The 116,061-nt window shown below is 31.5% G+C and overlaps 1 protein-coding gene across 1 annotated transcript; it reads right to left on the bottom strand.

The window, feature by feature from the left end:
* Window positions 1-4,707: 4,707 nt before the first annotated feature.
* LOC146539933 (lachesin-like) lies at window positions 4,708-76,540 on the bottom strand. The gene is made up of 9 exons (XM_085207786.1): window positions 76,321-76,540; window positions 46,583-46,664; window positions 45,119-45,240; window positions 39,016-39,201; window positions 37,663-37,852; window positions 10,407-10,538; window positions 9,859-9,978; window positions 8,841-9,020; window positions 4,708-6,908 (listed from the first exon to the last, which is right to left on the bottom strand). Exons 1-9 carry the CDS (start codon window positions 76,360-76,362, stop codon window positions 6,724-6,726), a joined length of 1,239 nt encoding a protein of 412 aa, XP_085063912.1. The 5' UTR covers window positions 76,363-76,540; the 3' UTR covers window positions 4,708-6,723.
* Between the last annotated feature and the right edge of the window lie 39,521 nt (window positions 76,541-116,061).

The raw sequence follows: 116,061 nt of genomic DNA, 5'->3' as shown, positions 1-116,061 counted from the left end.
TTATATTTTTGTTTTAAAACAATGAACTTTTTGTAATACTGTAAATGATAACTGTGCATTGTGTCACTATTTAAAAAAATGTCACTGTATTTAAAATTCATTTTTTGGCGAAACAATAATAACATAATTTTACACTTTTGGAGAGATTCCTTGTTAAATTCTATCACATTTTCACTCCTGCCGCACAAAAAACACATCTTCATTTTTGTCAAGTAAAAACGTCTTTACTCCAAAACGAAAGGTTATAAGTAACTAAGTAATATGCTCAAAAACAACTCATTTGGCCATCTGCACTTTCATTGCATTTAGAAACAATACATCTTCGAAAATAATTTTATTGCATTTGGTTTGCTTTGTATCGCGCCGCAAAATGTTTATCTATAGTAAAAAATAGCCAACTAATTGATATTTGCCGACTCTTGGTCATAAACCGTAAATAGCGTTTATTAGTCGGCATTACTGTCGGATTTTCTTCGAATTTATTTTGCTAACCTAGTTTTGTTTATTATAATTCTATTATATATATTTCTTTCCGGTGCAAATTATTAAAAATTGCGTGAGAAAAAAAAAATTGCGGCAAGCCTTGTCAAATCAAACAAGTAGAGGACGAAGAGAGAGAGAGTTCATTGAAATGTATTTTTCAATATAATTAATAAAAAAAATATCCACAATAATGGTCACCCTTCATTATATTAAGGGAACATGATGTATATGTATATATATTAATAGTTTATAGTAGATCAATATTTGTAAACATTTATTTAACTAGATAATTTAATTGTTTCAAAATGGTAATTTAAATTAATAAATAAATATTAGTATTTAGAAAATAGATTTTGCAAAGACTCAATATTATAGATTCATTATTTTACTTTAAAAATAAGGATGATTTCTTCTGCCCCATGATCTTTAAATAGTTTTCTGCGTGTACTTAATATGATTAAAATCATCATTTAACAGGTGAACAATTAGAATAAACATTGATTTTAAGATTGACCTTCTATTATATAATATTTTACTTTAAAAAATGAGGCAGGCCGCGCATTTCATCGTCTATTCTCATAGTCAAACGGAACCGGAATAAAATATTTCAAACGCTGGCAACCCCTGTTTGCGCCAGGAATTTTCCAGGCAACCCTGTTTTATAGTGTTCAGAAAAAAATAAGCTTTAATTTGATATATAATTCATTAAAAAAACACATGAGTGCAAATTATTAACATTTAGTGACATGTTTAAACCAGGCAACCCTAGACTTGCGGCAGACTGAGAGCTGGCAACCCTTAATTTTCCAATTCCTTATGGGATTATCTTTCAAATGATGTGCGATTCATATAAAAAACGTATTGGTGCAATTTTCTCCAAAAACGAGTTACGAAAAAATGTAATTAAAGGTGATTGCGGCAGGATTCTTCTAGGCAACCCAGGTGTAATCTGTTGTACTAATCATGTTTTATTCATTAATATAGGTTAAATTAAGAAAACTGGTATATACAGGATTCAACGACCGGATCCCAGGGTAATAGTTCACGTTTCACTTTCACGCAAAAACTACTGAACAACGTTAGATGAAACTTTACTGTAATATGAGTTATCGCTTATACATAGGAATAGCATATAGGCTATAATTTAGGTAAAGAGCTTGCATAATTTGGCTGTAATATAACAATACCTTTAAATAGGTGAAGCCACGTCTGGGTCGCTAGGTGATAATAAATATTGTTATGGTCGGGTCTTTTGAATGAATAGAATTCGAGTCAAATTGTCAATTTTGGGACATATAAATTGAGAGTAAATTCCAATTAAGTATTAACTACTTCTAGTTTCTAAAAATACTGAATTACTCAGTTAATAAATAATTATATAATTAGTTAAAACCTTTGAAATTGCTTACAAAAAAAAACAAGTTCTTTAACTTCTTTCTAGAATGTTTAATCAAGTCTGCAAAAATTTTAAAACATTGGCAAAGTACTTTATTAAATAAGAAAATTGATGTATTGAGTACATCAATCGAACTTATTGATTCATCGAGTAAAGCTTAAAAAGGTATAAAATTGTCAATTTCCATTCTAGACATTTTATAGATAGTAGAAATCGGCTTCCTTTATGAAATATTCCCGCCACTGACATAGTAAATCTTTTGGAGCGCTGACGTACCTGATGGTGGACCTGTCAGGAACGTTTTTAAAAAATTACTTTCGCTTGACAGTACACCGGTACGGAATGCACCCAGCAAAATACTGAACAGCCAGGAATGGTTTTGATTTATGATCATTTTTGAAAATAACTGCATTTACCTCATGAACTTGTTCGTGAAAGAAATCTTTTATGTTATAATTGATTAATTATTGTTACATTTTATATTTGTCAAATAATTTTGTTCTAAGGTTGTTATTGTTATAACTGATTATATAAATTACAATATAAATTGAATGTAAATATTTTGCATATTTGTTCAAATTAACTTTCTATTAAATACGAATAAGTCATTTTACAGTTTTATATGAACGAAATAAACATTACAAATTTCAGTATAATATGCCTTAACGTTTAAAACAATCTCTATACCCTTCCGCATGTACCTCACATAATGCGTGTTGAGTTGCGAAGCTCAACGCTGCCTTTTGTCTTACCTGACCGTAAATAAAAAAAACATTCTCCTTTGAGAGATTCAAACCCAATTAACATTCAGATCGTAACCCACTGCGCAATGATAAACATTTACATGAAACTTCACACTACATACAATAAATAATTTAAACCCATATTTTTATACAAATATGACATAATAAAACAATCTTCTTCCAAATCTTCTGTCAAAGCTTCAAATAAAATGATATTAGTTCGCGCGCAAGAACATTTAGATGTCTATGACATTATTAAAGTCGGGCGCATCTCGGCCAGTGACGCTAAAATACTACGTGACTAAGTTGCAGAATTGACGTTTCCCCTGAAAAATCATCCAGTCGACTACCCACCGCCGAGTGAATAAAGAAAAAATGACGATAGCGTCCGCCCGGGACGACCATGGAATATCCTGCATAATTTATTTGGAGAAACTTTATGTTTTATATTATCCCAAACATGCCTTTCTAAAGTTAATTTATCTATTTGAAAGTTTTTTATTATTAGTAAAATGATAATTATGTATATTACTAAAAATAAAATAATTATATTGTTATAAATTAAGTTTTAGGTATAAGCTTAATGAACTGTGCACATTAGTATTTTCCCTTCTTTTATTTAAAAATCTATATATTCTTTTTTCTTTTTTCCATTTTTCGAGTCAAGTATAATGACATTAAATAAATGTATTTTTTTTTGTATTAGTATATGTAACATATTCATGGTAGCGTAGTTGTGGGTATGCTTCAGTAGACAAATCACGGAGGAGAGTTCCGCCATTCAACACGCATGTCTTAAAAATTGATTAGAAGCTGAGAAACAGTATTTTTTTCAGTTTTTTTGTCCTCTGTCCTCTGTCTGCCCTACTTGTCTGTGAAGCAGATTTTTTAATGTTACAAATACTTTTTCACCTACTAAAATTATTGTAGTAGGTGAAAATTTAGTATATTTTATATATCTTTTATAAGTGCGTCATTATAATAAACGAGACTACAATCGGAAAATAATCTTTTCGATTTAGGTCCTTAATTTCTAGATTACAGGCGCACAATGGAACACAGCCGTTCGAATATCGTATTTTCTTTTTCTCATCTATTATTCTATTCAGATCCAATTTTTCAACTTGCGCTATATTTATCATTTAAAGGCTTTATATGTCTATAGGTATTTTAAGTAATATGAATATTTTTTTTAATATATGCATATGTTAGGCAGAGGGAACCTGGGAATCTAGTGTTAAGACACTCCGCTCCCAACTTAACCGAATTCTGGAGGCATCGTGTGTTGAGTGGCGTAACTCACGCGCGCTTTACTATCGTTGCCAGAGCGAGGAAATTAAAATATGAAATATCTCATTTCCTCGATTAGGAATCGAGTCCACAACTTCTCACGTTTACCTCCGCACGTTTCTTGTGAAAGTTATTAAATAAGGGAAAAAAATAAATATATTTTCTTAATAAAAACCATCAAAATAAAAAAGGAAAATAATGTACATATTTCTACAGTTACGAGTATATTAAAAGAACTCAGATCTTAAAAAGGGCATTAGCTGTTTTCCATCGTATCAACATTTTTCTATTATTTTGTATTGAGAAATATTTTGTAATAAGGCTTTGTTAATAGTTTGAAAAGGGATAGAACGTTGACGCATTAATTCAAGTGCAACACGTAAAATGCATTAGTGGACGGCGGCCATTCGTCATTGTCCAAGCTTTCTTTGGGACAGCGCTAACCTACGGAATATTGGTACGAGTACATTAAAAGTCCATTGTGGCTGTGCCATTTTTTTTAACGAATCTAATATGTCATCTCATCCTTCATTTTTTTTCTGTTTTCTCTTCTCTGATTATTACTTGCTTAAGTTTATTTGATAATCAGATACATAATAATGGTATGGTTTCAAAATTGAGGTATGAAAAATAGATTGTAAGATGTTTTTTTTTAATTGGAAGTGATAAATGAAATACCATTTAACTACAGAAAAAAAACTTGAGGTATAACTTATTCAATTAATATTGTTAAATTAATATCGTTTATTATTTTATTTAATAAATAAAAAGAGGAGACGTTTAAATAAACACACCTTATATTTTCACATTTTATTTCAACTTTATACCAGTTTGTAAATTACACATTTATTGTCAAAGTCAACGTAAATATACATACATACTTATTAGCACAAGAGTTCAAGATGGAGACAACCAGAAATATGATTAATTTTAAGGCTTACACACACTACGTGAAAAATGAGATTATTCCAATATAATTTTTAATTAAAATTGTGAATCAGTGTGCGTTCACCTTTATATGTTTGAAATTGGCAGTACCATTCAAATAGATACAAAGACTTATTCTAATCGTAGTAAATGTTTTTTATAGTAAGTATACGATTTTCCTTTAACTAATAATATTTTTTTTAACATTTGGATGGAAAATCTATTTATAATATTAATCACAAGTAAGTATTTATTTACAAAAATGAAAGGAAGCACATTAATTTCATAATTTTTGACTTTGAAACTGCTAGTAATATCTATTCATGACTTTTAATATAGGGATATATTCTGTACAAAGGACGTTTACTTAAAAATAATATTTAATATTTTTATTTAGTAGTTATAGAAATGAAATGGATTCCGAGTTATTAATTCGTTTTCTGATTTTAATATATATCTATTAAATGTAGTGGTGTACTAAATAAATATTCAACTAGGTATTTAGGTAACCTACAATAATAAAAACTAACGTTATATTTATAAAGAATAAATAAGAAACAAATTCACTGAGTTTCACTTAAATTAAACCAACCAAAAATGTTCAATTATGGACGATTTTGTTATCCGTATACTAGTGTACAGTATAACTTCAAATTAATCATACTACCTTAATGCAAAAGAAACTTCTCAACATATTTCAAATTATTTACAAGAAAAAAAATAACTTGCTTCTTTGATTACTTTGATTTTAACTGTTTAAGCTTTTGCTTATTAGGCCGTCGTAGCGCAATTTCACAAGGGTGACTGTAACGCGATGGTTATTGGTTCGATCCTCACTCAAGGGAATGAATTATTATTTCTTAACTTTCATTTCTTCGCTGTGGCACCATGACAGTGGTCGTTGAGTTCCACAACTCAACACACAATGCCTCGAGAAATTCGGCGGTTCCCTCTGTCCACCCTGATGTCGGGATTTATCGTGAAGTTGATTTTTTTAACTGTTTAAACTATTGCTTATCATCATATAGTAACATGCATAATACACAAACAGGATTAATTAATATTCCTTTTCCTTTCAGAATTCTCATACGAGATGTATTCCACGACGAAGTACTTAAAACGGTTTACTTAAGGAAACAAAGTTTGTTGATGTTTACATGATTAGCTCGTAAATTATACATAACGCAAGCTGATTGAGCCGCGGTAACAAATTATACAAGTTAAATAGAATACGCAACTTCCATGTGGAATAACTAGGGAACATGTGAAATTTAAATATTGAAAGTTAAATAAAAGCTATATATGTTATTAGAGCGGTTGTGGTGCAGTGGCCAAGGCGTGTGACTGTAAGCACGACGATTATGAGTTCGATTCCCATTCAGAGGAATGAATATTTTCATTTCTTCGCTCTGGTAACAAGGCAAAAAACGTAGCGTTTAGCTCCGCTACTCAACACACAATGCTTCGAGAATTAGATGGAAAGTGGGGAACGGAGTATCTTAACACTAAGTTCCCTCTGCCCTGCTATATGCGGGATACAAAATATTTTTTATAATTTCAAGTCCTTAGAAGAAATATAAGAAAGGCAATAATATATTGTGTAAGTGTGTACTCATTGAATCTGTCCAATTCCTAGTTATGTTACAACCTTTATATTTAAGCGTAATAATAATTTACATATAAATTAATAAAGTATGTTTAATACATATATAACATATACAATATCAATTCATAATTATAATAATTTTAATTTTATATTTATAAAAATTAGGTTATATTATACAAAAAATAATTTAAAACAGTGGACGACGTAACAATGAATTAAAATATCATTTTTCATTCTTTATTAGCACATTCAAATCCAGTAAATTTTAAAATATATATCTATATAGTATGTATATATCTAAGAGTGGTGAGTAATATAGCGTATAGCTGTGGTGGTAGGTGTTTTAGGTACTGGTGCGCGTGGGATGCTGCTGGGCGGGTCGCGGGCAGGTTCCTCGCGCGCTGCCACGCCGCCCCTGACACCATCGGCTCGTCTGCATAGCCATTCATGCTGAGTTGAAGTCCTAGGAATAATCAACGTATATGTTAAAAATTATAAGAAAAAACGCGGCGTTGAGTTTCGCCAATCGACACACAATGTCGAAAAAACTTTGGCGGATAATGGAGGACGTCTTTATACTAAGTACGTGCCTACTCTGTCTTCTTTTGGGAAAAATCGTGAAGCTGTTTTTTTGTATTTGTACTGAACCAATATTTTTTAAAACGTGAAGCATTTTTTAGAAAAATATATTTTCATTTAAATTTATTCGTTTTGTTAAGTACTTAGAGGGAGTAGCGCTCTAAATCTTGGTATATTTTTCGTTGCTCGAAATTATTTCCATATACGGATATTGACAAAATTTTGATAATATCTGCAATTTTCTTAAATGATTCTCGTTTATAATAAAAATAAAACAATTGAATATTACATAATGATAAAGTCAATGTGTATAAGTAGATAAATAATATAAGAAACGCTTCCATAACCCTTCCCTGACAAGTGACAACTAACAATCTTAACCGCTCAAGCGCGAGACGTGAAAAGAAAAGGGATCGTAGGGCAAGTTAACGCATTAAATATTTGCTATGTTTACTTCAAAAAATATAATTCTAGAAGATGATTTACGCTTAATTCCGTGTAGCCGTATAGGCAGAGGAAAACTAGTGTCCGTTCTCTACTTTTTACGCAAATTCTACATTTCCCAGTTATTAGCGAAACGAAAATAATTCCTTTCTTTGTAATTTAGTTTTTTAAGTGGAAATTAATCCAACAATTATTGTTTATGTTATTCTATTTATAATAGATCTGGTTGATGTAGATAATAATGTTTTTTGCTAACGCTATAGCAACCTCGCTTCTCATTTTTAGCCCAATTCCGGAGGCTTGTTGTGTGGCGGAACTTAACGCCGCACTCGACACCAGAGCGAAGAAATGAAAATGCAGTAAATATACAAAATAAACAATAAAATAATATACATAGGAACGAAAAAGTATAACAGTACACTAAAACGTACATTTATAGCTTATTACCAATTTCTTCCAGAACAGCTTCGGGTCAAGCAAGTTTTACGATAACTACAAAATTGAATATCAGTATTATAATATAAAATGGACTTTTAGTGGTTGTAATGGAAATTTTTGTAAGTGTTACGTACTTTTATGAATACATTATTTAAATACTAAATATAGAAGATATTAGATTTGAATTCATTACTATCGTATTCACAAAATAAGGAGTGTTAGAAATATCAAAGTGCATATATTTACAATTTAAAAAAATACTAAAAATTCTCGCCAATATAAAAACTAACTTTATTCTCAAACCTTTTCCGATATTTTATTCAATAAAACACCGATAATAAACCTTTGTTTCTCTTATACGAGTTTGTGCCTGCATTATTAATAAAAGATGCATAAAGTAAAAAGCCTTACTATAAAAACTTCAACGCTTTAAAACAATTACATGCGAGTACAATTTATGCTATTCAACGAACATGCTGTATAAAATGTGTTAGATAATATAGTTTCTTTGAACATACTGTGTTTTTCAGTTATTAATTATTTTTTTACACATTTCAGCTTTTGCTTATTTTTACAGTGTTATGTTTAAAGGTTCTTTTAAAATGTATGTTTATAAATTATATTTTTTTAGACACTGTATTTAAAATATATTATACTATTTTATATTTCTATTATAGTAAGCAAATAACTTCTTTGACTAAATCTTGTACTTTTGAATATGTCAATGAAAAAGTCTTGCTATTGTTATTTTTCGTATCTAATGAGTACTTAATTTTTCCCGTTTTCACCATATCTAAACTCTACAGCCTCTATTATAATAACATCTTTAAATTATAATGTAAATATAAAATAAACTAAAATCCTATTTTTTGAACTAAAAACACTACATTTAAGCTACTTATCAATTCATACACTCATAAAATATTCCACTCACTATGCAAGCTAACTTGGCTCTCCATCTTTCCCAGGGCGTTGACGGAGGCGCACACGTAAGTCCCGAAATCGCCCGGCGCCAGAGACTTTATCGTGAGGTTCATCCATAAAGAATATTCATTCACCGCCGTTTCCGTGATGCGAAATTTTGGATTTTCTAACAGTTTGTCGCTTACTAAAGCTGTGGAAAGGAATTATCATTTGCTACGGATTAAAATGACTTAAGTTACTAATTTATATTAAAAATTTACTTGTTATTTAATGTACTAGATTTTCAGATTCACGCTGCATCCCGCAAATAGCACGGTCGGCAGAAGAAATCTAGTGTTAAGACATTCCAATCCCTACTTTCAGCCAAATTTTCCAGAGTGACGAAGTGAAAATTCATTCCCTCGGGTGGGAATCGAACCCACAGTCGTTGCGTTGCACTCACGTACTTGTGTCCCTACGACAAAACATCTTTCACATATTTCTTGAAATAAACAGTTATTAGGCATTTTACTTTTGAATTACAACTTCAAGTTTTGGATAGGGCCGACGTTAATATCGCCCAAGTAACGCGTCTGCCTATTGTCTGGCGGTTCTCCAACTTCTAAGGCAAATGTTTAATAAAGCTATTAGGTACTCCATGTGTTGCTTTGGAGGAGAATATCATTAATTACATAGATTTTGCCTTGTTTCGTGATTAATCGGTTTCCTCTCATGTAATCTTATGTGCCCCTCGCTTTAAGTAAAAGCCATCTATTCTCGTTTATCTGATTTCTTCGTAGTTCACGTTAATAAATCTTTACTTAGATACATATTATCATTAGAGTTACTATACATTATTTATTCAACCAAAAGTTAACAGAAAAAAATGTTGGAACCGAGGATAAAGAAAGTTCAAGCTATCGTGGCGTAGGGGCACAAGGGATATGACTGTAAAGCAATGGTTGTTGGTTCGATCCCCGCTCGAAGGAATCTCGATACCATGAACTCATCTACTCAACATTCACATGAACTATCTACTCAACACTCACCATCTTCTCGATACCATGAATTCATGGCCTTAGGTGAAGCCTCTATGTAGCATTGTAATTCCACGTCACTGCCAATTGGAGCTCCAACCAACTGATTTGTCACTTTCACCTGTGGTATGACTGTGAAAAGTTTTAAGTTTAAGGTCCTATACCAATTACATGAATCTGACATCTGAATATAATAAAACAAGTGTTCTTTTAAAAATTCTTTCGGGGAAGTCTCCGAATTAACATTATCAACAATTAAGCCATGATAGTATGGTATATGTTAATTTACAATAGGAAAATCCAATATTTTTCAAACAATCTAACTCTTCAAAATCTTCGTAAAATCTTTCCAATACCATATACTGCATAACTTTCTACATATTTAAGTAAACAATAGTTTTACAAACACAAACATAGTTTCACAATTTCCCACTTAATTCAATTTCCAGCAAAATAGCATCCATTTAAGGTTTATTGTTCCTAATTAACCTCATTTATAGTCTACGAAGCTTGCATGAAATTCGTAAATAGATCGAAGCGAGTCATAATGGATGACTTACAGTGCACCTGCACGTGATATCGGCGGCTGATGGTGGGCGGCACACCGTTGCTCGCAATGCAGTAGTACGCGCCCATGTCAGTCCTCGCCACGTGGAACAGCTCCAGGCTCTCCCCCTTGTGGCTGTCCACAACTGTATATGGAAATATTTGGTTTATTATAATTGTTGAGGTCAGTCAGGGTGTCATGGTTGTGGGTGTCTCCAAAATTCGGCGGAAAGTGGAGAACGGAGTGTCTTAACACTATTTTCCCCACTTTCCGCGTATATCGTGAAGCTGATGAATTTATTTTTATTTTTTCGCTCTAGTATCAAAGCAAAAACGCGGCGTTAAGTTCTGCCACTCAACACTCAATGTATCCAGAATTCGGCGGACAATTGGGAACGGATTCTCTTAGCACTAGGTTCCCTCTGCCTATCCTGCTGTGTGCGGGATACAGCGTGAAGCTAAATGAGGATTAAATTAATTATTATTTACAATACATTATAAAAGGCTGGTGAAAAATCCTTTACTTAAATATTAATTTTTTACGCCCTCAAACCAGGAGTGCTACCAAAATAAAGCACTTTAGAATATTTTATACGGTAAATGGAGCTTTCATTATTCAGAATCATTTATCGATACACGGGAATACTTTCATACTATTTTTGTTTTTATTGTATAAATTCATATTGCTTCGGGCTGGTCCAATTAAGAGGAAATATTAGGGAATACTAAATGAGCACTTTCTCTTCATTGAAGTACTTTAGGAAAACAAATTTGTAGCTTAATTTACTGTAGATTTATATCTTATTCCTAATTATGGTGGGAATTTCGGAAGATAAATTTACTGGAAAATGAAAACGGCTCTACTAAACGACAAAAGTAACGTATAAAGTTTGGGGGAAGGCTCTGTGCTCATTTGAGCCTCAGTGTTTAAGTAATCGATGTTTTGTTTGTGTGTGCCGTTTCTTCCTTCCATTCCGAAATACCGAGTTACTGAGGCGCGAAAAAATATTCGTATATTCGGACTCGACTGACAGGAGATCAGGCTAGGATGTCGGTGTGGCTTTTCCATTCAACAGAGTTATATTCCGTTTGGAAATCGTTTCTGAGCATAAATCTTTTATTATGCTAACACGGTTCATTTAACGGCATTAAGTGAATTTGTTGAACAACGTCTTTAAAAGGAACGGGTAAAAACGTTTCAAATTGAGGAAAAAGAGAAATTTCATTTTCTATGGATGAGTGGTTCGGGTTTTTTGTATTTTCTTTCATATTTTAATAGGCTCTGTTGTATAAGGAATGATGTTTTAAAAATCGTATAAAACGTTGTTCTTTTACTTTTAAACATGTAATAAGCATGTACGTATAGGTACATTAGTATGTTAACATATACACTTACATATATTTTTTGTCTAAACTAAAACGGATTGGAGGTATTACTTGTTGAGTTACAGAACCCAACGCCAGACTTTTGCCTCGTCGAGGGAGTAATTAAATTTATTTAATATTTTATTTCTTTGAGTGGTAATCGAATCCACAACCTGTGACGTTTACAGTCACACGCTTGTGCCACTGCGTCACAATTCCTTGCTGACTGACCTACTGATTTATGAGATCGATAAATCTACTTTAGATTTTATCGACGTTGATTAAGCTAAAAATTTTAGATTCAATTCTAGTACGGGATGAGCGTTTGTAATAAGCATACAAATTTTAACTTAATTACCACGAAAGTGCTGCATTTATAAACTCCTTCTCCAAAGCAGAATGTGGAGTCAGTATTTACTTACTTTACATAGTCTGTACCTAGTCACTCATTTTATAAAATAACTAAAAATTAAGTAAAAAATTAAAGGTTATATTGTATCTCGCACATAGCATGGTAGGCGGAGGAAATCTAGTGTTCAGGCACTTCATTCTCTACCTTCCGCCGAAGCTACAGCCATGCGCGCCACGACTGACCTCGTTATACTTATATATAAACTAGCGGACGCGCGCAGCTTCGCTTGTCTATTTAAGGGTGAATTCTAATAAACCACGAAACATGTGTTTAATTTAATATTTTTAAGAGTCTAAATTTTAAATTTTATAAAAATAGGTGGCGATTTAAAGATTTTTCCATACAAACTTTCAACCCCTATTTTACGCCTTTAGGGTTAAAATTTTTCAAAATCCCTTCTTAGTGGATGTCCAGATTACAAAAGTAAACATCTGTCCAAATTCCACGTTTCTACGCACAGCGGTTACGGCTGTGCGTGCGTCTTACCTCAGTCAGTGAGGACAAGTCCTTTTATATATATAGATAATAACTATACTTATATTACAACTTGTAACAGCTTAATTTATGTGTTTTCCTTAATTACTTCCAGTTGAGTTATACGTAGACACACTTGAAGTGTTGAGAAAATGTTTTTAATGTTTTCCGTTCTTTCGCTTCCCTCCATGCGCGGAAAAATCATTAAATGCTCGTAAAGCCCGGTTTTGTTCTTTTACTTTGTTAGCTTTAAACTTTTTATTTCTTATTGAATACTTTTTAATGAAATACGAACGCTGTTATTTCAGAATATAAGAATAATATCGTCTTTAATAATAATATACTTATAACGTAACTTGACTCTGACCAGTTCTTAATAGTGCAACTATAAATAGTAACACGAGGAAGCAGGGGTGATATTTCAAATATTTCAAGTTATTATTACTTTCTTACATTCTAGCAAAATGGTGTCTGGTATATAAATTTCTTATAACTTGGGAACCTAGTGTTCCGTTTTCCACTTTCTGCCGAGTTGATTGCCGTAACTCTACGCTGCACTTTGCCTCGTTACCACAAATAGGAAACGAAAATATTAAATAATTCATTCCCTCGTGTAGGAATTGAACCTACAACCTATCGTGACACATACAGTCGCGCGCCCCGGCGAAACGACTACCCTCTATCTAAAATAACATATTGATTTGGCATTTGAATTAAATATAATTTATTAAAATAATAATTACCAAATCCGACGTACAGAATATTTCTAAATTAACATTAAAAGCTTTTACAAATATGGTATACGATAGTAAAAGGATGAACTTTAATGATGTTTCCCGGTTTGTGTAGCAATTAAGAGATTTGAAAGGCAAAAGTGGACATTAACAAGCTACGCTATGTTCAACGAGACGGCAATCGCGCATTATAAATTAGTTGCTGTCGAAGCGTGATAGCATCTGTGGTGCAGTCTCTAATGAATTCAAGCGGCTATTTTATAGAAGTAAAATCTGTTTTTTTAGATATACAGCATGAAGTAGCTGGGTAGACAGAGAGAGAGAAGAGAGTTGAGATACTCCGTTTTCATTAAGATTTCAGTTGCCCCATTTGTTAGGTTTTTTTTTTTTAAAAAAATTCTCTATAGCTAATAACAACGAAAATGATCGTATAAAAATATTTGTTTTTTCTTTATTATTGAAGTTATTTGTTAAATATCATTCTTAAATCTTCATAGAATCAATTAAAGTTTAAAATAAAATTTTCTTTTATACATTTAAATATTAAAATAAAGTTTAACATGGTTAATAAACCAAAACGGGTTTAAATCCAAATAATACAGTCTAACATTAGAAAAAAAATTACCTAAGTACCCCATCTTACTTACGTTCACCAATTTTATCATATGCATACATTGATAAAGGGACATTTCAGTTGCCAACGTTGTATGCTTATTAAAAAGGAGTACTTTTTATTTGATAATATAAACGGCCATGGCCCGAGCCACGCTCGCCGCACTCATCCGGTACACTACTTAAGTACTTTTTACTTCATAACTCAGCTCTCTGATGTCGTAATGATATAAAGCAGTTCCCTTCCCGTAAACATAACTGGGGAAATGCTCTTTAATATTATGCAAAAGAACTGAAGAGGTCTCTAGTTTGTGGGGGATTGGTCAGGAATATCGTTTGTTATTTTGTTTCTTTTAAAGATTTTGTAAGGATATTATGGTTTTTTTATGTTTTTTTTGGAAAAGAAAGAAAGGAAAGAGAAAAATTGGATTAAATTAAAGAAAATGGGTAAACATGATGTTAGTTTAAAAAATTGAAATATAAAAGCATATAAACATTATAATTTAGTTTTAATTTAGAATTCCATATTAAGTTATTACTAAAACTGTATTTGGTATAAACAAGCACTTAAGTCGCTTCGTTAATCTTTTCATCCACTATATAAAAGAGCTTAGTTGTTTACAAAGCGCTAAGCTATCCCTCCATAATGAAAATATAATATTTTTTTACCTTAACCCTACGCGTACATAGCGGAGTAAGTAGAAGGAACCTGGGAACCCAGTGTTAAGATATTCCGATCCTATTAAATTAATTCCATTCCTTACTCCCGTTTCGCCGAATTTAGCCTAGAATAATATAAAAAGAATAAAATAAAATATTTGGCTGTATTAGAAACGAAAAGCTTATAACAGTGTAAGCAATAGATAAATTACTTATTAATAATATAAAAGATAAAAGAGTATAGATTTTTTTATTTTTGTATAATTAATTCAATTTCCAAAGTAAATTATATTGTTTTAGCAGAGTTTTTTTTATTGTTTCTAGAGATTAAATGTTAATTGGTGGCTTCGAAATGTAACATTTTTGTAGTCTTGAATTTAATTTACATTTACTGCTTGTTCTCTCATAAGATCCCATTTCTTTGTTGGAATTCATCTGCTACTGACATTTTAATCCAAAAAGAGGCCGTTCCTGCCGACTATAAAGTCGTACGTGACCAAAATAAAACAATAACGTTAGTTAGTCTGATTTGTACTTTCGTAGATTTTGAGAAAAATATGAATGAAAATGATGCTTAAATAAATACTTAAAATATGCATTGATCTATTATACAGCTTATTTTATTGGTTTATTAATAAATGGAACCCCATTATTTTGGGGGCAGAGAAAGGAAGCTAGTCCCAAGTATTACTTGACTGCTGCCTGTTTCGAGATAGTGCATTTTTGAGAATCGAACCCACAATCGTATATATATAACATCTGTAAGACACTTCTCGTCTCATTATAGAGATATCTAAGCGATATATGATTATTTATTTAAATGAAGCATTTCATTTGAAAACTTCATATTTTTTCTCATTATATGTATTTGATTATTTAACTTAAGTTGGTCGCTTTAAACGTTTGCTGTTCCTCTTGTTTAACTATTTTCATTTACAAAACAGACAGTTTCAATTTGTTCCTTTATGAGTCTTTTAAATTCAGTTAGAGTTCAAATGAAAAAAGTAATTAAGGTCGTTTCCTGTCGCGACATTAAATGAATCAAATTGTTGGAAGAAAATCCTTTATAAATTCTGATGTCTAAGTCTAAGGTGACTTTGAAAATGGTTCTGGAGTAGGCTTTTAAAAAATATACTAAAGATAGAATAATAAAGGCAAGAATTTTTTTTTATGGCTTTTAACTTTTCAGAACTATGGATTTGGGGACGATTATGGATACGGGCGAAGTCGCAAAGCTATACCTATTATTTAAGAGTGTGAAAAGTTATCATAAAATATTTATGAAAATGATAAGCAAATACAAAAAACTAGTTTTTATCATACCACGCCTCTGGTCATGTCCATCATTCTGTCATCGGGTAAAACTTTCACACATTTGATGCATTCAGGAAAAACAAACGCAAAGTTTCACAGCTCGGAACGATACCAACAAACGATGTTTTAATTATAGCTCGCAAAAACAGCTTTATAACCTTTTTTTTGAGACGAAAAAATAGATTATTTCTTGTTTTAGTCACCCGTTTGTACGCAAACACCGCTCTGACAGCAATGATTTTTGTTGTACAATGAGAATTGCGTTGTTAAAACTATAATTTTTAACTAGCACATAGCAACGGGAAAATGATGAACTTTTACACGTGTCAAGATAATTTTTTTCGTTTTAGTTTCATGTATATTACAAGCCTACGCTAGCCTCTAGTTTCTGTATTTTAGTAAAATTCCACAAACAATATTATAGTTTACTAATAAATAAATAAATATTTAATCTATATATATAAAAGGACTTGTCCTCACTGACTGAGGTAAGACGCACGCACAGCCATAACCGCTGATGGTAGAAACGTGAAATTTGGAAAGATGTTTACTTTCGTAATCTGGACATCCACTAAGAAGGGATTTTGGAAAATTTCAACCCTAAAGGGGCGAAATAGGTGTTGAAAGTTAGTATGGAAAAAAAATTAAATCGGCACAGATTGTTATAAAATTTGAAATTCAGACTCTTAAAAGTATTTAATTGAACACGTGTTTCATTGTTTTCTAGAATTCTTACCATAAGGGTGCAAATAAGGGGTTGAAAGTTTGTATGGAAAAATCTTTAAAACGCCACCGATTATTATAAAATTTTTAATTTAGACTCTTAAAAATATTTCATTGAACACATGTTTCATGGGTTATTAAAATTCACTCCTAAATACGCAAGCGAAGCTGCGCGCGTCCGCTAGTTTATTATAACACTAAACAAAAATAACTTATTAGATATTCGATATCTATCAGAAAGCCATCTAAAAAAATCTTTTATTACATTAAAAATGGGAAGAGATCGCACGCATCGCATAAAATAAATTATAGTTGAAATTCGACCAGAGCAGAGCGTACGATCTTATCACGCCGGGATAGCGGTTATGACATTATTAAAGTAGACCGTACGTATTCACTGACGCTAAAAAATACGTGACCGTTTTCCACGATTTTTCCCCGTTGAAAAACAGCCCTCACAAATTTAAACCCGCACTGACAGCGACGAATAAATTATGCTAATGAACGGTTTGGAAGCGCATCCGTTGATTCGGCCCGTGGGTTGGTGCTTTTTCCACAATTTACATACATAATAACTAGGTATACCTATACCTGTGCCTTACGTTGTTATTTCTGTGCTGGACGGTAACAGGAAAGACATAATATTAATGTCTTTATTGTAATTTTGTTTTTGAGCTGTGGTCTAGTATTTTTTTATGCTTGTTTTACTTAGATTTACGTTTGATATATTCATATGGAGGTAAGAAAATTAGCAAAATAGGTTTGTTTTATTTAATAGTTGTTTTAAATTGTTATATTAAAGTTTGTAATCATTTAAATAACTAAATAACAATATTTAATACTAATAGCCACACTTTTCTTTATTTTCTTTTCGTTAAAAAACCTGAAGAGAAATTCAAAAGTAGTCTTTTAATAATATATTAACGATATTTTTATAACAATTACTTTCCTTAACTCCCTCGCATCAGCATAAATAACATTTAATACTTACTACATTTCGAACATTCAGTTTTATAAAGGATAAAACGAGGGAATACATAAAAATGAGAATACTTCCTCCATATTATTCTCATTTTAAAGTAAATTTCCTTTCTTATAACGTGAAGAAACCTAAATGCATTTTGCATGCTGAGTCCATTACCATCTCATCACATATGATCATAAGTGGGGAACCATGTATGTGCTTGACCGCTAAAGTGCGCTCATTTTTTATGTATAATAAGATAATATAAATTACGCTTTATTAGAGAGAACTTAGGAGTTTAGTGTTAAAACACTCTGTCCCCATTAAGATACTTCCGTTTTCCACTTTCCGCCGAATTCTCGAGGTATAGCATAAAGCGGAAGCTGCCCTTTGCCTAGACACCAGAGCGAAGAAATGAAAATATAAAATATTTCATTTTCTCGAGTGGTAATCTAACCCACAACGTTCGTTTTTCAGTCGCACGTGTAAGCCACTGCGCTACGACGGCTTTAATTCAAACTTATTGTTTTTTATGATATACTTATATTTATAAATTGCTATTCTCCTGATTTTTTCCTTTGCTTATATTGTAACTTCTTTTTTATATTTTTAAATTTTACGTCCACGAGAAGAGTGTAAAATGTAGTAAAACAATAAATAAACTACTTTTATGTTACGATTGCTTTGATTTGGAAGTTTATTTTTTCTAAATTGAAATGAGTCGATATTTGATATTAGTTACCTGAATATTTGATATTAATTTTAGTTAGATACGTCCACGTGATCTAGAGCTAAATGATCTTGCCAGACAACAGAGATTCTATTTTTAATTTTGAGAGTACGGAACCCTAACAATGTCTATAATAGTCTGTCTTCGTTCAGTTATTCAGTATTAATAAACAATTATTTTAAGCTACAAATAATTTCATAACAACGTTAATGAATATTTAAATATCTATTAAAATGTGACCTGTCGTTCGTAATATAGGGTATATTACCGATAACAAAAGTAATTAAATTACACTTTTAGCCATGTACGATGGGTTTTTGTAGTTTATATTTATTCATATTCCTTCATTGGATCACGAATATCCGCCACTCAACACGCGATGCCTTAAAAATTCGGCGGAAAATGGGAAACAGAGTGCCTTAACACTATGTTCCCTCTTCCTACTGAACACAGCGTGAAGCTGTAAAAATATATAATAACAACCAGCCTGAATTACTAAAATCAAAGAATAATTCACTCTTCATTTAACTGACTGTGGTGCAATTATCTACAGTGCGGTTAACAAGTCGTGGCCGCCCTGAATTTAGATATAGACAATGGCGCAGAGTTGATTTTAGGATTTTTATTACTTTTGTATATAATTTTCCCAAAAGAAAAATGCGTATAAGCACAGAAAACCAAACTTCAGTGCAGCCACAACTTGTTGAGCGTACTGTACATATTTTATAACAATAATATCGATATAGAACAAGAAAATCATTAAAAGATTCTCCGAACATATCAAGAATGAAACAAAACACCTATTATAACCTATTATTAAGAGTGATAATTACACGAACGAACCCTATCGCATTGACTGATGTTCTATCCTGACAGCCATCACATTCTCAGCTTATAACATTAAATTTGATCGTATATTTGACGTATGTAACGTTATACGTTATACAATATTACATTCCCGTCACGTCCAATATATACAGGCTTATCAAAATGTTTACCTTAATGTCACATAAAATATGCCCAATTTACACCTGTCAGGGATTTGTGAAGGAATTTAAGTAAACAATACTGTATATTTCGCGGTTTTGATTATAATTTTTGGTTCTTAAAACGGTAATTAGAGAGGAGTCTTTGTTTTCGCTAGGACTGTAATATGAGGCATGTACCAATTATAATTTATTTAATATATTTTTTTTATTATTATTTCTAAGATTCGAATGTTACTGCAACGCTAGGTTTATGGTAGAACAAAATAAATCCAAATTTCCTGTGAAATTCACGCTTTTAAAGGAAGTAAAGCTACTTACACAAATTAACAAAATCTTAGCTATAATTTTTGTTACAACTTTACGTCCAAATCTGTGTTAAAAGACGCATAAATTATTGCCGGCTTCAAGTCAGATATTTTAGTTAATTCGTAAACTTCATACTATTCCCTTCCCCGGAAACGAGTTAAGACGTTAATTAAAACACTTTGCTAACTTTTAGTACTGAATTTCTAAAAGTACGGCAATCGGCTTAATGGCTCAATCAAAGATCAAAATAGCCTATTACATCTTATATATTACGCGAGATTTACGCTTACTTTTACTGTGTTGAAGTCTCTTCTGTCTTAATGAATGCAAAAGATAAACTCTTTGAGATGGACTTTTTATTAGGAGAAATGGAAATATTTAATTTTCTTGAGTGGGAATCGAATCCATAACCTGCCGCGCTTAAACTCTCACGCTTGTGCTACAAAGAACATATTAAACGAAATTATAAAAATATATCAAGAAATAAACTAAAAATTTCCACAGAAACGATTAAAGCACTAACTAAACTATATAGCCATGTTTGATATTCTGTGGTCATTTAAAGATGGCGCAGTCGTCTAGGTCGCGTAGAACGTTTTTAATAAGAATTTAACGCTCCAGGAGCATTCCGTACGCCATTATTACTGAGACCACTATTCTCTATTTGTACTCGTTGTAGGTGAAGCTTACAAGGGGTCAGAAGTAGTGAAGTGCGAACTTACTTATCGAATATGCTTGATTAAATATTAAAAAATATATTATATCAATTATAGAAACGGATTATAACTTGACTTTACAATTATGTTTCACTAGCGACCTGACCGCGGCTTTGTCCGCTTAAACTTGTTGTTATATTTAAGCCAATATGTTGCTCTAATATACGTTTAGTAAGATATTTGCATATTTATAATACTATGAAAATAATATTTTTAATAATTAATTGATATTAACATTACTTAAAACAAAATATACAAAAACAATAAATTCCTTTAAATATATGAAGATATTATATTTCGCACTAAATATATAAGATCGTAAGTGATATCTGGCAATATCACATCACATAAATACCCCAACGTACACGTATCGTACACGCGAAGAATAAAAAATGCAATTACCGCCCTCCACGTTCCCCTCACTATCATTCTACGCTTCGGCTCCTTTTAATAAATAGCAATATTTCTCTTTTGAACGTAATATAAGCCGGTGTCGACTAAGTTCTCCATTATTTCCACAATTATTGCAATGACTTTGTTTAGCTTTTATTATTAACTAGAAATATATATTATACGCATATTAAGAATTGTTGCAAACGTTTTTAAAATTGATTTTAGGGTTCCGTACCTTAAAAGGTAAAAACGGAACCCTTATTCTAATTCTATATAGCTAATTTAGCTAATTTGGTCGAGTCCCACTCGCAGTTTACCAAGTTTTTTAAATCTATACCATTTTTATAGTATTCAATATATGTGTACTGTTAAAATAAAATACTATAAATAATATTTATTTACTAAAAATTATAATTCCTTTAATTATAAGGATTCCGTTACTAAAAATTATAAAGATATTTCATATAAAAATATTTTTTTATAAGATTGAAGCTTATAACATTTAACGTGGCATATTTAGTTTGTCTAAAATCAGCATAACCAATTTCAGTAAATATATTGAACTAGCGGACGCGCGCAGCTTCGCTTGCGTATTTAGGGGTGAATTCTAATAAACCATGAAACATGTGTTCAATGAAATATTTTTAAGAGTCTAAATTTCAAATTTTATAAAAGTCGGTGGCGTTTTAAAGATTTTTCCAAACAAACTTTCAACCCCTTATTTGCACCCTTAGGGGATGAATTCTAGAAAACCATGAAACACATGTTCCATTAAATACTTTCAAGAGTCTGAATTTCCAATTTTATAAGAATCGGTGCCGATTTAAAAAAAAATCCATACTAACTTTCAACCCCTATTTCACCCCTTTACGGTTTAAATTTTTCAAAATCCCTTCTTAGTGGATGTCCAGATTACGAAAGTTAATATCTATCCAAATTCCGCGTTTCTACGCACAGCGGTTACGGCAGTGCGTGCGTCTTACCTCAGTCAGTGAGGACAAGTCCTTTTATATATATAGATATTGAAAATCTAACGTTCCTCATCAGCGTCGGTAATGCATGCATCGCTAGTATAAATATTTAATGCTCCATAATACATGGAATAATTAAATACTTATATATATTTTTACTTTATATATCGTTGTTCTAGTTTAGTGGTAATGTAATGCAAATATTAAAATCATATACTTTTATTAAATTAGTTAATAAATTTTACATTTTTAAATATAAATTATTATAAAAAAACATACATTTAAAAAATTAAAAAAATATATATATATTATATTATAAATATTTATTATTATATTCTTTATTAATTTTTATTATAAAGTACAATTGAAAAAAGAAACACTTTTTATTACTTTGTAAAGGAAGGATTAAAATAAAAAGGCTTAACTTTTTTCGATAATGAGAGTGGTTTAACCTTTTCCCTATTATCCATCTCGATTATATTTCTTAAAAATATTTGTATTTGTGTTGTCAAAATCAACCTAATTTTTTACCTAAAATTATTAGGAATAAAATTAACATTTATAAAATTAATTAAATTATTTTTACTAAAAAGGAGAGCTTAATGGAAGTTTAAAACTACTTAAGCTTAACGATTTAAATAGTGAAATATACATAATTTCGACTAACTTTAAAATTTATCATTACAAAATGAATAAAGTCGGCATTTCAACGGTTTTGCAATTAACGTTGTTGCGGTAATTTACGAGTGGCGTCTTTTGCGATTCTAGGACTATTACGACTTAAATTGTAAATATTTCTGTTAAGTATTAGTTAAATTAAAAAGTTTTTTTAATGGGAATATTTAAATTAAGTTCATTAATTATGTTCAAAAAATATATTTAAACCATAAAATTTTTTTAACTAAAAATATATCGTTCCATATTGTAGAGAACCAGTAGAGACGATTTCTCTATTTATTTATGAAATCTTTCGCACACAGAGACAGCGATTCAATTACAGTTAGATTTAATAACGCACTAACAAATTAATGTTAAATGTTTAATTAAGATTAACGTCAAGATAAATCCGTGTACCACATAACTAAAAGGATTAGCTGTAGTGAAGCAACTCGGGCTACGCCATATAACGCTATAAGAGCTAGTTGTTTTAAAGTTAATGAGATTAGACGATTCCTAAGACTGTTTGTATTAATTAAATCTGACAATTTCGTGAAATTTCATGCTTTACGTCGACACAGTTACGGGCAAAGTTTCATTGTGAGCTTTTGTCTAATTTATTTTTATTGTTATATGAGATGAGGCAGTTTATGTACCGTTTTACACCCCTTGCAGTGGATTACTATCGAAGCGCACCGTTTGTATGTTTGTATGTATATATCTTTTTGCTATATTAGGGAGCCAGTGATAAGACACTCCGCTTGCACACTTGAGTAGCGGATCTCAAGGCCTCGTTTTGCCTCGATATCAAAGCAAAGAAAGGAATCGAACCCACAACCTGTCCCATTTATAGTCACACACTTGTGCCTTTATAAATATTGTTTTATTATTCTGTAATTCATGTGACCTCATTAACTTAAGCTTATTTATATATAAATAGCATCCACCAAATTATCTAAATTAATTATACTGTAATCTATTATACCTGAAATCTTGTTCTGTTCTGAACACGAAATAAAGAACATATTTCTTATAATCTAAGGTAGATTAATATTTCTTATAATACATATATAATACATATTTTTTTATAATATTATAGATACTACAAATTTCCTATGCAGAGTATTCATAATATAATAAAAGAAGATAGAAAGAAGAGTATTAAGCAGAAAATCAAATCAGCCTATTCGAGTCCACTGCTGGACATAGGCCTCTCCCAGCGTGCCAAATAATATACAGGGTGGAATTGTAAGCACCATTTTAAATGAAACCACAGTTTTAACTACTCTATAAAAGTCTAATATAATTCAGAAAAAAAAATTCCCCAAAATGAAAAAGTTATTTTTCCAAACAAAATAAATAATAAAATTATCGTTTTAAAATAAAACGCCATTTGTAATGTATAACATAGGCACGCACACACTTACCTGTCAAAGCGGCAACGTCGCATACGTGCGTCACACGAAATACAGGTATGGATAAAAATCGTGAAATGAAAAAAAAAATCCTACGTCCAAACTGTTGAAGTACCTTGATTATTTTTTTTAATTTTGGGTTTGAAATATTTTACCCTATATGCTGTTTCAGTAAAAGGAGCGCTGCCTCTTCTACCCTGTATAGGCAGGTACAAATATTATAATAACCACCAACCACAATCAATACCGCTGACTTGATTAGGGTTATTTTCAATTAGTGTATGAAATTGCAAATTGTATTTATAATACGAAAATAGGATTTGCCAGTCCAGTGATTGTATGGATGGATTCAAATTTTACAATATATTACGTAAATCAATATTTTTGAAGATATATATTTGTATTTAGTTATTATAATATTACCAATACCAATACTTTTATTATAGGCATCAATTATTTTGTATTTTTAAATACAATTGGTGTCCAGTGGTATAAACAACCAAAAAACTGTCTGTAATGAATTGTTTTCCATACATTTTGATTGTTTTTGTACAAAATAAAAACATTTACTTACTTACAAAATTGAAAGATATAAGATTCCGTAATATAATTTAAAACGCGCGGAGCGCGTGGCCAAGTTTTTTTACAAACAGAACTGGCGAGCAGCACCGTGTGTTATTTTACACGAACCATTTGAAGCCACTTTTTACCTATTCGTAACTCAAAAACTATTCCACCTGAAGCTGTCATATTTGGCTCAAATATTTAGACCCCCTACTTGTATACGTGCATAAAATTTCATAAACACAGCTCAAACAGTTATTTAGATAATGACGTCCGAAAATCGTAAATTTTTAGGGGGGTGACTGACCTATAGACCTTAATGTTAACCAAGTTCCAGATGACCTGGAATGGTGAAATTTAGCATCCGGTTAAGTAATTGGGTGTATGTAAAGGAAAAAATCCGAAACTAGTATTTTTTTAACATTTTCTTATAATTTTTCAATAAATAGATTCAATTAGGAACATTTACTTATAGTGTAGCGCCTGCCAACAAAATAAGAGCAATGCATTATTTATATATATTTGCTTTTATTTATGTCACACGTTAGTAAATATTTTATTTGTTTTGTAGACTAACTTCACTATTACTTACGTAAGCCATCTAAAACAACACGATGCTTTCAAGTATATTTTAAGATAAGATATGTCTCCATTTGTAGCTGAAAATGACTCTAATTTATGTCCTGAGAAAGCCTGTCATCATGTGGACTTCAAGGGCTTCACGTAAACATATAAAAGTACTAGCGGACGAGCGCAGCTTCGCTAGCTTATTTAGGGGTGAATTCTAATAAACCATAAAACATGTGTTCAATGAAATATTTTTAAGAGTCGAAATTTCCAATTTTATAAAAATCGGTGGCGATTTGAAGATTTTTCCATACAAACTTTCAACCCCTTATTTGCCCTTTAGGGGTTGAATTCTAGAAAACCATGAAACATGTGTTCAATTAAATATTTTTAAGAGTCTGAATTTCAAATTTTATAAAAATTGGTGCCGATTAAAAAAAATCGATACAAACTTTCAACCCCTATTTCACCCCTTTAGAGTTAAAATTTTTCAAAATCCCTTCTTAGTGGATGTCCAGATTACGAAAGTAAACGTCTGTCCAAACTTTACGTTTCTACGCACAGCGGTTACGGCTGTGTGTGCGTCTTACCTCAGTCAGTGAGGACAAGTCCTTTTATGTATATAGATAATAAATGGATTAACATCCTTAATTATTATTTATTATAATTTAAACATATGTTTTAGTACTTATTATACTAAGAGTATTTCCATAGTCGATTAACGTATTTGATATTAAATTATTATTACAATATTTAAGTACTAAGTCCTATATAAGATCCTATAAGGGTTCTGTTTTATTGCTTTCGAGGTACAGAACCCTAAAACAGAAAAAAAATACACTAAAATATAAATATAAAAAAAAAAATTATATTGATAGAAATATATATAAAATTTAATAATAATATACTATCTGTAAGGTCAGTCGTGGCACCGGCGCACAAAGTGTGTCTGTAAAACCGTCTGGTTGTAAGTTCGATTCCCACTCGAGGAATTGAAATATTTATTTAAAATTATATTTCCACCAAGGCAAAGCGCGGCGTAGAGTTCCGCCACTCAACACGCAATGCCTCCAGAATTCGATGGAAAGTGGAGTTACTGAGTGTCTTAACACTAGATTCTCTCTGTCTACTCTGCTGTGTGCGGGATACAGCGTGAAGCTGGTTTGATTTTTAATTTGATATATGCAGCCTACCAGCTATCTTAACAGAAGTAATTATAAAGTAATTATTAACAGTAAAAATTTAAGTAATTGTTAATAAAAAAAATAAGAGAAAAAAAGAGAAAATTAAAAATTACTTAAACAAAATAATAAAAAATAAATAAATCCGCTTTACGATGTATCCCACACATAGCGGGGTAGACAGAGGGAACCTAGTGTTAAGACACTCAGTTCCCCTCTTTCCATCGAACTCTGGAGGCATTGCGTGTTGAGTTATTCCAACAAAATAATAAAATTAGAAAAAAATAATTATTATTATTTCAGATTTCTAAACGCAGCATACATTAATTACTTTCAGATCTGACAACTGTCATTTAATCAACAAAATAAAAACTATAGTCGAGATTCATAGATAAATATAATCTATTTTCATATATAATTAAATATCGTCTTAAGAGTAATAAAACATAATATTATTGACCATAATAAAAAAGTAAATACCTAATTATATTAGGTATATTTTATTGTACGAAGGCGCTCATATTTTAATAGTTTTTTTGCCCTGGGTTTCATGATTTTACTGGTTTTAGGATTAGGAACACTTGTGAAAACGGCAGAGAACGAAGTCGACCTTGGGATCATATCAATTCAGATTGGTACCGTCAGCACTTAATCCTAGATAGATAACCATATTGCACTTTACACTAAAGATAACCATACGTCGATTCAACGTGCGAATGTTTGAGTGAGCATATTTTGGATTATGTATATCCTAGGTTTATGAATATGACTAGCGGACCCGGACGCGGCTACGCCTGCTTGAAATATAAGAATATAATTTCTATAGAAATATAATTTCAATCTAGATGAAATGCTGAAAGAGACTATTATATTTATTTTCATAAGGATGAGTATCAAAATGACGCGGTAAAGAACGCGGTCGCATAGCGACGACGGTTGTTATTAAGATAGTAGTAGTAGTAAGTATTTTAATTTATTGGTATATATGTGTAATGTAATGTTATATAGCCTATAGCACCTCTTAAGAATGCAGCTTTCATACAAAACAAAAACAAAGTAAATCGGACCAGTAGATCCAGAGATCTTAGCGTTCAAACAAACAAACAAACAAACAAACTCTTCCGCTTTATTATATTAGTATAGATATTATATCTTAATGTCTGTAATTTTGTTGTGTATAAATAAAAAACATTAGAGTTTATTTATATTTTTATTAGAAAAAATAAAAAAAGAACAAAAGGAGGTACTTTTTACTTTATAAAACTTAAACATTTAGGAATTTCTCCGTCAGTTTTATAATTTGAGATATAAACTTTTTAAAATATTTTTTTTATAAACTATATAATATTAAAAACCTAAATAAATATATTTTTTTATTAATTTTCGTCTCAAAGGCACTTAGGACAGGCGCTGGACTTGTGCTCTCCACAAATGGGATTTTTACAGTTGCCGCACATAGCTATGTCATCCTTCTAATGTTTGATGGACAAAAGGCACAATATTTTCTTATCTTTAGCTCAGTTACACCTTCGAGTTCTGTGGGAGATGGCTTTTACATCAGGGTTTTCAATCTTCAGTTGGATTTCTGCGTTGGTCCATTTTTTTATCTCCTCCACAATGTCATCAATAATAAATGTACTGAAACATTCTAAAGGCTCATAAGGGCATTTATTCGTCCGAGTGGGACCCTTTGATGTCCGTATAATATTAGCAGATGATATTCTTCCACTTGTTCTGCCTTTAGTGGCTGTCCAACGATGATCGTTTTGCCTCGAAGAGTTTGACGCTGTGGCATGACAATCGGCATACTTGCCCAAGCACTTTCAGGAGTTTCAGGGTTATTTTCAGACACATCTTCAGTATGCAATGTGTTTACTACTGATGGACCACTCACCTCATAGTCTACAGCATCATTCTGTACTTCATATTTTAATAAATTGTCTTCAGTTTCACTGTCCGACCCCTGAATCTCTGCATCGCTCGTTTCATGCAACAACCGACTGATTTTTGCATCGTTTATACGATTATGTGACTACATGATGTTTTTTTTAGTCGTGAGTTGTAACAAGTAAAAAAAATAAGTATATTTATTCTGAAAAAAGTCTTAATAACACATTTTCCTAAAAATCTAAAAACTAACACTAAAGATAACCATACGTCATTTCGACGTAAGGTAGGTAGATATTGACGAAAGTATTGCACTTACCGGAGGGATACGGGTGTGTCCTGCAAGCTCCGATGGCCAAATGAGTTGACAGGAACGGCCAGTTAAGTGACGCGAAAAACAAACGAGTTATATCAATTTTTCAAAATCGATTACGTCGATTCGACGTAGGTTATTTATCTAGGGTTAATAAACTTATTGTTTATATTTTTTCCAAGACATGTTGAACAATGAGTCGTTCAATAGAATTGCTTGTGGTTGAAACAAGAACTTACACCGAATTGTTCCAATGCCTCCCGATGGGAGCTGTCTCTTCCATGCTATTGCATATTCTTTGTTTGAGCGTATTGATATACAACAAAGTAATAAATTTCGCGAGACTATAGTAGAGTACGTATGTCGTAACTGAAATGATTTAAGTATCTACACTAGCGCTCGAAACGGGAATCCTTACTCTTCTAAAGAAGACATGCTTTGCTTAACTACGTACGGAGCTACTTCCGAAATAAAGGCTGCAGTAGATTTGTACAATATTAAGATAGAAGTGTATTATCACAATGGTGTCCTACTTGGTTTATTCGGCGAAGAGAAATGTCCTATGAAGCGCTTACTCTAAACTATGTTTTAAAAAGAGCAACTCTTGAGTTTCTTGCCGTAGTAGCTTCCTATAGGAAAAGTACTTGTAATGGGCAAATTGAATAAAGAATATTTTGATTTTGATTACATTATGAATCTTCCTACTTATAATTTCTGAACAAAAAGTAATGATATCCCATCAAAAACATAAATGTAAAATGAAAGCCAAGTTTTGTAATAAAACGTATGCTTTCAGCGATAAAAGAAGTGAGATGTGAATGTATGCCAAGTTCAATGGTCAGTCCTGAAATTTATTTTTAACAATATAAAATATTTTATAACAACTGAAAATGCCCATTCTTCTTACAACTTGGAGACTTTATTTATGTGTAATATCTGACTTGGCTAGTTTTCATATGAATTTACAATAGAATTTGAATACATTCATTTATATCGATGTAAATTCATTTGAAAACTAGCCAAGTCAGATATTACACATAAATAAAGTCTCCAAGTTGTAAGAAGAATGGGCATTTTCAGTTGTTATAAAATATTTTATATTGTTAAAAATAAATTTCAGGACTGACCATTGAACTTGGCATACATTCACATCTCACTTCTTTTATCGCTGAAAGCATACGTTTTATTACAAAACTTGGCTTTCATTTTACATTTATGTTTTTGATGGGATTGGTTTTTACGTCAAGTGTCGTTTAACCCTAATGCGCTTGTAACAAAGTAGTTGGCACTAAAATTAACTTCCTTATAGTATAATTATATGTCTTATAATATAATCTATCCAGGTAAGTGAATTTTTTCCTTTTGATACATAGATGTGACAATGATAAGTTATTTTGTAATACGGCCATTAGATTTACATCCATTCTGAGTCGAAACCAAAATATTGTTAGCAAGAATATATTGCGAGATTTTTGTTTTTACTGCTAATTGGTTATTATTATACACAATTATATCACACAAATTTACAAAGCTTTTACTAGCATTTATTTAGAACAAATTAATTTTCGAAATTGGAAATACCAAGGAATTGTAGTATCATTCCTAGTCTCGAGAAAACTATATTGCGTTTTTTATTAAAAATACGAAATGTTCCAAGGAGGGGTAAACGAGCACTTAAACGTTATGGTTACTGCGGTGACATTCGTTGCGTCACCTTATAAAATGGGCAATTCACCGCAATAACTATTAGATAAGTATAATTTTTTTCTTGTCTAAAGGAAATAAGTATATTTTTTTTCATAAAAATCTTTGTATATATTTTTGAATATTTTTTTAAATACATAGATTTCTTCCAGATCATTAATTATACATAATATTATCATTTTTTAAGTTTACTCCTACTATCCTGCTTTATGCGGGATAGAGCGTGAAGCTAAAAAATAAAAAAAATAGGAATCATAGCCAATCTATGTTATTTAGAAATAAATATTATTTTTTTTTGGAATATTACAATGTACATTTATTTATATAACAATATTCATTTGTTCGAATATTTATTTTATTGTACTTGTACTTACAAATAGCAGCTCACGAGGCATACTTATCAGACAATAGAGCTTCAATATCCTAAAGTCAAAGAAAGGAAAACTGGAGCGTGCATCCAAGATGCCGCGAAGCCAGCTATAAAACAACCAAGTTTATTCGTCCGTACCTAATTAAAGGTACAAATTTAATTCTAGTACACATAAAAGAGGCCCTCATGGCGCAGAGGCACAAGAGGTGTCACTGTAATGTGATGGTGGTAGGGGGTTCGGTCCTCATTCGAGGGAGTAAATTATTATTTATGAATATTTTCATTTCTTCGCTCCAGCACCAAAGCAAAGGCCCGGCACTGAGTTCAGCAGCTTAACGCCTTGAAAAAATCGCCAGAAAGTGGGGAACGGAGTGCCTCAACACTAAGTTCCTTTTGCCTACCCTGACCTGTACGGGATACAGTGTGAAGCTTATTAGATTTAATTTATAAAAGCATGCCGTTCAAACTCAAAACAAACAAGAAATTCACAATTCACGCACACATCGCGACACACCGCATTTACAATGATATCCGACGGTATTGTTACGTGAAATTTCCATTTGGTATAGCAGTTTGCAAAGCGAAATTATTAGCCTATTGTATGTTTAGCGTTTCAGCTGTAGTGAAAACAACATCGTTATTTGTGCATCCGTACGATAACGAGTTCTACGCGTGTCGTTATAGCGTGAGAACGCTAATAATGCACCTAGGGTGGATAAGGACGACAATTTGGTATAACCATAAAAATGTTAATCGTGGGCATTTTGTTTTATCAAAGATTGGAGATGTAATTTAGTCTTTGTTTGTTGGTCGTTTTTTTATTAATTGTATGTACTCATATTGTAGATTTTTATTGTTATTTAGATTCTCGCATATAGCAGGATAGGCAAAGGAAATCTAGTGCTAACACACTCCATTCCCCATTTTCTGCAGAGTTTTTTGAGAGAGCTTTGCCTAGCTTTGCCTTGTTACTAGAAGGAAGAAATGAAAATATTAATAAATAATTCCTCCGAAAGGGAATCGAACTCAGAACCATCGCGTCTACAACTACACGCTTGTGCCAATACCCCACGTGGGCCTCTATGCCGATATACAAATATTATGAAGAAATTACGAAGATAATTGAGATAGATTCACTTAGATATAATAAAATATTTTTTGAATTAAATCCAAAATCTAACTTAGAAAGTGAAAAAAGACTAAAAATATGATCATATATTTCTACCGTACCTAGCAATATAAATGGCTTCAGCACGTACTCGTTTGTATATATCATTATGTTTCCAGGCAAACTCACCCTGGCATCGCCTGCAGTGCTATAACTTTCTGTCTTAAAGAAACAAACAAAACACCATAAAAATTCAGTGGACTGCACGTAGTTGTCCTTTTTGGCTTCCACGTGAACCGTCCGACGTAAAAGAGTCGGACAGAAACTTTATCGTGGAAGTCGATTTAACTTACGAAGAGTGATAAATTACATTTCTACGAATAATTTTCACTAAAATAAAGAAGATTTCTTTTTAGTTTTACTTTAGACGGCAGATGAGCTTATTGTTTATAATATTTTTTTATATTTCCATTCATAAAAAATAAATAATAAGACGATATATATAGATAAAATCTTTCAATTTTTATACATTCAGTAAAAATTTATTATTATAAAAAGGAAAAAAATATTCAGATTTGTCTAATATAAATTCGAATTCTCATTATTCCGATCGCCCCACCGACAAATCTTGTTATATTTTCGTAATGACAAACATAAAAGATCCGGGGGCGCACGACTGAATAGCGTTCATCATTATTTACACTTTTAAAAAAGTATTACGAAAGTACCAGCCCAGGAATGAGTATAAAGTCCGCAAATTATTCGATTCATTTCAACGGAATCCCACTAAAAGGAACGGAATAACTCAAAGCTTTTATATCTGGTTGCAAGCCGCCTTATTGTCTTCAACGATATATGTATTAGAGCCTGCTTTCTCTTGCGTAAATAAAATCCATTGGAGAAGTGGTTAGGGCCAAGAGCTGGGGTGGCGGGCGGCAATGGACTAGGTAATGCTTCATGCGAGTTGGGGACAATGCAAAGTAGATTGAATTGGAAAAAAGACACTCAGGAGTTCGGCACTTCTGGGAATAGAAACTCAATCTAAAGGGTTAACAATACGAAGATTGTCCGTTGGGTACCCTCTTAATATGGACTGCATTCTAATTTGAACGGATGGAGGATTATTCTTTTTCTTGTTCTTTTATTATTCTTTTTTCCTAAAGTATTAAGTAATACGAGGAATGGATAAATTGAAACAATTAAAGAGACTTAGAAGATTTTTGTAGTTCTTGCAGTCGGTAAGTTTGTATTGAGCTAAGTATAAATATTGTTACTTGAAGTGAAATTGAATATAATTTCAGCTTCTTTTATTTTCAGCTTCACGTTCTATCCTGCGCATGCAGGGTAGGCAGAAGGAACCTTATATAAAGAATCTCCGTTCCCCGTTCCGTTGAGTGTTTTTATATTAGGTTCCTTCTGTCTACTTTTTTGTGTTTGCAGGATGCAGCGTGATTGAGGATTGATGATGAAGATGATTACCATTATTTACGCGGTGATATTATTTTGAAAATTAGACGAAATAACAACATACTGGAATAAAATATAAAACGCTAGAAGCTTAAAACAAATTGTAAGACCAAGACATAGAAAGATAAATATATTACTAACGTGTTATCGAACAACTAAGCATTTAAAATTTAAAATTCTATTCCTTCCTTTGTTTATAGCTTTAAAACGTGTTGTGCTTAACTTGGAAGTTACGGAGATAAAATTAAAAATTAATTTAATTGAAATGTTAAAAAAATGCAGCTTCACGCTGTACACACACAGCAGGGTACTTCACACAGCAGGGTAGGTAGAAGGAACCTAGTGTTAACTTTCCGCTGAATATCTGAAGTGGCGGAACTCAACACCGCGCTTTGCCTCGACACCAAAGCGAAGAAAAGAAATGAAACTGACAACCTATTGCGTTTACAGTCGCACGCTTGTACCCCTGCACCACGACTGGCCTCTCTCCGAGTCGAGAGCAGTTCATGAGTACGGGCCTTCATTCATAAATAATAAACAACGTAAGATGGTGTTGATATAAGAATAAATAAATGTAAATGTTAGATTTCACCCTGTAATACCAGGTAGTAGCAAATTTCGCTATTTACATTATATTTAAAAGATATTATAATTGACACAAGTCCTATATAAGCTATAGCGCGTCTATCTCCACCTCAAAGGCCGGCAACGCACCTGTAGCTCCTCTGGTGCTGCACGGGGTCGTGGGCGGCGGTGATCACCATCAGGTGACCCTAACGCTCGTTTGCCTTGTCTTTTTACCATAAAAAAAAAAAATAGACCAACACAGTTTTGAATTCGTGTTCGTTGAGTGAAATTTCAAATACGTCGTTGTTGAATAGCTTTATATTTATATCTATGTATTTATATAATTGTTTATAAAAAAATGGAGAAATTGGAAAATATTGTAATTTAGCCCTGGTGAGCCAAATTACGACTTTTGCATTCTCTTCAGAAGTATGCTTGGAGTCAATCTCCTTGGACCACCAGACAGAGAGAGTCAATATAATACAAATTATTATAAAATAAAAAAAAACGCCAATTTAAATAAAACAGTAAAGGCACGTCTATTCTGTAAATGTATGTAGCTCACAAGTGCTTACTTAGAACACTATTCCCACTCGTCCCGTAAGTGACATAAATATTTATAGTACAAGTACTCCGACAGCGACGATGAGAGCTTACCGTGATAAACTTGGCTAGTAATGTTTCGCTAAGAAACTGCACAAAACTAGTGATGCTGTTTACGTTGTGTACATTTTTTTTATATCTTGCATATCGGAGGGTGAGTAGAGAGAATTTAGTCACAAAAATGGTATATGATGATTTATTAAAGAAATAACAAGAATAATGTTAGAATTGATCGTGAGATGTGTGGCAAAAGAATAATAAAGAATTAGTGTGCAAATAATAACTTTTTTATTTATACATAAATTCTTTGTCGTGATTTTAAATAATTTTAGATAATTTTTCTTTAAAAGATAAAGACCTTATCTTTAAAAGTTAGTAGATAAATTTTACACAAATTTATTTATACAACTAAAAGTTCATTAAAACAGCGAAAAAACATCAAAAGATGTGGAAAAATGTAAACAAATTATAAAATAAGTGAAAAATGAAATAGCTGAATGAGTTGAGCAAGGACAAACTTCTTAATTAATAGTAAATGACTCTGTATATTATAAATTCATGCGATGAAAGTGCTAGAAGTACTGAAAATCTCAACATAGTTTCAGGGTAAACTTTGTTATCACAAACTTATGTTATGAGCTTACAAGTATTTCTTTTTTTTTTAAATCGAAAAAAATTGTACTTTCATACGTATCAAAAATAATGCTGTTAAGTAAAAATGTCATATATCAAAACACATTTGATATTTTATATATGATTTTTTTTATTTTTTTATTTTTTTGATTTTTTTTATGTAACTCGATTGACGGATTTATTACACTCTTATGTAAGTTAAGCGAATTTCAATAATTCAACAGATATTTGAAATTCTGTTATTTTGGAATTAAAATTTAGGTTGAGATGATTAGGTCGCTTTTTATCCCACACACATATAATGTACTAAAACATGCTAATTAATAAGGAAAAATATCAAAATAAAATAAAATAATTTAACATAAGCACTTTGACATAAAATTTAAGAAATTCACAATTTACATAAAAGCTCTAATAAAAATGTATTTAAAAAGGAACACTTCTACAGCAAACCATATGAACAAAGGAAAAAAGCAACGTGTTGACAACTTGACATAAATACCTCTCTTTCTTTGTGTGGTCCCAGGACAATATATTTTCTATTTCATTACTAAGTGGAAGGCAGATATTTCATTTTAAAACAAAAGTACCTACATGCTCTTAACACCAGCACAATGTGAGCGTACGAGCTCAAAGGGCAATTTTATGCATTTTATTTTTGACGTATATATGCACCTAGAATCCTCATGTTGATTTCCCTTTAGAAGCATAAAAATATTTATGCGCCAAATGAGCTCTACATTCGCTAACTATTTTTAGTGTTTGCATTAAAGGCTGAAATGAAAAATTCCTCACTGAAAGAAAGCAGTGTCTGGAATATTCTGAAATATTTTGTTATTAAGCAATTTGTAGTGTTGCTTATTTCTTTTTTGTAACACAGATGTAGTGATGAATGATTCTGTTTTCTTTTTTTCTGAGTTGAATGATTCTCATTTGTTTCTTTTTAAGCTACGTAATTATTAAAGTCCAGGTAATTTATATGTTTTGTCCAGAGTAAAACAAAACACCAGCATGGCTGTTCATGTATTATTCTTTAAAAGTATATAGGAAGTCAGCTATAAAAGATTTTTTTCGCATTGAAACTTTATTTATATGAAACATTTTGTCAAAATGTTAAAGAACAATATAAAATGAAAAACAAAATACACTAAGAACTAAATGTGCAATAATTAAGAAAAATATATATGCATCGAGATTAAAAATATAAAGAACTCTAGATAATGTTATTATATAATTTTAATACGTATATCTAAAGTATATTTCCAAAGCAATCGAACTGCTTCAGTTTGACAGTAAACCAAGCAGAAACAATCGGTGATATTTTCCAAGCTATTACAGGTGCCGCGAGGTGCGCCGTCATTGCAACAGAACAATTTGTTGTCGGCTACTTTTAAAGGATTTCCCGACGTTTCATGTTTCCGCTTACGTGTATTGGCGACTGCGGGTGAACGATTGAAATTGTAATTTCTAAAATAATTTCACATGATTTAAGTATATATTGTTATTATTTTTTTGTACTCGTTTCACGCTGTATCCCGCAGACAGTAGTTTCGTTCCCTACTTTCCGTCGTAATCTGGAGGGATGGCGAGTGGGGAAAATCAACATCAACAGATCGAGGAAAAGAAAATAGTTAATATTTCATTTCCTCAAGTGGGAATCGAACCCAGAACCTGTCGAGTTTACATTCATACTCTTGTTCCTGCGCTACGACTGGCCACAAAGAATATTAGTATAGGTCTTTAGAATTACTATTAATACACTATTATATTAAAATATTTCAGTGATTTTTAAAACATATTTACTTCATATGTCCCACTTTTTTATAGATCAGTAGCTGTTCTACTTTATTCTAACAAATTTCTTAATTATAATTGTATGTTTAATACTTTATTAATATTTGTAATATAAATATAATCTACGTTTTGCTAGAGCAACGTTAGCTCATAGTCTTATTCAATGTATTAAACGAAATCTCTTTAGAATTGTTATAAATCCAAGTAAATGCAACAGAGTAATAACAATATTCCTGCCATAAAGGATAATAACGGTACACAAATCTGTGCTATACGCTGTATACACTAATGAAATGAGTTTTCCTAAGGTAAAACTTCTAGTTTTCAATAGAAGTTTAGCTTCATTCATATATTATAGTTAAAGTAATAATAACTTATTTTTTAATAATGGTTAAAATTGTTAAAGTATTTTAAAATAAACGTATTATTTTTATATCCATTTAATATAATTACGATTCTTAATTAAAGTTTCTTCGAAATAAGTTAGCATCGTAGCGCTCTACGTTTTGTTTTGAATTAAATAGTAATTTTCTTTTCAAATATTAAAATAATTTTCTAGAAACTGAGCTTATCATATTTTCTTGTTTTCTTCCTATTTATATAAAAGATTTTCATTTGTGTAAAATAAGGTTTATCTTTTTGAGTTCCATACAAAAAAACATTTTTTATAATGGTAAAGGATAATGTTGATGTTAATCCGTCTGTTTACCTGTCAATCTGTCTACTATAATTTTCTCAAGCTGTAGTAAACAATAAATATCCAGGTCCTTGGAGAATAAAAAAATCTAAGTTCTTCTAAATCAGCGGAATCAAAAGATACGAGCGATTTTTTTTGCTTTTGCCCCATATTATATGAAATACCTTGTGTGATCAAAATTTATAGAGTACTTTTTTTTTTGTTTGTTTGTTTTCGTTGACCTAGAATTTGAAACAAAATAAATCAAAAATATGAAAGTTTTATATTTAAGTAAAAAAACAATATAAACTTGTATTTGTAGTTAATTTTTAAAAAACGCATTCATATCACGTAAATAAGTTTGCACCAGTTCGAATTTTTTTAAAACTATAATAACTAACCTTTCTTTTCTCTGCCACCGTCATGTCTAAAGACGATTGGGCGGTTGTGCTCGCGTCGCCACAGCACGGTGGGGGGCGGCACGCCGGTGGCGCTGCAGGTGAGTCGTACGCTGCCCCCCTCTCTCGCTGAGCTGCCTTCTGTCACCGAGTCCACTATATCTGGTGGTATCACCACCGATAAGTGGCCCATCTGTTGATAATTTATGTTTTAGGTACAAAATATTTGTTTTTAATAGTAATTAGTGTTTTTCACCGTGGATGACTCTAAAAGTATGAAATAAACTATTTTTAACAGCTAATATTGCTAGGATGAAATTAATTCTTACATGTATAACTTTGCTTTCGCTATCTTTTTAGTCCCTGATGTTGAATTATTGCCACCCAAAGAGAAATATCTTTTACATAAGCTACAAATAATGGACTTTTTTCCATCTTCAAGTTGTATTAGAGAGATAGGTTCCCTGTACTTGCCCCGCTTCGTGTCAAACGCAACCTAGTGTTAAGGCACTCCATTCATCATTTTCCGCCGAATTGTGGAGACATTGTGTTCATTGGCGGAATTTAATACCGCATTTTGCCTCAGTTCCAGAGTGAAGAAATATTTAATTTCTTCAAGTAGGAATCGAAGCGAGGAAGCCACACCGTCACGCTTACAGTCACACACTGCGCCAGGGCTGGCCTCATGGAGAAAATGTCGTCAAATCCAATCCACACTTTCCCTTTAATAGTCTCTATTATGGTACACCATAAAATCAATTAATAAGAGGGATCCTTATATCGATTTGCTTACAATATAATTGGCGGAAAGCTTAATAAAGCAGTAGAGAGATTACGTTTGTCCAGTTTTTTACTACTGCAATTGATTTGGCGCAGTCATGCTACGTTTAAATGAATACCTATATTTTAAACTAGTGGACATTTTAGTTTTCTTTTCAGGATATTGATATTGTAATTTGTGAAAATCTTTTGTCTGTATTAACTCCCAAAATTAAATATTATAAATAATTACACAGTTATTTAAATAAATATAAAAAAATTACGTATATCTTGGTCATTGGCAGAGATAACTCTTGTCCCTTACTTTCCATTTATTTTACCAACATTGACAAATATATATTTTTTCGCCTTCATGCTGTATTCTGGTAGACAGAGGGAGCCCTGTGTTAAGATATTCCACGCCCACTTTCCGTTAAATTCTGTAAACATTGCATCATGAGTGGCGGAACTTAACGCCATGCCCGAAACCAGAGCGAAGAAATGAAAATATTTATATTTCATCTCCTCGTGTGCAAATCGAACCTACAGCCTGTTAAGTTCCTTAAATATATACGTATACTTAAATGACATTTTTACCTGACTCTTCATAGGATCAGTGTTAACCTGGCACATATACGTGCCGGAGTCGTTCGCCTGGACGTTACTGACGTGCAGCTTCCAAGTGTTGTGATTGTTGTATGTGACGGACAGCCGAGGGTTCAGCGCCACCATGTTTGTGTGAATCGCTAAGATTGCCTTTGAATCTGATTTTATCCACGCTACCTGTAAAAAATACTGAAATTAATGAAAATGAATGAATGGTGTGACAGCGTCTGTAAGAACGAGGGTTATGGGTTCAATTTCCAGTAGGAGGATCAAATTATTTTAATTTTCTTTCACATTAGAGAATTCCTATTAAAGAAGATGTAAAGCTCAACTCCACTCTATACTCAATATCGCTAGAATTCTGCGGAAAAGTGGGCAACTGAAATGTCTCAATTGGAACTGAGTGTCTTAACACTAGATTCCCAGAGCAGCTCTGCCTAACCTGCTTTATGCGTGATAGAGCGTGAAGCGAATTAATATCCTTTAAAAATAAATACAATTTCGTTCACTTTCCTAGACCAATTTAGCAATTATAGATTGGACCGGGGCAACATCTAACCGCAAAGGTAATTTCTACAATATACGATCTCTATCTCAAACCTCAGATTGACTGTACAAAGAACCAAATAAACCACGGATTTATTTACAGGTTATACTAAAATTATCAATGTAAAATGTATTTATTTTGAGTATTGAAAATGTAGAAACCAATAAATCATTGTTAAATATATATAAATATATAAGCACATAGTGTGATTATAAGCGGTTTGCGGTTGGTAGTGGGTTTGATTCCTACCCGAGGAAATTAAATATTTGTTTAACTTTCTGTTTCCATTTCTTCGCTCTAGCACCAAGGTAAAAGCCCGGCGTTGAGTTCCGCCAATCAACATACAATGCCTCAAAATTCGACGGAAAGTGGATAACGAATTGTTTTAACACTAGGTTCCCTCTGCCCGTACCCTGCTATTCCCGCTGTGCTGGTACCCTACTGTGTGTCGGATACAGCGTAAAACTGATTCTTTTTATTATACATATATAATACATTAAAGTAAAAAGTAATTAATAATTTTAACAGACTCCAGAAATTATATAACAAATTACATATATTAAACGAAGTAAAATATCTCCTTTGTTATGAGTCTAATTAAAGAATGCAATTAGAAGCAGTGTCGGCAAAACAAAACACTCGGGGGATTGCATACGAGCGTGAAATTTCATTTAATGTCTAGGACTAATGTCATAAATGGCAATTCCCCGGCTTCTCCAAGCTTCTCCAAGTTTTAAATCGTTTGTATTGTTCTCAGTAAGAGGCAAAACTTAATGTGACTTAAACGGTAGCCATGGCGGGCCGTAAAAGTAAGGGTGTGACATATGAAATTGTACCGAGTTTCCACAGAGGAATGTTCGTCTCACCCGGTGGTTTCCACGTATTTTTCATGTGACATCTTCCTTTGTTGAGGTTGGAAAATAAATTAGTAACAATATCATTGTTTGTGGGGAATTATTTCTGGCGAGCGTTGGAGCTAACGTTTCTAGCAGTGCGTTATTATAAACGTATTCTCAACACTACGAAGTCGTTGTTATTACTTGTTTTTGATATTATTGCATTATTCTGTCAAAACTAGTTGCAAATTTAATATCCTATTAAATACGCTTGCAAACTTACAACTTTGCTTATAACTGTTACACTTGAAGTAATTAGTTAAATAAATGTACCTATGTATATTTCATTTTTTTTTTACGTTCACGCTGTATCCCGAATGTAGCAGGGTAGGCAGAGGGAACCTATATGCAGCCAGTGTGAACAAATTAAAAAAAATATAATAATTATAATTTCATCGAGCGGGAATCGAAACCACAACTTATCCCGTTACAGTTACACGCTTGGTCTCAACGACTATTTATTTCCATTACAAATATATTAATTTTCCATACCAAAAGCTACATTTTATTCATTCAGTCAGTCATTCAGTCAACCGTCAATACATTTTTTTTACCCAGTCAGTCATTATTAAAAACGTACCGTGCACAACGGCTAAGAATAGTTTCTGGTAACAATAGCGCTCGTTCATTCAAAACACTACCTACCTATTGCAGATCGCAAAACTTTTAGTACTTTCATTAGTTGAACGAAAGCTGGTTCTGTTTCAACTAAATACTTTTGAATCGTTTTAATGTGCACCTCTCAAAGAAAAACATCGAGTTTAATTATTTGTACTTATTCGTATTTACTTTTTTCCAAAGCTTTGCTCTATAATTGTTGATTGTAGGGAATACTTGAAATTTAATTCTGTTTGAAGCATAGATTATTTACTACCAGTTGCATTGGCATGGCACTAACGAGTTTGTATTGCATGTAAACTTGCCTTTGTTAATTTCAATCTATTTTATTCTTTTTGTAATTAGTAATTTAGTATTGATTCGTACATATTTCAGTAATTTATTATATGAAAATAATATATCTTTTAATTTTGTAGCATTAATTTCATTATTTCCAAACATTAACAGCACCAAGCACAAATATTATTTTTACTTTTTCATATATAAATATATGAAAAATAATTGTATCAGTTATTAATATAACTGACCTATTGATGTGCCATATAATAACACATTCATTTTGTTCTAAATTACTCAATAAATATTATATTTAAAAAAAAAATCCTACTGTCAAGACAATCCGTTCTCCACTTTACGCCTAATTCTTAAGGAATTGCGTGTTGAATGGCACGTTTTGCCTCGACACCAAAGCGAAGAAATGAAAATATAAAAAAATATTATAATTAATATAAACTCATTTCAATCACTAATTGCGTTTGCATTAGTACTATTTCGTTGGTAGAGGCTTAATCCTGTATACTAACACCTCGAAACTTTAATTATAATTATTATTCACAAAATATGAAAATAGATATTTCCCCTAAAAGCTTTATTAGTAGCTATTATGATAAATAAATATCTATTTTGAGATCATAAGGGCGTATGGCATGAGTTTTATTTGTTAATGTGTTAAAGTTTACAATTCCGAATATAATGTCTCAATGTTCTGCGGAAAGTAGAGAACGGAGAGTTTTTGCACTACTCTTTATGTCTACCCATATATACAAGAACGTTAAGATTTTAGGAACTGCTTTTGTTTTCCCTGGTATTTGTTTGCATAACAAAAGTTAACACTAATTAGGAAATGTAAGCTTCCAAAGTTTGGTGCTCACATACTCGTATATAAAAGTCTATTAAAAGCTACGCTTAAAACACTTTTAGGTAAAGTACAGTTGAATATTGTTAGCTTTTATGTATTTATATTGCAATTTTTTTTTTTAAATATATCTGTTTATAACGATTTTTTCAGCTTCACGCTGCACTCCGAATATAAAAGTATTGACAGAGAGAGAGAGAGATTTAAGAAACTCCGTTCCCCACATTCTACCGAATTTTTGAGACATTGCGTGTTGGCGAAACTTAAAGCCGTTATTCCCTTGTTATGAAAGTGAAGAAATATCAATAAATAATAATTAATCCCCTTAGTAAGAATCGAACCCCCAATCGTCGCGTTTACAATCCCGCTTGCACCCCTAGGCCACGATTAACCTGAATTTTGTATATTATTATTTATTAACATACATATCGTACATTCTTTCATATTTAGCAATCATAATAACTATGCTATCAGGAATAATGGAAAAACGACTTAAAATTGTACCATGAAGGAGATTAATTACATAACATTAATAAGTTTATGACTCTGTCACGGTGAAAAAGCTAGCAATTTACGTGACATGAAATAAAATGTTCTCTTTATAAAGGAAAATTAAAATTTTAATTCCGTATTTTCAAGTCTTCTTGCGTTTAGCAGTTTTCATTAATATAATTTATAGCTTAGAGTTACAACCTTAAAAAAACATAATATGAAAGGATTTTATTTCTTTTATATGTATATATAGAACTAGTATTCAATATCTGTTTTTATACTGTAAAAAAAGATTTTTTTAAATGAACTGGAAGCCCTAAGGCTTCTGCAATAATGGAGGTAGCCACAAAGGTGTGATGACAATTTACTTGAAATATCGTGTACTAAAAATATACAATTCTTTTTTCAGTGTCACGCTGTACCTTGCACACGTCAAGGTAGGCAGAGGGAACCTAGTGTTAAGACATCCCATTTTCCGCGCAATTGTGGAGGTATTGTCTGTTGAGTGGCGGATCTCAACGCCGCCCTTTGCCCCGACACCGGAACGAAGAAATGGAAATAAAAATTTTAAATAAATATTTCAAGTAGGGATATCATTAATTATTATTTTGTTTAACTCCATTTACAATAACAGTATGAAATATCGTAGTTTTATATAATAATCAAATTGAAACAAGTTATATAAATAAGAAATTAATTTAAGTGCCAAGTGAGCACAACCTATCGAGTCTATAGCGATATCGCTACTATAAGTTCGGATTGACAATTATTTACTTAATTAATGACGTAAAACAAAAGTAGGCAGTGAAGCGGAGAGTCAGGATGCCGCTTGGAAAATTTCAGGCTGAAGAATAATTTAAAAGTTCATTGTTTCACAATGGCTATTAACGATTTTCAACATTTTCATAGTGTTATCCCACATTTAAATTAAATGAATAAAACGTTGACATTTTTCAAATATGTTAGCAACTCTAGTATCTTATCAATTATATGTGCAGAAGAAAATAACGATCCTTTTTAAATACATAAATTGTATGGACGCAGAAATATGAAATTTGGCATATCTAAAGTTTGTACGATGTAGAGTACGGAAAAGAATTTTATTTTATTTTTTAAAACAAATATTAGACACTTTATAATATGTTTAAAAATATATGAGTTCACTTTGTTAAGGCGATGCACTTTTCTGAATTAGTGTTATGCAAACTGCAACGTAATAATCTTTTTCCATTTACGTTATTAAGAAATCAATAAGTAAAAATATTTATCTATACATGCATAATGTACTTAAAGGCAGACTACTAATATATTTTTTTAATCATCATGCATTTCAAATAATTTTTATTGCTGCATTAATTAAATAACTTTTATATAGAACTTTTGAATATTTATTAAATTAATTAAAAAATATTTTTAATCGTTAATTTATTAGGTTGGCCCGATTTTATACCTAAACTTTAAGTAAGTGCCTTCGAAGTCATTTCGATAATTATGATAGAGCTAGTATAATAGTAAAAAATGTTTAGGAACATTATGTTATTAAGGCACACGTGGGGAACGTAGTGTTAACACGAGGTTCCCTCTGCCTATCCCGCTGTGTGCGGGATACAGCGTGAAGCTGATTATTATTAAAAACTTTTGTTATATGCCCCAAAGATTCGTAACACAACATTATTACAAGAAATTATCATTTAGAGAGACGATGCTATTTACTTAATTGCTCTAGGTAATATCAAAAGTTGTAACAACCGTATAGAAATTTCAATGTGGTGAAATGTGTTTAGAGTATAATTAGAATAGTATAATTAGATGTTTGGACGGTATCCAAAAGGTATCTTAAGGAGACAGGTTCATTTCCTGTTACGTTTAATTTTTTATTTGTAATATTCGCGAAAACAAATTTATATAAACAAAGGTTTTTCGGAAAGGCACTGAAATTGAATGGAACGATAAGGTTCGATTCCCATTAGGTTGAGGGGTTTGATCCACATACAACTACAATCTTTATAAGATTTTGTATAATTTGGCTATAAATCACTATAAGAATAAGTGGATGAAGCCACAGCCAGGTCGATAGTAATAAATAAATTGTGGATTTTAAGAATAAAATAAATATAGATTTATGCTAAATCATCATCATCATCATCATCATCAGCCTGTCCTCGTCCACTGCTGGACATAGGCCTCTCCAATGGCACGCCACTGAGCTCGATCTTCAGCTCTTCGCATCCAGCTAAATTATTTGAATTAATATTGAAGCAAATCCAATTTTTTTCCTACTTTTTTCAGAGATATTTCTGAAATATTACTACAAAAAGAACAAAGGACTAACACGATAAAAGCAAAATCATTAAAGGCTCGTAGAGGTAAGTAAATACATATTACATTTAAGTGGTAGAGGCTTACCCTATAATTGGAGAGGTGATTGACAACACAGGTGAAGTGGACGTCCCGACCTTGCGTGACCGTGTGGTTTTCTAGCGCTTGCAGGAATTCGGGGACCACTTCAGCTTGGATTGGCATTTCACCTACAGGAGACCAAATTACAAGTTTGTTTATGTATGTTTATCATGGTAATATAAGATTACTTAAATATTTTTTTGGAAAATATATAAAAATTCGTTTACTAAGCTATAGGTATTCTTGAAGAACATATGGCTTAGAGGTTAGCGCTTAAACGGTTTCCAAGAGGCGCGGGTTCAAATTCTTCTTTCTATTAATTTTTATACGTGTTCTAAAAAAATATTTTTTTTTCCTTAATGTGAAATAGCACAATAAAATGTTAAAAGGATCACTTAAGTTTATTATACGTGTCTAATAAAATTACATATTAAATAGTACAATTCTTTAAATATCTAATCATTTAGAGACAATATTATAATGATAATTAGTATAAATACTTGCGTTTTATACGTTTTTATAAAAAATAAAAACGAAAGTAGATGTACCAGTGCTAATGAGAACTAAAAATGGATGAAGAAGTCCTGTAGCTAGCTATAGCAAAGCTTGATTTAGTCTTTTTCAATTCTATTAGCAATACAAAATCGAACGGCTAAAGGAACCAGTGGAGCGTAATATCCACATCTGAAAGGTTTTCTTATAAATTAATATTCAATTTTCAGAAGCTCGGGCTTCGGTCTCAACTTGTCGATGTCGAGAATTGTAGAATGATTAGCGGAGTATTGAGCTCGAGTTCACAAGTGGAACTCCGAAAATGTCTGAGATTTGCGCCATTTGTTATTCAAAGGTCAATAAAACATTTAACTTTAACAATGATTTATAGTCTATTGTTCGTGTATTAACCACTCTTTACAATACTTATTTAGAAATTATTTCAATGTTGTTGAAATTATTTCAATGTATTTCAAAATTAAACCTTTCATTTTAATGAAAAAGAAAATGAAACTAATTAGTACGTAAAACATAATATGTCTCACAGTCTGAATTTGGCCGCAAAGAGAGAGAGATACAGGATAACGATGCGGGATAAAGCGTGCAAAATGATATATTATAATGGGGAAAATAAACTAATTAACTAATTTAAAAATATTGGTTTCTTACTTATGTGTTAAAAAATCATTTATCATTTATCAGTTCATATTAAGAAATAAAACTTAAATATTTTTAAAATATTTATTAAGCAACACGAAAGTGGCAAGCTATTAGTAAAAAGTTTGTTATAAAAGTAAATAGCGAAATGTAGAATGCAAATAATTCTCTCATCATTAGGAACTTGCGCTGCAAAATAAGAAGAAATCAAAAGTTCGAAAAGTAGCGTTTTATTAAAACTGCTTATATAACGTATGTTTCTTGATAGAATGCAGAATGTGAATATTTTCTGATTTAGAAATAAAACAGAGTTTTTTTTACCTGTGACAAAAACACTTAAAAACGTAGTCAGCCAGCAGGCCGCCTTTGTCGACGGTGAAAGCATGTGTTTGTCGATGATTGTCTGAAAAAGAACAATACAAAAAACATTATTCTTTTGTTCTAGTATCCATACCTATATTATAAATTCGAAAGTAACTCTGTCTGTCTGTCTGTCTGTCTGTCTTTTACGCAATCAGGGCCAAACCGCTAATTTAAATGTGATAAAATACTAAATATAGAGAGACTTGAGGGTCTCGGGATGAACATAGGATACTTTTTTTTCTCATATTTGTAATATTTTCGATATATACCAATATATTAAAATACTTATTAATTTGACATGCAATTTATTCTGCCATGTTAATAACAACCGTCGCTATTGCTAAGCAACCCATTTGCAAAGTTTGTTGTTAGAAAACGTCACCCAAAATGAGCTTGCTTAAGACATCTCTCTATTGAAAACTGAAAATAATTTCATAAATATATTTAATAAATATTCGTACAGTTCAAGCGGGCGTAGCCGCGTTCGGGTCTACTAGTATGTTATATAGATTCATTCATTTCAAGCGGGCCCACTAGTCTAATCTATATATATAAAAGGACTTGTCCTCACTGACTGAGGTAAGACGCACGCACAGCCGTAACCGCTGATGGTAGAAACGTGAAATTTGGACAGATGTTTACTTTCATAATCTGGACATCCACTAAGAAGGGATTTTGAAAAATTTTAACCCTAAAGGGGTGAAATAGGGGTTCAAAGTTTGTATGGAAAAAAAATTAATTCGGCACTGATTTTTATAAAATTAGAAATTTAGATTTTTAAAAGTATTTAATTGAACACGTGTTTCATCGTTTTCTAGAATTCTCTCCCTAAGGGTGCAAATAAGGGGTTGAAAGTTTGTATAGAATTTTTTTTAAATCGGCACCAATTTTTATAAAATTTGAAATTTAGACTCTTAAAAGTATTTAATTGGCCACATGTTTCATGGTTTTCTAGAATTCTTCCCCTAAGGGTGCAAATAAGGGGTTGAAAGTTTGTATGGAAAAATCTTTAAATCGCCACCGATTTTTATAAAATTTGAAATTTAGACTCCTAAAAATATTTCATTGAACACATGTTTCGTTGTTTATTAGAATTCACCCCTAATTACGTAAGCGAAGCTGCGCGCGTCCGCTAGTATAATATAATTATAGATAGGTACCTAAGAAATTAAATATTTATATCTCAGTCAATTCCATTCAAAATATAAAAAAAACGCCTACGCAAATATATATTCTCTATTTACAAATACCACAAATATAAATACAATTAATAATAATTTGCTTAAAAAAATTTCAAAGAATTTTAATTGTATTTGCTAGAAGTGCTCGCTTAATTTGGCGTAACGCTTTTGTTTTGCCCGTACCTACTCATTTACGTCGCTTTTTATTTGAACACGGAAAGGTTAAACAAACATCACCACAGAAAATTAATTTTCGAGACTTTCAACAGTTATTCTACGTATTTGCGATTATTGTTGAGATTAATTTTATATTGTTGTTTGTATTTCCATTTATGTTGTTTTATATTCGATATTTTTTATAACATTTAACGTTAATGTCAGAACTGTTAGCTTCACGCAGTATGTCGCACGTAGCGGGGTAAGCAGAGGGTCTGGGAACCTAGTGCTTAGACACTACGTTCTCAATAAGACAATTCCATTCTTCACATTCTGCTGAATTCTGAAGGCATTGCATGTTGAGTGGTGGTACTCAACGCTGCGCTTTAGCCTCGATATCTGAGCAATTAAATTATTTACGATATTTTAAATATCTAAGATCGTGGCAATTGAACCCAGAACCGGAGAAGAAGAAACGAAAGAGAACCGAGAAGAAGAAAAGAATCGTGTTTACAGACACACGCTTGGGCCCCTGCGCCACAAGTGGCCTCCACATCAAAACATTTACAATTTACAACATTTACAAATTAGACAAATTATAATTATTACGCAAGAACATAAAAAAATAGCTTTAAAAACCTTAATTAGTCACATACAAGGTGAAATAGAAACGAAAAACGAAATTCCAAACACAAATAACACGAACCCTGATTAATCACCGGCAAATCCAGCTTACATAAGTTGATTACGTATATAATTACAGGCTATAGAAAATCAATCAATGCGCCACAAATCGACGGCCGTCTGTAGTTTCGTTTGATTTTAGTGAATCGGCTGAATCATAGAGAATCATAGAATAAAATTAAATACAAATAATATATTTGTACGTAAATGTTAAATGTTTTTTCGTCGATTTTTACTATTAAAATAGACCAAATTTAAAAGTTACTATTATTAATAAGGTTAAAGATATATACCTAGACATACAAGCGTGTGTTGATATATTAAAATGGAAATATTCTTACCATTATTTTCTCTAAATTTGATAATCTCCTCTGGCGTCTTGGTTTGTTTAAAAGTCTGATAGCTATTTAGTATTAATATGTTACTAGGTTGCCTTCTCAGTTTTAAGGGGAATTAAAAATTTAAAACTCTTATGAAAACACCGTCGTCGTACATTTACTTTTGATATTACGTAATATTAATTATTATTTTTTTCAAAATTCATTATCTATTGGTTTGTAATACAATAAAGAAGTACAATCCAATTTAATCTTTAAAATAAATCAAATTAGAAATAAATATTCTCCTGAAAAGCAACCCTGGGGAACTAATTGCTGCCCTATCCGTATTGATGGCACCAACAAACGGGGATCAATGTAAATTATCCAACCCGATCCACAGAATGCTATTATCGTACATCACTACAGGTTTTATTTGTTTAAATTTGTATTGTGATATATAAATACCTTTAACTACTATACTATTCAATATTCATATATTATTAGGATTTCTTTCTGAATTATATATTGTATTGAGAATCCTTTTTAAATGATAAGTAGACAATGTTAAAATAAGGTTAAAAATAAAAAAGACTTTGTACTACTTCGTTGTATTTTATAATAAAATATTTATTTAATATGATTCTTATAAAATTAAATTTATAAAAACCAAAGATTAAAAACCAAAAATTAAAAAACCTTTTTAAATGTTTGACACTGCCGTCCCTCACTTTCGCCAAATTATGGAGGCAGAGCGTGTTGATTGGTGGAATACAACGCCACACTATGCCTCGATACGAGAAGCGAAGAACTGAAAATATTAAATATTTCACTGCTACAAGTGGAAATCGGACCTATAACCTGTAGCATTTATAGTCCACGATGATTTTTCTATCTTAAATGGGATCTTTTGGCCTGATAACATTTCATTTAAGACAGTAACACAGACGCAAATCTAATCAAATGGTTAGACACGAACCGCGTGTAATAATATAATTGTTACACGGAGAACACAATAACAGCAATAATTAGTTCGTGATTGCCTACTTGTTAGAAGTAATAGAAAAAATAATATTTTTGCTATTATTCCTGCTAACAAAATTATATCTAGTACAAAATATATAGCTATAGGATTTAATCCTTCTTGGGAGAATAAATAATTTTATTTTTATTTATTACTTTTATATATAGTACCGACCGTGCGAAGTGGAGTAGGTTGAGGAAGGCAGACCCTGGCAATAGCAGGGATTAAAGCCAGGAGGAAGAAGACCGATAGTAGGTACTAGGTATAATATAAACTGAATTATTACTTCATGGCTTAAAAATTAAATATGTGAGTTAATACAGATTTTACTCATTAAAAAATAAACTATAACACATGTATGTTATTTTACAATATTTTATTATAAACTTGCCTTATATAAATCGAAGTCTCAGATCTGCCAAACTTGCTATAAGTTTGCTCGTTTTACTTTAAAACTTTGTTATCCAATCAAACTATAACTTCTAAGCGAAACTCTCCAAAAATTCAATGCATATTGAATAATGTAAGCTCAAAAAGTCAAAATTTACCCAAATAATGAATCGCAATTGTAGCAAAAAATATTGAAACATTGTGAAACTAATTATGTTATCAAATATTTTTAAGGTAATATTTTTAAGTCAAGTCAATTCTTAAAAATTGTACTTCCCTTTGACTACTAATCATACATTGGGAAGGAACCCTTGGTAACCCACTTTGAATCGTATTTGACTAGTTTTTATTTTTCCATATTATATACTAGAAAGGTTAGCCAATTAAATATGTAACAACATATGTCCCTTTTATGTAGTACGAAAACTGATAAATTTATGAAGATTTTCTTAATAAATCCAGATCCAGTTAGAATCTGTAGCCATAAATTGTCAAATAAATCGAGCAACAAGGCCCCGGCTATTGTCGCTTGCCCGGCATCAATTCATAATTCGAAGGTCGATAGATTATCGCTTATTCCGAACTTCATACATGTTCATATAACAATAAGGTTTCCTTTTGCCAAATTTCAAAGGAAATCATTAAAAAGTTGTTTTGTTGAGAAATATATTTAAAAAAAAAATTATAATGTCATATTATTATGTATGAGAGAAAAAAATCTATTCTAATTTTCTCATAGATTTTGACGCTATTTATATAAATTAAATTATTTTATGCGCAAAATATTTGAAAGCAAAAGATATCAACACACAAGTTAACAGGAAAATTACACTGCTATCTACAAGAAACGTGACCTCGTGCGTACAGTAAATAAAGTCAAATATAGAGGTCTCCAGGGTCACCACCATTCATGGTGTCTGTCCGTCCACATGTCATCCGCCGTCATAAGTCATGGACAACAATTTTCCATGTGTCACCGGCAGCCAACCATAGATGATAAATTACTTTTCACTAACCGACCCCCATTTAATGTATTTTTACGTGATATGTAATTTTTGAAATGATAAATACTATAATGACATGTCAAATAACATAACAACCTGAAAAAAATTGTTATTTTTATTTTATCTTTATGTTTCTAATATAAATATTTAAGAAAACGTATTGTGATATTTTGTATTAGATCATCAATTCTATTGAGATTTATATAATGACAATATTATTGCTGGGGGTAGTTCTCGGAAGGTTCAAGCTTCTGTCAATATTTAACTACAGATATCAATAGTTACTTCATAAAAGATATTTTTACTTTTCATCCTTATTCTTAATTTAATGAAATTTACTATTTATGTTCATAACTTTTACTTTTTTTTACGTTTTCTTCTATCAGGCACGTAAACGTAAACTAAATTCGGCTAAGTAAACTAAAAAATCTGATTTTATTTATTATATTAGTTTTTATCCCCTCCCTGTAAGAATTTTAGTAAATTCTCTTTTAGTGTTATTTACGTACAGTGGTGTCATTTGTCTGTTATCAGTAACTCAGCAACAAAGGATTTAAATGTACATATTTTAAAAGGTCCTCTTCTAATTGTCATTTGGATATAGAAACTTATTTAGAAATAGAGAAATAATTCAAATGGACTGACTGACACCTGTAGGAAGACCAACATCGCCAAACGTATAAAATATGCACATTTCAAATAAATATTTCATTTCAAATGAAATTGAGGAATGAAGTCGCATAATATTAATCGTTGATCTGTTGGCCATATTATGAATGAAGAGAATATCTACGGTTTCATATATTTTATAAAGGTTCATTAAAAGCTAAATAGAAACATTTTTTTACATAATTATGTTTACACATATCATATATGCCTAATAAATTAGCAAACTAAGACGAAATTAAAAGTTATATAAACCTAATTCCTATTGAAATAGAGTTATTTTATGTTTAATTCTGAAAAGACAAATTTATTTACTTTGAACGAAGTCTTATCTAACCGAGTCCGAATTTTCACGTCAGCTTTGCAAACGTGTCCAGGTCCACTGATTTGCAACCCAAATGTTTATTAATTATGGGAATCCCACCACAGTCTAAACCTCACATTAAATACTAATTACATTCGGTAATTGCATATTTGATTATATGGGAAACAAGGATAATTGACGTGCTATTGAGGTGGATTAAGCCTCATTGTATAAAGCTCGGGACTTTATTAAACTTTCGATATTTCATTTTGGATAACAAAACTCGAATGTTTTAATTAAAATGTGTTTGTTTATATTTGATTTTTTATTCCTTATATGTTTGTTTTTGTTAGCCTTATCAGTATACAATATGTTTTGTTACTTACTGTGACGAGTATTTAAATACTTATTATATTAAAATGAAGTAAATGTTGATATCAATCAGAATCAAATCATCAAATCGACAAAAATGGGGAGAAAAGAGTGCTTTAAGCAGTCTTTTCTCCCCATTTTTGTCGATTTTTCGAGGCATTACGTGGTGAGTGGCCCAACTCAACTAACTTGTTATCAGAACAAAGAAATGGAAATAAGAATAAATAATTAATAATTACACCGAATGAGAATCGAACCCACATACTTGTCCCTACCGTAGATTAAATTAGAGATAGATTATTTACATAATCTAAGCTTTACTCTAGAGTTAGTGCCCATGTATGTTTTAGTTAATATATTAATACTAATTCAAAATTCAAATTCAAAATTCAAAATATTCTTTATTCAAATAGGCAATTATTATAAGCACTTTTGAATCGTCGAATGAACATATGAACAAAAAACTACCACCGGTTCGGAAGGCAGTTCTGCTGAGAAGAGCCGGCAAGAAACTCAACATTTGCTCTTTTTAAAATCAATGGTAGAATCTATTACATTTGCTGGCAGCTATCCTGCATTACATTCAATAGACATTAATTCCATACAAGTACATTTATAAATAGTAAAATTATATCGTTTGTTTTTAGCCCACTTGTTTCTTGTCACGATCAACAATATTTTATACAAAAAAACACGCAATAGACATTACGAAACTTTCGTAATAATCTCACGTCGCGAAGTTTATGATGAAGTGACTCCCGCTTACGGAAAGAATTATTTGGTTCGGAGATAAAATGAAAATTTTATAGCAGCTGTGGAAATTAAAATGTTCATTATGTTTTATTGTTTGTTAGTTGTGCAGCAGTGCACTGTGGATAATGGAAATATATTTTAAAATGTGTATACTATTAGTATTTAATATTTTATTTTTTATTCGCTCTGGTAATAAGGCAAACCTTGAGCTGTGAGTAGAGAGCGGAGTGTCTTAACGCTACCCTCACACAACAGGACTTAATACAAAATAAGATAATAGTATATTAGTCAATAGCATTATATAATTATATTTTTTATCATTCTTGTGATTTTATCTTATCTTTCAGCTTTTTAATAACAAATGAGTCATATTCAATTTTTCAGATTTTATTAATACCTAGTTACGTACTAACACACAAAAAAACAATTAATAATAGTACGACAACATAAAAGCATATTTCGTTGAACAAAAAATCACAATTAAATCGTAGTCTGAATAACTTAAATGTAATGTAAAGCATTTCAATACAAACACTGTTGTTTCAGTTCAAATTATAATGTCGTCGAAATACGTTGGATAAGTTTACACAAAATAGAATCGGGAAACACTGGAATGAATATTAAAGCAATTCAAACAATTTGTACAAAATTAACAAATCAACTAGGATATTAAACACCTCGACTGGGACGACTTAATTAACAGACTGGCCTTAGTATATGAAATGTGTGAAGGTGGCATCGTCATTTGAACAACTCAATTATGACGTCACAATTTGGTATTGAATCGTATTATTTAATATTTTTTTATGAATATAGTAAACATTTATATATTACATAAACTTCCGTAATCTGTACAGTGTAATAAGAGGGATTTTTGCGTGACGCCCGGCCCTTTACTTTCTCGTCCATTGCATATGATTAAACTCAAGTTCCCCCTTTGTCTAAGCAACACTAGTTCGTCTCTATAGATTATCAATTTTACGCTGTATCCCGCATACGGCGTGAACGTGTGTTGGAGTGGCGGAACTCAACTATATGGATAATTTGTTATTATTTTTTATATTAATTATTTTCATATTATCTTACATAATTCGATATAGTAACACAATTAGTAACAAATAACATACTTTTATCACTGCTCCAACTATAAATAAGTATGATATGGTTTGTATAAAATGGTTACTGTATTCATTATTAATTATAGTTATTAAAATATTTAAACCCACTAATAATTTATATATTTTTATACTATTCATCCTTATATTAAATACTTTAAGATTTATATAGATACCTATCACATCTTATTTTGGTCAAGTATCTAACCCACATATCGAACGTGATTGATGCTATTTCCAATATCTTTCCAGTTCCTGGTGAGCTATAAACAAGATGAATGAACTGTCCAACACTAATGTCCATATAAGTAACATACGATTTTCTGTTTATTTCCTAATCATATTCTGTTACGAAATTAAATAGCTTGTACAAATTATATATTTTTAAGTTTATTTATTTATTTATGTTTATTACTTAATAATAAATAAAACAATAGATGAAAGATAAAGGAAAAATATGATTAAAAAGCGGCCTTATCACCACAGGTGATCTCTTCCAAGCAACTCTTACCATTAAAAAGATTAAAGATGTCCAGGTTCAGTCAAATGCTTCATTTCATATAGTTTTATATATTTTTTTTTACTTTATATTTACATTTATAAATCTAACAAACTGAGAAGCATTAGTCGGTGATTTGATAATAATATTTGATTTACGAAAAATGAAAAAGGAAATTTTAAATTAAAACGTAATTCAAATCTTATTTAGTTAAATGGGTAATATAACTCTGGCTCCGAAATATAAAACCATTTAAAATGTCTGATACTATACAGTAAACTTAAATTTTATGACAATCATCATTTCTCCCACAATTTTTCAGCGTTAAGTGAAATTGAGCCTAACTTATTTTCATCCGATTGCAGCGATGAAAAAGAAGTAAAAAATGTTTTATTAATTCAATTATGTTTAAAATTAATTTCGTACTTAAATATTATCTTTAATAAAAGCAAGGAAACGTAGTCACAGAAAACCTAGTGTTAAAACACTCTGTCCCTCGATTTCGCTCAATATTCGAAACATTACACATTCAAGGGAAGCAGAGATCAACACCGTTAATTGTCTACCAGAGCGGGAAAATGAAAACATAATCATTCCCCTCTCTAAGAAACGAATCCACAACCACCGTCTGTAAGGCGCTGTACCACTCCGCCATGACGTCTACAATTGCTTTTAACGTACTAACTAATAACTAACTAACGTAACTAATCTCATCTGAGTAGGAACTAAGCCTATAATCATAGTAGTTATATGACAGCGTTGATTGAATACATTTCAAGTAAAATGTACTAGAGTATATATTTTTTTTCTTATTTAAATGAAGTTATAATATGTTATATTTAAATTTCCGTTAAAGTTTATGTTTTTTCAGTTACTTTTCTATTGTAAATGAAAAAATACTTAATGTTTTAAGGTATATTAATATTTTTTACAAATATTATGTAGACGGAGAAGTATGAAATTAAAGTTTAAGTAAAAATTATTACAAAGAAAATTTCAAAAAGATTAATAAAAATACTTCCTCATAAACTACCAGTCATTTTGTAAAGGTCACGCGTATTTTAAGCGTCAATAAGGCACATGTACGATATGCAAAATAGCAAGACATATTGTAGAGCCCAGTTGTGGCGTAGGGGCACAAACGTGAAGATTACGGGTTCGATTTCCATTCGGGGAAATTGAATCCACAATCTGATGTCGGGCAAAGCACGGCGTTAGGTTTCGCCACGAAACACGTAACGCTTCCAAAATTCGGGGGAAATTGGGGAGCGGAGTGTCTTAACACTAGGCTCCCTCTGCCGACCCAAGAACTGAACTTTAATATTTACAAATAATAAATTTCAATTGAATATTTAATAAATATAAACAGTTTCATAAAATAAAAAATAATATTGCAAAAGGAGCAAAAGGAAAACGTCTCGCAGCGTTACTTGTGTTCATTCTTGCACATTTTTTTAACTGGCTTCGACAAAGATTTTCTTTTTGCGAAAGAGTGCGAGTACATTTTATAACGAGTCTGCAACAAGATAACATTAAAAAAATGAATCTACAATAACATACAAATACACAGTATAAATCAAGTATAGTTATCGTAGATGCCATTGGTGTTTTGAAAAAAATACTTGTATTTAAAAATAATGTTCCAAGGATTTTCATTTGAAATTTATTAATATTGAAAGATATTTCCCAAATCGTATTCGAACATGTCTTTGTGAATCAAAAATTACAAAGGCAATAAGAAATTATCTGAATTATAAAAGAACTAGTGGACCCGAACGCGGCTACACCCGCTTGAACTATACGAATATTTATTAAATATATTTATGCAATTATTTTCAGTTTTCAATAAACAGATGCGTTAAGCAAGGTCATTTTGGGTGACGTTTTCTAACAACAAACTTTGCAAATCGTTGCTTAGCAACGGTCGCTTAGCGACGGTTGTTATTAACATGGCAGAATAAATTGCATGTCAAATTAATGAGTATTTTAATATATTGGTATATATCGAAAATATTACAAATATTAGAAAAAAAAGTGTAATATGTTCATCCCGAGACCCTCAAGTATCTCTATGTGAGTATTTTATCACAATTAAATTAGCGGTTTGTGTCTGATTCCGTAAAAGACAGACAGACAGACAGAAAGACAGACAGAGTTACTTTCGAATTTACAATATAGGTATGGATATAATATTGCATTTTATTATTTTTTAAATTTATTGGACATTGACGATGTACAACTTAATTAATTTGGAGACCACAATCACAAACGCAGTGGAATAAACAACATAAAATATTATCCGGTTAATTATAATTGTGCAAACTACGTAAAAGCTCACCTAATAATATATGAATATTAATATTTAGCGGATCATTACATAAATTATAATAGCTTAATCTCATTTGAATACTATTGGAATATAGTGCGACAGAAAATTATGATAATTTATATATTATAGAATCCTTTTATATGAATTTACGAATTTAATTAAAAAGCGGTTTTGTATGTTGTTTTTACTAACATTTGAATGTTTGCTTAAATAGTTACAGGCATAAATTACCTTCAATTGAACTTATATGTAATAGTCCGATCTGACATACACCTCAGCTGTCGGTTCTGTACCCATTCGGGGAAATGTATAGATTAATATTTTTATTTTCTGGTAACCAAGACAATGGACAGCGCGGCGTTAAGTTCCGTAACCTAATACATAATGTCTTAAAATTTAGAGAAAAGTGTGGAACGTAAATGTTTTAATGGGAACGTAATATCTTAAAATTCCCAGGTTCCCTGTCACTATTTCCACACAATAATACTTAATCAACACACAAAGCTTGTTAAGAATCCAACTTAATTAATTATTTAAAATAATCCACGCTACAGTTATCAAATAGATTCATTTAATATTAATGGTGTTGTCAATTTGTACTGTATCTACAGAGTGCTCGGGACGCATTAGTCCGGATTCGGGAGTCATTTGGCTTAAGGTCGTGCGTGCCAGATTTCATCGCGATTGGCTGAAGCTCCAAGGTAATAGAAACAAACAATCTGGTTTTTATTATTTATGTAAACATCATTATTAGCATCATAATATGTATATTAAAATATAAATGTCTTTTTAACAAAATGTTTAATTTTTTATATATATCCCATCAGCAGGGTCCCAGAAGCAGAGGGAACCTAATATTAAGACATTCCGTCAACTACTTTCCGCCGCCTTTTTCGAGGCATTGCGTGTTTAGTGGCGGAACTCAATTTCGTTCTTTTGACTTGGCGCCAGAGCGAAAATATTAAAAAATAATAATCCATTCCCTCAAGTAGGAATCGAACCCACAAATGTGGCGTTACAGTCGCAACCTTGTGTCTCCACGCCACAAGTATATTTTATATTTTCGCATAAATAATATCTACGAGTAGGTACTCAAAAGAGCTGAAAATTAATTAAAAAGTAGATAATTACTTGGCTGTGTCTACTTAATTGTTATTAAAGTATATGATGCTATTAAATTACTTTTACTTTGATATTTTTAAATCGATAAAGTGATAGAAAGATAAGGTACCTATATAATTATCACACTAATATAATAAATTTGAATGTATGTTTAGTATAATATGTTAAGTATAATATTTATTTTTTAATTATTGTGCTTAAGGTATAATACAAAAAGGGAGCGAAGTCGCGGGCGGATCGCTAGTATAAAATATATTACAGCTGCCATTGCAAATGCCACCATGACATCCTATTTTCAGATAATTCTGATTTTCCTTAACAACCGCGTACCAACGTTTCGTTTTATGTACAAATATGATTAGAAATATTGACACTAGGAGTTTTCTTCGAGAAAGAGATATTTGTTTATTTATATTATTATACAGCTTTATATAAGCACGTTGAATGATTTATTCAGGTTTTCTTATATAAAATATTTATTTATGTTATATTAATTATGGTGTGACACTCTGTTACCATTGAAACACTACTATCTGAAAAGAATGATGCTAATTGAATAAATCGGTATAGTTAATTAATAATGTATAATGAACTTTCAACTTAAAATTTTGCTGGTTTAGTTTTTGAATTTTTTGAATATCTAATATACAAATTTGAATTTCACTTCATATTTGTTATTTTTAAAAAACATGTCATAGAAAAACTACACTAACAAATTATATTAAAATATTTAAAATCGTTATATTTTTAGGAAATTCTGACATTCGATATTAATTAACAAAATGTTTTCGCACTTTGTATTTTCGGATTAGGTTTTGATTAACAAAGCCTATATGTAGAATAAAATGTTTACTTTAATAATATCTAAGAGGCGTCAAGCTTTTTCAAGCATAACAGAGAAGGCAGAGAGATTTAGTGTTATGGCACTCTATTACCCGCTTTCCACCCAAACTGCATGTTGTCAGAGTGGAGAAATAAAAAAATGTTCCCCCTATTGAAGATTAATCTGCCACTGCTACGAGAGCCTTTTAAAGATAGATATTTCTACAAACCCAAAGGTAAAGTAAGATATAAAAGTGATTTTCACGAGACAGGTGATGAAAACACAGTGGCTTTTATTCGATGTGTCATTTCTGTCACTTCAGTGGCTTTGTTCGACTTCAGTGTGCAACACTGTTGGATGGGGAAAAGTAACATTTCAACAAATATAATATGTCGCTATAGTCTTGCTATGGAAAGTTTTTTATTCTATGTGAAAATAAGTAACTGTAGAAGCGACTGTAGGTTGTGGGTTCAGTTCCCACTCGAGAATATGCAATATTTAATAATATTTTGATTTCTTCGCTCTGGTGTCGAAACAAGGACAGTGTTGAGTTGCGACTCAACACGCAATTCTCCTAGAATTCAGCGGAAAGTGGGGAGGGCGGAATGTCTTAACAACACTTAACAACAAAAACAAACATTCATTTTATTGAAAGCAAAAGAATATGGTAAGATACGAGTATACGTATACTATAAGAATAAAATATTTATAAAATATAAGAAAAAAAATATCAGCATTAGAAAGTTTTAAGTGCGATACAAGAAATAATATTCATCGTATAAAACTTTCACCTTACAATGACGTTTAACCTAGCTTTGTACACATACGTGCTCCCCCAGTATTCACGGCGATACGTAAAGCCGCTTTCCACTTTATCGAATCCCATTCGATTTTATTCCGTTTGATAAATTACTATTACTATAGACTATCCCCCCTATTTTAATATGAATTTGAAATAATGTTAGTTTTAGTAGATTTTACGTTAAAATTTGGTTTATTTTTAGTTATATTCGATTATTTGAACTGTTAGCATTGTTTTGCTTAGTATAGAGCTTAAAATAATATTAATTAATTAATAATATATTTTTTTTATTTCATAAGTAATTTTCTCTTTTTTCTTTTCATTTTCTCGCCGTATCCCGCATGTAGCAGTTGGCAGTGTAAAGAGCTATTGTGAAGAGTTATTTCATTTCATATACGTGAGAATCGAACCTGCAAACTGTTGCTCTTACAGTCACACGCTTGTGCGGTTGTGTCCCTGAGTCACGAGAACCTCTCATTTTCTTATCAAAAAAGAAATATCTATGAATCTGACAATGCTATTGACATAATATCGAGAATTCATGAGAAATAGAAACAGATAACATTCCCATATTTCTAATGAAGTGCTTTATCTAAGGCTGGGGAAATATATGGTGGTCAGAAAGAACTCAGTGCCATCACAAGACAATCCACCCTCCATTTTCCGCCAAATATATATTAAACTAGCGGCCCGCCCGCGGCTTCGCCTGCGTGACCTATGTTATTATTAATTTCTGTCTTCATGTGTCATCCATGCAAAATTTGAGACTCCTAGCATTTGTAATAACGAAGTTTCATACAAACTTTCAACCCCAAAAACAACCCCTTAAAAGTCGAATATTGCAAATTCCCGTCTTAGCGAGCACCTATGTCTTTTAAGTAACTCCTATGCAAAATTTCAGATTCCCAGCACATGTAGTTTCTGAGATTTCGTGATGAGTGAGTGACCTTTCGATTTTATATATATAGATTACTAGCGCCCTGCTCGCGGTTTCACCCGCGTGAGTTATGTTATTATTAATTTCTATCTCCATGACTACGTCCTAGTGACGTCTATGCAAAATTTGAGACTTCTAGCATTTGTAGTAACGAAGTTTCATACAAACTTTCGACCCCAACAACAACCCCTTAGAAGTCGAATATTGCAAATTCCCGTCTAAGCGAGCACCTGCGTCCTATAAGTAACTCTTATGCAAAATTTGAGAGTCCTAGCAAATGTAGTTTCTGAGATTTAGTGATGAGTGAGTGACCTTTCGATTTTATATATATAGATGTCTATACAAAGTATAAATATATTTAATTGGTCAATATTGTTGTCTAAAGTGCTCTTATACTTCAGGAAACTGTATCAAAGCTTAATAATAATAGTTTCAACAAGTTGTATAGACAGACTCGATGTTGTGTTTCAGTAATATTAATTTCTACTAAGTATCTATTGTAGGTTGCAACTAGATATTCTAGAGATACTTCAGTGCCTCTTATCGTTTTTTAAAGTTATTTTCAAAGTTAAAGTAAACCTGCTCCAAGTTTGAGAAGTATGTAAAAACGTTATAGTTAATAGTAATAATAATAGTTAAGTATTTATAGCAACTACAGATATAATTATAGAAAATTCAAATTCAAAATATTCTTTATTCAAATAGATTATTATTATAAGCACTTTTGAATCGTCGAATGAACATATGAACAAAAAGCTACCATCGGTTCGGAAGGCAGTTCTGCTGCGAAGAAACTCAACAGTTCTGTTCTGCCGGCAAGAAACTCAACAGTTGCTCTTTTCAAAGTCAATGGTACAATCTATTACATTAGTTGACAGCTATCCTGCATTACATTCAATAGACATTAATTCCATACATGTTTATGCTCTAAATATTCTTGTAAATATATACAATTATGTTTATATTTCCATAAAAAATAGACTCTTCTACCAATATATAACAACTATCAATCGAAAATTAGAAAACAGACAGAGACGAATTCTCTAGCAATAACTAAAAATGGCGTGATATGCAAGAAGACATATTTCTATTACGTGAAAAAGCCTACCAATATACCCATTTACTGTTTCCTTTGAAACCGAATGTGGATATTAAACAATTTTTGTTCGCATTCCGCAAAATAAATCTAAATCCGTTCCTCTCAGCTCGTAGTGGCGTTTATTTGAATTTCCCCATTTCTGGCTCTACGTAACGGATTCGTAGTACTACATACATTTTCTGTGTCTATCATTCGGATTATATTTCAAACGCGAAGTCGGGATTCGTGAGTACGTTTATTATATAAAAGATGCAAGTCTAGCATACTATTCTTATCATATAAAATTTAAGAGCTTTTTAATATTCGTCTTTCTTTTGTGCTTTTTTTGGGGATAAGTAGAGTCTCTATATATTAAGATTCATTGTATCCACTCCACTTATAATTTAGAAAGAAATTTAGAAACGTGGTGTTGGAATACTACGTTTCAATTTAGTAAATAATATTAACAATAATTGTCATATTTCATAGAAATAATAGAAATTTGATATATTAACTTTTAGTGATTGGTGGCGGAGTTGAACAACGTCTGATTGCAAATGTTATGAATGTGGATTCGATTCTCGCTCATGGAAAAAAAATCATTATTATGCACGCTCTGGTGCACAAAGTGCCACTGCCGCTCAAAAAAAAGCAAAGTGTTGTGACACTAGATTTTCGTATTCGTAAAATATAATACCTTCCATCGTACATACTTGTCTACTTGCGATAAAGAAGATTATTTTAACTATATAAATAAACTAAATAAATAATATTGCATTTGAGCCCAGTGACTCGTCTCTATAAAGTGGGTAATAGCATCGTATGATAATATACCTACATTTATAGACTACGTAGGTTGAAGCGTGGGTGCAAGTTAAAGTAAATAGCTAGCAAATTACTACAGTTCTCTTTTAACTTATAAATGTTATTAGCTTAATCTGCATTTTCTTAAGAATATATTATATATAGAAGATAAGTAAAAAGGTCTGTTAAAGTTTTTTTTTGTTTTTTCACTCTATTTAATAAAAATTATGTTTAAAAATTAAAAAAATATACATACTGTAAATTAAAGTACTAATATAATAATACATTTTAATTATACAATTATAGCAAATGTAAACAATATTAACAAATATAAGCAAAAACATATTAAGCAAATCCTATTTACTTTATATTTTGCGATATTCTTGTTTGTTAGTAAGGCAAGTTGTAGTATTTGAAAACCACTACACTGGCGCTAACAATTGACGAGAAGCAAACACTGGTTAGCCATACATATTTAAGGACATAGATATTTGTGTTGCTAAATATTTTAGTATGCATTATTTCTTTATTTTTCCATACAATATAATAATATAGGAAATATAAATAATATAGGGAACGGAGAAAGGAGAACTCTACTTTCTTTTTTTTCTACATAAAAACACTTGTCTGCTTATAAAATTTACTATTTTGAAACTTAATGAAACTCACGCATTTTTATAGTTTCTTAAAACAGAAAAGAAACCACACCTATTAAATATATTACATTTCTCCATCTTGCTTAGTTATAATAAAAAAAATTAAATTACTTGATATTTCAAGTCTGTAATATAGTTGATAAAATACTTATTGTTCATAAGGAATTTACGTCCACAAGAATTTACTTTGAAAATTAATTTATAAGTAGACCCAAATTTGTAAGGGCACCTTTGACATGCCATTCTGCTCTCGCTTTAAAAACAATCGACATTATAAAAACATATTTATATATATTTGAAGCAGATGTCCCTTTTTTATTTGAATTTTATTTAATTAGGCGCACGGGCACAGGGGTGTGACCGTTACGTCTGTAGGTTCGATTTTCAGTCGAGGGAATAAATTATTTCTTAATATTTTCATAACTTCGCTCTGGCACTAAGGGCTTAGTTCTTCCACTAAACAAACAATGACTCAAAATTGGGCGGAAAGTGAGAAACTAAGTGTGCTTACTCTTTCTACCCTGATATGTACGGGTTACAGTGTAAATCTGATTTTGATTATTATTTATTTATACCAATATAATATGTTTTGTAAGTAAAGATATGAAATCTAAAACATTGTTGACATTACAACTAAATTATGAATTTCCCGTTTGGAACGCCATAAATTAAGAACTAAGGTGAACTGATAAATAGATATTATTCTTGCCCTAGGTACATAAAAAAAAATACTGACATTTAATTTTAAAAGAGGCACTTTATAAAGAAAACAAAAGAAACAATCAAATCTTCAAATCGTTAATTTCTTTTTATTCTCGTAAATAAATCAATTTCCGTACAAAACGTCATTTATCATACACAAAGGCTTTTTCCTAAAAAGCCTTAAAACATCTAACACGATAACAAGATAAAGAAAATTGATAAAGGATCCAAGAAGATCAACATTTGACTTGGCACACAACAATTGGGGCACAAGGTGTGCCTGTAAACGTGACTAGTTGTGAGTTCGATTCCCACACGAGGAAATTATTTTTTTATTTACATTTATAATATATACTTCCATTGAACCATTGGAAAGTGGAGAACGGAGTGTCTTAACTGTAGATTGCCTGTAGATTTCTTACACTGGTTGGGTACAACTGGTTTTTATTATGTTTACTGACTTAACCCTCAGCTAGGGTCTTTTAGTGGGCGGTCAGTTTGACCAGATGAGCATGTAAACAGAAATGTCGTGAATGCTCTCGGGTCACAAGTTGATGCGTCACGCAATATCAGAATGATTGATGAGAGGACAGCCGCTTGAATCCCGGGTGATCAGAGCGTTGAACGTTTGATATAGTACGGTGGGATTAGTTTTGTAAAATAAATAGACGCAAATATAAAGGAGGCCAGTCGTGGCGCAGAGAAACCAGCATAGGTTACGTTGTGGGTTCGATTTCCACTCGAGGAAATTAATTATTTAATATTTTCAATAGATCAAAGAGGCAAAGCGTGGAGTTAAGTTCTGCCACTCAACACGGAATGCCTCCAGAATTTGGCAGAAAGTGAGGAAGTGTCTTAACATTGGATTTCCTTTTTAACTACCTAGTTTATTCATTACTGAGTAATATTTTATATCCAAAAATAAACAAAAAAGAATCACATATACATATGTAAAAAAAAACGTAAAAATCGAATGGAAACTAAAAGAGAAAAGTACGCTTTTGTGTGTATTAACAACATATAGCGTCCATGTCAGGCAATAACAGAATGATGGATGGGAACAACGCAGTCAGTGCGAGCAAAATTCTTGCATTTCAAATATCAATGATATTTATAAAATATTCGACGAAAAGAAAGTTTGTCCTTTTTATGCAAATATACTGTATGTAGCAGGGTAGGCAGAGGGAGCATAGTGTTTTTACTTTTGGCATTGGCATTGCTTAGCGAGTAGCGTAACTCATCGCCGTTCTTTTCTTCTACAAAAGAGCGAAAAAATTAAATATAAAATTTCCTCTAGTGGAAATTGAACAGTTTGAGGACAGACAGTACACACGTATATTTGAAAATGTTACTAATCTCGTTTTATATCTGCTGGGATTGTGTCGCTATTCACGTGAAAATCATAATCCCAGCATTAAACCATATCTTCATCAACGAGTAAGTAAAAAAATACCAAAGCACCATTTCTTAATAGATGTGATTGTTATACTAAAACGATAATTATGCTTTATATATAAAAAAAAACCAAGTTCACAAATTACTATTAAAAATTGAAGATAACATACAAATAAAGTAATTTGTGATATAAAAAATATATATCTATAAACAAATCAGCTTCACGCTGTATCCCGCAGAGTACGCAGAGGGAAACTAAGGTTAAGACAATCCGTTCCCTATTTTCTGCCACGTGTGCGTGTTAAGTGGCGGAACTCCACGCCGCGATAACAATATATAATATAGTTATCACACATAAATGATAACAAAAATACAACTTTAACATACGTACATCGCTCATATCGAACATACCCTCGTAAATAAGCCAAGAAAGGCAAAGCTGTCACCAAACTACGTAGAATAAATGAAACGAGACAATACAATCCAGCACAATCGCAATGAAAAGACGCGGTCCGTGTGTTCCATTTCTGAACAAGAGGAATGGGAGCTCGCAGGTGCAGGTGCATACAACAATGCATTGGAAGCGACAATGTATGCTATTGCCACGCGATTACGCTACCCTCGGCAGGAGTGGCTGAAATTTTACCAGAGACGAGATTACATAGTGTTTGTAATCATCGTGAGGTGGAGGGTGCAGTATTAAAAGGAGAATTTGTGTTTTTTCTTTTTTTGTGGGTTTGATTTCTATTCGGGGTAATTAAATATCATTTATATTTATTGATTTGAATTCTTTGGTCTGGTGACAAGGTAAAGTGGCGTTGTGCCTGGCCATTCAACACGCAATCGGAAATTTGGCGATAAGTGGGAAATGGAATGTCTAGATACTAGGTTCCTTCTGGTTACCTTGCTATATGCGGTATATAGCGAAAAAAATATTATACGTTTGTAATAATTTTTTGAGCAGGAAAAAAAAATGGTTAATCTATGAAAACATATTAAACAGTTCAAGATAAATGTATGTTAGAAAAACTTATGGGTCATAATCAGAAAAGTGGACATTTTCGAATTCGTAACGTAACTGATAAGTAACAACACTGATAATGTTTGTTACGAAACTGATGATATAAGGCATTATACACAACAAAATAACGATATTATATGAATAAAACTATTGTTTTTTTTATTTAATGAGACACAGATCAAAATTTTAAAGGTTCAATCGTTGAATTAACAGATTATAAATGTAAGAAGAAAACATAACAAAGTGAGAATATTAACAATATAATAATGCTAGTTCGTAACGTAATAAACTTATATTTCTAGTTAGAGATCACAAAGTTAATGATAAAATTAAATTCACTTTAAAATATATCAAAATTTGAGTCGTTATCATTGGAATTAAATTTAATGCTTTGTAAGTGTTTATTCCGCATATCTTCATATTTAATAGGATTGGTCTTTTTAAGACGTTCTCTATATCTAAAAAAAAAAAGCATTTGTTTCAGCATTTGACATAGGAGCTTACGCTTACTGAAAATACAAAAATATATATCAAAAAATAATAATCACAAAATCACAACTAATTTCAGAAAGAATAAAAATAAATTTTAACTAAATCGGTTCAGCTATTTCTGAGATTAGCGTGCACAAACACATAGACAAACAAGCAAACAAGCAAAAAAACTTAAAAATCATTATTTTTGGTTACTTTACGTTATGAAATGTCACTAATATTTTTTTTCATATGCCAGCAATTTTTTTTTCTTATATACATATCTTCCATATACAAGCACCGGTTCGATAAAATTTTATTATAAACATATATAAGAAAACATTGGTACCGTAATTGTGAACTAGGCTTCATATTTTCTCAGTTTCGTTACGTAACGAAATATAACGAAATTGAGAATGAAGTCTGAGAAATTCTAACCTTTTTAAATATTTGCTCATAAGCCACGTGTTGCATGTGCAAGCACTGACGTTCTTTTTTGAGATTTTGTAAAAAGAAGCAAATAACATAAACAAGAAAACCAAATTATAGAATACTTACCAAAATAAAAGCCGTTTATAACCCTGAGATGTAATTTTACGCATTCCCTTTAAAACATTTGAACCCCTCAACTGCTGCGAGAACACTACTGGTTGTAGCTACGACAGCATTGACTTTTAGAATAATGGTGCCACAATAAAGAATAATATTAAACACCATTCAAAATAATTGCGTTCATAATTTAATTGTACGTTACTAGCCCTGAGTAACGAAAAGACAATATTTTGGGACAAATTTAGTTAATTAATATATATTATTTATTAAATAATGTATCAATAAAAGTAGTTCTATTTAATATTATGCATAAAGTAAAGTAATATAAACATATCTGAAATCAAATAAAACCATAAATATTCGTAACAAACCAATTTTTAAAAAGTAAAGTGGTGAATGGGACACGAAAAATTGTATGGAAGCATTTTGAAAAGTTTTTTGCAACTAACAAAAAATACTATTATTAGCCTTAATACATTTAAGATATTACAAAAATCTTTAAGTTAATAAGTAAATTTATCTTAAATGGCAAAATATTTAAATTATCTTTAAAATTGTATTTTTAAAACGCATTCAAAGTAGCGGGACAAGAAAAGACACAAAATGTGCACTTTTTCTGATTATGACCCTTATATGTAAAACTAGCCGTATTAAAATAGCAAATAACGTATATTGTAACAGTCATATATGACCACCTCTAACCCTTCTGTTTGAAAATAAAGTAACTATGGGCTTTAACTTTATATTAAGAAATTTAGTACAAAAATATATCTTGTACCTGTACACTAAATACAGATTTCAGCAGAAGTTAACTTCTTTAAGACATCGCTAAATTCGGGTCATGTCGAATCATGTTTTCTAGACCTACACATTTTTGTAATTATTCTCGAAGTTCTTTCAGAATATTTTATTTTAGGAAAGTTTTATATATTTATAAAAGTAGACGTTATAAATGCTAAAGCTTTTTCAAAGTAAACATTGACTACACGTTCGTATTCTCAGATAAATAAAATGATTTCATATATTTTGGATCCAAATATATTAAAATAACCAGGTTAGAACATTTTATATAAAGGAATATAAAAGAGCACCTTTTTGAAAATATAAATGAATTTATTTATTTATAAATGAAATTAATAAGCCAATCCTCTATTGAATACTTAAAGAAAATATTAACTTTTATAAAGAAATCATGTCAAGAAGAGATTGGGCAAAAATGATGTATCAAAAGAGCCAAGCCGATGGCAGCCATAGAGTCATAGCACTGTTTTTTTACAAAAACAAACAAACGAATCTGTTTTGACGATTTTAACTTTATTTTTGGTAATTAGCAAACTTGATACTACTTAGCGACGATTAATAATTAATTGAATATCAAATATCCAATTGAATTTTAATTATGTACGGTAATAATATTCTACATTATTAAATTACGAGTGATCCGCATTATTAATTAATTATTTTATAAAAACATTTTAATGCATATTTTATGAGTATAATTGTAGCAATCTGTTGTTTTGCTACTAAGTAACAAACATAGTATTTATGTATATGTTTATATCTTCTAGATAATGATTTTACAAAAAGTATAATAATTCGTTTGAACAGTGAAAAAAGAAAAAGCTATTTCAAAAACCACGTTCAAAAGGCCAACTTTAAATAGTATCCATATAAGCAAACCGCCGCGCCGATGATTAAATTCGGCGATAGCGGAAGCGTTATGTCCAATCCAATCCCGATGTGAATTCGGTCCCAGTCATACCGTTTGGACCAACAATGCAAACTCTGGAGTTCCTAACTTTACCACCCCCACCCACTTCCCGAGGGATCTGGCTGGAGTCAGTATGTGGTTGAATTTCGGAGACCAATTTAGCCCTATTTATGCAACACCCAGAGTCCCCTGCGTTTACGGGTTGACATTGTATGAAGTTTAATGATCTTAAGCATCTTGATTGATTCTAGGATTGTTTCTATTTCGATTCTATTTGGAACTGCTTTGAGTCAGGTGGTGTGGCTAAAGGGACTGGAAGCGATTTAGAATTGAATTGAAATAGAAATAATCCTGGAATTGGTGATTATAGCATCAGCTGATAAATATTAGATTTTACGAATTTTAGGTACGTCTTTTATAGGTTGGTATTACAGAACTACAAAAATATATGGATGGATTGTTTTTAAATTTGTTATTCAAAGTTTAACCAAATATTTAGCATTTTTTAATGTGAGATGACACAATTTTTAATTGCCAAAATTTGAAATAGGCTAGTAAAATTGTTTTAGCAAATAGATTTTCAAAAAGTATGGCATTTTCCTGAATTAATAAAACAACATACATTCGAAATCAGTTACTTTTGGCCATATTCTTCTTCTTGTTTCAATATTTGACAATTTCGTTGAAATTTCAATAAATTTCTTCTTTTTCTCCACTTGGCACTAAGTAGCTTGCTGAACTTTAGTCGCGGAACTGATTGCAACTCTTCTGAAGTATCGTCGGATTTTTCTTTGACTTTTCTTGTTATCTCAACTGCGCAAACTTATTTCAGTGTGAGAAATATAACTAACTTAACTTTTGAACTGCGTTGCGGACCTGCGTTATTGATTGTTAAATTTTTTAAACCATTGTTTAAAAACTAACTCTGATAAACTTAAGTTTGAAACTTAAGTATGCCTTCTTTTTTTAAGTTGGTAATGGTTTTTTCTATAATATAAATATAAGTTTCTGTGTTTAATATTTTTCCTTTATTTATGCTGGAAGTTCTTCCTTTTTATCAAAGTTGTATATAAAAACGATGTATAAATACTCGTATCTCTTATATTTCGTAATGTTATTTTTTATGTGCTTGAAGCACGGTTTGAAGGTGGCCGTAGACCTACATATTTTATATTAAGTTCAGCTTGATTTGACAAACTAAATCTTGGCACAGCCCAGGTGGACCACAAAGTAGTCCTATAAGGGTTCCGTTTTTTCTTTTTACATACGAAATCCTAAAAAGATAAGTGCTTGTAAAAAGTTTGAAAGAAAAACGAGAAGTGAAAAGCTTGATTAACCAGTGTCTCAAACAAAGTTCAAATTTCTCAGATTAAAAGACTAGGGATTTAAAGATTTCAATTTCAGTATTTTTAAAGAGAAAATACAAAAACATTATAAAGGATAAATGACGGATGATCTTCTAAGTTGATTCGTTGTATTATTTTAAAATTATTAAATATTGAATTTCCGGCGTTTAGTTCCGTCAATCAACACGCAATACCTAGAATTGAAGTGTCTTAACAATAGGTTCCCTCTGCCTACTCTGTTGTGTGCGGATACAGCGTAGAGCTGATTTAATTTATTATTTTTTATGACACAGTGAGTCAACGCGACGGTAATCGAGCTATAAGCGAGTTGACTTATTTAAACACCCGAAAGCAGCGAAAAGAGGGTTCTGTAATATTTTCTCTCTCTCACTCTCTCTCTATAAGTTATATATGGGAAAAGCATAGCTATAAATAAAAACAATAATGATTCATATAACAAATACGATATAGCATATTGTTATGACATAAAAATTACTGCATTCACAACTAAGCGCGCGCGTAAATGCATACTCTTTGTTCATTCAAACAAAGGCATACTTGCTTCGAACGTTAGGAGCATCAAAAAACGTGAATTAGAACCGTTTTCGCCTTTAATTGTATAGAAATAAGAACTATAAGAGTCTTTAGTACGCGCCGTGTACACAATGGGTGGAATGCACGTGCAAATGACATTTTTACTACCAACTCTGTTTTCACTTTGAAGTGAGCTAAATAGCACTCGAATATTTTTATTGAGCTTAATATTTCATATTGTCTTTTTTTTTCATTCCAGCACTATCATAGACAATGTATAATAGTTTGAATGTTGTTTCTATTAGATATATTAGTTTTTTTTCAGCTTTGTGCTCTTCCTTCTATATAGTAAGGGAGGTAGAGAACATAAATTAAAAACACTCCGATCTCCGTTCCCGGCTTGAATCAGTTACGTGTTGAATCAGAACGTGGAAAACGGAAATCTCTTAATTTGAACGGATTCTTTTAACACTGACTTCCCAGGTTCACCCATGCTCTGGTATGTACGGGATACAGTACTTTGTTTTCTCTGAGCGTTGGCGAGTGAGAATTGAAACTACAAACATGGTGTTCACAATCAGGGTATCCCACTGCCATCACGATACCCTCGTTGATATATTTAGCATTTGCAATAGGTTTATATGAATATTTAACAATTCTAACAATAAATTTATATATTCAAAGATTCCAACGTCTCGCTGTAACGACGGAGTTGTTAATAATTTAGATTGCTTTCGACTGTCTGTTCCATTAGTTATAGTAACCAATACTACTTTTATAATATAATTTCATATCTTATAATAGCAAAATAAATAAAATAGAAATGTATATTAAGCATAAGATTTTTTTATTTGTATATTTATAAAATTTTAGTATATATTCTCGTGAATTCGGCAGAAAGTGGGGAACGGAGTGTCTTGACACTAGGTTCCCTCTGCCTACTCTGCTGTGTGCGGGATACAGCGTGAAGCTGATGATATTCTCGTATATTTAAGACATTTTCGTATTATTTCTTATGTGTGTATAATAAATAACCACAAAATATCTATAAAAAGGGGGGCGTGAAAGTAAATTCGAACCTACTACCAATCATAATTTTCTATTCTTCATAAACTCCTAGTAGCAAGCTACGATATTGTCGCTTCCTGATATATTTACCTAAGTATATCGTCTAATGGACAACAATATATTTTGATTGTAGAGTGAATTTACATTTGTGCTTCATACGTTTGCCTCAGCTAAGAAGGACGAATGGGTGTTACTCTAAAGCCTTGTTATTGTTGTTCTGTGAACTATTGAAACATTCTAGCTTTGATGGAATATGGAATCCGATTTTCTTCCTTAAATATTAAGAATTTTAAAGAATGGGACTTAGGCGATATCTTCTATAGATTGTATTTACGAGATATGCGTGTAGGTAAATATTAAAATTGTATTGTCATTTATATTGTATAGAATTTTAACGGAATACATTTTTTTTTGCCGTACGTAAGTAGGGAAAACTTACTGGTTTCCACTTTCCGTCAATTCATGATACGGGCATTCATGATTTTTCCTGATACAGGCGCGAGAAAATGAGAATAATTAATTTTCCCTATCAGGAATCGAACTCCCAACCGTCGCGTTTGCAGACAGAGGCTGTGCCCTGCGCTACCACCAGCTATTTACTATTACAAACAAAATACAAAATTATAATAATTATATAACTATTAAATATTTATATTAGTTATAATAATCGTATATATTTAACTATGATATGTATTTTATTGAAAAATGAAGAGCATTTATATATTTTTTCATTCATAAAATCAAATACTGCGCATTTTCTAAGCCATTAAACAAAAACCAATTATAATATTCAAGTTAATAAAAACAATTGTGCTTCATGATAGCGTAATTTAATCATGAATTCTAGCAACTAACTAACCACATACGTGTTATTGCTGTTAATATTGTGGTTTTCATTAATAAAACCGTATGCACCATTCCTAATATAATTTTTATACATACTATTAATTAGATCCAACTTTACTTTAAAAAATCATAGGTAGACAATTAATGCTGTGAAAAATAAAAAAAAAATGGTTTTCATTAATTTATTTAAATTCTTAATTTTAAGTTAAATTCTTTTTAATTATTGTTCTTATTATATAAAAATGGAGGCCATTAGTGATATTTTTTGGAGGAACCGATTGTATGATCCATACACGTATAGAGAGAGTTACCTCTCTGTTTCACGCTGGGACACAGCGAATATAGTGTTAAGACACTCTGTTCTCCATTTTATGCAAATTCCGCAGGCATTCCGTGTTGAATATATAGTTGAGTGAAAAAAGTGCTTCTGTTTACTTTTTAATAGATATATCTATTATATTATAAAAAAAAAAAAAAATACTTCGTATATATATTTTTTATCTTATAAAGTATTTTTTAATAGCCTATCAATATTATTTTTTATAATAATATTATGTAAATTGATATACTCAATTCCTATTATCGGTAGATAATTTAATTAAAAATACATACGTACGTGCATGAATTAACTATTTACATTCAAATGTTCTATTTAAAATATATTTAAATAGAAATAGCTCATATTTATAATATTAATGCGGATACCTGCATTTTGCCAATACTAATAAAATCAAATTATTTTACTACTATTAGTTTTTATTTATATTATAGAAAAAGTTATAAATAATTCTTTTCATATGATATTGGTATATCTAAATATAAAAAAAAATCAGAACGAAAATTGGTATGTTTGTATTGTTAGTGAATCATGCTGTAACGGCTGGATGGGTAGAATTCGATACCAATTAGGACATTTTGCTCACAATTTCGTTGATGAAAAAAAATAAAAGTTAGTTTTGCAACAAATACAGTGTTATATAAATATGGAAGGCTGTTTTTCATCTATATATATAAAATCGAAAGGTCACTCACTCACTCATCACGAAATCTCAGAAACTACACATGCTAGGAATCTCAAATTTTGTATAGGAGTTATTTATAGGACGTAGGGGTTGGCTAAGACGGGAGTTTGCAATATTCGACTTCTAAGGGGTTGTTTTTGGTGTTGAAAGTTTGTCGTCATGGACGTCACTTATAGGACGTAGGTACTTATGAAGACAGAAATTATTAATAACGTAGTTCACGCAGGCGAAGCCGCGGGCGGGCCGCTAGTCTTAATATAAGGCAAAAATGACTTAAAAATAGTTGGCACATATATTCAAGGTACATTATTTACTCGTATTACACTTATTAAGTGCTTTTTTCTGTCCAACTAATATTATATATTTAAAAATATATCGGGATGGAAGTTTGTTCCACTTTCACACGAAAACTACTGAACAGATTTTGATGAATTTTTACATAGCTTATACTTTATCAATAATAAAAAAAAAATTATATAATACTTTCAATTTCTTTGACTTTTACACCACATTAATTTCGGATATCCAGGTATCATTATTGGTAAAGATGAGATAGAACCTACCATAGCTATTTGTGCATGCATAATAATCTATGAAACTCGTATATCTATCCGATAGGCTCATATATTATGAGCATCTCGTGTGGAATATCTTACAATCTACATATAAAATGCCGATTACACATTTCACTAAAGAAATTAGATTTTGGTATATTTAACATTTAAGTTAGTTTCTATACACATAATTTTAGCTTAATTAATTCCTTATAAAAAAACGTTTATAGGTTCAAATCCTACAGAAAAATATATTATATGGAACATAAGTTGTTCAAATCCAGTGAGATAAAGTGCGCCGTTGGATTTCACGTTACTTACATTGATTGTTTGAGCAGTGAGTAAAGAACGGAGGGATCGGAGGGAATTACCTTCAGACTTCCACTAAAATGTTTACAAAAATTTATGTGATAAATTAAATCAATTAAATTTTATTATAAATATACATCAGAAATCAAAAGTTTTAATTTTTTTTCCAATAATTGAATCAAAATATTCATATTGGATTTGCGTTAAGCATTTTGTCTGTTTAACTTTAATATTTATAAAATTTTCAAGTTAACAAATTGTATATCCATTTTAATATAAAAATATTAATAAAATATACGACAAAAATAAAATTTAACTGACGTACAAATATAACTGGAGACATATTTATTATATTTTAGAAAATATCACCACAGTAGCTACTACGGAGACGCCGTCGTGCTATGAATGTCATAAATCTTTATTCCATTACCTCTTGGTGAATTTCCTTTCCTCTTATTATTAACGCTTTGTCCTCTTTTTATGGTAATTTTATGCAAAACTGACCTTTTATGTGAAGATATCTTTTTATCATTTGAATTAAAATGTTATAATTTCTAACAATTTTGTCTTACATTGTAAAAATATTTTACTTTTATTTGGAAAACTTTCGCCTTTTGTTGCTTCATTTAAAAACATTTAAATAGTATCACAATGAAATCCTTAGTTCTGATGACAAGATAACTACTTCATTAACATAAGCTACCTGTGAAAGGGGTAGAATTTCTAACGCAACCCCTCGAAGCCCTTGAACTGAACATTGAATGAGATCGCATAGAGTAAATCCTTTAAGAAAAGCTTTTCTAAGTCTACCGAGAAAACCTTGTCAGTAGTGATAGCTTTAGTTATCATTATTTGAAATATTAAGAAAATACTAGCACTACAAAATATTAATTTTTTAATAGTATATTATATTGTAAAATTAACATTAATAATTACTTGTAAATTAAATTAATTTTAACATTAAAATGTTGTTTCAAGATATAGAATAAGTAAATGTTTAAGATAAATATAAACTTTCAATATAATTATGTTAAAAATTATCGATAAAAAATATTCTATAGTTTTAAAAAATATTTAGAATTTTAACATCCATTATCAAAACAACAACAAATGAAAAATTAAAAACTTTATAAACTTTCCAAAACTTACATCTTCAAGCCAACGAAGACAAAAAAAGCACGGCACAATCATGAGTTTACCATAATTGTTTTAAACAACATACACAGATTCATTTCACACATAACGAGTCATACATTTTGACAACATTAGTCCATACAAATAATAAACACGTGGTCCAAAGCGCGGGAAGTCGTACGAGAAATTCCACCAAACGACGCTACCATCCCTTACGGAGTCTCACAATGTACTGACAACTGTCACAGACTTCCCAACCGGTGTTTCAACCGTTTTTACTACCGCTTCCCTCTTTTGCTTTTCCTATCTAGCTTTCAGGTTTGTGTGCATAGTGAACGAGTATACACGAAAAACACACAAAGAAAAACTTGGTAATAATCGCGATTCCATACAGAAATATTCTTTTGTTGTGTGAAACGATTGCTTATGTGAGAATGCTGAACTGGACGCATCTTCTTGGTTGCTTACTATCGGAGTATTGCACAAAATAACTTATTAATAGTTCAATTTTTAACTTAACTCTCTATAGAGTTAAGTTCAGATATTGGTAGCAAATGGAAAAAGTTAAGGCTTTTCCGAAATAAGGTGGGCTATTTGCGCATGGCTGTTAGTATTTTATCTATGGAACTACGAAAACTATATTCGTCCTTATTGTTCTTGAAGTTTTCCTGTTGATAACTAAAACTTGTGTAATGCTCATTGAAATCTTCTTACAAGCGTATACTTAAGGAGGTTTAAGATTAAAATTGTACAAACGATATTATTTTTGATATGTTTCAATTGGCAAACTAAAATTATTACAAAATTTTAGGATGCTTATTATATTTTAATATTCTAAGTATTAGGTGAGGCCAGACATGGCCCAGGGGCCTAAGTGTGTGACTATAAGCACGACGGGTTGTGGGCTCGATTCCCCCACGAGAAAATGAAAAGTTTAAAGTTAAAGCTGATTTAATTTCTAATTTTAATTTATAAATCTTATATTTCTAGTCTGTTTGCTTAACCTGTATAAATAAAAGTAATACCTACACTTCGCGTAGGCGGCATAACATTCTCCTTTTAGATATACAGCTAGCTGGTTTATGTTTTTCCAATGTATGTATTATTAATGTAAACATTTCTGCGAGTAAAGTTCGAGAGGAAATTTTATAGAAAATTTCTAAAGTGTAGCGTTAGAAATTTTCATAATTTTCACAATCTTATTTTATTGATATCAAAACATGTTTGCCAAGTTAGTAATTATGGATTCAAACTGTTTATTTTTATACATATATTTAAAAATAAACACTTTGAAGGGAAAAAATGGCCAGAAAAGCAAAAGAAACATTAACATAACTTCAAAGAACTTCAAAGAAACAACCCAAATTATAATATCGCCCTCCCCTCGATTTCATTTCCATTAATTTATTAATTAGACGAATCTTTTATTCGTTTGTTTGTGATATTTAAATGTATTTGTTATTAAGAAAAATGGCAGTAATTGCCATATGCGGGAAGTTGAATTCTTTTTAGGGTTCCGTATCTCAATAGGTAAAAATGGAACATTTATAAGATCACCTTGTTGTCCTTTTGTCCTTTTACCAGTATTTAGTCATCGTTTTTTTTGCATTTTGTATGCAGAAAAATCTAAATAATCAAAATCTATATTCAAAATCTAAGTTTGTGGGCGAGTCCGACTCGCACTTAACCAGTTTTTTATTTTTCTACTACCTGTACTTAGTCCAGACAAAGGAAACCACAGTCTAAAATGAAATAAAATTCTACTTCAGACATTGCATAATGCATCGGTAAAGGAACCTAACGATGTAATTTGCTTAACTTCGTACTAAAAAAACCGTATTATTATGTTCATAGAAGGAATATAATTTATACAAATGTTATATATATCTTGCACTACGTACAAAAAGGAGTCATGTTTTCAAGATATGTCTGCTATATATGATACTATAGAATATGTTAAAGAGCCTTTTTTTCAGCTTCACGCTGCATTCCGTATGAAACACGCTTGCATTCCGCATTAAGTGTTGAGTCACTCCGCCCCCCACTTTCCGAATTGCATGCACAACTACAACTGCTTATATATCAAATTTAAATTTAACCAAAAAAATTCTAAATCCCCAAAGCATTATAACCAAACTTACGAGAAAAACAAAACTCGAACATGTTCTATACTAAAAGAGAAAAACTTTACCTTGTAACAACGAAATATAACAAAAGACAAGTAATTTAGTTGCCAGATGATATTGCCGTGAGATAACAGCATGGAACACTCTTTGCAGCGTTTAAACGTAGCTATGAATAACAATTTACCGAAGAGCCGCCAGCACAAACACTTCTAAGGAACTTCTGGAACTTCTGGAGTACCCAAACTCCTAACAATAGCCGCACGTGGCATTACGAAATCGGGATAATGGGACTTTTCTGTTTTTAACTTATAGTGTCGTATAAGATTAGTATAATTACAGTTAGTGGGTTCGATTCCCATTTGAGGAAATTCCTTATGAATTGTTCATAAATTAATTTCTTTTTACGCTAGTTATCATTAGAGTTTCTCCATCTTCTTTGGATAGGAAATGTATTTCCTAAAAAAATGCAAGAAAGAAAGAAATGCTTCTCCAGGTCACGCATTATATGCGCGATATTATTTTAATTAAAATACTGTCCAACTTCAACGCCCTATCTGGACGCAACAGAATTTTCTCGCGCGCAAGCCAATACGTGTCTGAACAAGCCCTTAAGGGAGCTGTTCTAATATGTAAATGTTCTCCAGTTTAAAAATATCCAAGAGAGGAGAATTATGTGGAATTTAATTATTTTTACCTAATACAAACTTTTTAATATTATTGTTAAGTAATAATTATTTAAAGTAAACTTAAGCTAACTGTACGTAGGTAGGTGTTTTGCTGTTAGTTTGTTTAATTACTTTTGTTTATTTAACTATCTAAATTTGGTGTAGGTATAAGAATCGAACCTACGAATTTTCTTAACATTTCAGAACTAAACTATAAAATTATCATATTGTGCTTAGATTGTAACGATTCCTAAATCGATTGTATAAACATTTAAACATGAATAAAAACCATTTATACCTCCTTTCTCAACTTCCTGACATCGGAATTCGAGTATTCTATTGCTTGACGCGAAGTTGTTTTGTGCAGGCGCGAGTTTAACTTCAGATAAAAGCCTGACTTTCGATTCAAATTTATTGTATTTGAATGTTCACATAAGGCGTTGGTAGATATTGAAAGAATAGAAATTTGTACTTATATTTTTCTCTAATTATATGTTTTAAAGAAAACTAAATTTATAAGAAAGTTTTCATTTAACTTCTTGTGTTAGCTTGTGAGTTAGTGTTTGTGAAGTTACTTTACGTGATTTATTTGCGTTAAGAAAAGATCAGCTTTTTTTAGTACGTGCCATTTCAAATCTTAACTAATCAAATCAATTCAGCTTTACGCTTTATCGTGTACAGAGCAGGGTATGCAGAGGGAATATAGTGTTAAAACACTCCGTTGTCTACTTTTCCCCGAATACTTCGAGGCATGGCATGTTGAGAGCGGCCTTGCCTTACTGCCAGAGCGAAGAAATGAAACAGTATTAACTAACAGTGTAAACAAATAACACCACTTTATTAATAAACCGAGATTCATAAAGTATTTCTTGTTTTAACATCTTCCATTAATTGTATTACCCATCGACAAAACCAAGAAATTGTCTCTATATATTATAAATCCAATTAATCATTGTCTCATATAACTTTTGAAACTCGTATTATCTTAACATCGCTTTATTTTCTTACCAAGGGTTGAATCATAATTATCTAAACTTTTTCGATTGAAGTATAATATAAAGAAATTTATCACTTCCAAGTTTTATACATATCTCATTTTCTTCATCTTCAGCGATCGTAACTTTGATTTTGTTAACAAAACAACGCGAAATACGAAAAAATCTCAACCGTGGCTTTGAGAAAATTTTAAGACTAGCATTTATAAAAAGTTGGGAAAGGCCAAACTTGGGCGAACTTTGAACACTTTTTTTAAACCCCAAAGTTAGCATTTCATAACTCTTTGCCTGAAAGATAAGTTTTTCCAATATTTTTTTTTCATGACACAACATTCGCCTTTTTAAACGAAACGAAATTTAGGCGTGCACGCTACGCAGTGAACGGTCTTGAAAAATTTAAAAGTACCTATTTGAAAGTTTAAATTACTTAACTTTTTTTAAGTCATACTTATTTTTAACGTCAATTATATTTCCAAAATAATAAAAGTTTGAATATAAGAAAGCATAAATGAAACGAGACATGAAAGAAGCGTAAATAAACTGACAACTAATACGATTCATCTACTAAGATCGATAACTAAAATCTTTGTAATTTAGCCAACTAAAAAGATTGCAACCCAAAAAGTTTAAATATAATAAGATATACCTAATACAGATATTTGTGGGTTCATAAATCTAATTGTACTAAGTACTCCCTCAGATCAATTTTGAGTACATTTTTATTTTCATGTGAAAATATACAATATTTTTTTTTACTTATAAAAATAACACTTTTATGTTGAATATTTTATAAAGGAACTTCAGAGGTTCCTCTATATTAAATATTAATAATATGTGTGCTGTTATGTTTTAATCTAAGTTTTATTAATAACAGAGTTGCCGGTAAATATGCGCGCAAACCACACTCTGATCGTGCATACATTTAGATGAAGCCAGTTACTGCCTCCAGTGATTTATCGAAATTATATATGCTGCTCCCTGTGAATATTATTAATGCAATTTCAATTTCAGTATTATTATTGCAATTTTAATTATGTTAAACTGATAAAATTATTTGATTCTATAATTCGGTCATAAATTGTTCTTCGAATGCGTTCAATAAAATAATAAACAACATTTTTATATACTCCAGTACGCATTCTTAGGACGTGTAAATACGATGCTTCGGGGTCGATTCCCACTCGGGGAATTGAAATATTTAAAATTTTCATATCCTCTCTCTGGTAACGAAGCAAAGCTGCATGTGGAATTCCACTCAACACGCAATGCCTTTGGGATCGGTTGAAAATGTGGAAGAGAAGTGTCTCAAGATAGATTTCCTCAGTGCCTATCTGCCTCCATGTACAGGATTCCACGTGAATCTAAAAAACAAAAAATAGGTAGGTTAGGTTCTTATCTATATATATAAAATCGAAAGGTCACTCACTCATCACGAAATCTCAGAAACTACATGTACTAGGAATCTCAAATTTTGAATAGGAGTTACTTATAGGACGTAGGTGCTCGCTAAGACGGGAATTTGCAATATTCGATTTCTAAGGGGTTGTTTTTGAGGTCGAAAGTTTGTATGAAACTTCGTTACTACAAATGCTAGGAGTCTCAAATTTTGCATAGACGTCACTAGGACGTAGTCATGGAGACAGAAATTAATAATAACATAGTTCACGCGGGTGAAACCGCGAGCGGGCCGCTAGTTTATTATAAGAAGAACTATCCGATAAAATAAGTTTTTATCCGATAAAGTAAACAAACGTTTGCCCCGACACTTTCAACACAATAAAAAATAAATTCACGCAAGTAGAACATTGTATGTAAAGGAAACATCCATGGTCCTCGTTCCCTGCGGTATTATGAGGAGTTATTTGCTCGCAGCTCGTTAGTGTGACGACATCCTGCATGTAATGATATGCCGGGCTACCGACTCTGAGATTATTAGGTTACCACATTATTAAACTTATCACTTATTTGATTTTAAATAAATTAGAAATATTTTATACTAAATATAAAAGTTAGTAGTGGCGCAGGAGCGCAAAGTGTGACAACAAATGCGACAGATCGTAGGTTCAATTCCCATTTCTGTTCTCGAGGAAATGATAAATTCTTTTACTTTTTTTTAATTTCTTCACTACAGTGTCGTGGCTATGCATTGCGTCAATTCCGCCACTCAACACGTAATGCCTCGAAAAATTAGGCAGAGAATGGAAAACAGAGTGTCTTAACACTAGGTTTCCTCTGCCAACCCTGCTATATGTGAGATACAGGGTGAAGCTGATTTGATTTTGATTTTAACCAAATTAGAAATATTATATTTTACGATTTTTAATCTCTCACTATTGCCAAGTAAAAAATAATAATAAACACTAGCCTTCACCCATTGTTTTAATTTACAATTTTATTTTCAAAAATGGCAATCCTGGCCCACCTTTCATTTGGTCTTTTAAAACTAATATAACAGAGAGCTCAATTTCCAGGACGTATATTAAAACTCATTCAGTTGAACGTAGAGCGTCGTAATAATCCGCTTTTGTTTACTCCAGCGTGGATATACCAAAATTCAATTTAAATATGATGGCTCGGAGCACAAACAAGGCATCAGCTGGAATTAAATGACGTGCACCGGTTGTCCGGGGTTCCCTTAGGTTACAGGCAACGGTGATTAGTTCAAATCATTCGTGTGATATATTTGTATGGGTGTTTTTTGTCATTTGACTTTTTGATCATATGTTATTGCTATTATTATCAGTTTCACGATGTATTCCGTATGTAGCAGCGTAGGCAGAGGGAACTTTGTGTTAAGACACTCTGTTACTATTTTTCTGTGGAATTCTAGAGGCATTGTGTATTGACAGGCGAATAACAACGCCGCCGAAAAGCGAAGAAAATGGAAATATTGAATATTTCTTTTCCTCGGGCCGGAATGTCACGTCTACACGCTCGTGGCCGTGCGCCGCGACTGGCTTCAAAAAGTAAAATTATATTCATTTTAATTATATATTAACACTGAGTAAAGAATATTTATTCTAAAATTTAATAAAAATACATGCTATTCGTAATATAAACTTATTTATCAACTGGAAACACGTAAAAATACAGCTATAGGCGTAGCAGCTAGGCTCACTTATATAATTGAGAATTTTTATCCTTTTTTTCCTTTTGTGAGCATACTATTCAAAAAATTAAAATACATAATTAAAATAAAATTTTATCTTAGAGCATTGTTTTGAATATTATAATATAACAGACAATAATTTATTCCTACAAAAGCTTTCGTAGCACTATTCATTAAAAAAGAAATATTAAATCTTGGAATGTCGTAATAGATTAATTCCACAGAAGAAACTAAAGAATTAGACTTTGAAAGACAAATCCAATCTGAACCAGCTCGCTTTGTCGCGAGTTCAAGGCAAGTGCATTGCGACTGAAACAATGAATAAAGTTTGAAAGCCAGTGCTATAGCGTGGATTAATGACGACCCAGGTGTTACGGGATGTTGCTCCATGGGGTGTTTATAGTAGGATATGAATATAAGATAAGATTATTTTGAGTCTGTAAACTAAAACAAAGTAACATATTGGGTAAAAAATGGTTTTTTAGGGTTATTTGAACCGGGAGGGAAACAAGCAAGAATATAGACTTGTGGGTTCGATTTCAATTTGAGGAAATTAAATGTTTATTTTCATATCTTCTCTTCTTTATTCTTCTTTCTGGTGTTAAGGCAACTCAACGTCTTATTATGTGTCTTGATACTGGCCTCCTGAGTTCCCTCTTCTCACCCTGATGTATGATATATGTAGGACACAACATCAAGCTAAAAAATTGGTTATATTTTTTTTTTGGAATAAATATTGGTACTCGCAACTGATATTTGCAAGATTGTTTTTTCACTTAGTGACACGAAAAAGAACATAAAAAATATTATTTAAAATTTAATAGAATAAACAACAACAACATATTTAATTCATAAATCTTTTCTAACAAATACATTATCTAAAACACGTGCCACACGCTGTCTCCAAGCACTGTTGTCCACATACCCTCACCTCAACCAACTGAAGGTATGACGAGGGCCATGTAAGGTCTCAGGAATTTCAAATTCCATGTCACACATGTCCACCAACCGCTAACTTGTCCGCAACGCCGGTACAAAAGCTCTATCACTATCCATTACATCCTAGCAATATCTACAGCTAGGGACATTGTTAGGTTAGGGTTAGGTTAGGGTTACGTCGGGTTCCTCCCGTTTACACATACATTAACTTGCTAACTTACCTCTTTATATACGTACGTGAAACAAAAACCTAGAGTTTCAAACTGTTATATCCGTTCTAATTCCAAGCTTGATATTTCGAGCGCTACTCTAATTACTAAGGGAGTCCGTCGTTTTAAATTAGTTTGCAAAATGTTAAAATAGCAGATCTCTGAAGCCATTAGTGTTTAAGTATATAATATAGGTGGAAGTTTTGGAAAGTTAACCTGGCATGTTATCCTATTTAAAATAATACCTAAATATAATCTATATATATAAAAGGACATGTCCTCACTGACTGAGGTAAGACGCACGCACAGCCGTAACCGCTGATGGTAGAAACGTCAAATTTGGACAGATGTTTACTTTCGTAATCTGAACATCCACTAAGAAGGGATTTTGAAAAATTTTAACCCTAAAGGAATGAAATAGGGGTTGAAAGTTTGTATGGAAAAAAAATTAAATCAGCACCGATATTTATAAAATTTGAAATTTATATTTTTAAAAGAATTTAATTGAATACGTGTTTCATAGTTTTCTAGAATTCCTCCCCTAAGGGTGCAAATAAGGGGTTGAAAGTTTGTATGGACAAATCTTTAAATCGCCACCGATTTTTATAAAATTTGAAATTTAGATTCTTAAAAATATATCAATGAAAACGTTTCGTGGTTTATTAGAATTCACCCCTAAATAAGGAAACGAAGCTGCGCGCGTCCGCTACTAATATATATAGTTAAAAAAAAACAATTTCTCGCTATATCCCGCACACAGCAGGTTAGGCAGAGGGAACCTAGTGTTAAGACACTCCGTTCCCCACTTTCTGCCGAATTCTCGAGGCATTGCATGTTAAGTGGCACAACTTAACGCCGCGCTTTGCCTCGACACCAGAGCGAAGAAATGGAAATATAAACGTAAATAAATATTTCACTTCCTCGAGTGGAGATCGAACCCACAACCGTCGCGTTACAGTCACACCCTTGTGCCGCTACGTCAAGACGGCCTATATTCTGTTAGTATACAAAATTCAACTTTATCTATATTAATATTACTATTGTCTAAAACTTTCATAATTTCAACGTACATTTTTCTATACAATTTAAAAATAGACCACGGCGAACAATTAATTATTAGTTTGAGTATAAGAAAAACACGCTTCGCTAGTTTTAAATTAGCTCCTGCGAAGTGATTTATTATAATAAATAGCCCAGGTGATGGAAGCACATTTTTAAACTTAATAAGATCAACCGCGGAAAATTAGTTATACTGAAAGATGGAATGAGGAGTTCAGTACATTCTTTCTCTCGTCTTTTAACGGAACGTCAAACATAAGATTTATTATAATAAGCCTAATTAAGCTCAATAATTCGGTAGTAACCAGTTCAATTATATGAGCTTATTTGAAGTCTGACATATTACTATTTATTTTTAATTATTTTTTTTTATATTATCTGTTATACATTTCTGAAACACGTAATAGCACGTGGTCACGGGTAGATGAGGTGGCATCCGTCTGTCAGTTGACATAATTATCATATTAAACTACCTCTAATAACGATATCTTAATTGCCTCGCGGGCTGCCCTGAATTACTGTAAAATGAGCTTACTGACTGTTCCCAGGTGGTAGAAAGCTTGCAGCTTCTATTGAAATTAGGATGTTATTGTGCTTCAATAGCCTTACGGATGAATCTAGGAATTTCTTCTTACCGAGGATGTGGAGTTGATCAAACTTAATGTAATGGTTAGGTATACCTTCTGTTTGCTCACACAAAGCTCACTTCAATATATATATATTCTTCTGCCTATTCTTGATATCGAAGACATGTTCTTTTACCCCAACACAGATGCATCCCGTTGATTGGCCAATATAAGATAAACTATAGTCATATTTTATTTTTTATACCTGCACACTGCAAGCTAATATTAATTCGAAGTGGTCTTAAGAATTGGCTGACTTTGTTGTTAGGTTTGAATATAGTTTTTATGGAAGCTCTTCTTAAGATGTTAATCTTGTTTCATTTAAAATGAGTTAAAATTGCAAAAATCAAAGAAATTGTTATTAGTATTTAAGTTAACAATTTATAGAACGTTCCAGATTTTTTTTTTAAATAAACCAACTAACAAAGGACAGACTTGAAAAAACAATTTTACACTTTTTTTCTCACACATAGGTAAATATTGTTATCTATAGGTATTAACTGAGTTGCTACTACCTAAGAAAATTGAACTAATACCAACTAATTAATTGATGAAAATCTTTTTATCAAGAACCTTAATAGTCCATAAATTTACTTCAGATTCAGAAAATTACGAGCTCATTAAAGTAGAAAATAGTCTCAAGATTGCATTTAAGAAGCATAATACCTTTTCTTAGAATAATTTGATACGGAAATTCATTTTATAACTTTATATTTATTTTAGTATTTCTATTTATACTTAAGAAAAAATAAAAGTTACAATTATAAATACTAACTTCTATTATACTTACCCCTAGTAGCTATATTACCCATCCATATTTCCCACTCACTTTATAATGGCTCTCCATTTCCGAAAATATTAAAAGATTTTACAAAACTGTACTAACATTCATAAATTTAAAACAGAACTATGCATGCGTGCTCAATATTACATAAAATAATATGTTATTAAGTACGTTACATAAATACCCTTCCAACGAATGTTACATACAGCGAGTTACAACACTATTTAACCTTTATATTTAAGTGTCATTAAAATTAAACGGCATAAGTGAAAAATAAAATCGAGCATAATTTACGGGCATTACATTAAAAGCGGTAATGGTATTAAATCGACAGAACGTGAAAACTGCAGTGCTGGGAGCGGCGTTTACAATTTTCCCTGCGTTATATTTTTATGAATAGTAACTGTCTCATTAATGCAATTGTACATTTTGTTAACGGAATTTTACAAAACCACTGATTTTATGAAACATCAATTTAAATAAACGCACGAAATGGGCTGTGGTGGATGATGGGTGGGCGTTTTGCAAAGAAATTATGTATTTTCAATTCGATTCTTTGTTTATTGTACTTGGGTGGGCGTGTTAATGAAAATTCATTTTATAAATTTGATGGTGTTTATGATCTTCTTCTTCTTCCTGGCATTACGGAATTTATGCCTTCCTACTCAACCTATTCCACTGAGCACGGTCTTTTGCGTCCTCGGTAGTTAGACCATATCATATCTGTATGTATTTAAAATTAAATAATAATAATTTAAAAGACAATAGACATAAAAAAATTAAACTTTTAGATAATTTATTAAATAATTATATCACACTGACATAACATTTCTGATTTTCTATATTATTAAACATATTTGACGCGTATGTTTATAATATAATTTAATTTATATGAAAAAAATATAATACTCAATTTAAGCCTTAACTTCAAAGAATGAAAATAAATTATACCATTATATTTTATATAACATCAAAAGCGAAATCCTTACCGATCTTCAGAAGATGTTTACAAAACGATAAAGAGACTTTACCCAAAGCAAATAAGTCATATGTTTACGGACACTTTTTCACAAAATGTCTAAAATATTTTTATTTATCTGCTTCTTTGAATAGCACGTTGTCCTTTTTTATTTTATAAAATTTAGTCTTATAAATGAAATCTCATCTTTTACTGTACTTTCCATAACGATTTTTCGTAGAGGCAGAACACGTCCTGATTTTTCCTTCCAGATTTTGTAGGTTGAGTGGTGGAATTGAAAAGCCATTGGAATTTTAAGCCATTTTTGTTATTATTACGTTTTTATAAAGAGTAATTTCCAATAAATCATATTTTTTTATCAATAATCCCTAAATTGCCAGACAATAACTAAAATCTGCTGCTTAAAATATTACCTATAAATTTGCACAGGATTCATTTATGATGGTCAAAAATTCTATTTTAATATAATTGAACAGTGAGTTACCCATGCGTGGTATTATTCAATATATTTCAATAACCAGTTAACAAAATTTATTATATTACAATATGATTATTTTTATGAATTATTTATATCTATTTACGATACGATTTTAATAAAGCTTCCGTTGTCTGATATAAACACGTATTAATATTCTTTTAAACATTCGCATAGATTTTTTTTGCCCTTTTTTTCATGAAATGGCATAGTATTTATCAACTAATATTTTAATGCAATTATTATATCCAATTTGTAAAAGAACCTATAAATCTATGTCTTTATTATTTTGAAACAGACCTCAGACTTCAGAAATTTTAAACATAAAGCTTATGCTTACGCATAAACGTAAAATTTTAGCCTTATTATTAACTAAAATTACCAAATCAGTCTAGAAATAGAAATTTTCATCTATTTCAACATTCTTTATAACAAAAAAAAGTCATCATTTAATACGACATATTGAACACGACATATAGCACACACAGCAGGATAGGCGGATTTTGTTTAGCGAATAAATTAAAATATAATAAATTTAAATAAACATTTCATTTCCTCGAGTGGAAATCGAATTCCCAATTAGTCGCGTTTATCCACACCTACCACCACTGACCAAATAATAGAAGATACACGTAAGTAACGAAACGATAAGACAAACATACGCCCTCAACTACGCTAATTCAATTAGAGGGAATTCATTATCTCCCCGAACGTGTTTCTCGGGCCATAGTGATCTGTCGAAAGAACCCTTGGTGCCCTAAAGGGCCTAAAGGGCCTCTTGTAGGCGATTAGTGTTGGAGAGGGCTTCACCCGTTCGCCGTCGGTTTGGTCGGTACGTGCGTAGCCCTCTACAATATCTATTATTGGTTAATAGCATGAATTATTTCATTGCTATGTAAAATCTATATATATATATGTAGAGGGCTTAATTTGTTTTGTTATTGGAATTTTGTTTTATTGTCTCTATTTCCGTTTTATTATGAAATTTATAATAGATAGATATTTCAATTTACATAAATATACTTCAATTACAATATAATTGAATATGTAATTTATTAATTATATATAATCACACTCTGGTTATTGATTTATTTATTTAAATATTTTTATTTAAGGTATATAGGAATATTTTTTTTAATATTTAAAGCTTAATTAATTTTGAACATAGTGCATGCTTGTAAGCTAACGTGCTTAGACCTATGTCTTTGGTTTAAGTGACACATTTCTTAAGAGGCTCACAAACGGCTGTTTGCGACAGGTTTAATTAAGACCCAATTTACTATTAAGTACCTTTAGTGCTAATCTAAATGTCCTCAACCGGCCTAGCGCCAAATAAATTATTCTAATACTAATATCAAACATTTTAATTATTTTAATCGAAATATGTAAGCATGTGCAGTGAAAAGTGGAAAACAGAAGTGTCTTAATAGGAACTTAGTGTTTTAACACTGTCCTACCTTACTTTGTGTGGGGTTGTGTGCGATATATCCCTTATATAGCAGGTTAGGCAGAGAGAGTTGTTTTATATGCGGGTGCAATGCATTTGTATGAGTGCGTAGGTATGTGGAAGTGTGTGTGTATGTGTGTGTATGTGGAAGTGTGTGTGTATGTGTGTGTGTGTGTATGTGTGTTATGTGTGTGCGTGTGTGTGTACAAAATAAGAAATATTTATTTGCAGTCGTTTTTTTTCATGAAACAAGTACTTATAATACATTCATTAATAATCCGTTGTCTTGAACGAGCTCCAAAATAAATTCTTTAGAAAAATCAGGAATCAGACTATACTTGGAAGCTACTTGGAAATAAATGTCTACGATTTGTTCAAACAGCGCTAAATTGCTCATATATATATTTTTGTAGATGATTTTCTGTAAATCTGGAACTATACTATCTCATTACTGATCGTATGTTATAAAAAATAACTTAGTGGTTATTTTTTTATGTAAAATAATTAATTGATTTATTGATATTCATTTCTTTATTTATTTACGTTTCTCTCTATTTCTTTTTCACTAAACGTGTGAATATCTAATTTCCACATTAAAAGGTGTCATATATTTTAGTGCCCAGCCCGAGGGTTTTGCATCATCGATGCGTAATCTGAACCTTTGTAAATTTAGCTACCTATTTGCTAACCTTTTTTGCTCTTATTCACAGCATTTGCTATCAATGTTGGAAGGTGACCGAATTGTTCTAACTACATATTATGTAAAAATTACTTTCATTTTCTATATTCTCTATGAATTCTCTAGCTGTAACAAAAATTAATATACACGAACAGAAAATAAAAATACCATAAATAAAACCTTATAATTATGAACAAATTCAAAACATATTTTACTTAATAAAGAGAAAAAAATAATATAAAATTGAATAATGATTTATTATTTAAAGAACCAGTTTCATTGCATTTTTGATGATCCGATATTTATATTTCCAACTGTGGTATCGCTGCTCGAGGCAACAAGCTCGGATAACGCATCACTGCTTTTGTGTACTTTGGCGGTTATTTACAATACCTTTTCTGGGCGGGTGGGATTTTTACTTTATAATAAAATAAAAGGTGGTTAATTTATTTTATAGCTAGTAGTTATATAATACTAGCGGCCCGCCCGCGGCTTCGCCTGCAAGAACTACGTTATTATTAAATTCTGTCTCCACGAGTACCTACGTCCTATAAGTGACGTCCATGCAAAATTTGAGGCTCCTAGCACATTTAGTTTCTGAGATTTCGTGATGAGTGAGTGACCTTTCGATTTTATATGTATAGATTACAAGCCAGGTAAAGTAGATATTTTTTATAAAACATAGAAATAAAATTGAAATAAGACGTACATTCAAAATTCTAATTAGATTTTATATTTAAACTTTATAATTCTTATAACCCACAATCGTAATTCAATACAATAAATATTTTAATAGTAAAATTAGTTTAATTTACAGGAAATTTGATTTTTGAACTTAAAACAATTTTTGAACTCAATAGTCAAGTAGCAAGTAGCCGTAATCGAATGATATATGCAAATCATTCGAACACAGCAGAATCGGAAGTGTTATAGCAATCGGGTCTGTTGCTGGCTCATTTGCATTGCAATTTAATTAAGAGGAAATTAACTTGTTCCTGTGCATAACACTATTTCCGGTGTATTCATAGCTTCACAAATATTAAACCAATATCTTTTTATTGTTGAGGCCAGCCGTGGCCCTGGGGCTCAAAGTGTGATTGTGAACGCGACAGATTGTGGGTTCGATTCCGACTCTAAGAAATAAAATATTTAATATTTTCATTTCCGCCTCTCAACACGCAATGCCTCTAGATTTCCACTGAAAATGGAGAACGAAGTGTCTTAACAATAGGTTCCCTCTGCCGTTGTCATTGTAGTTTTGTATATGTATTTAATGTTATCTCTAATATTGAAATATAAAGTAAATATAAATAAATATATTTTGACATCTTAATCGACTTGCTATATGAAAAATCCTTAGGATTAAAATACAACTAACAATGTGTACATTAAGCTTAATTTGTAATGGCTAGTATAATGCTCTATTATGTGCTTTATGAGACACGAGTGCACCTGTGATGTCTTTCTAACATAATATTTTAATCTTTTATATAAAAAACTGATACAGTTATACTGCTAATCCTATATCTTATAAAACAAAGTCGCTTTTCGTGTCTGTCTGGCGTTTCTAACTCTTCTTCTTCTATACCATCCAACGGATTTTGATTCGGTTTTCACCAGTAGGTTTTTCTACACCGTAAAACGGTTAATTTAGTCAACATCATGTTATCATGTAAATAGCATGAGTTTACTTCATGTCATACGAAACTCCTCAGAACATTGCCACATTCTCTAATGTAGGGTAGACCCAGGATAGATATGGCCTCACTTCTTAAAAATCCTACTTATGAAAATAAAAAATTGGGAATACGTTTTGTGAATTTGTTCTATACGCGCCCCCTATTCTTTTGAAACGTTGGATTTTTGAATATTGCATTTTTTGTTTACATTGCGAAGAAGAACGAAAAATTATTTATGTTGAAAAACATATATCCTTCTTAATATTTTTATTTTAGAGAAGAATTTAGCTTTTCGCGGCACTTTTTTTTTGGGGATAGATGCCTTCCACTGCATCTATTAAGATAGGTCAAAAAAAAAATCTATATCAAGAATGAAACTAGCTAAATTCAAAGAAATCGTTCATATAAAAATTATATTTTGTAAACTCGGTGGCTATTTTCAAATGTAGCACATCTAACCCGTTTTACCCTACCCACATTCGTGAAGCGGAAAGTGTCTCGATGTAGCACAGACATGGTTCTTGTCCACCAGCTTTCAAGGCAACTGCGCTTTTGACAGCGTGCGAAATTACAAGCGAAGAGGCGAAGAAGTGATACGAATGCGGCTCACGATTTGCAAGCGTAATGGGGCAATTTCCTAGTCATTTCCTGCTGAAACAAGAATTCGACATTCTGTGGTGTATAGCTTTACCACTTTTCGTCGACTAAGATGTATCGTGTAGTTAAGTTTTGATACACCCTCACGCTTTTACGTTATAGATTTTTTGTATTCTGTCATAAATGGTAGAATATGAATATTATTTATTATAAATCTGTGGATTTGTTACAATGTTTGAGTGTATGTGAGATATTATTTAGGTAATGGCACTTAAAGTTAACAACAACAGGCATCTTTGTGCAAAATAATAGAATATTAGATATATATTTTGATTTTTTAAAAGTATTTTATTAGATGACATTAAAAAGAAAAATATTTTTTAGAAAACATAGAAAACCCGCTACACTATTTTTAATATGCTTTCTTAAAAGTTTTTTTTTTAAATATCAACAGTTAGATAATGAAATTGGTTACTATATATAATCAACATCAAATACACCATAAAGTATAAAATAAATGAACGATTTCATTCCTGTGTAACAAACAGACATAATATGTATATATAGAAAAATAACTTTTTTATATTAACTTCAAACTTCAACATGTACAAAAAAGTCTATGTTTTTTTTTATAACCTCAAAAACTTTCTCAATATTACATACGAAGCACATAACGAAGTACAACTCAAGTGGGGTTATATAGGGTTCTATCAAATAAATTAAGCTTAACGTTCAAGTAAATTAACAACTATTTATTATGAGTTGAAATTGTGTCTGAGAAGACTTTAATTACTTCTAAGCGTTCTCGAGAGTCATCGGGAAAATTTAATAAAACATAACCAAAGTAGAAGTTTTAATTCGCGGCGGCAAATCGATTGTAGGGAAAGGTTGAAATTAATCACTAGTATCTACAATAGGTTTACAAGCGTTGTACTCGAGCACTGGAAACTTTTCTTGTTAAAAGTTCTATATTGCTAAGTGTGGATGATATTTCTTGGAAGTCAGTTTTTTATTATTTAAATTTTAAGTGTATTTAAATTAATTATATATATTTTTTTTAATATGTATATTATACTAGCGGCCCGCTCGCGGTTGCACCCGCGTGAACTATGTTATTATTAATTTCTGTCTCCATGACTACGTCCTAGTGACGTCTATGCAAAACTTGAGACTCGTAGCATTTGTAGTAACGAAGTTTCATACAAACTTTCGACCCCAAAAACAACCCCTTAGAAGTCGAATATTGCAAATTCCCGTCTTAGCGAGCACCTTACATGGCATGCTGCATCGTAGGCAGAGGGAAGCTAGTGTTAAGACACTCCGTTACCCAATTTCCGTCGAATTCTAGACAAAAAATGTAATTAATTTTGATATTCGACTTTTAAGTTGTAATAAAATAAACATCCATCAAATAAATAATATCACAATGCAAAACCATTATAAGGATACCATATATCAAGTGAATTTTGTAATACTCCTATCACATTTGCCACGCCAGACGACCCCGTCTGCTCAGACCTCGCGAAGACAGCCGGAAAATTAGAAAAACAACACTGACTTCCAACACTTTACTTTTTCGCACGCACGAACGCAGACATGTTCCAGATAAATAAGGAGTCATTTATATAAAGTCAATTATACGAAGAACGTTACAAATGAACTTAATTCAATTAAACGTGAGGTATTACCGCAGGCGCTTCCAGTACATACCCGTGGGGCTTAGGAGACAAATTTCTCTGGAAATAAATGCGATTCAAATTCAGACAAATAGTCCCCGCGCGGATGGAGCAGTTTACCAGGAAATTCGCCCATCACTCGCGAGGCCGGCGTTTGGAATCCGTGGAAAAATGTCTACTAATTATATTAATTCAATTTGTTTGTATAATCCCTTATTCATCTCTTTGAAAGACGCATCTTTATATAATCTTTTCATTTTATAAAGCTTTTAAGATTGATATTAAAAGATGTAATAAACATGAGCAGAATGAACCTATAAATAAGATATTCGGTTCTCTGCTTACCATCTTATATGGAGAATAAAGTAAATTAAATATTGTATATTTGTCATAAGAAATGGCCAGAAATACTCGTAGCCACCAACAAATATAATAACAATATGCTAACATCAGAACCATCATAGAAGCTAAATACTATCAGTAATAGAATTCTTTTGAAACTCCAGTTAGTAGCTAACTGTTGGAAATTGCTTAAACGCTTTAGTCTTCCAGAACTAGGAAATTGTGACTGTGGCACGTGATCACGTTGAGGTTAACCGTTTATTGAATAACCGGCACTTCCTTTGACTCAACACACTAGCTTGATGAAGTTGGTCACAGACGCTTAATAGAGTTGTTTTCAAAAAGTCAGTCAAACGATGTCTCTTAGGTAAATTAACCTTTCTATACTTGTTACAATTTCTTTATAATAGATAGATGCATGTATTTATTTATTTTATAAAAATGTGTTTTGTCGTCGGGGGTGACTTTTCTGAAGTATAGGATACAATTTTATTGGGATTTTTATTTATTTATTTTATTTAGTTATTCTTCTTTCATGTAAATAGTTTATTTCTTCCATTCATTATTTGGGAATCCAGTTTGACTGATAATATATATTTTTTTCTATTCTTATTTATTCTGTATACCGTCAGCTATAATGCCAACTGGAGTAATAATCCCAACGCTGAGAAAATCCCCGCCGGCGATCTACCAGAAGCTGCAAGTGTTCATTACAAGAACTCCTTGACTATTTTACATAGTACTGTACAGTATTTTACTAGATAATTCTGCTTTGTAATACGATCTTAATTAAACCTATTTATGTTATTTTATTATTATTATTTTACATTAGAATTTATTTATCTAATTGTTTTTAGCATTAATATTTATAGATATGTATGTTAAACCAGATTAAAACTCGCCCAGTATGCCAGTATTAATTAGATATATCAATATTCCCTTAAATTTTGTTTAAAGTTGCAAATTAAAAAGATTTCACAGACTTTTTTGATTTTATTTCTATTTTCTTATAAATATTTTCATGGAAACGCAAATAATCAAAGTTTCCACTGGTCAAATGGTGAGTTGTTCCATGATTCCCGGCAAGCGAATATATCATCCTCCCATGCCTGAGTACGGAAAACGCTACAATTTTTTCGGGGCCCACGTTTTTCATCTAAATTACAGTGCCCGAGGTAAAAATTAGATGTTATATACTTTTTCGTCTGTATTTATGTATTTTGCTGTATGCTGTCTACAATATTTCTATGTCGTTGTAATTTAAAAGCTAGCAGTTCCTCCTGACTTTGCTTTCTATTAGAGGTGTTAAATATGAATAGGTGGATAGTCTTGACAAGCAATGGCCTACACCAAAGTAATGCTATAAGGATTCCGTTTTTTTTTCCTTTTGAAGTACGGAACCCTAAAAATAAATAATTAATTTATAGGTATCTGAAAAAGATACTTTTTTTATTATTACTATTTTATTTATTTCATACTTACATACGTTTGTATATATATATTATTTTGCTTACTTTAATAACACCCCAATAATATCGAACAAGAAGTGATAAATTTAAGAAGTCGTAAACAACATTCACAAATAATAATTCATCTTATGTTTGATCTTTGATACGACTTAGTTGAAGAGATTCTAAGAATTTACAACATTTTGTAAACAATCCATTCTACAAGGGTCCTCAAACCTCTGAACAATGGCGTCGGTATTGTAAGTTTCCCAAACTTTGCATTTGTCTTGTATATCTTTATCGCAATACAATTATACTTTTACATAAAAACTTTATGAAAAGGCACGTATTTTCTTAGTTTTAATTGTATTTTCATTTCGTTTCTAAAGGCTATTGTTAAAATATTGAAATATATTTCTTCTTTTGTATAATAAATACAAATTTAATTTATAAATGTTCTTAAAATTTCTATTGAGAAAAAACTATTAATTAATACACGTTAAATTTATAGATACAAACTCAAAGATTAATTTCGGTCTATTAAACATTTACTTTATTTAAATAGCAACTAAGTAGACTTACACAAATACTTTTAAATGGATTATTAGTGCGCACCAAAAAGTTTTTTAATCTCGAATAAGTAAAACAGTCTGGGATAAAATTGCAGAACGCTTTGAGCTGTTTACAAAGTTAAGTTTTACTACGGTAAATATTAAGAAAGCAATATCATTTTAAACTAAGGCTACAATGCTAGACTGTAAGAGCCAAGTTAAGAAACAACTTGCTTCTCAAACACTAACATCTGACTGTAAATTGACAATGAATTTCAATAAAGATTGTTTTCATATGAAACTAATTGAAACTTTTCTAATAAAATCACCGATTATATATCCTGGCAAGAAATAACTATTTGTTAAATTTCTAAAAGACTTAGACGTTTTAAAGGTGCTTTAATATTTTAAGTCAACTTAGTCTCTTAAGTGCTTGTAAATAAAAGTAGTACCTAAGATCAACTTACTTTGGAGAATCCTAAATGTTTAAATTTTGTTTTTTTTCTATCATAACTAAAGATTTAGCCAATTCAATAATACAAAAAAAGTTTATAAGTTATAATAAACTTTTTTTAGAAATTAGCATGTTTGTCGAACAAAATATTTTAAATTGATTTAACTTTTTAGATGTAACTGATTGCTACTTTTAATAGATACTTTTTACAACCAATATATTTTAAAATAACTTTTATCATATGTGTAATTCAATTGTGCACAATTGTGGTAAGTTAGGGTTGGGGGGATGTACTCTGCTCTCTGAGAGAGAGACAGAATGACGATGCTGAATTCTTCGAAATTAAAAAAAAAAGCAAACACGCAAATGTTCTACAGTTTATCTCATCCCATCAAAATTATTATTATACCCGACCCCATAATTACACTTAATTCGACAATCAGTTCTTTCCATTGTGACGTTCCTATTGTCACCCATTCACAGAGTGGTCCACAATGGACGATATCATCGAGTGGAGGGTAATATGTACTGTAATGTTCATATTTGTAGAAACATTCTCTGAATAGCGTAGCGGAATTATTCATACTATTGTATAATAACAGAACTATAATATTAGTTTTGTTTGTGTTATACATTTTAAATTAATTAGGATTCTAAATATATTTTCATGTGAAGCTTTGTTTTGAAAGAGATAAGCGACTATAATAATATAAGCAGATTTATTAATAATATTATAATATTAATTTTAAATTTTATGAACCTTGTAAATAAGTAACATTACTTCCAATTTTCATCGTTGTCATTATCTCAATTAGGCATAAGGAACCTACCTTCGGTGAAGACATCGCATTTTCAGCTTTCACTTCGAATTCGAGACATTGTGTTGACTAAAGAAATATTAAACAATTTATTTTACGATTATACTTAATTATACAATCAATTTATAATCAATTTCCCTAATGCGTAAAACAATCGAATGTCCCTAAACATTTCAGTAGGGCGAAACATTTTGATAACCGCAACTATGTACTCCTTCTTACAAGGGTCTCTCTAGTTCGAACAATGACAACGGCATTCTAAGTTTCCCAACTTTGTATCAGTTTTACCTTTGTCAGCTTTTAAGACAACGCGGTTTAGGGGTAGAGTTTAGTTAAATACGTTTACGGATTGATCGATTGTTGGAAAAAATTAAAATAGGCGGTTGTGGCGGAGAGAAATTATTAATTAATAATTTCGTTTATTCGCCCTGGCACCAAAGCAAAAGCCAGACGTTGATTTGCCATACCAGCATGGAATGCTTCGATATTGGGCTCCCTCTGCCTACCCTGGTGGGTGCAGAATATATCGTGAAGCTGATTTTTTTAAAGGTATATAAGTGAGTGTTACAATCATATATTTGAAATTCAAGAAATTCTGTATTTTAAACTATAAAATTTAAAAGATAAAATTTATCAGCATAATTAATTAAACACAGCTTAACTTACGTTACACGCCATGTAAATTGCATCGCCAAAAGAAACACTGATAAAAGTAGTGAGAAACGAGGCAATAAATATTCCAGGAACATAACAGCACGTCAATAGCACTAACGAGTTTTCATATATTATGTAAAATTTATATAAAAAAAAAGCACTTCACGTTAAAATATGATCGTAAAATAAAATACGTTCATCGAGTTGTAGCCATCAATTTTGCACACTGTGGTCCCTAATAAATTAATCAGGGTAGGTATGCGTTAAGGCGCGGGTGTTTTAAATTGCATAATAATTTTCGCACGAATTTTACGTTCAAACTTCATAATTCTACCACTTAATAAAATCTAATTAACTTAGCGTTATACGGAGCATTCTACAAGTTGCGAACTCGACTGAATTATTTAAGACGTCTTTCAGTTCATAATTTAGATTTATATAATTATGTTAGTGTTTTACCCTTGTGAGGTGCCCATACAATATTAATAATTATTCCGATTCATCTAATGTGATCTCGTACATCAACTACGGTCCCAATTTGTCCCCTTTCTTAGAAGCTGATCCCGCAATCGATTGTAGGGTCTGCCCGTATCTAGGGAGTAAATTGTGGTCAAAGCTATCCTACGTATAACTTATCACGTGAAGATAGTGAGAATTGTATAATTTCCTTGGTTTGTGATATTCAATTAATGTTTGTTGTATTTACATCTTTTTTTACCTTTAACTCAACTGTAATGAATTTTCTTCTCAGCTTCCAGAATTTTTCTTCTGCCTGCCCTGCTGTATGGGTAAAGGATCTTATAAAAATCAGATTTTTTTCAATTTTTCCAATGTGAAAATCGAAAATTTTACAGAATTACACTCACGTTTGAATTCTTGATGATTAATAATAATCAATAGAATTATATATATATTTTTTTAAATCAGCTCGATTTTTGCATTATTTTTATAACAAATCGGTAGATTCACAATATCTATTCAATAAATGGAACAAACCCTCTAAACTAGGAAGCGATAATAATAAAATTCAATAATAATTTATGAATTTGATCTGTTTTATTGAAATTTGATCCTATTATTCCGTCCATAATTTCAAACGACAATTGAATTATCTAAATAATCTATTTGCTAAAGTTATTGCTTTGCTATTAATAAATACTAGATAAGTAGGTTAATATGAATGTTTGTTGTAGGTTTTTTATATGATAATTATAATAGCTTATTTATTATGTCGTAAATTTCATTAACTATGGGTTGTACCTACCTATTTGTGTATATCTACAAACTTGAACATAAAGGGAACCTTGGGTCCATTTCCTCTTTTTAACCCTTTCCCCAATAAAAAAAAACTATAAGTCATGTATAGCAGAAAGGTAGAGAGTATTGTCGGAAACTTCGTTCTTTACATTCAATTTTGAGACATTACGCGTTGAGCAGCGAAACTTAACACCGCGATTTATCTTATCAAGGGAAGGCAAAGAAAAAGGTTCATTCTACCAAACAAAGAATGAATCAACAAAGCGTTTATTACAGTCTTATGCTATAGGCCACGATACCCTAGAAAGAAAAAAAATTAATCACACAAAACGGTAATTTATACCATTAGATAAAATGATTAAAAATATTTTATATACCTACATAAATAATTATAATTTAAGATAAAACAAACAATAAGAAATGTTTCTTTGAAATAAAACAAGTGTATTTTCTTTCTCGACCACATTTTCCAAATGTCACTGGATCGAATGCTACTCCCAATTAAAGGATCGGCTTTAATTGCACTTCTGTTTTTGATAGCGTCGTTACTTTTAAATGCTATTTATTTTTTCCGTCCAAGCAAATCTTTTCCCTTTTTAAATTAAAACACGATCTAATAAAAAGAGTTAAATTTTATTTTTAAATGTTTTAAGTTCTTTTAAATGTTTCTACTGGCATGGTTAATCAAAATAAATACCTAAATCTACCTAACATATATTCACGCGTAAAATTATTAGCATCGCTATAAATTTTGTTTTAAATTTAATAAGCTTGATGGTTGTGGTTTCAATCACCGTTGAAAGAAATTAATTATTTTTATTTTCTTACTTTTTTTATAAGTTCTACCACTCAATAGTAAATGTCTATTTTATAATATATGAGGTCACATACCTCCTAACCAGAACAGAGTATTTTATCACTCCGTGACTTAGCGGATAAGCTCCAAGAGCGTCGCCTGAGACGATTTGGCCACGTTACGCTCCGGCCTAAAGACTAGGTCGGATGCAAGTGCCTTGCTATATCAGTTCCTGGTGTGAGACCTCTCGGACGCCCCGGGAAGCGCTGGTAGGATGTCTTGATGCCATGCGACATGCGAACCAATGGTCTAACCACCGAGGACGCAAAAGACCGTGCAAAGTGGAGTAGGTTGAGTAGGAAGGCAGACTCTGACAATAGCCGAGATTAATGCCAGGAGGAAGAAGGAAGAAGATTCTTCACTTTTTTTTTGGATTCGGACATTAAACATACCACGTAATGGCGAAAAAAACGTGATACCGCTAACTTAAGTTTCGATAATTCTAGGTTGATATTGAAGACCTAAAAATAAGGACAACACAATGCTCCATCACTAAATGCTCTTCTCTACAAAAACCATAACACATTAAATCTGAATATTTAATACGTTTAAGGATAGAATATATTTAACCCTTATGTAAGTAAATGTCGAAGCGAGTATTTCATGTAAATATTCGCCAGTCGCCTGAAGCACTGTCTCTGTGTACCACAGTCGGAAATTTGAACTATGTGGTCTATGCAGACGACTACTACGAAGTACGAATATGTATTCATAACGTTTAATTTTCGAAGATTTGGTGTTGATAATTTTGATAGAACTAAACTATATAAGTGTAATATAATTTTGATAGTACTAAACTATATAACTTAGTAAATAAAAATATTTTTTGGAAAACAAACAAAAATTTTGAATCTGCGCCTCTTGAAAGCCATTCAAAGTTTTTATGTTTTCTATTTTTTTTCCTTAGTGTGGAATAACACTTTAAAAATGTAAAAATATTAAGCTACAATAAAAATGAAAAGAACTTAAACGACGTTACTATTTTATATTATTTAGAGAATAAGTAAGAGAAAATTACTGAAAATAAAAATATATTTTATTTATTTTTCATTATATTTAATAGACATAATAAATAAGTGGTAAAACACTTTAGTGATCATAATTTTCACACTTCGAGTTGATTTTTCTGGTAAAATAGGCTATAAAAAACAGTAGCTAAGAACTTCAAAATTTTGGCATCGGCGCAAGTACGTTGCTTGTTGAATTAAACAATAAAATGATTTCCACAGTTTCAAGTAACAAAATGGCAGCTCGCCAACCTTTGACTGATTCCTCGATAAAGATATAGCAATTTCGTTATAAAGTTGATTTATCAAACATTACAAATAAAATAAGTATTCAATATAAAATAACAAATATAAAACATACAAAAATAAAGTTTGTTATAGATGATATAAAAAAAATTAAGCAGGCTACTTAATTTACATTTTAGCCTTTACTTCAGTCATTCGACCTTTACGTGTAAGATATTTCTAAAAGCGTTTAAATAAAAAAAAAAAGGTTCCAAAATATCGTTACAGGTTTTTTAAGAACGTTTTTCTATTACGGCATAAACCTTTTATTTTGAGGACACACATGGACATTGATGACATTATGGTTACGGTTCAATCCCAACTCGAGAAATTTCTAATGTATAAGCACTAAGCATATTTGCAAGCAGTTCTGTGATCCCAAACAAGGAATCTACTGCAATAGATTTATTCATATTTAAGTGACTAATAAAATATTACTTTACAAAATTACTTCTGCATTTCTCTTAAAACACAAGAGATGCGTGAAGATAAATTTAACCAAACTATTGTAGCCATAGTCAACTTCACTGGAAATATATAGTCGGGGGAACAAGCGTGAAAATGAGTGAGGAAAATAAACACGTTCTTAAAACATATATAAGCGGAAAATAAGCGAGTTGGCAAACAACCCGGTTCACTCTACACTGAGCCATTTATTAGCCGTCATAAATTGCTTTAGTGGGTTTACTCAGTTTCAATTAACGGACCGACTACTGAGGCGGCGGATGCGAGCGCTATTTCTTTGCAGATATCGATATTTTAGCGTTTAATAACTTTATTTAAGTATCTTATAAGTTAATTTTCAATAATTATATTAAAGTGCTTGTATTTTTTATAAATAAATGCTGATCGTTTTGATTTTAGATTTTAAAAGTTGTCAATAGAAAATTTGTCTGAAATAATGTCAGCATGCAACCATAAATATTATTTAATTCACTTTTTTAGATGTTTTTAATAGACTACAAAAAGTACTTGTTTGCTAAAATGCTTTTCCTCTCATACATATTGACAGCTACGTCAGGGATGTCAAAACACAGTATAGACAAATGATTGACGAACAACCGGGTTTTCTTAGATTTCTGTAAGGGGAGTGTTTTGGAAGACTAGTGATACGACAAATGGGTTTTTTTGTGGTTAACGCTCAAACTTGTATCTTCTTGGGATTAAATTAAACCACGAAGTCCCTTTCACTCCATCAACTGAAGACATAAGCTTATTTCGGCACTGGTCGACGTTCTTCCGAGAACGATATGCATCTGCATAGCAATAAATGCTAGAATCATCTAACATATCATTGATATGCAGAAGAAACAGCAAAGGGGACAACAGCCTTGGGAAACACCAACGTTCACGGGCTTGTGTTCGGAGCCAAGCAGTGGGAACCTAACCTTAAGACACTCCATTCCCCACTTTTCTCTGAATCCTGGAGGCATTGCGTGTTGAATAACGGAAATTAACGCCATACTTTGCCTCGTTAACAGGAAAATGAAAATATTATATATATTTCACTTCCTCGAGTAAAAATTGAACTTACAACCTTTCGCGTTTACTATTAAAAAATATATTTTACATAATACATGTAATATTTATTAACATAGTTTTAATTAACATAGTTCCAAGTAATTTCCAGTTAACAAATAAACCATGTTGCCTGAAGCGATATCTCTCTGTGCGCGACCGCCGGTACAACATCTTGTGACAAATTCCTACTATGTGCGCTAGTTCGTGAACTTTAAGTAGACTCGGATATTACTAAGCTTGTTATGTCGCGATTGTAACGTCGATTTATTGTATAAAATAATAATTTTGAAGCTGTTTTGTTTGTTAATTGAATTTTGCTGATATTTTGAGTTTGTTTTGTCAAAATTACTGAATTATTCCCATTGCTAATTTCAATATAATAAATAATAAAACAGACAGACAGTTATGGGTTCGATCCTCATTCGGGGGAATGAATAATTATGAGTCGGCCGGTGTTGAGTTTCGCGACTTAACACGCAATGCCTCGAAGAATTCGGTGAAAAGTTAAAAACGGTGCCTTAACACTAGGTTCCCTCTGCCTACCCTGCTTTATGCGGGATTAAGCGTTAAAATTATCATCTTAATTGCACAAATTGATGAGAAGTTAAATTATGGATATTCCCGCTGATTGAATAGTTATAGATATAGCTTAAACGATTGTCATTAATTGGCATTTAAAGGTCCACTAAATGTCATAGATGAGATTGATGCTTATCGAAAGAATAGCTAAGATATATTTGTGAGATTACCTATCAATTATAAAAAGATGAAAAACTTAAAACTTTCTTTAAATCTCAAACTATATAATAATAATAAAAAATCTATATAATAATAATAAAATTATTTTTCCCAGAACGAAAAAGCATATAACCTATTTTACCCCTTCGATACACAAATACACATCGATAACGTTTAAAAGAACGTTATAAGGAAAAAATAAATGATGTACGACTTTAACACTTGCGTAGAAACGTAATTTACATTTTTATTTACAAATATAAAAGGAGTAAACTTTAACTAGCACGTGTTTATTTATGTTTTAAATCGTGAATGAATTGAATGCAACGTGACCTGCATGAGATGTCGTACATATAAGGACAGTGAAAATAACTGATAAAAGTATGAAACGAGCAATAAATATTTCTGCAGTAAAACACCTCGTGAATAGTGCGATGGACTTTTTAAATAAAAAATCATACAATACAGCCCTAAAATACAATCGTTTATATATAAAATACATTTATCGAGTTAAATCATTTATTATGACAATAAATTAGAAAATATTAGTGTTAATTTATATAAAAATAATTATCTGTGGCACCATATGACATCTACAAATTACTTCAATAAACGTTCCCTGTTCGTTCCGAGACACGGAAGAAAAGCACGTTGTTTTATTAGGTTATGGGCCCAGACTCCAGCCCAGGCTCTTTAAAGTTTTTTTATTGCTAAGTATCGCGAAAGTGTTAAAAAGTTATCAAGTTATTTGTGTGATAATAAATTTCGCAGTAGGATATTTAGATTAGCAAGATTAGGCATCAAATTTATTTAGTTTACATCAAGCTAAAAATGGCTGCCAATTACATTGTAAATGTGCCGAAGTTAAGAGGCAGAGAAAATTACAGTGAATGGGCATTTGCAGCGCAAAACTTCTTAATCCTTGAAGGGATGATGAAATGCATCAAACCAAAGGAAGATGTGGGATTGTTTGCCCAGGATGATGAAAAAACTAGAGCGAAACTAATTCTTACGATTGATTCTTCATTATATGTGCATATTAGAAATGTTTCTACTACAAAGGAATTATGGGACAAACTAAAGGCTTTATTTGATGATTCCGGATTTACGAGAAGAATTAGCTTACTACGAAATTTAATTTCTATTAGATTGCAAAATTGTGGTTCTATGATTGCATATGTGACACAAATAATAGAAACAGGGCAAAAGTTGTGTAATACAGGATTTCAGTTAAACGACGAGTGGATTGGTTCGTTGCTATTGGCAGGGCTACCTGAAAAATATGCCCCCATGATAATGGCCATCGAACATTCCGGTATTCAGATAACAACAGACGCCATTAAAGGTAAGTTACTTGACATGGAAACCGGAAACGGAACGAATGGAATGAACGATGAATCGAATGGCGCTTTGGCTATTAGTAATAAAGGTTGGCAGCATTCATTGACGACAAGGAAGTCTATGGTAAATAGAAATGGCGGCAATCATGGCGGTCAACATGGAATGACATTGACAACAAAAGCTAAGAAAGAAATTAAATGTTATCGATGCAAACAAATAGGTCATTATAAGTCACAGTGTACGGTTAGAGTGTCGAATAACAAAGAAAATGAACGTAAACAAACAAATGCGTTCAGTGCGATCTTTCTAAGCGGAAACTTCAACAATCAAGATTGGTATGTTGATTCTGGAGCCAGTGTGCACTTGACGCCAAATAAACAATGGCTGAAAAATATTTCTTATAAAAAGGAAGGTCAGACCATTATAGTAGCCGACAAAACAAAAGTGCCAATCACATGTTCCGGCGATATAGAGATTTCTACCATAGTTAATGATTGCAGTTTTGATGTGGACATAAAAGATGTGTTTTGTGTACCGGAATTGACAACTAACTTACTTTCGGTTAGTCAATTAATTCACAAAGGGAATAATGTTGTATTTACTACTAATGCCTGTGAAATATATAATCAGAAAGGTACGCTGGTGGCTAAAGCATTATTAAAAAATGGAGTTTACAAGCTACAACTTGAAGAAAATATATCTGCAGCAGCGATCATATCTGGTGAGCTCTGGCATCGTAGGCTGGGACATATAAACAGTGAATGTTTGAATAAAATGAAAAATACAGTTGATGGATTAAACTTAAAAGAGATAGTTGACATTACAAAGTCTACGTGTACTGTGTGCTGTGAAGGTAAACAAAATAGACTACCTTTTACTCATATTGGTAAGAGAAGTACAGAAGTATTGAACATCATTCATACAGACATATGTGGTCCTATGGAGTGCGATTCTATTGGAGGTTCTAAATACTTCATTTTATTTATTGATGATTTTAGCAGAATGACAGCTATTTATTTTCTAAAAAACAAGAGTGACGCCTTGAAATGTTTTAAAGAATATAAAGTGTTCGTTGAAAATCAGACAAATAAAAATATAAGAATTATTAGAAGTGACAATGGAAGAGAATTTTGCAATGCTGAGTTTAATGATTACTTAAAGAAAATGGGAATACTGCATCAAACCACATGTCCATACACACCTGAACAAAATGGACTATGTGAGCGTATGAACAGAACTTTAGTCGAGAAAGCAAGGTGCATGCTTTTTGATGCACAGTTAAGCAAGACATTCTGGGCTGAAGCTACAAACACAGCAGTATATTTGCACAATCGCACAGGTTTATCCACATTGCAAGGAAAAACACCATATGAATTATGGCATAGTGTCAAGCCAGATATAAGTCATTTGAGAGTTTTTGGCAGTATGGTAATGGTACACATAACTAAAGAAAGGAGACGAAAGTGGGATAAAAAAGCTACAAAAGGTATTCTAGTAGGGTATTCTGATGTAAGCAAAGGCTATAGAGTGTATGATCCAATTAAAAGGGTCATAACAACTAATCGAGATGTGATAGTTGTCGAGAAAGAAAACACTACCATAGCAGTGACAGAAAAGGAAAATATAAATGATATAGACAAGCCATCTTCAGTGGGGGATATGAAAGAAAATGATTCTCTCACATCCCATGAGAAATCTACAAATTACTCTGATTCTGAGTATACACCCAGTGAGTATGAAGATGTAGAAGAAAGTTTACAAGAACCTGTGATAACTAGAAGGGAAGTTAGAAACAGAAAACAACCTGATAGATTTGGTTTCAGTAGTCAACAAAGTGTCTATCTTCAGGAAGTTGGAGACTTAACATTGCAAGAGGCATTGACTGGTAATGAAAAAGAGTATTGGCAAAAAGCATTAAAAGAAGAACTTCAATGTTTCGAAGAGAATCCGGCTTGGGAGTTGGTCGATGCTCCAAATAGTGGTTGTGTGGTGCAGTGTAAATGGGTTTTAAAGAAAAAATGTGATGTGAATGGTACAGTTCTATATCGTGCACGCTTAGTGGCAAAAGGTTTCACTCAGAGACCTGGTGTGGACTACAATGAAACATTCTCTCCAGTGGTTAGATATTCCACCTTAAGATTATTATTTGCTTTAACTGTAAAATTAGATTTTAAAACAACACACTTAGATGTAAGAACAGCTTTTTTAAATGGACATCTTGAAGAAGATATTTATATGCAAAAACCAGATTGTTTTAGTGATTTAAATGATGGTAAAGTCTTAAAGTTAAAAAAGGCCATTTATGGGTTAAAACAATCTTCAAGAATGTGGTATAAGAAGGTTGACGAGTGTTTGTGTAACATTGGTTATGTAAAATCTAAATATGAACCTTGTTTATTTATTAAGAGAAACAAGAAGTGTGTAACTGTAATTGCTTTATATGTAGATGATTTCTTCATATTTTCTAATGAATGTAATGAAACAATAAACTTAAAAAATTCTTTAAGAAACAATTTCCAAATTAAAGACCTAGGTACTATAAGACATTGTTTGGGTATGCGAGTAATGTGTAATAAAAATTATGTAACATTAGACCAAGAAGGTTATATAGACCAGTTGTTAGGTAAATTTAATATGTTGAATTGTCACACATCAAATACACCAATGGAATGTAAACTGAATCTTAGTATAGGTAATAAGTGTGATACTAGTATACCGTATCAATGCCTGATAGGTAGTTTAATGTATTTGTCCGTTTTAACTCGACCTGATATATCATTTTCAGTGAGTTATATGAGTCAATTTAATAATTGTTATACTAAAGAACATTGGCAACATTCTAAAAGGATTTTAAGATATTTAAAGAAAACAAAACATTATGTTTTAAAGTATGATTCAAAACTTAATTCTGAAATAATTGGTTATGTTGATGCTGATTGGGGGAGTGATATTATTGGTAGAAGGTCATATACAGGTTATGTATTTCAATTATCAGGTGCTGCAATATCTTGGGAAAGTAGAAAACAGAAGGTTGTTGCACTCTCTAGTACAGAGGCAGAGTATATAGGGATATCAGAAAGTTGTAAAGAAGCTATTTACATACAAAACTTGCAATGTGAAATTACTGACAGTTTATATACTATTATTCTTTACAATGATAACCAAAGTGCACATAAATTGTTATTGAATCCTGTTTTCCATAATAGATCTAAGCATATAGATATAAGATTTCATTTTTGTAAAGATATTATTGCTCAAAAGTTAGTACATGTAAAGTACCTATGTACAGCTGATATGCCAGCTGATTTGTTTACAAAGAGTTTAAGTTCAAATAAGCATAACATTTTTGTAAAAGCTATAGGTTTAATATAAAATTAAATTACTTGTATTATTTTTATATAGTGGGGGTGTTAATTTATATAAAAATAATTATCTGTGGCACCATATGACATCTACAAATTACTTCAATAAACGTTCCCTGTTCGTTCCGAGACACGGAAGAAAAGCACGTTGTTTTATTAATTAGGTATATATTTTACTGCTTATACTATGAACAAGACACCCCCTTGCCCATTTTCCGACGAATTATGAAAGCGTGTTGATTAGCAGAACTCAACACCTCGACACAAGAATGACGAAATGAAAATATCAATTATTTAATTTCCTCGAATGGGAATCGAACCGAGTTCTAGCCTCATATTTTATTATTATTACAATAAAATTGTAAATAAACTAATATCTAGTATGAAAGATTTATTTATTCTTGTATTTTATAGATGCGAAGTTAAAAAAACTGAAGTTTGATTTACTTTCCTTTTAGAGCCAGCGTGAAATAAGAGTTACAAAGAGCCGCGTTTGCTCCGGATCTGAAATATTTAAACTCGAGTAAACACGGAACTTGTATGTAAATACGTTTAGCTAACCAGAACTGTGTATACGAGTATACAAAAATATGTAAAGATTTATTTTAGAATAATAAGCTAAAGAGCGTCAAAGTGGAGTTGGATTTACTGGGGTAAATGTGACTAGTTTTTAGTTTAAATCTCATTCAGAAGTACTTTTAAAATTATAATGTAGATATTTCCGCCCCTTAAATAACCACAAGTAACATTAGGAATACGAAATTAAAATATTTGGAGCCGTCATGCCTCGGTGGCACAAGGGTGTGACTGTAACGTGATGATTGGAGGTTCAATCCTCACTCGAGGGAATTAATTATTACTTATTAATATTTTAGTTGAATTGTCTCTTTTCCTTTTCTCATTTTCCCTAGTTCAGTAGCAAGGCAAAACAATCTTTACCAGTATCAATATAAACTCTGTATTATGATTATTTAGATTGTTAATAAAGGCTTTATTATTATTATTCTTATATTTTAGTTTCTTCATTCTAACACTAAGGCAAGAGCCCGGTGTAAAATAAATATTAATAAATTAAATAATTCCGTTACCCCCCTTAATAAGACATGTTGCGGTGTTAAGTCGCAACGCAGTCTTTTGAAAGCAGACTATCACTGGTTAGACTTAGTTTATACCGCTCGGCTACAGAACTATAAAAAAAAGATGTAAAATAGAAATAATAGATATCATTTTTTTTTCTTTTTTGGATCCATTTACAATTACTCAACATACAAGGATTACAACACCTGTAACTGCGGTAACAGAATGGACATACATACAGTACTACGTATATAAAGGTTTTACAGATTAACCTAAATCCATTGAATTTAAAACATATCGGGAAAAGTCGAAAATCGTATCGGAATATAAAAGTTATGAGTTTAAATGAAAAACGCCATTTTGATATCTCCACCGTCAACAACCTGCTGTTTGTTGAGCTTTAGATAAATATTATTATGCTCGAATTCTTTCTATGTGTATTTGTTTAAAACTGCTCATATTATATGTTTAAAGCTGTGGGTTCGATATCAACTGGGGGAAATTAATATTTTCATTCTTTTCGCACTGTTGTCGAGGCAAACGCGGCGTTGAGTTACGCCACAGAATAAAGAATTCGGGGAAAAATGTGGGACAGAGTGTCTTTGCAATGTGCGGAATTTAGTGTGAAGCAGATTTAAATTTTAGAATTATAAAAAAAGTATTTAAATTTTTTTGTTCTGCTATTAACTTTAGAAAAAGCGGCGCTGAATTACGCCGCTTAACATGCAATACTGGGAAAATTCGGCGGAAAGTGAAGAATAGAGTTTTTTAACATTAGGTTCCCTCTGTCTACCTTTATGTATACGGAATACAGTAGATTCGCAAACATTAAAAAAAAAAACCTAATAATAGCAATATAACTAAAACATGAAAATAACGAAATGTTTGAAACTCACGATAATCAAACGATTCATTTAATCGTTAGAGTTAAAATTTTTATTGGAGCTGGCATCAGTTCAAATACGGCGTTTGTAGAATTAAGTTACGGTTACGCCAATTACACTCGTTTTTGTACCACACGATGGCTGATCGCCAGTTTGTGTTTATAAAGTGCAATTCAATTTTAATATTTCAGTTGAGCTTCTCGCTGTATTCCGCATATAGCAGAGTAGGCAGAGAGAACCTAGTGTCAAGACACTCCGTCCCCTACTTTCTGATGATTTTTTTGAGATTTTGCATCCTGAGTGGTGGAGTTCAGTGCCAGAATGGGGATCGAACCCACATCTTCAGTTCAATTTAATGATGAGATCCTAGTGTTGAGACACTTCGGTCTCCACTTTTCGACGATTTTTTGAGCTATTGTTTTTGACTGGCGGAAGTAAACAGCGAGCTTTTGTCCTGGTGCCCAAGCGAAGAAATAAAAATATTGTTAAAAACTCAATCCCCTCGAGTGACGTTTGAACCCACTACCGTCGCGTTACAGTCACACCCTTGTGCCCTTGCGCACGTGCGCCTCGACGGCCTCAATAACTGATATGATTTTCATACTAAAATAGTAATATTTTACGTTCGATCGTATTATAGAACAATTACTCTCGTGCATTGTCCGTAATCCGTAACGACCATTGTCTAAATATTTGCAATGTTCTATTAAATCGCCAAATGGAATTTTCGCGTGGCATAAATCAATGAAACATATTTGATAATAGTTGAGGCCAGTCGTGGCGGCAAGGGTGTGTGGTCGTGGCGACTGGTTGTAGGTTCGATTCCTACTCGGGGAAACATTTATTTAAATTTATATTTTCATTTCTTCGCTCTGGTGCCTTCAGAATTCGGCGGAAGGTTAGGTTCCCTCTGCATACCCTGTTGCGTGCGGGATACAGAGTGAAGCTGATATTTTTTTTTCTATTTGATAATGTTTGTAGTAATACCTAAGCGATGTTTAGTTTGTGCAATATAAAGAATTAGCTACTTAAAGCTCCATTCTAACCGACAGCTTTGATTAAATTAACTGTCTTTAACCAATATGCATCTTGTTTACTGTATTGGAAATTAATTATTCGAATATCAGAGATACTTAAAGATTAATTTATTTTTTTATTTAAAATCTACAAAATAGTCAAGTTAATATTTATATATTGTAGTCTCTTAGCGGGTATAATATGACGATATAAGTTGAAATAACAGTATGTCAGCTAACATTTTTTTCGTATTTTATCCTTCTCTATCATAATTTATTCCTTTTTAAAAACACCAGGAAACTGAATGATACACTAACAACTGGTTTCGTAAAAATGTCAAACAGTTGTCCATCCATTCATCCATCCATCAGCCTTTCAACGTCCACTGTTGGACATAGGCTTCCCCTAATTCCCGCCACTCCGTCCGGTCCTGCGCCCTTTAAATCCAGCGGAATCCCGCAGTCTTCTTAAGGTTGTCGGTTAAACAATTGTATAATATAATATTATTATTGTGTTTTTATAGTGGCGGAACTCAACGCCGCGCTTTGCCTCCATAGCAGAGCGAAGATATTAATTTCCTCAAGTGAGAATCGACAACAATCTGTTGCGCTGACAGTCGCACCTTCTGCCCCTACGCCACGACTGGCCTCAACTAAGATATTATGTTATAATCTTTTGCCTTTGTATAACACTCCACGCATAGACTCGGTAAGCCTTTCCACATACTTCGAAGCAAACAATTCCACCTATCCCGACTTAACAACGCCTGGAGCAGCTCCAGAGTACCGCAACCGCTGGAACGACATCTTGAAGCGAATTCGGATTATGTAAGCTACGAGCAAAGGTCGATTATAAATCACGTTATTGGAATAGTGTTTATGTTAAAATGTTCGTAATGTATGGATCTAATATGGATTTTGATATAATTATTCTATTTTTTCTTATTAATGTTAATTCTAAGCTATGTACCACAAACCATAAAATGTCATATTGAAAAATCAAATTTTGATTAGGATTTTATAATTTTTTCAAAAAAATTTTATGTCTTCATATAAGGTTCTCTCAGTACAAACAAATCCCTCTAAAAACAAACTATATAGAAACAGGCCCCTGTTATAAATGCATAGACCTGATATTTGACTATTTTTAAATAAAAATCATATTTTTTGTATTTTACGTTTAAATTATCATAGATGGATAGAAAAATACATATCGTATAGGTATGATAAAAATAATAGTTAATTTTAAAACTTCATATTTAGTCAAGTTAATGTTGCTAACAAATCTTTCTTTAAAAAAATCTTTGATTAATAATGCTTATATAATTAATAAAATATGGTGGGAAATTTTATAATATTTATTAATTATATCAATACCAGCTATAAGTAGGTAATAAAATCGACCGATAGGTATGTATAAGAGGAAAATAAGCGAGTTGGCAAACAACCCTACTTACCCTAGTTACTCCGACTTCACTCTACGCTGAACCGTTTATTAGCCTTCATAAATTGCTTCAATGGGTTTTTCTTGCTTTGAATCAATGATCAAGGCAGTTCTAGCTTACATTATGGAATATTTTAAAAGAAAATATTGTTATAATTGTTCTGGTTTTGTCTTCTTCTTTGTTATTCTCCTTCTGTTTCTATTTTCCTTAGTTTATACTTTGAAGAAAACACATTTTATTAAAAATAATTGTAAAAGAAAATATCAAGTTATTTATACTGAAATGTGCTGAAAGTTAAATATTTTTATAATAAAGAAATCAGAAGAAAAATGCAATTTCAAGTTCTAGCACCTGCGAGACAAACGTTGAATTGTTTTGGGACTCCTCTTATGGAAAAGCAATTTGTAACCGACAATATGACACTGTTAGAATAACTACAGGCTTGAAATATTTTTTGTATTTTTTTAACCAAACGTTGCAGTTTCGTAAAAATTCGTAATAGGCATGGATACGACAGAATTCTATGAGATTACAAAAATATAATATTTTTTTAGCTTTACGCTTTATTCTGCACGTAACAGGTTAGGCTGAAGGAACCTGGGAACATAGTGTTAGGACACTCCATTCTCATAAAGACTCTTCCTTTCCCCACTTCCCAATGAATTCTGAACGCGTTGTGTGTTGAGTGGCATTCAACACGTGTCTTAACATTAGGTTCCCAGGTTCCCTCTGCCTAACCCACTATGTTCAGGATACACACATAAAACTAATCACTAATAACCTTCAAATTTAGGCAACACTATTGTATTCCATCCAGTAACATATACACAGAGGTTGGGCTAAAACACTTTGCGAGCGACCGGCGCTGCCCGTACACTAATTGATTTACTTTGCAACAGGATAGGTAGCTCAATTAAAAACCGTTGCCCTTAATTGACAATAACCGACCATCGACCACGGCTAAAGCAATCGAGTTCCGATCACAGTTTACGTTCGCCCTACGGTTTTTGATTTCAAAAACTAAAACTACAAAGGGCTGTTCCATTGGAAAAATTGTTAAATAATTTTACGTCGTTTTAAGTATGCTGATGAAGTTAAGGGAGCTTTAAGCTTTAATGAGTTGTTTAACTGATGGCGCTAGGTAATTGAGGCCATGATGAGGGGGCACTAGCGTGTGACTGGTTTGGGGTTCGATTTCCACTCGGGAGAAAAGATTTTTTTTTAAATAATTTCATTTCTTTGCTCTGGTACCAAGGTAAAAGCATACCATTACGTTCCACAGAAAAAGCTCAAAAATTTGGCGGCTTGCCTCAAAGTACGGTACGGAGTGTCTTAACACTAGGTTCCTTCTGCCTACTCTGCTGTATGCAGAAAAGAGCATAATGCTGAAACAAAAACTAAGTAATTGAAACGTTTTGGTTTGTCAAGATGTATAGAAAAAATTAACTTGGCCTAGGTGGTGGCCTGGGTGGGACCTAGTTTTAAGACATTTTCTATTAAGATACTTCCGCTCTCCATTTTCGCCCGAATTCTGGATGCATTGCATATTGAGTTGAGTTTCAAGCTACGCATATCTAGTTACCTCAGAAAATGAAAATATTATATATTTAATTTCTTCGAGTCGGAATCGAACTCACAACCTGTCCTGTTTACGGTCGCACTCTTGTGCCTTTACGCTACGCCTGGCCCCAATTCTTCGTTAATGATGCGACAAACTTATTAATAACTTCGTTAATATACAATGTGTTACATTACATTGTCGTAATACTGTCGAGAGAAGCTGAACGAGGTTTTGATTTTGCTGCAAGCCGTAAACCAAGTAGTTGATAGAGTAATATGTATCGTCAATAGTAAGTACCTAGCATAATTTCTAAATATATAGAAAATAATAAATAATGGGATAGAAAAAGAAAATACGATAAATTACATATATATTTCTACTGATTCTGTTCATAAAAGCACATCGATATAAAAATGAAGTATTCGGATGATGAAATTCAATATTACACTTTTTATATATCCACATACTCTTTTTAAAAATTAGAACAGCCTTATTTAAAAATAATATTATTATATTATAATTTAATAAACAAAATACCGAAGTTTTGAAATTAAATATGAACAGGAAACAGAAGTCTATAAGGCGAAAGAGTTAAAAACTTAAGCAATTTCTTGTCAATATTTGATGTGGAACCGCAAAGTTTATCAGCGGCAAGAAGGGACCTTTGAGGGTAAGCTTTACAATTTTGTTGTGGCTAGCTTAACCAAGAATATGGAATATTTAAATTAAATATATATAAAATTAAAATTAATTATTAATTAATCAAAAAACATCAAATTTGTATACAATTTTTTATTTCGCAAACAAATTGTTACTCGATCGTTACAAGTCCATGCTTTTGTTGGCTAAAAGCTCGTTAACGTGGACTAAAAACTAGACCAGGTTTCTTTGTCTATAATTTTATATTATTTTATTATTATTGAGGCCATTTGAGGCAAGTTACTCTAACTTCAACCGCAAGGCAAAGCGCGGAGTTTAGTTCCGCCACTCAACACCGTGAAATCCACTCGACATCTTGAATACGTAAAATGGAAAACGGAATGTCTTACACTAGATTCCCTCTGCCCACCCGGGTGCGTGCGGGATGCAGCTTGA

The sequence above is a fragment of the Heliconius melpomene genome, chromosome 3 (assembly GCF_056956725.1).
Source record: "Heliconius melpomene rosina isolate 202511_hmr_F chromosome 3, ASM5695672v1, whole genome shotgun sequence".
NCBI lineage: Eukaryota > Metazoa > Arthropoda > Insecta > Lepidoptera > Nymphalidae > Heliconius > Heliconius melpomene.
Note: the sequence above shows the minus strand (reverse complement) of the source record. Positions and strands in the feature narration are given on the sequence as shown.

Bases quoted from the DNA above. Each gene is read 5' to 3' on its own strand.
- LOC146539933 (XM_085207786.1), bottom strand. From the start codon at position 76,362: ATGATTGTGCCGTGCTTTTTTTGTCTTCGTTGGCTTGAAGAT. The intron at 45,241-46,582 runs GTAAAAAAAACT...GGTCTCCTGTAG, and splicing joins TTTAAGTGTTTTTGTCACAG to GTGAAATGCCAATCCAAGCT. The intron at 10,539-37,662 runs GTTAGTTATTAT...TTCCATATACAG, and splicing joins CGGTGGCAGAGAAAAGAAAG to TTGTGGACAGCCACAAGGGG.